The sequence below is a fragment of the Rutidosis leptorrhynchoides genome, chromosome 10, assembly GCF_046630445.1.
Source record: "Rutidosis leptorrhynchoides isolate AG116_Rl617_1_P2 chromosome 10, CSIRO_AGI_Rlap_v1, whole genome shotgun sequence".
NCBI lineage: Eukaryota > Viridiplantae > Streptophyta > Magnoliopsida > Asterales > Asteraceae > Rutidosis > Rutidosis leptorrhynchoides.
Window position 1 is genome coordinate 206594280 of NC_092342.1, and position 144179 is coordinate 206738458.

The window sequence follows — 144179 nt, forward strand, 5'->3', positions numbered from 1 at the left end:
TATTATTAAGATGATTATACAAAGGGTACAAATTATATATACGTTAAAGTTTAGTTACCAGGGTGCTCAACTTTGTAGAACCGATTGATAAACGTTTCGGATGAAACAACTGAAATCTTGTGATCCCCCTTTTATGTAGAATCTATTGATAAACGTTTCTGGATTAAACAACTGAAATCTTGTGATCCACCTTTATATACAGATTATGAGCAACATTAAAACTATGAACTCACCAACCTTTGTGTTGACACTTGTTAGCATGTTTATTCTCAGGTTTCCTAGAAGTCTTTCGCTGTTTGCTTAGATGTTAAACAAGCTATGTGCATGGAGTCTTACATGACATATTTTTCAAGGAGACGTTGCATTTACCAAATCATCACCATGTATCTTATTTTGACTGCATTGTCAACAGAAATGATGTTGTAAACTATTATTTATGGTGATTGTCTATATGTAGAAATCATCAGATGTCGAAAACCTTTGATTTAAATATTCATTTATGGTGTGCCTTTTCAAAAGAATGCAATGTTTACAAAACGTATCATATAGAGGTCAAATACCTCGCAATGAACTCAATGAATGACGTGTTCGTCCATATGGATTTGGAGCGATCGTCACATAGAGTTTCTGCATGAAATTGCACCGCTTTGCACCATACTAGACCCTCTTCCCTCCGCAATTAGTGACCGCATTTGTGCTCTTGAAGACGCACGGAACGCAGCTGCTGTGGCAGAAGCTAAGTTAGCGGATATCCCTATTGACAAAGTCGTTGCTATTAGTTATGCAGAGGATGCTACTGCTCAAGACATCATAGCACTTGACTTGTCAAAATTAGATTAGGGATATGTAATATAGCACGCAGCTATCTCTGCGGTTTTGTTAATAAAATTTCAGCGTTTTATCTTTATTTGCGAGTACTCAATATTTATATAGCGCTTTTTATTTTAGCAATATTCATAACACAAACTTGTCCTTTGCAATTTTCAACACTTTATTATTGTGCACATAATAAGCGCGTACTTTCGCGAAACAATTTGTATGCGTATATACTTATACGTTATGAATCTTCTAAGTCCGTCGTAACGATCCTTAGGTATGTAATCAGCATTGCGAAGCATCTAAATATTGGCAAGATCAAATATTTAGGAGATAATATTCCTTTCGCAATAATTCGCATGCAAAAGTGGGCAATTTCATCACTTTGCTATATAAACAATGCGGAATATAAAAATATGAAATTAACTGCAAAACATATCATATTTATTCGCATTAGAACTTTCGCATACTTTTACAAGTGAGTATTCTTAAAATTTTAACAAGCGTGATCAAGACTTGCAAAAAATTAAAAACAAGGACACTTAATAAGTATTTCAGCCATGTGTATTGAATATAATTTTCGCGATTTTTTACATATTCAATTGTTAATTTCCGCAAAACTATGCATAATATCGCTTTAAAAGGACAGCATGCCATGCATTAGGCAAAGTTCGCCCTTCCACGTCTGCGAGCTTATATGAGCCTGCCGCATTAATTGCCACAACTTGATAAGGGCCTTCCCAATTAGGACCCAATTTGCCTAGCTTTTCTGCTCTGCTTGCCGCATTATTACGCAACACCCATTCACCTATAGCGAATGATAAAGCTCACACTCTTTTATTATAATACTTAGCAATTTACTGTTTATTATTCGCTTCTCTGATAGCAGCTATTAATCTCCGCTCTTCTATAAAATTGAGATTTTCGCACAACGCAGCATCATTTGCTTCTTCATCAAAGTTAGCGATTCGATGCGTTGGTACTAAAATTTCAGCGGGGATTACTACCTCAGAGCCATAAACGAGGCTAAATGGTGTTTCACCTGTACTCTTTTTGAAAGTTGTACGATGTGCCCATAAGACATTGGGTAATTCATCTACCCAACCAGTTCGCCTTTCGCACAACCTCTTTTTTATTCCGCTTACAATATCGCGATTTGTTACCTCGCATAAACCATTAGCTTGCGGGTGCGCTACTGACGTGAACTTTTGTATTATGTTTAAGTCAGTGCACCACGTCTTAAATGGATCTTTCACTATTTGTGCGCCATTATCGCTAACCAATTCTCGCGGAATACCAAATCTGCACACAATGTATTCCCACACAAAATTTCGTACCTGCACACCAGTGATTGTGCGAACCGCTTTCGCTTCAACCCATTTAGTAAAATAATCAATTGCAACGATTAGGAATTTAACATTGCTAGGTCCTGCAGGAAATGGCCCCACAATGTCAATGGCCCATTTATTAAACGGCCATGGCGAATTAACAGTGATCATATCATGCCACGGCATTCGATTCTGCGGAGCATGCCTTTGGCAACTTTTACAGCGTTTAACAATTTTTGCCACATCGCGGTATAGGGACGGCCAAAAGTATCCCATCCGCATAATTTTCGCAGCAATAGTCTTGTATCCTGAATGTAGCGCACAAGTACCATTATGCACTTCTTCAACAAGCATTTCCGCCTCAATTGGTTCAACACACCGCATCATCGGTCCGCAGTACGATTTGCGATATAAGACATCATCTTGTATGAGATACATCGGCGTTCGCTCTCGCACAAAACGAGCTTCGCGACTATCCTCTGACAAAATATCATTGCGAATATATTGCAGGATTGGTTCCATCCAATTTGGCTGCGCCTCTGTAACAGATGCTACCATTAAATCACTATCAATTGACTTACTTGGCAATTCCTCAACCCATACTTGTTTTTGAAAATGCGAAAATGTTAGAGCGGCTAATTTGCTCAAAGCATCTGCCTTTTTGTTTTAACTTCTAGGCACTTGCGCGAGTTCAAAGTATTCGAACCGCGCAGTAGTTTCTTTTAGCAGTTGCAAGTACTTCTGCATAGAAGGATCATGCGCTTCAAAAGATCCGCTAAACTGATTCGCTACTAGTTGCGAATCTGTAAATGCACGCAACTTAACAATATTCATTTTTTGCGCGATATTTAAGCCTGCAAGCAATGCTTCATATTCTGCCTCATTGTTTGTCACATCAAAATTAAACCGCAGTGCGTAAGTGTGCTCTTCGTCGTTTAAACTTACCAAAACTAAACCCGCACCTGCACCTTCCGCACAAGAAGCACCATCAGTATATAACTCCCAAGTTTCATTAACTGCTGGTTTTAGCGCGGTTCGCTCAATAATTACTTCCAACTCTCCAGACAGCTCTGCGAGATAATCTGCCATAACTTGACCTTTTTCCGCACTTCGCGGAAAGTAGGATATTTGATAGGCACCCAACTCCACTGCCCATAATGCGAGTCTACCAGAAATCTCCGGTTTTGTTAAGACTTGCTTGATTGGCAGATTGGTTAGCACATGCACTGGATGCCCCTGAAAATATCTACGTAGCCTTCACGTTGTTAAAATGAGCGCATATACAAACTTTTCGATCGGCGCATAGTTTATTTCGCTTCCCGTAAGAGCTTTGCTAACAAAATACACTGGCTTTTGTATTTTGTTCCTTTCCGCTATCAAGACTGAGCCAAACGCTTCATTTGCTACTGAAATATATAGATAGAGAATTTCGCCATGAATTGGCGCTGTTAGTGTAGGCAAAGTTTTCAACAGGTTTTTCATCTCTTGAAACGCAGAATCTGCTTCAGCGGTCCAAACAAAATTCTTCTGCTTCAAGCAACCTTTTAAAGTTTTGAAAAATGGCAATTGTCGCTCAGCAGCTTTAGACAAAAAACGCGTTAGGGCGGCCAATTTTCCTGTTAAACTTTGCACTTCCTTAACCGTCTTTGGCGCGGTCATATTTTCGATAGCCGCGATCTTTTTTTTGATTAGCTTGAATACCTTGTTCCGTAACAAGATATCCTAAAAACTTTCCTTCAGTTTCGCCGAAACTGCATTTCAGCGGATTGAGCTTCATGTTTATCTCACGCAGTTTATCAAATGTTTCGCGCATATCTTCAACGATTCACTCTTGCGTTGTACTTTTGATGACTAAATCATCGACATAGGCCTCAAGATTACGCCCTATTTGCTTATCAAACGCGGTGTCAATCAAGCGCTGATATGTCGCACCCGCATTGATTAGTCCAAAAGGCATCATTATATAACAATATATGCCTTTGCATGTGTGAAACGCGGTTTTATCTGCGTCCTCTTGTGCCATAGGGATTTGATGATAACCTCTTGCCGCATCCAGAAAACATTTATATGGAAATGCATGCAAAGATTCCACCTTTAAATCAATTTCTGGCAGCGGATAATTATCTTTGGTGCACGCTTTATTCAGATCTTTGTAGTCAATACACATTCGCCAGGAATTATCTGGGTTTTTCACCAATACTGGATTCGCGATCTATGACTGATATTGTACTTCACGCAAAATTCCAGCTCGGACTAATTTTGTGACTTCTTCGCACAACCATTTGACGCGATCTGGGGCCATACCCCTTCGCTTTTGCACTACTGGTTTTAGAGCTGGATTTACATTTAGCTTGTGTTCCGCAATGTGACGCGGAACACCGGTCATATCGTTTTCACACCAGGCAAAAACATCCATATATTCATCAAGTAATTGCACAATTTGCTTTCGAGTATCCGCACTAAGATTGCGACCTACTTTGATTTTCTGTTCTGGATATGCAGGATTAACTATTTCCATGCTATCCTCCTTATCCGCAGTATCCTCAGGTTTCTGACCTGCGGTTTTTACATTGACAGCCGCGCAAATAGGCACTATGCTCGCTGAACATATTGCGGCGATTCCTTTATATGTTGGAAATTTAATCATGCCATGAATTGTGGACGGTACAATTCCAAATTTGCTTATAGCGGTCCTTCCTAGCAACATGTTATAGCGAGAAGAAGCTCGCATAACATAGAAATCTAGCCATGCTTGTCGCGCTAAAGCATTATCGTTTACATCGGCTAGCTCGATGTTCAGCGACAAGACACCGATTGGTAGCGAAAATTCTCCTGCAAAACTGGTTAGCGAAACCACAGTCGTTTGCAGATTTGCTTTAATATCCTCTGGCAACTGAGCGAAACATTGTTCGTAAATAATATCAACGCTACTACCATTATCAACATGAACTTTCATCACTGTGATATTAGCGTCCGCAATTTTACAAGATACTATTATCGGCATTTCAGAAAAATCGTCGCTCTGCATTTTTGGAAAGCTAATTGGCGCTGATTGCCAATTATGATACATTTTGGCAGATTTTCGCTTCTTTCCTCTTTTTTGGACATTCATTCACATAGTGGCCATGTTATCACTATTATCGCCAATGTTATTCATCATTTACTGCCAATTTGAAAACACGCACCTGCAAATCATCGCAACAAAAACACGATTGAAATTAAACCGCCTAATTAATTGTTTAACAGCGTAAAACAAAAATTTTCAGTTTAATTCGTAAAACGTGTCCCACGGATGGCGCCAATTGATCAATCCTTAATTAATGATGTTGCTTAATTACGGATTGAGTGCAATAAGATTATAATGGAGGATGGGATGTTCGATGATTATTTTGGGCCCCGATGATCGTTTTTCACTTTAACTCTCAAGTGATCAACCACCCCGACCCGGTCTTCGTTATCGATTAGCATGATTCACCTTAACTCAATGTAAGAAGTCCTTGGGCAAAGTCACAAGTGAAATCTACAAAGGCTTAGGCAAATGACAGAGAATCAACAACCCATAAATGAGAGGCCAAGCTCCCTATTTATAGTATCCGTGATATCCACGGTCTGCGAGATGCTCGGCTCTCCGCAGAAAGTCAGCGGATAAAACCGCAGTTTGGTATTTCAGCGAATACATAACCGCAGTATTTATTTTCAGCGAATATTGCATAACTGTGCCTTATAATCCGCGTAGTTCTGTCCTTAGCTTTTAGAAAATAAAATATACATATACAATGCTATGTATATGATCATTAATAATATATAGTTTCTAACAAAAATGTTAAGCAATCATTTTTAAAGAAAACACGGTCGAAGTCCAGACTCACTAATGCATCCTAACAAACTCGATAAGACACACTAATGCAAATTTTCTGGTTCTCTAAGACCAACGCTCGGATACCAACTGAAATGTCCCGTTCTTATTGATTAAAAACGTTCCATATTAATTGATTTCGTTGCGAGGTTTTGACCTCTATATGAGACGTTTTTCAAAGACTGCATTCATTTTTAAAACAAACCATAACCTTTATTTCATAAATAAAGGTTTAAAAAGCTTTACGTAGATTATCAAATAATGATAATCTAAAATATCCTGTTTACACACGACCATTACATAATGGTTTAAAATACAAATATGTTACATCGAAATCAGTTTCTTGAATGCAGTTTTTACACAATATCATACAAACATGGACTCCAAATCTTGTCCTTATTTTAGTATGAGTGGAAGCTCTTAGTATTCACCTGAGAATAAACATGCTTTAAACGTCAACAAAAATGTTGGTGAGTTATAGGTTTAACCTATATATATCAAATCGTAACAATAGACCACAAGATTTCATATTTCAATACACATCCCATACATAGAGATAAAAATCATTCATATGGTGAACACCTGGTAACCGACATTAACAAGATGCATATATAAGAATATCCCCATCATTCCGGGACACCCTTCGGATATGATATAAATTTCGAAGTACTAAAGCATCCGGTACTTTGGATGGGGTTTGTTAGGCCCAATAGATCTATCTTTAGGATTCACGTCAATTAGGGTGTCTGTTCCCTAATTCTTAGATTACCAGACTTAATAAAAAAGGGCACATTTGATTTCGATAATTCAACCATAGAATGTAGTTTCACGTACTTGTGTCTATTTTGTAAATCATTTATAAAACCTGCATGTATTCTCATCCTAAAAATATTAGATTTTAAAAGTGGGACTATAACTCACTTTCACAGATTTTTATTTCGTCGGGAAGTAAGACTTGGCCACTGGTTGATTCACGAACCTATAACAATATATACATATATATCAAAGTATGTTCAAAATATATTTGCAACACTTTTAATATATTTTGATGTTTTAAGTTTATTAAGTCAGCTGTCCTCGTTAGTAACCTACAACTAGTTGTCCACAGTTAGATGTACAGAAATAAATCTATAAATATTATCTTGAATCAATCCACGACCCAGTGTATACGTATCTCAGTATTGATCACAACTCAAACTATATATATTTTGGAATCAACCTCAACCCTGTATAGCTAACACCAACATTCACATATAGAGTGTCTATGGTTGTTCCGAAATATATATAGATATGTTGACATGATAGGTCGAAACATTGTATACGTGTCTATGGTATCTCAATATTACATAATATACAATACAAGTTGATTAAGTTATGGTTGGAATAGATTTGTTACCAATTTTCACGTAGCTAAAATGAGAAAAATTATCCAATCTTGTTTTACCCATAACTTCTTCATTTTAAATCCGTTTTGAGTGAATTAAATTGCTATGGTTTCATATTGAACTCTATTTTATGAATCTAAACAGAAAAAGTATAGGTTTATAGTCGTAAAAATAAGTTACAAGTCATTTTTGTAAAGGTAGTCATTTGAGTCGAAAGAACGACGCCTAGATGACCCTTTTAGAAAACATACTTCCACTTTGAGTTTAACCATAATTTTTGGATATAGTTTCATGTTCATAATAAAAATAATTTTCCCAGAATAACAACTTTTAAATCAAAGTTTATCATAGTTTTTAATTAACTAACCCAAAACAGCCCGCGGTGTTACTACGACGGCGTAAATCTGGTTTTACGGTGTTTTTCGTGTTTCCAGGTTTTAAATCATTAAGTTAGCATATCATATAGATATAGGACATGTGTTTAGTTGATTTTAAAAGTCAAGTTAGAAGGATTAACTTTTATTTGCGAACAAGTTTAGAATTAACTAAACTATGTTCTAGTGATTACAAGTTTAAACCTTCGAATAAGATAGCTTTATATGTATGAATCGAATGATGTTATGAACATCATTACTACCTCAAGTTCCTTGGATAAACCTACTAGAAATGAGAAAAATAGATCTAGCTTCAAAGTTTGAATATGATTATTACCTTGTATTAGAAAGATAACCTACTGTAAGTAACAAAGTATTCTTGATCTTGGATGATTACTTGGAATGGATTTAGAAAACTTGGAAGTAAACTTGCAATCTTGGAAGTATTCTTGATTTTATGAAACTAGAACTTTTGGAATTTATGAAGAACACTTAGAACTTGAAGAAAGAACTTGAGAGAGATCAATTAGATGAAGAAAATTGAAGAATGAAAGTGTTTGTAGGTGTTTTTGGTCGTTGGTGTATGGATTAGATATAAAGGATATGTAATTTCGTTTTCATGTAAATAAGTCATGAATGATTACTCATATTTTTGTAATTTTATGAGATATTTCATGCTAGTTGCCAAATGATGGTTCCCACATGTGTTAGGTGACTCACATGGGCTGCTAAGAGCTGATCATTGGAGTGTATATACCAATAGTACATACATCTAAAAGCTGTGTATTGTACGAGTACGAATACGGGTGCATACGAGTAGAATTGTTGATGAAACTGAATGAGGATGTAATTGTAAGAATTTTTGTTAAGTAGAAGTATTTTGATAAGTGTCTTGAAGTCTTTCAAAAGTGTATGAATACATATTAGAACACTACATGTATATACATTTTAACTGAGTCGTTAAGTCATCGTTAGTCGTTACATGTAAACGTTGTTTTGAAACCTTTAGGTTAACGATCTTGTTGAATGTTGTTAACCCATTGTTTATTATAACAAATGAGATGTTAAATTATTATATTATCATGATATTATGATATATAATATATCTTAGTATGATATATATACAGTTAAATGTCGTTACAACGATAATCGTTACATATATGTCTCGTTTCGAAATCATTAAGTTAGTAGTCTTATTTTTACATATGTATTTCATTGTTAATACACTTAATAATATATTTACTTATCATTTAACATAATTAACCAAGTGTATCAATAACTTAATATGATTCATATGTACCTAGTAAGACGTTGTTATAACGATAATCGTTATATATATCGTTTTCGAGTTTCTTAAATTAATAGTCTCATTTTTATGTATATAACTCATTGTTAAAATACCTAATGAGATACATAATTATAATAAAATCCTGTTAACTATATATATAACCATATATATGTCATCGTATAGTTTTTACAAGTTTTAACGTTCGTGAATCACCGATCAACTTGGGTGGTCAATTGTCTATATGAAACCTATTTTAATTAATCAAGTCTTAATAAGTTTGATTGCTTAACATGTTGGAAACACTTAATCATGTAAATAACAATTTCATTTAATATATATATATAAACATGGAAAAGTTCGGGTCACTACATTATGTATAATAGTAATGTTGTGTATGCGATGTACATTTCTCTATGTATTTGTATCAGTTAATTCTGTGATCCACCGTATAGTACATACATACATTGTGCTTGAGTACATTTGTTATTGCATAATCTTTTACTCCTTTATAATACATACATATATCATAATTGAGACACATGTTTGTATATATATATATATATATATATATATATATATATATACAAACATGTGTCTCAATTATGATATATATATGTATACATACATATATCATAATTGAGACACATGTTTATATATATCTATATATATATATATATATATATATATATACATAAATACATATATATGGGTGTGGTTTTTTAAAATGGATGCATCCTTCTTTAGACATATATATCAAAAGTGTATGCACCTTTCTCTTTCTGAATTTAGTTCACCACTCTATAGTGCATTCATACACAATGAATCCCTTTATTTGTAATTGATAACTTTGTTAAGCACTGCATAATATATATAGATATTAGGAATTGGACCCATGTTTTGTAAATTTGCCTCTTTGTATATTTTAGACAAATCTTTGTATACTTGCATCTCTATATATGTATGTATATAAATATTTACACATAAAAATTGAATATAGACATAGGTTTGTATTTGTGCATTCTTGGATCCACCCTATATTTGATGCCCACAAATTGATCCTCTTCATTTGTAATTGTTAATTTCTTCGCCACTGTATAATCATATATATATATATATATATATATATATATATATATATATATATATATATATATATATATATATATATATATATATATATATATATATATATATATATATTAGTAATTAGAAACATGTATTGTATATATGCCTTTTTCTGACAATGATTAAATGTTTGTCATGTAGGGCAGGGTAATGTGATTCAGTTGATCGCCAAAAACACTGTTGCCCATTGCTTTATACCTAGGCTCAAGGAAGGCTCAGTGTATTTGCTCAAGAATTTCGAGGTTGTTCCCAATAGAGAGAGTTACCGTATATTAAGGGACAACAAGTTCTTAATTCAGTTGCAGGGGTTTGCCTTTTTGAGGAGGAAGCCCACAGCTGGTGCAGCAGGCTACATCCGCCACCCTTTCGCTTGAATCTCATTTGAAGCCTTGGAACCTACTGACGGGAAATATTTGATTGGTATGGTTTTTTAAAAACTTACATCACATTTCTGTGCAGGGTATACTGATTAGAAAAGATGACCCTACTAACTCCTAAATTTTAGATGTCGTTGGCTGCGTGCTGAATGTGGGGTCGCCACATAACCCAAAAAAAGGAACGAAAACTCTAGAATTTGAGCTAGCGAACGAACGGTACCGGGCCCATGTGGCTGCCTATTTGACTTCTAAAAATTTCCTTCTTAAATATCATTTTATACTTTTATGCAGAGGCTTCCTTTTTGTTCACAGGGATCAGCGGGTCAGGGTGATGTTGTGGGGAAACTTGGGCTCTTATTTCCTAGGCAGGAAACCTGCGACAAACACACACTACTGCATCATTTTGAGCTCAGTTTCTGTCAAACAAAACTACTATGGTATGCTTTATCAGTCCCACCATTGGGCACCCGACTAATATGGTGTCCATGACCAACTACTACTACCCTGCCTTTGCAGGTACAAAAACTTTGTCAAGCACATCATCCACCATGATTATGGATGACACGCAGATACCTGATCTGAAACGACCCGTCCATATTACTATAAACGCAATACGTTCTCATTGGTCCCATAGCGAGGTATTTGACCTCTATATGATACGTTTTAGAAAATATTGCATTCGTTTCATAAAAATCACATCATTATTATACATAATGCATGTTTTAAACAAGTGGGCAATTATTTAAGAAACAATCCCCAAAATACATCGGTTTCCAAATACTACACACGTGACGTAACAGTCGAATATAATACATGAAAAATGTTTTATTGAATGCAACACTTTATTTAAATAAAAGTATGAGACTCCATGCACAGCTTGCTCAGATAATGCAACAGCGGAAGACTTTCTTAAGGACCTGAGAATAAACATGCGTAAACAGTCAACACAAAGGTTGGTGAGATATACAGGTTTATCATCGATATAAATATAGACCACAATATTTCATAGTTATAAATAGATGTACACTCGCAAGTGTATAAAAGTATTCTATAAGTTGTTGAGCGCTTCGGTAACCATACTTAACCATTAATGTGGCATATTCCCTTTATTATAAAATCTCCCTACACTGTACCAAGTGTAGTAAAAATGAAGTACTATGCAACCGTTTACGATACTAGAGCGACTAGCCCGGTTGGGGTTGTCAAACCCGATAGATCTATCAATAGGATTCGCGCTTACATGTTCTTACAACATGTAAATATTAGTTACCAAGCTATTAGGGAAGATATGCAAGGTGGTACAACTCAACGTAGAATATATTTTAAGTACTTGTGTCTATGGCGTAAATCATAAAATGCATGTATTCTCATCCCAAAATATTTGTAGAGTTTAAAAATGGGACTATATACTCACGGTAGTAAAAGTATATTAATAATAAGTTTTCAACTTATTAAAAATATGGCCGTCGTCCTTGGATTCACGAACCTATAACAATAATAACGATTCAGATAATAATACGACATATGAATAAAGCAAGTTCATAGAATACTTATATAATAATTTTTAACATTTTATGTTAGTAGTCCATTGTTAGTAGTCCTTTGTTAGTAGTCCAAAATAGTCCGAAAAGTCCAACAATTCAATAATCGGTATATATATATATATATATATATATATATATATATATATATATATATATATATATATATATATATATATATATATATATATATATATATATATATATATATATATATATATATATATATAATCTTAGAATTACCCCACGACGTATTGTACACGTATTGTCTTTGCATCAAACTAGAGACGTATTGTATACGTATTGTCTTAGAATTACCTAAGACGTATTGTGTACGTATTGTCTTAGGATTTATCAAAACGTATTGTATAATTATTGTGTTAGGACGTACTAAGAATATTATTATACATATATACAATCACAGAATTAACCAAGATTATAATATTTTGTTATACTACTGATAACATGTCCAAATATATATAGGATATAGGAAAAGTTAACAAGGATATGGTTAATATAGTTTTTATAATATAAATTTCGTCCATACAACGTTAATTTTAGCAGATTTTGTTTTGCTCGCTAAATATTCATTACAACTCCGTTTAAAGTGAATCAAATTGCTATGGATTCATTAAGAAGTAAATTTTACAAAAACAATTCGAAAATTTCATCCCAAGTAGTAATTTTTAGAGCTTTACCCTCTTTTTGTGTCAGTGGACAGATTTGGAAAAATCCCGGCATCCACCCAATATATTATTTTTGATAAAATACTTCCACTTTGTCTAAAATCATGAAAAAAATACTGGAAGTCTTATTTAAATATTTTAACATATTTACAATGTCTTAGACTCGAACTCAAAGTCTAAGATTGGTTTTTAATTTCCAACCCAAAACAGCCCGCTTTTTACCGAATGGAGATTAGAGGATATATGTTAAGTTTCAAGGTGTTCTTCATATGTACAAGTTATAAGTTCTTATATTAACTTAATATAACATCATAATACATAAAAATAAATGTTATTAGAGTTAAGTTAGAAATATTAGATAAGTTTTTCAAACAAGCTTGGTGTTCACCAAAACAAGTTCTAGTTTTTACAAGTTTTATAAGTATAATAAAATAGCAACTATACAAGGAATTGAACAAGGATTTTGAGAAGTATTTTACCTTGATTATGAAGAGAAAAGTTACTGAGATTAAAGTATGATATGAAAGCATTCAAGTGTGTGTTTTTAGTTTAAGAAAATGTGGAGTAAAAATGAGTTAAAATGATCCTTATTTATAAGCTTATAATTTTGGCTTTTAGTGAAAATATCTAAGATAAGTTAAATTGTATTAAGTCATGCATGACATATTAAATTGATTAGGTCATGGATGGCATATTACACAAATAATTGCAGATTTCTATTGGTATATACCAATAGTAAATACTTCTAGAAGCTGTGTATAATACGGGTAAAAATACCGTATGAATGCGAGTAGAATTCTTGAGGAAATTGAACGGAAATACGAGTATAGCTATCCTTTATATGTATTGGTATATTATAAAGTGTATTCAATATTTGTAAGGATGTATTTACACTCGTAATACATTGTATGTACATACATTTTAATTTAAGTTAATTACGTCGTTTAAATAGTAACATATATATTGTTCAAAAACTCTTTAAATTAGTAGTATGAAAATATATATATAATACTTTGTTAATATACTTAATGAGATATTTAATTATCATATTTTCAAGTTAAATATATATAAATCCATATATATACACAATAATTAAACAATTAAACAATTAAATCAAGTTATGACGTTCGTGAATCGTCGAAATAAAAGGGTGACCAAAAGCTTGTGTAAAACTCTTTTTGGAGGTTCAAGATTTATTAAAATTCATTGCTTATCAAGTCAGAATTATATAAAGATTAAGTTTAAATTTGGTCGGAAATTTTCGGGTCGTCACAGTACCTACCCGTTAAAGAAATTTCGTCCCGAAATTTGATCAAGGTCGTCAGTGGCTAACAATAAGAATGTTATTATGACGAATGTAAGTTGATTCATAGGGTTTTATCATGATTGAGAAATATGGATAAAATAATTCGATTACTCGAAACGTATGAGTGAAGCTATCGTAAAAGATTGAAATGAGAAAATAGGGATTTGTCTTATCTTTTGACGTCATCACGGTTGATCTCCGGATTAAAGAAAATCTTTGTAATCTATATAAGATTTGATTCTTCGGCGATTAAGGAAATTATGATCCTCTTCGATTTAATGCAATAATCTGTCTCGATTTTTATGTCGGATATTTTACTATAAATCAACCTCCTACGTTTCCATATTTCCACGTCTCCCATCTTTTATACTTTCTTCCTTTCTTCGTACTTCAAAAACATTCGTCAATATGCTCCATCCAGTTTTAATTCTTGATATATTCTTGACTATCACATCTGTCATTCTTCTTTTTCATCTTCCACCGGAGGAATCCGTTAATTTCTACTATACTCTTGGGTTTATAGTGTTCTTAATTTTCCCGTGTCTTTATATTGCTATACGCATCGATATACACGGTTTGTAATTTCTGCGTTGTCTTCGTGCTTATATTTTTCCTTATATTTTGGAGTTTCATGCTTCCGTCTTCTTTTTCCGACTTCAAGTCAAGCGAATAATGGTCTAGAATTCATAGATATGAAATTCGGAATGAACATAGCTAATGCTCTAAGAGAGAAATGGTAATAGCATAATTTGACTTGTGAAATTACCAGAATCCAAAGGAAAAGATAGAAATATCAATAGAATATGTTCTTGATATGTTTAGAGATTAGATTGAATGTAAGAGTCATGTAACATGGCACATGATGACGTTATGGTCTGTGAATCATTACGTTCCATTTAGAAACTCAGCATGACTTACTGTAATATAATCACGTTGATCAAGTGTCATTATATTATACTAACTTATACTTCAGTTCCCAACCTTACTTCAAAAACATTCATACTCTACACTCAGAGGTTTCATATGTTTAGAAACTAAAACAGTTTTCTTTATGATGTGATACAGATAACGCGAAGGAATAAATGATTTCAGATAAGAATGGTTATGAAAATATCTTCAGAAATATGAAGGATATTTATAATGGAAGATACGATGATATCTTAGAATATTTAAGATAATAGGATGATGAAGAATATTGTCCGTAAGGGTTTAGAGTAAGGAGCAAGGTATTCGCTAAAGACTTCAGTAGACACTGAATCATTTGGATTCTTTGAAGGCAGATTTAGTCCTTGTGATTTTTTCACAGCCTCCTTCAGGGTTTGCTCAATCCGTTTTCCAGTTCCAAACTTTTCTTTTGAGCTTTTTTAACATACTATTCTTTATCATCGAACTTTTGATCGTTATGGTTGGCTACAGTTTATGCTGCTTCATTCAGCTTTTTCAAAGTTCAGTGGATTGATTTGTAGAATGAGTGCTTTTCAGGATTTCAGAATTGAAGATCAAAATTCTAGGAGGTAAATGTTGTATGTATGCATATAACTGTTGATGTAGATACGCTGCGAGATTCAAAATAATGTTTGATGATTCTTGATAGTTGGTAGGGCAATTATTGTTACAAAATGTGAAAAAGTACATGATAGGGTTTCGATAAATATAGTGATTTTTCAGAAAGACTTAAGTCAAAGATTAATGAAGTTGCTGGTAAGTTTGCTGCTACTGTGGCGGAATATAAAAGGTTCCCAGATAACGATGACGAAAGGGCAAACGTATATATCAAAGTTATAATAAGACTTATTCGAATGAGAAGTCAAAGTTTATTTGTTGGAGGTATGACAAAATTGGCTACTTTGGAAAGGGATTGCAAAGTTATTTTAAGTAATAACAATGCCAAAGGATTTAGCACAAATACGTGTTAGCTTCCAAAAGTTTTCTATGTGCATAACTATATACATAAATCTTTCTTTCTGTAGATAACGTGTGGTTGGATCATCCTCTCGATTGTTTCTTAATTGAGGGATTTTCAAGAATCATGAAGGGTTTGAACGCGGATTTTAATCGTCAATATACATAGGATGTTCTAGAATTTTGAACGACATGAATATTTTTCCAGGGTTTTATGAATAGAAGTGATGTTCTAGCACAGTTTTGAAGTCAAAGTATAGCTTTGAAAGATGTAGGGATCTAAGAGTGATATCACTTGTTAAATCTTTGACTTAGATTCTGTTCTGTCATAATCAGAATATGTAATTGAATTTGTATGAAATGATTGTGTATCGCTGTGAAGATAGTGAGTATTGTTAATGATCTTTGAATCAAATTGAAGAGTGTTATATATTAATTGTGAACTTATATATTTCTCGGGTATTATCTACCCATTAAAATTTCACAAGTAATATTTTGTACAAGAGAATTTTATTACAATCTTTATGAAAATATATGTATGTATATTTTCTTCAGATGTAATACAGATTTAATGAGTTAATATAATATTAAACTCATTTGATTTTCTGCTGAATCTAGAAATGAATAATCTCTAAAACTTTAGAGAGTACATAATCGCCGCAGAATATTTCTCCAACGTAAATGAAATAATGAATTAATACTTCATCACTCATTGTTGTTGGTATCTCTCGGTGCCTGCGGTGCATATGATGTTGATGCTCGTAATACGACTTACGATGTTGAGGCTTGTGATGTTGTTGGTACTGCTGGTGCTGGTGCTGGTGCTAGTGGTGGTTTGATGTGAGATGATGATAATTTGTTTTGTTTTGTATTGTGAAAGAAGAGGTTTAAAGTTTCTTGAATAAAAAGAGAGGTCAAGAGCTTTATAAAGGGAATGAAATGATGTAGGATGCACTTGCTAATGAAGTTTTGCTTTCCATGACAGTAAAATTTTTATTTTTATTTTACTAAATAATTCACCATGCAAGATACGGAGTAAAGGTCGGATAGCCTCAATAATATTAGTAATATTATACTCGTTGCGGCATATCCTGGAAAGGAGAGAGAAAATGGTATTAAGAACGGGTTCGCCGGTAAGTGCCTCATGCTCTCCACCGAGAGGTGAATTAGATTCATGAAACAGATCGCCTTCTTATTGTCTAAATTGATTAATTCGTCCACGAACCCACCCCCAATTCATCCAGAAGAGGTGATGACTAATTGGTTGGTTCATTACGGTTAGACTTCTCTCGGAGCTTAAATGAAATTGCATATCGGAATAGCTTTTAGAATCCGATGAACTCGAGCTTTGTGAATGATCCGCCTTACACTTTCAGAGGAATGATTGTTGATATGAAAAAGATTTAGGACTTAGATTGATATTCTTAATACATAATTTACATATGTATACTTAATACCAAAATCCCATAAGTTACGAAGGAATTTACGGAGGATGTCAGGCAGAGTCTACCGGGATAGATATAATAAGATATGAATATGTCTGTACACTATCTATGCAATAATTGCAGCAAAACGTGTCTAGACTTAAGAATGATAAGTAGGTAATTTCCGACAAGAAATGATAAGTAAAACTTTTGACATGCAGCTAAGGTCGAAGTCCAGACTTACTAATGTATCTTATCAACTATCAGTTAGACACACTAATGCAAGACCTGGTTCGCTAAGACCACCGCTCTGATACCAACTGAAACGACCCGTCCATATTACTATAAACGCAGTACGTTCTCATTGGTCCCATAGCGAGGTATTTGACCTCTATAAGATACGTTTTAGAAAATATTGCATTCGTTTCATAAAAAGCACATCATTATTATACATAATGCATGTTTTAAACAAGTGGGTGATTATTTAAGAAACAATCCCCAAAATACATCGGTTTCCAAATACTACACATGTGACGTAACTGTCGAATATAATACATGACAAATGTTTTATTGAATGCAACACTTTATTTAAATAAAAGTATGAGACTCCATGCACAGCTTGCTCAGATAATGCAACAGCGAAAGAATTTCTTAAGGACCTGAGAATAAACATGCGTAAACAGTCAACACAAAGGTTGGTGAGATATATAGGTTTATCATCGATATAAATATAGACCACAAGATTTCATAGTTATAAATAGATGTACACTCGCAAGTGTATAAAAGTATTCTATAAGTTGTTGAGCGCTTCGGTAACCATACTTAACCATTAATGTGGCATATTCCCTTTATTATGAAATCTCCCTACACTGTACCAAGTGTAGTAAAAACGAAGTACTATGCAACCGTTTACGATACTAGAGTGACTAGCCCGGTTGGGGTTGTCAAACCCGATAGATCTATCAATAGGATTCGCGCTTACATGTTCTTACAACATGTAAATATTAGTTACCAAGCTATTAGGGAAGATATGCAAGGTGGTACAACTCAACGTAGAATATATTTTAAGTACTTGTGTCTATGGCGTAAAACATAAAATGCATGTATTCTCATCCCAAAATATTTGTAGAGTTTAAAAATGGGACTATATACTCACGGTAGTAAAAGTATATTAATAATAAGTTTTCAACTTATTAAAAATATGGCCGTCGTCCTTGGATTCACGAACCTATAACAATAATAATGATTCAGATAATAATACGACATATGAATAAAGCAAGTTCATAGAATACTTATATAATAATTTTAACATTTTATGTTGGTAGTCCATTGTTAGTAGTCCTTTGTTAGTAGTCCAAAATAGTCCGAAAAGTCCAACAGTTCAATAATCGGTATATATATATATATATATATATATATATATATATATATATATATATATATATATATATATATATAATCTTAGAATTACCCCACGACGTATTGTACACGTATTGTCTTTGCATCAACCCCGAGATGTATTGTTTACGTATTGTCTTAGGATTTATCAAAATGTATTGTATAATTATTCTGTTAGGACGTACCTAGAATATTATTATACATATATACAATCACAGAATTAACCAAGATTATAATATTTTGTTATACTACTGATAACATGTCCAAATATATATAGGATATAGGAAAAGTTAACAAGGATATGGTTAATATTGTTTTTATAATATAAATTTCGTCCATACAACGTTAATTTTAGCAGATTTTGTTTTGCTCGCTAAATATTCATTACAACTCCGTTTAAAGTGAATCAAATTGCTATGGATTCATTAAGAAGTAAATTTTACAAAACCAATTTGAAAAGTTCATCCTAAGTAGTAATTTTTAGAGCTTTACCCTCTTTTTGTGTCGGTAGACAGATTTAGAAAAATCCCGGCATCCACCCAATATATGATTTTTGATAAAATACTTCCACTTTGTCTAAAATCATGAAAAAAATACTGGAAGTCTTATTTACATATTTTAACATATTTACAATGTCTTAGCCTCAAACTCAAAGTCTAAGATTGGTTTTTAATTCCCAACCCAAAACAGCCCGCTTTTTACCGAATGAAGATTAAAGGATATATGTTAAGTTTCAAGGTGTTCTTCATATGTACAAGCTATAAGTTCTTATATTAACTTAATATAACATCATAATACATATAAATAAGTGTTATTAGAGTTAAGTTAGAAAGATTAGATTAGTTTTTCAAACAAGCTTGGTGTTCACCAAAACAAGTTCTAGCTTTTACAAGTTTTATAAGTATAATAAAATAGCAACTATACAAGGAATTGAACAAGGATTTTGAGAAGTATTTTACCTTGATTATGAAGAGGAAAGTTGCTGAGATTAAAGTATGATATGATAGCATTCAAGTGTGTGTTTTTAGTTTAAGAAAATGTGGAGTAAAAATGAGTTAAAATGGTCCTTATTTATAAGCTTATAATTTTGGCTTTTAATGAAAATATCTAAGATAAGTTAAATTGTATTAAGTCATGCATGACATATTAAATTAATTAGGTCATGGATGAAATATTATACAAATAATTGTAGATTTATATTGGTATATACCAATAGTAAATACTTCTAGAAGCTGTGTATAATACGGGTAAAAATACCGTATGAATGAGAGTAGAATTCTTGAGTAAATTGAACGGAAATACGAGTATAGCTATCCTTTATATGTATTGGTATATTATAAAGTGTATTCAATGCTTGTAAGGATGTATTTACACTCGTAATACATTGTATGTACATACATTTTAATTTAAGTTAATTACGTCGTTTAAATAGTAACATATATATTGTTCAAAAACTCTTTAAATTAGTAGTATGAAAAAATATATATAATACTTTGTTAATATACTTAATGAGATATTTAATTATCATATTTTCAAGTTAAATATCTATAAATCCATATATATACACAATAATTAAATAATTAAACAATTAAATCAAGTTATGACGTTCGTGAATCGTCGAAATAAAAGGGTGACCAAAAGCTTGTGTAAAACTCTTTTCGGAGGTTCAAGATTTATTAAAATTCATTGCTTATCAAGTCGGAATTATATAAAGATTAAATTTGGTCGGAAATTTTAGGGTCGTCACATGATCTCAATGATTTCATCAACAAAATCTGGTATATGTGGTTTCTTTTCTCAACACACTATTAACATAATTCACCTAAAACTGTTACTAAAGACCAAGGGAAATTTTGACTGTGGCATTGAGTTTTCAGATACTCAGGAAGAATTATATCCCGGACGCCATTTCCCACCACCCAAATAAGGCACACTCGCTGATCTCCTAGCGCTGGTCCGTAAAGGGAAAAACAGTGCGATAAGCACACCACAATACACCATGTGATCTCATGTTATCACAATAGGGGTTTTCCCTCACATAATACCACTAACTGCCACGGTTAAACTTCAGGGTGAGGTTTTCAAGTGTAAAGTTGAGCTGCTTAACATCCGCATGAACAAGGGCTGGCATTACACAACATGCAGTATCTGCAAAGCGAAAAAGGGAATCACAAGGCAGTTTGGTGGCTACTATTGTGAATCTTGCGCCAAAATTGTACCCGAGCCCATTACCATGTATTTATTTTATACACCTATATGTTGGTCCCCAACTCCAACCATTTGTCACATTTGTTTGAACTTTCATTAGCCATTGTCTCATGCATCTCCGTTATACGCTCCCAGGTTCCGAGTACAATGTGACATCCGAGACGCGACTGCTGAGACCATGGTTGTTTTCTTTGATGAAACCGCTGAACAGTTGACTCAGACAACCACGCCAGTTCTGTTGGCTGAACAGGATGAGGTAAGGGTAAGAAGTTTGTGTGGCGTTCGTTTGTTTGTTCATAATAACAGTTTATGTTTATATCCATATAGGAAACCTGCACAACCGTTTTGCCGAATGCGCTTGCAAATCTCTTGGGAACCACACAGGTTTTGTTGATAAAGACTAGCTCTTACTATGAGCATGGAACGTTTGAAAGATTTAATTGTATAAAGGTGTACTTGGATGAACCAGTCCCCGAAACCCCACCATCTGGAAGTGTTGAGCAGGTCACCATACCTACAGTTGCTGAACCAGTTAGTCACACGAGTATTTCCCCATCGTCAGCCTCAAAAGGGCTGAAACGTAAGATTGATGTCCCAACACCACCAAAGGACTTGGAACGTCCGAGCTGCCGGAGGTAACCTATTAGCCATCGTACTTATATAGAATCGTATGTACAAGGACAAACACACACTGTATAATGTACATATTATTTTCAATTGTCAAGCCCATGCTTAAACACATCGTTGTCTTGAAATACAGGTTCATAGTTACTACGTCTGATTCGGACGATGAACAGCCCCATGCAACAACAAAAGTTGAAGAGAAGGAAGTGAAGAAGAATGAATAAAAAGGAGCTGCATAGCTAAAATAAAGAACTCCACATAATGAGTTATAATTTCATTCTTTTATCTTTGTAAGCACATTTTCGTTTTTCTACTGTTGTTGGCGTGTTTAGCCACTATCGATAAACTTTGTCCCCCATGTTTTTTGGGCATTTATAATAAAGTCTATGTTTCCATTATTTACCATGGTTTAAAGGTATTTTTAGCATGTCGGTATTCATGTGTTTACATTATGGTTGTTTTGCTATTATTAGCCGATTAGCATTTAGTGGAGAACGCACTTACCATAAAACCCTACAAATTTAGGATGCGAGTGCCTTTGTATGCATTCTGGCTCGATTGAATTCACCATATATGCTATTCTTTAATTGCGTGTCGTCATGATCCGGGGCTTGGTATAAGGGCCTGATGCAATATTTTTGAGTTATGGTAACTGATAACTGACATAAACCAGATTAGGCTTGAATTGGAGCCAGTTCATTTATCTCCTTGCATGAATGTTTACTATGCATGATTTGTTTATACTGTATACAATCCTGTTTAGTTTGGCCATGTTTACTTCATTTTTGTAAATGGCCGACTCGAGCTCCTACCATACATCACCTGGCCAGAATTTACTTTGAGTTATGTGTCCCAGATGGTCGGGCCCCATAAATGGCAAGAGTACAAACATGGAAAGGGTAACTCATACATGGCAGGATGATTATCATTAAAATACTAAATTTGAATCCTTAGCCTAAATTAGGCATCCATGGAGGTAGAGTTGTCAAGCATGCCTTGCAGACCATATATATATGAAGTCTACTCAGGGCTGTTTTCCTATCTAACTATCCATGGTCATTAGACTCATTAAATTACCTACTATTATAGGGCCTAGAGCATCAGTAGTCATGATAAATTTAAGAACATGCCCCGACTAATTGTTGGTTTCATAGTTACATTTAGTGTGGATCTATGGATTTGTGATATAAATATAATCCCCTCATGTTCCCCTTCTCCAACCCTTGGCTTTCTGTTCACCCTTTGCATTACTTAACCACACCATATTAAATGTTTAGGGATAAGTGAACAGCCATATGGAAAGAAAAAGCCTCTAAACTGTCTACTCATATTTATTTGTTGCTCTACATAAATGGCATTTTCTATCATCATAACCCAATATCTCAAATGGCATGAACTTAGCTTGGATTCCCCTTTGTACAAATGTCTCCAGGTATGTTTTACATTCGTAGCACGTTATATAAAATTTAAGTACATTACATACATGCCAATTCTTCTTTTTCCTACCTGTTTGTGATCACCAGATTCCAGCCTCCATCTCACACATTCAGGATTTCCCAATTGTGGGCTGTCAATATACTCATAAAAAAAACACAGGAGTTTTTAGAAAACCACAGCCCTATTGCGTTCTAAAGTTGACTCAACAATGTCACCGTGATTCAGGTTATTACTAAATTTTGTAAAAAACCTTCATTTTCAACTAATTTGGTTACACACAACCCCTATTGCTTTCAACTTAATCAATTATCCTTCAGGAAAAGCCCTCGCCAACGAAGACCCGCTGACCATCTCCAATATTCTACACCATTCATTGATTTTAGAATCCATCAAGACCCAGATAGATGGTGAGACTCAGAGTTTTGTTGGCCTTAGGTACATTGAACCAACTAACCCTGTCGAATCTGGTAAGTATTTGCCCATTTCATCGATACACATGTTGTTTATACATGATATTAAAGTATCTCATCATACAATCATCACTTGGACACACTGCCCCACTACTTTTGATACATTTATTTTTCCTGTAGTGAAACGAACAGACGACAACGCAGCCCTATCGTTCTCCAGCATCCTTCACCATTCACTCATTATAGAATCGATGAACACAAAGATGCGTGGTCAGGTGCAGACGTTTGTGGGTTTGAAAATTATGGCGCCACCCGCGTTGCCCAAACCTGGTAAACCTACAATTTACTGTCACATTAGGGTGTTTGGTAAACGAAAGTGTTAGAAAGTCACCTTTATATTGTGTTCTCATCCAAGAATACATAAGAAAAGTATTCTCATTTTTATATTTTTATTGAAAAGATGCTGCCTAGCAGGCCCATACTGTCATGGTCTTTCTTTTGTCTAGGGGTGTTGATGGTCCAGATTAGTTAGGTTTGAACTAAATATCAAACTAACCGTACATCCATAGTTCTGATATATGGTGAACCAGAACAGCTAAGTGTTGTTTTTGGATATTTGATCCTATTAGGAACTTCCCAGTTGACCGTTTAAATAGTTTCGAGTTCTTAAACATTGTTTTGCTACTTTGACTAAATTTCTCATCGTCTGACTCTACTTTCATTTACTCAGGCAAAAACCACGAAGAACATACAACTTATAAAAAACGCAAACCTCCTATTGCATACACGTCTTCGGGTAATTTCTTTTACCAACAGCCACTCCAACAATAACCAATTATTTTTAAAGTCAACTAAAGTGGTTCAATTATTTATAGTAACCAATCATACAACTCAAAGTGCATTACTTATTAAACCATCCACCGATCCACTTACTCTATTTGCAGGTACACAGGTGTGTTACCATAGACAAGGCGCACCAACCTTTAAGTGTATGTATTGCAATGCAAGTATGTGGTATGAAGAACTGAGTAACAAACCCAATACCACCAAGACACCAAGTTTCTTTGCTATCAAAACGGAAAATTGCTCCTACCAAAGCTACAGGAAGCTCCAACATTGCTGAAATCATTATTAGACTATACAGCTTCTTCTACGGCAAAATTTCGCGAGCAAATCCGGGTTTATAACAGCATGTTTTGCTTCACAACATTTGGATCAAAAATTGATCACTCAGTCAACCATGGCCGAGGCCCTTATACATTTAGGATAAGCGGCCAAACATACCATAAAATTGGTTCACTTTTGCCAGAGGAGGGAAGCCAGCCCAGATACGCACAACTGTATTTTTTGACACAGAAAATGAGGCAAGGAACCGCATGTCTGCCTTTGTTAGTCCCGAAACGCGACAGCCGTTAGACGAACACTTAACCACGAGTCTGATCAACATGTTGAATGAACACAGTGCCGTTGTACAAGCATTTCGGATGGCACGAGATTGGTCAACTAATAATATATCGTCAAATTTTGAACTCATGTTACTTGCTAGGGTAACAAATACCCGACAATATAACACACCCACTGTAGCGGAGGTAGCAGCGTTGATAACAAGCGACTTTGGGCAATGTACAACCTCACGGGATATCATTGTCCAAAAAAAAATTCTCCCCCAAAAAGGATATCAGAACTACACCAGCTATATATGGCGTTGCAATACCCTTTATTATTTCCCTATGTAAAAACAGGGTATCACGAAGAAATCCCGTACCGTAATAATAATGGAAGACGGAAAACTATTAGAGGGTTCGTCACCATGCGCGAGTTCTATTGTTATATGATTCAACAACGTGAAAATGAAGGCACCACCCTGCTTAGAGGTGGACGATTATTTCAGCAATATTTAGTCGACGCTTACGCAACCATCGAAGAACAACGACTTAAATGGCTAAGGAATCACCAAAACGAGCTACGCCTAGACCTATACAATAATGTTTGTGACGCTGTGACACGAGGGGACACAAAAGCCACCTCAATAGGAAAACGTATCGTCCTCCCATTTTCACACACAGGAAGCCCGCGCTATATGGTCCAGAACTATCAAGACGCGATGGCTCTATGTCGAGAATTTGATAACCCCGACTTATTCATTACCTTCACCTCTAACCCTAAATGGCCAGAAATTGAAGCCATGCTATCCTATATAGAAGGTCAACGAGCACCAGATCGACCCGACATTGTTGCAAGAGTGTTCAAACAAAAGCTTGATTGCATCATGAATGACATCATGAAAAAACACATTTTTGGCACAACTGAAGCAGGTACCTTTTCTGCACTTTTAAACTTCCTATTATAGGCCCATTTTCTTCGTATCGTGCGCAGTATTCTGGAAATGACCTCAGACTACCTGTTTCTGTTACCCTTACTCTATGTTAACATTTAAATATCTGTTAAAAAAATAAAAAATTAAATAAATAGCTGTAAATGCAAATAATCCTATTAAAATACATAGCAGCAGGCTAATAATGATTGGAGGTATTACACTGTAGATCGTTTTAAATTTTTAATTGTTACTTAATAATGCTGTAAAAAATTAAACAACTTACGCAACCTATGCCAGGTTTCCCTCTAACACTGTATGAGCTCATTTTACAATTAAGAAAATTGGTTTTCTAATAATAAACCTATTTTTTTGTTATAGGCATACACATAATTGAGTTTCAAAAACGCGGGTTGCCTCATGTACATATGTTGATTTGGTTAACTCGCGACTGCAAATGCAAGAGCCCATCAGACATTGATGATCTCATATCCGCTGAGATCCCATCTAGGACTGACGACCCAGAAGGGTACAAAACCGTTAGTGAATACATGTTACATGGACCATGTGGTGGAAACAACATGGGTGCACCCTGTATCATTGAAAGAAAATGCTCAAAACATTTCCCTAAACCGTATTACGCAGAGACAACAATAGATGAGGATGGATATGCAAACTACCGCCGAAGGAAAAATGGAGAAATGGTTACTAGAGGCAGAAGTACACTTGACAACAGCTTTGTTGTCCCTTACAACAGATACCTCCTACTCAAATACAACGCGCATATAAATGTCGAATGGTGCAATAGAGCTCGGGCTATAAAGTATTTATTTAAATACTTAAACAAAGGCCCGGACCGAGCAACAATTGTGATACAGGAAAATTTAACTCACATAGGAAACTCCTCAGTAGAAAAGATTGTTGAAGTTGACGAAATCAAAAATTATTTGGATTGTCGGTACCTGTCTCCATGTGAGGCTGTTTGGAGAATGTTTTCGTTCGACATCCACTTTTCTCAGCCATCTGTAATAAAGCTGTCATATCATTTACCAAATCAACAAGCTATTACCGTGCATGATTCAGCTAACCTCCCCGCGCTTCTCCATAGAGAAAGCATAAAGGAGACAATGTTCACTCAATGGTTTGAACTAAACAAGTGAGACGAGAATGCCAGGCAGTTTACATACGCTAAAATTCCTATTCACTATGTATGAACCAGGACGCAAAAGAGTGGGCCCCTCTAAAACAACGGAGGTGCATTGGACTTATTGTGTACTCAAACCCTGCATCGGGCGGGCGTTATTATCTGCGTACGTTGCTAAATATAGTGAAAAGTCCCCGATCATTTGAAGATATCCGTACAGTCGATGGCACATTACATCCCACGTTCAAAGATGCTTGCTTTGCATAATGTCTCATAAATGATGATAAAGAGTGGACGGAGGCGATAGACGAGGCAACATTATGGGCATCTGGATCACAACTTCGCGATTTGTTTGTCACAATTTTGCTTTTTTGCAACGTCAGTAAACCTCTAAAACTTTAGGAACAACATTGGGAAGCCTTATCTGATGACATTCTTCGAAAAAGTGAAAACTGTACAACTACCCGGAATTAATCCTTACTGACACTCAGGTTAAAAATTATTGCTTGGTCGAAATACAAGCTATCTTGAATAAAAATGGTAAAAGTCTAGCGGATTACCCGGATTTGCCCCAACCTGACAATAACACCCCGCCACATTACCATCTGATGGCGCATTAATCAAGGTCCCACAGTTAACAGTTACGCCCTCTATATGAGACATTTAAAGCAATTTCATTTAATTTTATTAAAAGTTGACTTCAAAACATAAGTCAATAAATTCCAAAATAGAAACACTGTTGTGATCGTAACCACAAGACAACAATATTTAAACAGTTACAAAAGTTTTAAATGCGAAAGTAAATAATGTTCTTTAAATAATATGCTGACTCCACGGCCAGACCATGCAGCAAACACAGCGGAAGTCTACCTCTTAAGGACCTGAGAATAAAACACGCAAAAACAGGTCAACAAATAATGTTGGTGAATCTACAGGTTTAAAGTAATGTAACAATATATGAAAGACAGTTATCAGAAAAATAGTTTAAGTTCCTTGACCACGAGATTTTACAAGTACAATTCCAAGTTGCGAAACGTTTGCATAGTCTATGAGCACCTGAATACTAGCAATGACCTGAGCATAGAATCCACTATACCCGCCTTTACCTCATAAAATGTTATACACTAGTTCAAATGTATTTAATGTTCAAAGTAAATGCACCACTGTTTTTATAGTGGGTGAGGTTGTCAACCTAACGGATCCTTCCATCTAAATTGTGCTTACACCGATGGTATTAAAAATATTCAAGCTAGAGGCTTTGTGAACAAACTCAATATGCATATATAGTACTCGTGTCAATACAAAAGCATTTGATAAAGTAAGTATAACAGCGTGTATTCTCATCCCTGAAAACATGTAAAAAAAATGGGACTGTAGACTCACCTTTGAAATAAAGCTCGGATTGAAAGACAAACGACTTGTACTGATTATAGCCGAGTAATGCAACCTAAGTATACGTATTTAAGTTGGTCATTAATTATGTCTTAAAAAAATGTGGTTTCATAGTATAAGTTTTTTTATTGCTCAACTCGACGCATTTCAAAGTAAAAGTCAACATATAGTCAACTAGATCATGCAAGTCAAACAAAGTCAACCAAAGTCAAACCAAAAGTCAAACTTGGTCAAAGTAGTCAAATAAGGTCAAAATCAGTAGGTTCATGTCAAATGTTGGTAAACATGTCAAACCTAAGTTAAACAACACGTTTTATGTCATACATGGTCATTTTCACGATTTCAGTTTATCGTTGTGCACAAAGTTCATGTACATGTAGCAAACTTAGCATATTATCTCATAGTACAAAATTCTTGCAAACATGGAAAACTTCAGATCATAAGTATACTCAAAATCGATTCCAAAAAGTCCGGCCAGGGTCTCATACGATAATTAAAAGTTAGGAATCAGAAGGGATATATTTATGGTTTTCCAAGTCAGTTTCTGACCGCGCACTGATTTCGTTTTGGCTATAACCAGAGCTAGGGACATGAAATTGATACAAGACCAGTGGCCATGGTTCAAGAACAAGTTAAACTAACACATATCAAAAATCGAGAAATTTTTGTTTAGCCAATTTGTACAGACTAACCGATCTTTACTGATCTATCAGTTTTAGACATCAACTAACTAGACATGTCAACTTATCAAGTTTATAACTCATGGCAATTAACGTTTTCAGATGTTAAAATGCAAATGAAATATGTCAAGGAACATATGAAATAACGTAATACATAAGATCAAAGTCTCAATCAATTTCTAGTTCACTCTAGGTAATTATTTCTAGCATTAAAACAGTTTCGGTACACTTTAACGTATGAATCTTCGTTTAAACATATCGGGAGCATTTCAAAAGCTTTTGATGCAATTCTTAAGTCTAACATGCATGATTTTTCACAAGAATTACACTAGTACACTTTTCATTAGCTAATTCAATAAACATACATCTCAAAGAATTCGGATTTCAATCATAAACTAGTCAAAACTTCGATTTAACATATCTTAAGCATAAGGTAACGTAATCAAGTGAAATCAAAGCCTAAAGTTAATAGTTTTTCGAAAGCTATCCATCTAAACACTTGTCAATTACAGAAAACAAAGTCACAAAATCAGTAGCATAGAAATACAATTCGTGATTAAACCCTAACTCGCAATTCGGATAATATAACGATTAAATATATGTACAATCGCGGCCAATTGAGCAATAGAACATCTAAATCATATGATTAGAAAATAAATATGGAAAAATAGAGTTTTTAGATCTTACCTTAGCGAGGAATTAGTGGTATAGTAATATGGATCAAGATAATTTGCCAAAACTTAGAAACAAATATTTATTGGTTTTTATTCAAAGAAGAGATAGCCTCTTGCTACTTACGTATATGTGAGTATATGTAGAATTTGAGAAATATAATTAATAATACTCCTTTGCCTACAGCTTTTGACTCTAACTAACTCGTATTTGGAAATAATTGATAATTTAGAGAGGCAACAAAATAATCAATAACCAACTACAACTTGCACATGTTAAAAGCTACCTTCTTTTGACTTTCAAACACTACACATTTCATCAACCACTAAATCACTAATTTAAAATATAAACCCACATGCAAATGCAAATTTTTAACTTGATAAATGTTAGTCAAATTTGGACATCCATCCATTCTCTATTACGTAGTGTATGTATTATGGCAATGTTTGTCAAAGAGTTTTTTTTTTTTTTTTTTTATTTAGATTAATTGGTATGTAAATTTAACTTCGTTAGGACTGCTTGTTCTCGTGATCCGTTTCAAGTGCCGTTTAGTCGTACCGAAGGCCCGGAACGCTAAACCGATCGTTAAAACGCAACCAAACGCTTAATTTATTAAAAATCCAATAAATTAAATATTTTTAAAAAGTTAATAATTAATTAATTAATTATTAAAATAAACCCGAGTGTTTCGTTGCTCGAAAAGCAGTTATCAAAATCGTGTCGTTTTTATCATATTTCTTTATCTGAAATGTTTATTCGCATTAATATCAACCCATATTAATTATTGTAACCCTCCAAGGATCAAGTATGTATTTATTACACATAAACGCATAAAAGTCAAGTAATCGCCGTTAAATTAATTAACAGAAAGTTAACGAAATTGACGGAAAAAGCAGGGTTGTTACATTACCCACCTGTTATTGAAAATTTCGTCCCGAAATTTTAGTGATCGTCCGCTGAAGTAGTTTTCTCGGGAAACAGTTGCGGGTATTTCAGTCTCATCTGATCTTCACGCTCCCACGTGAACTCTGGTCCTCTTCTCGCGTTCCACCGAACTTTAACGATATGAATTCTGCTTTGCTTCAACTGTTTGACCTCACGACCCAAGATTTCGACAGGCTCTTCAATGAAATGAAGTTTGTCGTCGATACGCAGTTCCTCTAATGGAATAATCAAATTCTCGTCGACTAAGCACTTCTTCAAGTTGGATACGAGAAAAACGTCGTGTATACCACTGAGTGCTTGTGGAAGTTCTAACTTGTAAGCTACCGGTCCGACTCTTTCGGTTATCTCGAATGGTCCAACATATCTAGGACTCAATTTACCTCGTTTTCCAAACCGTACGACACCCTTCCAAGGTGATACTTTAAGCATAACTTTGTCACCAACTTGGAATTCTATGTCATTCCGTCTAACATCGACGTAACTCTTTTGACCACTCCGAGCCGTTCTCAATCGTTCCTGAATCTGTAGAACTTTCTCAGTTGTCTCCTGAATAATCTCAGGACCTGTCAACTGACTATCCCCCAAGTCACTCCAACAAACGGGAGATCTACATTTCCTTCCGTACAACGCTTCGAAAGGTGCATCTTTTATGCTCGCATGGTAGCTGTTATTGTATGAGAACTCAGCTATTGGTAAGTACTTATCCCATCCGTTTCCAAAATCAATGACACATGCTCGCAACATGTCCTCAAAAGTCTGAATAGTTCGTTCGCTTTGGCCATCTGTCTGGGGGTGATATGCTGTACTCATATCTAAACGGGTCCCCATTGCTTTCTGTAATGACTGCCAAAACCTTGAAGTGAATCTGCTGTCGCGATTGGATATAATAGATATAGGAACTCCATGCCTCGAGACGACTTCCTTAATGTAAACCTGAGCCAACTTCTCCATTTTATCAGTTTCTCTTATCGGTAAGAAGTGTGCAGATTTAGTGAGACAATCTACGATAACCCAAATAGTATCGTATCCTCCCGCCGTTCTCGGCAGTTTCGTGATGAAATCCATGGTAATACCTTCCCACTTCCACTTGGGAATCTCTGGTTGAGTTAATAACCCTGATGGCTTCTGATGTTCAGCCTTGACTTTAGCGCAAGTCAAGCACTTTTCGACATAGGTAGCAATATCAGCTTTCAAATTTGGCCACCAATAAAACGCCTTCAAATCTTGGTACATTTTTGACTTGTGTGCTTCTTCCAACACTAGTTCTCTCAATCCACCAAACTTTGGTACCCATATTCGATTAGCAAAGTACTTTGTTCCGTCCTCCTTGATGTCAAATTTCTTATCCATTCCTATGAGAAATTCAACATCGACATTTTCTTGCTTCATGGCTTCTCGTTGTGCTTCCCGGATCTATGATGTGAGATTTGTACGGACAACTATATTAAGAGCTTTAACCCTGAGGGGTTTCTCTCGCTCCTTTCTGCTTAAAGCATCCGCCACAACATTCCCTTTGCCCGGATGGTATTGAAGTTCGCAGTTATAATCGTTAAGTAGTTCCATCCAACGTCGTTGTCTCATGTTGAGCTGTTTCTGATCGAATATGTGCTGTAAACTCTTATGGTCAGTGAAGATAGTAAATTTGGTTCCATACAGGTAGTGTCTCCACATTTTAAGTGCAAAGACAACAGCTCCTAATTCAAGGTCATGCGTAGTGTAATTCTGCTCATGAATCTTTAACTGTCGCGATCTATAAGCAATAACCTTATTTCATTGCATGAGCACGCAACCCATTCCTTGACGTGAAGCATCACAATAAACAACAAAATCTTCACTTCCCTCGGGTAGAGACAATATCGGTGCAGTTGTTAACTTCTCCTTCAACAACTGAAATGCAGTTTCTTGCGGTTCTGACCACTCATACTTCTTGCCCTTATGAGTCAACGCGGTTAATGGTCGGGCAATTTTAGAGAATCCTTTGATGAATCTCCCGTAGTAACCAGCTAAACCCAAAAATTGCCGGATCTGAGTTGGCGTCTTTGGAGTTTCCCAATTCTTAACCGACTCAATCTTTGTTGGATCGACCTGTATTCCATTGACCCCTACAACATGGCCAAGAAATTGTACCTCTGGTAACCAAAAGTCACACTTAGAGAACTTTGCATACAACTGCTCTTTTCTAAGCATGGTTAATATCGATCGTAGATGCTGTTCGTGCTCTTCCTTGTTCTTGGAGTACACAAATATATCATCAATAAACACAATGACGAATTTATCTAGGTATGGCTTACACACACGGTTCATGAGGTCCATAAACACTGCTGGTGCGTTCGTCAAACCAAACGGCATCACTGTAAACTCATAATGTCCATAGCGTGTTCTAAACGCCGTCTTCGGGACATCAGCTTCTTTGACTCTCATTTGGTGATACCCAATTCTTAAATCAATCTTCGAATAATAACTCGATCCTTGTAGTTGATCAAATAAGTCATCAATCCTCGATAGCGGATACCGATTCTTGATTGTCAACTTGTTCAATTCTCTGTAGTCGATACACAACCTCATCGACCCATCTTTCTTTTTAACAAACAAAATCGGAGCTCCCCAAGGTGAAGAACTCGGTCGGATGAATCCCTTGTCTAACAACTCTTGCAATTGGCTAGATAACTCTTGAAGCTCTGGGGTGCAAGTCTGTACCATGCACGAGCCACCTGTGCCGCTCCTGGCACTAAATGTATCTGAAACTCAACTTCTCGATGTGGTGGGAGACCAGGTAACTCCTCTGGAAAAACTTCAAGAAATTCCTTAACTATAGGAACGTCTTCGGGTCTCCTTTCATTAGGTACAATTTGGCTTACATGAGCCATAAACGCGATACATCCCTTTCTCACGTATCTCTGAACTTTCAAGCAGTTAATGAGATGTAATTATGAACCGTTCTTCTCTCCATAAATCATCATAGATTCATCGTCAGCAATAGGAATACGAATAGCCTTTAGGTCACAGACCACCTCGGCTTTGTTATTAGCTAACCAGTCCATTCCAACCACAAGGTCAAAACTTCCCAGTTTAATTGGTATCACATCAATGCTAAAAGGTTTACCCTCTAATGTCAAAGTACAACCGCAATAAATCTTATCGGCTCTCATTAAGCTACCATTCCCTAGTTCTATGGAATACACGTTATCTAGGGGAGAAACGGGATTTTTAACATTGTAACAGAGATCCTTAGATATAAAACTTCTATCAGCTCCAGAGTCAAACAAAACATAAACAGGTTGTTCATTGAGTGAAAACGTACCTGTGACTAGTTTCGATTCATCACGAGCTTTCGCAGAATTGATGTTGAATGCCCTGCCTCGAGCATTCCCATTGTTGTTGTTCTTAGGACAGTCTTTCTTGAAATGACCCAGCTGTCCGCAACCAAAACAGTTCTTACCATTACCAGCATTGTTCGCATTATTTGCAGTGTTGTTGTTGTTGGTGTTGCCGTTGAGGTTAACCTTACAATCTTTAGCCAAATGACCAAACTTCTTGCACCGATCACAAATTAGAATTGCACAGTTTCCGGTGTGATGCTTGCCACACTTTTGACATTGTGGCTTTTTGCCCTTATACCCGGAGTTAGTTCCGGCGACCCCAGTGTCGTTGCAGTAAGTATCTTGCTTCTTGAATGGCTGTTGGTAAAAATTTTTATCTTGACCACCATTCCACTTCCTCTTACCATCATTGGACTTATTTTCATTAACTGTAGTACCCTTCCCTCTCTGGGCAATCCGGTCCAATAACAAACTAGCCATGTCAATAGCTTCTTGCACGTTTACGGGTTTAGAAGTAGTGACCCCGCCTTGAATATTCTCACTTAGACCTTCGATGTATAGTTCAAACTTTCGCTTCTCAGGAGTAACCATTTCAGGCCACATTAGCGCCAGCTCAAAGAACCTCTTGTTATAGGCAGTGAGATCATTGCCTACTAACTTCAATTCTCGGAACTTGCGTTCCGTTTTCTTAACCTCGTTCCGTGAACAATACCCCTCTATCATTCTTTGCTTCAAATTTTCCCAAGGTAGGGCATAAGCTTGATCATGACCCAGGGATTGAGCATAGTTGTTCCACCAGGTGAGCGTACTGTCCGACAGCGTGCCCATAGCAAAACCTACCCGGTCATTATCGTTAAACCCGCTGATGCGGAAATCGACTCAAGCTTTTTAAACCATCGAGTGAGACCAATGGGTCCTTCAGTTCCGTTGAAAGGATGCGAGTTGCAACTAGTGAATGTCTTGTAAGAACATCCATTACGGCCTTGAGTGCCGTTCCCATTGGTGTTACTCGAACCACCACGATCGTTGCTGATGCGGTCGTTGTTGAATTCTCTTAATAGTTCAGCCCTCTCGGCCGCAATACCCTCAGATACCAATCTCCTGATCTGAGCAGCGGTTGATTCCTTCGGAGGCATCTTCAACACAGAAAAACACACTATGTCAGTGTCAAAACAACACTATATACAAAAATATACTAGCAACGAGTGTTGAAGACTAGTAAATAATAATAGTACGAAAAAAATTCGTAAGTAGTGAGAAGTAGTGTAAGCAGTACTAGTAGTGGTAGTAGTGATAGTAGTGATAGTATTGATAGTAGTGTCACTAGTGATAGTAGTGGTAGTAGTGACACTAGTGGTAATAGTAGTGGCACTAGTGTTATGTAGTGATAGCAATGGTAGTAGTACTAAGTAGTAACAATGATATCATGGCAGTATCACATAACACAAGTATTATAATCATACAATGTTATTGAATACAGGATAGTACCGCATACAATAAAAGATAATAATCATTAATAGCATAATCCACCATTATTAATAAATAAAATTCAAGAGTGATAAATCAACATCCAAAAGTAGTAACCCAACAAAAAACATAATGTGCTAGTAGCCCGGTTTATAACACCCGGTAAGTCTTATATAATCAATTAAGGAAAGTATGGCGGATGAAAAAGGAAAAGAAGCTCATGGTCAACGACCCTTCACTTCCTCTTCTGTTGGGTACGGGAGGCAGGTCCATCATTCCTCGGCCTATCACGTTCTGCCTCCAACGCAGCAACCCTGGCAGTCAAGGCTGTTATCAATCGCTCCATGTCGAAGAACCTTGCTTCGGTCTTGTACATATAAGTGTGTAGGGACGTAACCCTTGAGTCCAACCTGTCGAGATCATCAGGATGGGGGTATGTCCTCGCAACATCACTCAAAGCATTAACACGATCAACTACATTCCTGTTTCGATTAGTATGAATCAGATCCAACTCATAAAGATTAACGGGATAGTTAGGCATCTGGTGTGGAGCAGGTGCTGGTGCTGGAGCAGGAGCCGGTGCATTCACCTCAGCCACACTTGAGTTGTTGCTACTGTTTCCGGAATCCTGTGACATCTAACTCACAAGACAAGAACACATATAAAGCAGGTTAGTCAAACAAATAACGTTAGTCATAAAGTACTCATGTAATGACTAAGTCTCGGTCGTAGTCTAGACTCACTAAAGTGTCCTAATGACCAAATCAGACACACTAATGCAAGTCCTAGTTTCCCTACGAACTGTTAGCTCTGATACCATCTATAACACCCCGCCACATTACCATCTGACGGAACGTTAATCAAGGTCCCACAGTTAACAATTACGCCCTCTATATGAGACGTTTAAAGCAATCACACTTAATTTTATTAAAAGTTGACTTCAAAACATAAGTCAATAAATTCCAAAATAGAAACACGATTGTGATCGTAACCACAAGCCAACAATATTTAAACAGTTACAAAAGTTTTAAATGCGAAAGTAAATAATGTTCTTTAAATAATATGCTGACTCCACGGCCAGACCATGCAGCAAACACAGTGGAAGTCTACCTCTTAAGGACCTGAGAATAAAACACGCAAAAACAGGTCAACAAATAATGTTGGTGAATCTACAGGTTTAAAGTAATGTAACAATTTATGAAAGACAGTTATCAGAAAAATAGTTTAAGTTCCTTGACCACGAGATTTTACAAGTACAATTCCAAGTTGCGAAACGTTTGCATAGTCTATGAGCACCTGAATACTAGCAATGACCCGAGCATAGAATCCACTATACCCGCCTTTACCTCATAAAATGTTATACACTGGTTCAAATATATTTAATGTTCAAAGTAAGTGCACCGCTGTTTTTATAGTGGGTGAGGTTGTCAACCTAACGAATCCGTCCATCTAAATTGTGCTTACACCGATGGTATTAAAAGTATTCAAGCCCGAGGCTTTGTGAACAAACTCAATATGCATATATAGTACTCGTGTAAATACAAAAGCATTTGATAAAGTAAGTATAACAGCGTATATTCTCATCCCTGAAAACATGTAAAAAAGGGACTGTAGACTCACCTTTGAAATAAAGCTCGGATTGAAAGACAAACGACTTGTACGGATTATAGCCGAGTAATGCAACCTAAGTATACGTATTTAAGTTGGTCATTAATTATGTCTTAAATAAATGTGGTTTCATAGTCTAAGTTGTTTTATTGCTCGACTCGACGCGTTTCAAAGTAAAAGTCAACATATAGTCAACTAGACAAGTCAAACAAAGTCAAACAAAGTCAAACCAAAAGTCAAACTTGGTCAAAGTAGTCAAATAAGGTCAAAATTAGTAGGTTCATGTCAAATGTTGGTAAACATGTCAATCCTAAGTCAAACAACACGTTTTATGTCATACATGGTCATTTTCACAATTTCAGTTTATCGTTGTGCACAAAGTTCATGTACATGTAGCAAACTTAGCATATTATCTCATAGTACAAAATTCATGCAAACATGGCAAACTCCAGATCATAAGTATACTCAAAATCGATTCCAAAAAGTCCAGCCAGGGTCTCATACGATAATTAAAAGTCAGGAATCAGAAGGGATATATTTATGGTTTGCCAAGTCAGTTTCTGACCGCGCACTGATTTCGTTTTGGCTATAACCGGAGCTAGGAACATGAAATTGATACAAGACCAGTGGACATAGTTCAAGGACAAGTTAAACTAACACATATCAAAAATTGAGAAATTTTTGTTTAGCCAATTTGTACAGACTAACCGATCTTTACTGATCTATCAGTTTCAGACATCAACTAGACATGTCAAATTATCAAGTTTATAACTCATGGAAATTAACGTTTTCAGATGTTAACATACAAATGAGATATGTCAAGGAACATATGAAATAACGTAATCCAGAAGATCAAAGTCTCAATCAATTTCTAGTTCACTCTAGGTAATTATTTCTAGCATTAAAACAGTTTCGGTACACTTTAACGTATGAATCTTCGTTTAAACATATCGGGAGCATTTCAAAAGCTTTTGATGCAATTCTTAAGTCTAACATGCATGATTTTTCACAATAATTACAGTAGTACACTTTTCATTAGCTAATTCAATAAACATATATCGCAAAGAATTCGGATTTCAATCATAAACTAGTCAAAACTTCGATTTAACATATCTTAAGCATACGGTAACGTAATCAAGTGAAATCAAAGCCTAAAGTTAATAGTTTTTCGAAAGCTATCCATCTAAACACTTGTCAATTGCAGAAAACAAAGTCACAAAATTAGTAGCATAGAAATACAATTCGTGATTAAACCCTAACTCGCAATTCGGATAATATAACGACTAAATATATGTACAATCGCGGCCAATTGAGCAATAGAACATCTAAATCATATGATTAGAAAATAAATATGGAAAAATAGAGTTTTTAGATCTTACCTTAGCGAGGAATTAGTGGTATAGTAATATGGATCAAGATAATTTGCCAAAACTTAGAAACAAATATTTATTGGTTTTTATTCAAAGAAGAGATAGCCTCTAGCTACTTACGTATATGTGAGTATATGTAGAATTTGAGAAATATAATTAATAATACTCCTTTGCCTATCGCTTTTGACTCTAACTAACTCATATTTGGAAATAATTGATAATTTAGTGAGGCAACAAAATAATCAATAACCAACTACAACTTGCACATGTTAAAGCTACATTCTTTTCACTTTGAAACACTACACATTTCATGAACCACTAAATCACTAATTTAAAATAGAAACCCACATGCAAATGCAAATTTTTAACTTGATAAATGTTAGTCAAATTTGGACATCCATCCATTCTCTATTACGTAGTGTATGTATTATGGCAGTGTTTGTCAAAGAGTTTTTTTTTTTATTTTTTATATTTTTATATTTAGATTAATTGGTATGTAAATTTAACTTCGTTAGGATTGCTTGTACTCGTGGTCCGTTTCAAGTGCCGTTTAGTCGTACCGAAGGCCCGGAACGCTAAACCGATCGTTAAAACGCAACTAAACGTTTAATTTATTAAAAATCCAATAAATTAAATATTTTTAAAAAGTTAATAATTAATAAATTAATTATTAAAATAAACCCGAGCGTTTCGTTGCTCGAAAAGCAGTTATCAAAACCGTGTCGTTTTTATCATATTTCTTTATCTAAAATGTTTATTCGCATTAATATCAACCCATATTAATTATTGTAACCCTCCAAGAATCAAGTATGTATTTATTACACATAAACGCATAAAAGTCAAGTAATCGCCGTTAAATTAATTAACAGAAAGTTAACGGAAGTGACGGAAAAAGCAGGGTTGTTACACTGACCAATCTCTCCTAACCCATATGGACAATCGGATTATACGAGAGGAATTGAACTACAATCTTCAGGAAATGAAAACCCTCCACAACACGCTTCACAACTCTCTCAACCCAGAACAACTAGCCATTTATGAGCAGGTTATTGCAGCAGTAATACAAAAGAAGGGCGGGCTTTTTTTCCTATATGGACCTGGGGGTACAGGGAAAACGTTCGTCTACAATACCATATTGACCAAGCTCATATCCGAAAAGATGATCATTCTTGCGGTGGCATCATCAGGTATGGCCGTTTAAAAACAAAACCATGTCTGATTGATATCTAACTCCATATTTACTACAATTAATAATGAAAATATGCTCACTCATTATAAATTAAAATTTCCCTACTATTATTTTGATGCTTTACCCATACTTTATAATTATAAGGTTTTTCCCATAACTAATCTTTTTCCCTTTTTGTATATACACTTAAAGTTTTATTTACTATCACGTGAGACATTTGTGACCCCCTTATGTATTATGTTAGCCACGTATAATTTTACAGATAATGTAAAACCATGAACTTACTATTATATTGTCGAATTGCACCTTTTCAAATTAATATTCAACTACAAACCGAAACTACCAACATCCAACATATCCTTACACACGTTCAGCCTTTTACATGAAATCACAAGCTTTAACAATTTACATACACAGGAATCGCATCGTTGCTTTTACCAGGAGGCCGGACTGCCCACAGTAGATTTGTCATCCCGTTAGAACTCATGGAGAATAGCACTTGCGGTATAAAACAGAAAACACACCTGGCTGATCTCATTCAGCAAGCACATTTAATAATCTGGGACGAAGCTCCCATGACTCAAAGATATGCATTTGAAGCATTGGATAAAACCTTGCGGGATATTTTAGGCGCTAAAGATGAAGCAAACAGAGGCAGGCTCTTTGGCGGAATGCTGATTCTACTAGGAGGTGATTTTAGACAGATCTTACCGGTGATACCGAAAGGCAAAAGACAAGAAGTTATCCAAGCGTGCATTAACCACTCTAACCTGTGGAATCATTGTCAGCTACATACACTATCACAAATTATGCGGGTCAATGAATACACTCCCGATGGTACCATTGACACAAGAAAAAGGTTATTCAATAAGTGGGTCCTCGATATTGGAGATGGCAATGTCTCAGCGTTTACCCGAGACGGGGAAGATGAGGCAACATGGATAAAAATTCCCGAGGAGTATATTGTTGAATCAGACACATCCCCAATTGACACTATTGTTGATACCATATTTCCAGATTTCATAGCAAACCATCAAGATGAAGACTATTTACGCGAAAGGGCAATTTTAACACCAAGAAACGATGATGCAGACCAGATTAATAAGCGCATGTTCAAGAAACTACAATATCAAAGTATGACATATCAAAGCTCGGATGAAATATGCAAGGGATCAACGGACGCACTGGAGCAACAACAAGCATATCCAGTCGAGTTTTTAAATAAGCTGAATTTCCCCGGCGCCCCTGTAGAGACCCGTCCTAATCCATCTGGACGAAGTCCATATCGATTACAAACGATTCACAATAGTTGATTACATCGCGAGATACTTGACCTCTATATGATACATTTTACAAACATTGCATTCGTTTTTAAAAGACAAACTTGCTTTACATCGAAAATTGACAGCATGCATATCATTTCATAATATATCCAACTATAATTGACTTAGTAATAATATTGATGAACTCGACGACTCGAATGCAACATCTTTTGAAATATGTCATGAATGACTCCAAGTAATATCTTTAAAATGAGCAAATGCACAGCGGAAGATTTGTTTCATACCTGAGAATAAACATGCTTTAAAGTGTCAACCAAAAGGTTGGTGAGTTCATAGGTTTATCATAAAAACAATAAAATTCATCATTTTGATAGACCACAATATTTAAATCCTGCATAGTACAAATGGGCCCGAATCCTATACCCACCTGTAATGTACATGCGATATCTTTTAAATACAGTACACCTTTCTCGTGCACAAAACCATTTTTCATAAATCATAGTAACCGTACACATATTCCGTGCACAAAAATAACATACACATAACATGTGTATAAAATCATTCTCTCAATACATAACATTCACTTCAATTGGTGGCAATTATCATGTCCACATAATTCAATGGTGGCAATTATCATGTCCACATAATTCAATGGTGGCAATTATCATGTCCACATAATTAAATGGTGGCAATTATCATGTCCACATAATTCAATAATAATCCGCAGAACTTCTGTCTGCATAATAATTCATTCGAGGAATGTTTTACCTGTGTCTATCTCGTCAAACATTTATAAAAGCAGTTCATGTATTCGCAGTTCAAAATATATTTCAAAAGAATTTAATAAAACAGTTGTAAGAAGTTAAGTCCTCATTTCGTGGGACCTTTTGAGATCATTGAAAGAGTTGGACCGGTGGCTTATCGTTTGAAATTGCCACAAGAACTCAGTGCTGTTCACGATGTTTTCCATATTTCGAATTTAAAGAAGTGCTTGGCTGAATTTGATCAGACTATTCCTTTGGAGGAACTTCAAGTTGATAAGCAATTGCATTTTATTGAGGAGCCTGTTGAAATCATGGACCGAGAGGTTAAGACTCTTAAACAGAGCAGAATTCCTATTGTTCGGGTCAGATGGAACGCTAGACGCGGTCCCGAGTTCACTTGGGAGCGTGAAGACCAGATGAAGCAGAAATACCCGCATTTGTTCTCAAATGCCGAGTCAACCCCTGCGCCTGCTTAAATTTCGGGACGAATTTTCCGTAACGGGAAGGTACTGTCACGACCCTGCTTTTTTCGTTATCTTTTTCAGTTAATTATTTAACGGCCGTTAACTGTTAGTGTGCCACGTCATTTCTATGACCTATATTATTATTTTTGTAATAATATATATATATTAATTATTATGTGTTATGTGAATATTTGTATTCATATTTTAAATTTATACGTTTCTACGTCTCGCGGATTTTCATCCGGCGAATCTTTTTAGTTTTCAAACCAACGGTCGAGTTTTTGGGACATTTAAATCCTAAATATTTTAAATATGATATTTTAAGATCATATTATTATATAGTGTATTTATATTTATTTGTCATCGCGCGTTTGTTATCTTTCCGGATTTTTAATCGCGTAAGTGCGTTTTCGCGTTTCGGGACTCGTTCGGGCTTTTGGGCCATCAGGAATTATCAATTAACAAGTTTGGCCCACCATGGAGCCCACCCCATCTGAAAATCGGCTGAACCCCTTAGAGGGGTCGAGCCATGCCTTGTCTTTTTTCCATTTTGTGATTTACAATTCACTTTCTAAAAACCTAGCTCCTAAATAATTCCCTAATATTTTTCTTTCTCCCTTTTGGCTCCTTGGCCGTTGCCATCCTCACCCAACATCACCATCATCATCTAAAATTATAGCTTGGATCAAGGAGTAATTAGTATAAACGCGTTCCTCGTTCCGTTCTCTACGCAATAACATCAATCGTTTCTCGATTAGGGTATAAACCCTAACCCTAGAATTTTCAATTTTTCATTTATTTTCTGTATTTTGATGATTATTTAGTAATATGATGTTTGTGGATTATTGTAATGATGTTTGTATGCATAGATGTACTCATAATTGCATGTTTTCGGTTTATAAAATTCTGTATAGCAGCTATTTCGTGTATTCTAGGTTTGTGACTGATATAAAAGTTAAAATAAACTATCTAGATGAGTTCCTCTCATCAAGACATTAATTTTAGACTCCGGATTCATGTCGTTTCGATTCCCGGAGCCCTAGTTATGATCAAATTAGTATTTTGTAAAGATTGAATTGTGATATTGACATGAACCAGGTTTGGTCTGACTTTGTGACCTTCCTTGGAGTCTTTAGGGTGTGTTAGTGTGTTAGGACTGATGGTGCGATGAACTTTCATGTTTGGGTCACCTAAATCCGAGCCACGGTTCACCCGTTGTGACTAAAACACGGTTTTGAGAAAATTGAAGGTCCAAGTGGTGTCATGGCTGATTACCACGACTTGTGGACTGTTCTTGGTGTGTTCTTGAGTGCACCATTGTGTCGGGTGGCTTGAATAGGTGGAGATGCATATAAGGCTCGCCAGAAATCGACACCTGGGGCTCAAGATACGATCCGATGAACTTTTGAATTAAAACTTATGATTAATTCTAAAACTTATGATAAAAATAATGAATTTCATTATTAATTAATTACTTATGATAAAAGAAGTAATTATTATTATTTAAGACTTATGATATAAATATTTATAATATCATTTAATTATTATTTATGATTTAATTAACATTTTAATTTAACTTACGATTAATAATACTTTTATTATTATTGGAAAATACTTATGATAAGTATTAAATTTATTTTATGAGAATATTAATATAAGACTTTTAATAAAGATTAAATAATTATTTAATTATTATAAGATTTAATTATTATTTAATTATGATTTAATTATTAAATACTTATGATTTAATAATTATAATTAGAAACTTATGATATGGTTAATAATTTATTATTAATTAATAATACTTAAGATATGATTTAAAAATTTATTATTAATTAATAATACTTATATATGATTAATATTTAATTAATTAATTAAATACTTATGATATAATAATTATATCACTTCAACTTATATTAACTTTAATAATTCATTTTATTTAATTAAACTTATGTTATGACTTAATTATACACTTTTAACTTTAATAAACATTATAACTTATGTTATTATTATAATGTACACTTTTCAAATTAATGTTGACTATGTTTGACCAAGGCTGACTTTTGAGTTGACTTTCGGTTAACTTTGACTTTCAGTTGACTTTTGTTGACTTTCTAAATAAGGAAACTTTCCTAACTTAAAAACTTTCTAAAAATAGAACTTTCTAAATTTGGAAACTTTCCAAAAATAGAAATTTTCCAAAAATAGAAACTTTCCAAAAATAGAAAGTATGTGTCCGTACGCTGTTCCAGTCAAACCGATGCTTGCCGAGTATTGTTCTATGTCTACTTGCAACATGTACAATAGCTATCATACTAAGACTTGACCTAAGTTAGTTATTTATATCGACCTGCTTTATTTATAGGTCGGCGTTGTGATCATTCCTGATCACTTTACTCTATTTGCTGTTCGCTTGTTTGTGTGGTTTCTTCAGTTGCTTTTAAGGTGAGTTATAGTCCCGTTTTTACATACTTTTCAAAGTATATTTTTGGGATGTGATTACATGCATTTTTATTTACGTTTAGACACAAGTAACAGTTAAATTTAATTATTCATTGTGAGATGGACAAAAATATTCCCTAGTCTGGTAACTATAATCATTGGTTTCTACTGGTGAACGCGAATCCTACGGATAGATCTATCTGGTTTGACAACCCCATTTCGAGCTAGTCGCGCTAGCAATTTATAATCGGAATGTTTAGTACTTCGTAATTTGTTGTAGATACACTGTCCAAGTGTATATTTTTATTGTGTTTGGCAAGGGTAAATAAAGGGTTAAGTGGTTACCAGGTGGCTCATTGATAATGGAATAATGTTTAATGTTTTCTATCATTTTTAAATCTTGTGGTCTAAAGTTTACTTATTATTTAAACCTATAATTCACTCAACCTTTGTGTTGACAGTTTACTTGCATGTTTTCACAGGTACTTGAGTTTTGTGATGCTTCCGCTGTGTTTAGAAGAGTCTGCATGCATTTGGGCAGATTTTATGAAACAACTTATGAAACTTAAGCTTGCATTCTATTTTTGGATAATTTAAACTTGTGGGTTTGTTGGCAAGGTTTTGTGTCAACTTTGGTTTATTACTATGGTTGGTTGTTTTGAGACTACATATTTTGGTTTGTTTCCTTTTTGGGAAACTTTTGAAATAAAAGAATGCAACTTTATTTATTTAATTCATTTAAGTCCGATCAAGCTGTGGGACCAACTGACGGATCCGTTAAGTGTTTTGACGGGGGCGTCACATGTGGTATCAGAGCGTTGGTTGTAGGTAACTAGGTGGTCTTAATGTGGTCAACCCGTGGTTATTAGGGTGCATTAGAGTCTAGTCTACAGCTCGACCTTTTTGCTATAACATTATTATGCATTTTATTTCGTATAAGTTATATTATTAGCTTTCATATCTTTTTGGTATGTGGTTTGCGGTTTTGCTGTTTGCAGATATCGACTTCGAGCGATAACTCTGTTGCTGCTCCTGCTCCACCGTCTCCTGCTAGACGTCGTGCTAATCAACCAGAGATCGATGATCCTGTTCATTACTATTTTTCTACCATTACTCACATGAACCGGGCTTATAATGAGGTGACACGTATTAATGCCCTTAGTGATTGTTTGCGCACTTTGCCACATAATGAAGTTATGGACGAGATCCTTGCCGACATGGGTAACTTTATCACTTTCAAGCATAGGGTTGAGGATGCGAACCGTAAGCGTGATTGAGAAGTTAATGCTAAGTTCGAGGCTCTCGAGAGCACTGTTCGTGTGTTGAAGGAAGAGTTGGAGGTAGTGAAAGGGAAGTTGCGTAAGTATGAGGATCCTGCTGAGACTCATGCTGGACCAGCTTATCACACCCGCTCTAAGCGAATGTGATGTGATTATTCATATTGATTATCTATTTCATCAGACTTAATGTCCTTTTTATACATACATTTTGGGTTATGTACGGCGTTTTTCCGAGGATTTTATTAAGATTTTGTTATGGGATATTTTTCATTATGTATGGATGGTTATTTTTATGACATCTATTATCATTATCATGTTTTATTTCTGATGTTGTGGCTCTTGGCATGTTATATTATGCGTAATATATGTTCATGTATGTTAGGTGCTATGTATGTTGTATGATGTTATCATAAAATATGTATGCATGTGATGGTTATTTCTATAACAATCATAACTGTCATGTTATTACTCATAGTGTTTGTTAACTATTATTTATGATGGTTAATCTTTTCGTGTTTTGATCTATTCCTTTATGACACTAGTATTATTCTTGGTACTAACGGATGTGTTGTTCTATTTTGAAGATCATGCCTCCAAGAGAGTCCACTGAAGCGCGTATGCAACGCCTGATCAATGAAGGAATTGCTTCTGCTATGGTAGCAAATGCTAATGTTAACGCCAATGTGAACAACAACCAGGTGGGATGCTCCCACAAGACTTTTATGGCTGGTCGACCCCAAGAATTCAGTGGTACGGAAGGACCAATAGGGCTTACTCGTTGGTTCGAGAAGATCGAATCTATTTTCAGGGTCAGTCGGGTCCGTGAAGAGGACAAAGTTAGTTTTTCTTGTTGCACTCTCAAGGATAGTGCCTTGACATGGTGGAACAATCTGGTTAGTAGTTTGGGAAGCGATGTAGCTTATGGTTTGGCCTGGAATGATTTTAAGGAAAGATTGATCACCCGCTATAGACCTCGGGTTGAGCTTAAGAACCTAGAGGTTGAGCTCAAGAATTTGAAAATGCATGGCACCGAGTTAGATGCCTATGAACGAAGGTTTTTCGAGTTAACTTTGCTGTGTCCTAGGGTTTATGCGGATGAGGACCGCAAAATTGAGGCTTACATTGATGGTTTGTCCGAGAAGATTGAACACGGGGTTGAGTCTAGTGAACCCTAGACTATTGAGGCGGCTATGTCTATGGCCCACAAACTTAATGACAAGGTGTTGAGAAGAAGCAAGACTACAGTTGCTGAAACTAGTGAGGAGGTTGTCAAGAAGGTTGATAATGGGAAACGAAAGTGGGATAACAACCGCAATCAAAACCAAAATCAGCAGAAGAAACAGGATACCTCAGGTGCTAACAACAGAAATTAGCGTGTGTGTCCTCGTTGCTATAAAGCTCATGATGGTTACTGCACAGTTACTTGTAAGAGGTGCTCCAAGCAAGGGCACATTGCTAAAGATTGTACAGTGCTTTTGCCGGGTTCTGCTACTTCCGCGGCTGGTGGTAATAATAATAATGTTGGTAATAGAGGTGGTAATGGTAATGGTAATGGGAAATCGAATAATGGAGGTAATCAAAGGGTTTGTTATGAGTGTGGGAAGCCGGGGCATTTCCGAGATGCTTGTCCCAACAAGAAGACTGCTGAAACTGCACGCGGCCGAGCGTTCAACATTAATGCTAAGGATGCGGAGGAAGATCCTAAGCTTGTTACTGGTATATTCCCAGTCAACGATTTATCAGTTTATGTACTATTTGATTCAGGGGCTGATTTAAGTTTCATGTCAAGTAAATTAAGTCCGAGAATCAAAACGCTGTTAACTCCCTTAGACAATACTTATGTTGTTGAAGTAGCAAATGGTAAAGAACTTACTGCTAAGACTGTACATCGTAAATTTAACATTAATCTGGGTGGTAGGGATTTTGAGATAGACTTGATACCGATTGAACTTGGTAGTTTTGATATTGTTATTGGTATGGATTGGTTATCTGCGAACCGTGCTGAGATCGTGTGTTATGATAAGGCTATTCGTATTACTGATGTGATTAGAGAGCCACTGATGGTCTTTGGAGATAAGAAATGCACACAGTTAAATCTTATTAGCTGTATGAAAGTTCGTAAACATCTCCGCAAAGGCTGTCATGCTATTCTTGCTCATGTTGTTGATCCTAGTAAGGAAGTGAAGAACGTTGATGACGTTCACATTGTTAGGGATTTTCCCGAGGTGTTTCCTGATGACTTACCTGGCCTTCCGCCGCAACGCGCGGTAAAATTTCAAATTGATCTTGTTCCCGGCGCTGCTCCTGTAGCACGTGCTCCTTATCGTCTTGCGCCTTCCGAACTTCAAGAATTGTCGAGTCAACTCCATGAGTTGTTAGACAAAGGTTTTATTCGTCCTAGTTCGTCCCCTTTGGGGAGCTCCCGTTCTGTTTGTTAAGAAGAAGGATGGTTCTTTTCGTTTATGCATTGATTATCATGAACTGAATAAGCTCACTGTTAAAAATCGTTATCCTCTACCTAGAATTGATGATCTGTTCGATCAGCTTCAGGGTTCTTTTGTTTATTAAAAAATTGATCTTCGTTCTGGCTATCATCAGTTGCGTGTTAAAGAATCTGATGTTTCAAAAACTGCTTTTCGCACCCATTACGGTCACTTTGAATTTCTTGTTATGCCGTTCGGATTGTCAAATGCACCTGCTGTGTTCATGGACCTCATGAACCGTGTGTGTAGACCCTATCTGGACAAGTTCGTTATTGTTTTCATCGACGACATCCTTATCTATTCTAAGAGTGATGAAGAGCACGAAGAACACTTGAGGTTAGTGCTTGATTTGTTAAAGAAAGAAGAGTTGTACGCTAAGTTCTCTAAGTGTGCTTTTTGGTTAAGAGAAGTTCAGTTCCTTGGTCATATTGTTAATAAATAGGGAATACAAGTTGATCCTGCTAAAATTAAGGCGATTGAAAAGTGGGAAACCCCGAAAACTCCTACTCAGATTCGTCAGTTCTTAGGGTTGGCAGGTTATTATCGAAGGTTCATTTAGGATTTCTCTCGTATTGCGAAACCTCCGACTGCTTTAACGCATAAGGGGAAGAAGTATGAGTGGAAGGATGAACAAGAGAATGCTTTTCAGATTTTGAAGAAGAAGTTGACTACCGCTCCGATTTTGTCACTACCGGAGGGTAATGATGATTTTGTTGTTTATTGTGATGCATCGCGACAAGGCTATGGTTGCGTTTTGATGCAACGGAAGAAGGTTATTGCGTATGCGTCACGACAGTTGAAGATTCATGAACAGAACTATACAACTCATGATTTAGAATTGGGGGCTGTTGTTTTTGCGCTTAAAATTTGGAGACACTATCTTTATGGTGTTAAGAGTACTGTGTACACCGATCACAAGAGTCTTCAACATATCCTCGATCAGAAACAGTTGAACATGAGACAACGAAGATGGATTGTGACGTTGAATGATTATAATTGTGACCTTTTGTATCACCCGGGTAAGGCCAATGTTGTGGCTGATGCATTGAGTCGTAAAGAAAGGACTTAACCTCGAGGGGTTAGGGCCTTGAATATTACAATTAGATCAAACATCGTTAGGCAGATTCTTGAGCACAACAAGAAGCCTTAAAGGAGGAGAATTTCGTGAAGGAGAATGTAGAAAAGGTAGCTAGGAAGTTTGAAGTACGAGCTGATGGTACTAGGTATTTTGCGGGACGTCTATGGGTTCCAAAATTTGGAGGTCTTCGACAACTTGTTTTGGATGAGGCTCATAAGTCCAGATACTCTATTCATCCAGGTTCAGGAAAGATGTATCAGGATCTTAAGGAGCTGTATTGGTGGCATAATTTGAAAGGTGATGTAGCTAAGTATGTGACTAAGTGTTTGACCCGTGCTAAGGTCAAAGCTGAACATCAAAAACCGTCTGGACTTTTGGTGCAACCAGAAATTCCCGAGTGGAAGTGGGAAGGTATCACTATGGGTTTTATTACTAAGTTACCAAGAGTTTCGGGTGGCTATGATGCGATTTGGGTGATTGTAGATCGACTCACTAAGTCGGCTCACTTTTTGCCGATTAGGGAAACTGATTCGATGGAGAAACTCACCCATTTGTATTTGAAAGAGATTGTTTCTAGGCATGGTGTCCCCGTGTCGATTATTTCTGACCGAGACAGTCGATTTGTGTCGAGGTTTTGGCGATCTTTACAGGAAGCCTTGGGTACTAGGTTGGATATGAGCACCGCTTATCATCCTCAAACGGATGGTCAAAGTGAAAGGACCATTCAGACATTAGAAGATATGTTGCGAGCGTGCGTCATCGATTTTGGAAATGGGTGGGATAAATATTTGCCGCTAGCTGAGTTTTCTTATAACAACAGTTACCACGCAAGTATTAAAGCCGCACAGTTTAAAGCTTTGTACGGTAGGAAATGTAGGTCTCCTATTTGTTGGAATGAGGTTGGGGATGCTCAACTTACAGGTCCAGAGATTATTCACTAGACTACTGAGAAGATTGTACAAATTAAAGAAAGGTTGAGAACTGCTAGAAGTCGACAAAAGAGTTATGCCGATAAGGGAAGGAAAGATGTTGAATTTCAAGTTGGTGATCGTGTTATGTTAAAGGTTTCGCCTTGGAAGGGCGTAATCCGTTTTGGTAAAAGGGGAAAGTTAAGTCCTCGTTTCATGGGACCTTTTGAGATCATTGAAAGAGTTGGACCGGTGGCTTATCGTTTGAAATTGCCACAAGAACTCAGTGTTGTTCACGATGTTTTCCATATTTCGAATTTAAAGAAGTGCTTGGCTGAATTTGATCAGACTATTCCTTTGGAGGAACTTCAAGTTGATAAGTAATTGCATTTTATTGAGGAGCCTGTTGAAATCATGGACCGAGAGGTTAAGACTCTTAAACAGAGCAGAATTTCTATTGTTCGGGTCAGATGGAACGCTAGACGCGGTCCCGAGTTCACTTGGGAGCGTGAAGACCAGATGAAGCAGAAATACCCACATTTGTTCTCAAATGCCGAGTCAACCCCTGCGCCTGCTTAAATTTCGGGACGAAATTTCCGTAACGGGAAGGTACTGTCACGACCCTGCTTTTTCCGTTATCTTTTTCAGTTAATTATTTAACGGCCGTTAACTGTTAGTGTGCCACGTCATTTCTATGACCTATATTATTATTTTTGTAATAATATATATATATATATATATATTAATTATTATGTGTTATGTGAATATTTGTATTCATATTTTAAATTTATACGTTTCTACGTCTCGCGGATTTCCATCCGGCGAATCTTTTTGGTTTTCAAACCAACGGTCGAGTTTTTGGGACATTTAAATCCTAAATATTTTAAATATGATATTTTAAGATCTTATTATTATATAGTGTATTTATATTTATTTGTCGTCGCGCGTTTGTTATCTTTCCGGATTTTTAATCGCGTAAGTGCGTTTTCGCGTTTCGGGACTCGTTCGGGCTTTCGGGCCATCAGAAATTATCAATTAACAAGTTTGACCCACCATGGGGCCCACCCCATCTCAAAATCGGCCGAACCCCTTAGAGGGGTGGAGCCTTGCCTTGTCTTTTTTCCATTTTGTGATTTACAACTCACTTTCTAAAAACCTAGCTCCTAAATAATTCCCTAATATTTTTCTTTCTCCCTTTTGGCTCCTTGGCCATCGCCATCCTCACCCAACATCACCATCATCATCTAAAATTATAGCTTGGATCAAGGAGTAATTAGTATAAACGCGTTCCTCGTTCCGTTCTCTACGCGATAACATCAATCGTTTCTCGATTAGGGTATAAACCCTAACCCTAGAATTTTCAATTTTTCATTTATTTTCTGTATTTTGATGATTATTTAGTAGTATGATGTTTTTGGATTATTGTAATGATGTTTGTATGCATAGATGTACTCATAATTGCATGTTTTCAATTTATAAAATTCTGGACAGCATCTATTTCGTGTATTCTGGGTTTGTGACTGATATAAAAGTTAAAATAAACTATCTAGATGAGTTCCTCTCATCAAGACATTAATTTTAGACTCCGAATTCATGTCGTTTCGATTCCCGGAGCCCTAGTTATGATCAAATTAGTATTTTGTAAAGATTGAATTGTGATATTGACATGAACCAGGTTTGGTCCGACTTTGTGACCTTCATTGGAGTCTTTAGGGTGTGTTAGTGTGTTAGTACTGATGGTGGGACGAACTTTCATGTTCGGGTAACCTAAATCCGAGCCACGGTTCACCCGTTATGACTAAAACACGGTTTTGAGAAAATTGAAGGTCCAAGTGGTGTCATGGCTGATTACCACGACTTGTGGACTGTTCTTGTTGTTTTCTTGAGTGCACCATTGTGTCGGGTGGTTTGAATAGGCGGAGATGCATATAAGGCTCGCCAGAAATCAACACCCGGAGCTCAAGATACGATCCGATGAACTTTTGAATTAAAACTTATGATTAATTCTAAAACTTATGATAAAAATAATGAATTTCATTATTAATTAATTACTTATGATAAAAGAAGTAATTATTATTATTTAAGACTTATGATATAAATATTTATAATATCATTTAATTATTATTTATGATTTAATTAACATTTTAATTTAACTTACGATTAATAATACTTTTATTATTATTGGAAAATACTTATGATAAGTATTAAATTTATTTTATGAGAATATTATTATAAGACTTATAATAAAGATTAAATAATTATTTAATTATTATAAGACTTAATTATTATTTAATTATAATTTAATTATTAAATACTTATGATTTAATAATTATAATTAGAAACTTATGATATGGTTAATAATTCATTATTAATTAATAATACTTATGATATGATTTAAAAATGTATTATTAATTAATAATACTTATATATGATTAATATTTAATTAATTAATTAAATACTTATGATATATTAATTATATCACTTCAACTTATATTAACTTTAATAATTCATTTTATTTAATTAAACTTATGTTATGACTTAATTATACACTTTTAACTTTAATAAACATTATAGCTTATGTTATTATTATAATGTACACTTTTCAAATTAATGTTGACTATGTTTGACCAAGGTTGACTTTTGAGTTGACTTTCAGTTGACTTTGACTTTCATTTGACTTTTGTTGACTTTCTAAATAAGGAAACTTTCCTAACTTAAAAACTTTCTAAAAATAGAACTTTCTAAATTTGGAAACTTTCCAAAAATAGAAACTTTCCAAAAATTGAAAGTATGTGTTCGTACGCTGTTCCAGTCAAACCGATGCTTGCCGAGTATTGTTCTATGTCTACTTGCAACATGTACAATAGCTATCATACTAAGACTTGACCTAAGTTAGTTATTTATATCGACCTGCTTTATTTATAGGTCGGCGTTGTGATCATTCCTGCTCACTTTACTCTATTTGCTGTTCGCTTGTTTGTGTGGTTTCTTCAGTTGCTTTTAAGGTGAGTTATAGTCCCGTTTTTACATACTTTTCAAAGTATATTTTTGGGATGTGATTACATGCATTTTTATTTACGTTTAGACACAAGTAACAGTTAAATTTAATTATTCATTGTGAGTTGGACAAAAATATTCCCTAGTCTGGTAACTGTAATCATTGGTTTCTACTGGTGAACGCGAATCCTACGGATAGATCTATCGGGTTTGACAACCCCATTTTGAGCTAGTCGCGCTAGCAATTTATAATCGGAATGTTTAGTACTTCGTAATTTGTTGTAGATACACTGTCCAAGTGTATATTTTTATTGTGTTTGGCAAGGGTAAATAAAGGGTTAAGTGGTTACCAGGTGGCTCATTGATAATGGAATAATGTTTAATGTTTTCTAGCATTTTTAAATCTTGTGGTCTAAAGTTTACTTATTATTTAAACCTATAATTCACTCAACCTTTGTGTTGACAGTTTACTTGCATGTTTTCACAGGTACTTGAGTTTTGTGATGCTTCCGCTGTGTTTAGAAGAGTCTGCATGCATTTGGGCAGATTTTATGAAACAACTTATGAAACTTAAGCTTGCATTCTATTTTTGGATAATTTAAACTTGTGGGTTTGTTGGCAAGGTTTTGTGTCAACTTTTGGTTTATTACTATGGTTGGTTGTTTTGAGACTACATATTTTGGTTTGTTTCCTTTTTGGGAAACTTTTGAAATAAAAGAATGCAACTTTGTTTATTTAATTCATTTAAGTCCGATCAAGCTGTGGGACCAACTGACGGATCCGTTAAGTGTTTTGACGGGGCGTCACAATATTGAACAATGCAGGGTTGGCCTCGGATTCACGAACCTATATCATTTGTATATATATATATATTAAAATATATAATTAACATGTAATTATAATCAAACCAGTTTATATATATATTATTGATTTAGTTTAGTCATATATTTGTTATTTTAAAAGTTATATATATTTATTTTGTATTTTAATATTTATACCTATAGTTATATTAACAATAAAAATAATATTACTAAAATAAATAAAAAGTCATATGTTAACAATAATAATAATAATAATAATATGTGGTAATAATAATGTTAATGACATTATTAATAACAATAATAATACTTTTTCTAATAATAATAATAAAGGTGAACAACCTTTGAAGAAGCAAGATTTAAAAAAAAAAATGCCATTCCCCGGACTTGAACCCGCGACGTCCCGCTAACCCAATAACATCCTTAACGGTCCCCCCATTTCATCTTTTCTATTTTGAATCATTATCATCCTAATCGTATCATCACCATTTAACATCATCGACCATTCGTTATCATATTCATCGTCACCATTATTATTATCGTTTATCATTTTAATTATCATCATCTATAATCGTGTTCATCCTAATACCCGCTATCATTTTTCTAACATCATCATCTTATTGTAATCACGTTATCAACATCATCATCAATATATCATCATACTATCATCACATGATCTAGTTTCCATCATCATCGTCATCAACTTATGTACTAGATGTAGCAGCCATGTTAAACAATTTTTAAAGCCCACTTAACTTTAATGAGTCCATATATTAATAGTCCATTAACTTGATTTGTTGGATCCAACCAACTAACCATTAATTGAAACCCTTTTGTCCAGGTCCATTACTAATCTAATATGTATATTTTGCTGTTAAAACAAATCGGCATATCAAACTTAGCAACCCTACCACTTTAACATGTGGTGTAGTTGATTCAACTTTGATGGCCCATCATCTTGGTATTTTAAAACCCAAACGTCTTTGTATCCTCATAGTCAGAAAAAAATAATGAACACGTCCTAAAAGATAAATAGAAGATGGTGACCCAAATAAGAATCCTAGCTTGCAACAGCTCAATTTCTATTTTCTTTAATACGCAAGTGGGGTTGTGCTTATACATATCGGCCTAAAAAAATAAGTAGTAGGCCAGCAGCCATTATTCTCTTTTCTCAATCATACGCATATATCACAATATGGGAATTTTCTTTTGAGTAAATATATAATACCCAACCCTACCGTCCACTTACTCCCCTTTCTTTATCCACTTGCATAATATCATAATTGTCAATTTAGTTTCTAATAAAGTGTCAATAATTTTCGCTGAATATAAGCCATAACCGTAGACTCTCATTTGCATATAATGCGGATTGTAACAGCAGCTGTAGCAGCAGCCTGTTGTTCGAACAGAAAGAAAAGCAGTACGATTGCAGCAGAAATGAATTAGAAGTAGCAGCAGTCCATCATGTCTCTTCGTTAACGATAGGGATAGATAGAGGGTGGGTTTGATGAATAACAGAAAACGGATAGAGAAAGGATGGTGGTGTTAGAAGTAAGGTGAAAGTGATGTGTGATATTTGTTAGAATTATAAACAGGAAATGGGTGTTTGGGTTAATATCTCTATATGTATAAGTACCGTATGTATGTATATATATATAGCTATATATATATATGTATATGTAACTCGGGAGAGAGAGAAGAGAGAGGGATAGTGAGGGAGGATGGTGGCGGTTGAGAGGTGGTGAGGTGATTTGTAGGTTGTCGTGAATTTATTAACAAGCAAGTAGGGTGATGGGTTATCAAGGGTGATGGAGGTTATGGTAATTGTGGTGATAGTAGAAGTTAACGAGTTTGGTCAGAAAACCGTAAAACAAAATCAACAAAAATAGTGATCAAAGGGTTGATGTAGAAGTTGATCGAGCAAGAAAATAAGATGAGGAGTGGTGGTTTAAGGTTTGATCTTGAATTTATATATATGTATGATTGCGTATATGTATATGCTTATGAATATGTAATATGTAAGAATACATATATATGAAATTAGATATTGAATAAAGTAGAAACAATGAACTTACATATATCAAATATAGGACACGGATATGTTCGATCAAATTATTTGTTTCAACTGCAAATGGGATGTCAGTTGTTTGATTGAGAAAAGGAAGTAAAAGAAATATGGGATGGTGATCAAGGTTTTAAGTGGAGAGTTCATGAAGAAGAAAGATGTTTACTGAAGAAGGAAGTGTGATTATGGTCATCTATCCATATATATCAATATATATACTTGTACATAACATGTGAAGTGATAACAATAGAAATCACATGTCGATGAATTAGAATATGATAAAGTAAAATAGTGCAATCACATTACTAACAACTTACAGATGAAAACAAGGGTTTGTTAGTGATGATTTATCAATATGTCTCCCGTACATATATAATATAATAAGGTAAAGTAGATGCAATGATTTCAAAAGATAGTACCATAATTTAAGACTACAGGAAAATTCAATTGTTAATATGTTACCGACAGTTTTCACCTCGAATAAAATATTGTGTCCGTTGTTAATCAGTTGCGGATAAGAGTACGCAGAAGAATCCCAAATTTTTATATTAAATCTATATAGTTATTTTGGTCATTAAATGTTTGAAACCTGATCAAAGAGATTCGTCTAATATTTATTTTTAGTTCCTAGTAAACTGTTCGGAGTGTTAAAACTCAACTTAAGATAATTAAATATTTTTTTATTTTTTTAAGAACTCTAAAATTTACATTACTCAATTACATACCACTTTTATTTGTAACATCTCACAAGTTCAAATTAAACTTATTTTAATATTTATCGAATGGCAAATGAGTGTTACTGTCGCTTACTAAATAAATTCGAAACTATATATACTTATTCAATATACTTTATTTATATATATATATATATATAGATATGTTTTAAATAATAATTATTTTATTTTATTTTATTTTACATAATTAGTTTCTAACAATTACATCATAAATTACATTTCAATATATATATATTTGTATTTAAATATATACATATTTATTTACAAATTAGTGGTTCGTGAATCGTCAGAAATAGTCGAAGTTACATGAATGTATGAAACAGTTCAAAATTTTTAAGACGCAACATAACAGACTTTGCTTATCGTGTCGAAATCATATAAGATTAAGTTTAAATTTGGTCGGAAATTCCCGAGTCGTCACTGTACCTACCCGTTAAAGAAATTTCGTCCCGAAATTTGAGTGAGGTGGTCATGGCTAACAATAAAAATGTTTTCATTATGAATATGAGTTGATAAATAGAGTTTTATCATCATTGAGTAATATGGATAAAACAATTCGATTATTCGAAGAGTACGAGTGAAGCTATCACAAAAGAGTGAAATGAGAAATAAAGATTTGTTTTAACCTTTGACGTAGTCAGGTTTGAATTTAGAAAATAAGGTGCGTCTTAACTTTTGACGTCTTCTCGGTTGAATTCTGGAATTCAAGGGATATAAAAGAAAATCTGCGAAATCTATAAGATTTGATTCTTCGGGATCTATGGAAATTAAGATCTCTTTAATTAAATGCGATCATTTGTCTCGATTGTTTTGTCTGGTATTTTTACTATAAATGAACTTCTTCCGTTCCATTATTCTCACCATTCCTATAATTTCTTTCTTAGTTCATACATCTAAATTTTTTTTTCTTCTGAAAATGCTTAATCCAGTTCTAATTCTTGATATTTTTCTAATTATCATTTCTGTCATCCTTCTTTTCAATCTTCCACCAGAAAAATCTGTTTACTTCTACTATTGCCTTGGGGTGATACTATTCCTAATTATACCGTGTCTTTATATTGTTATTTGAATTAATATCCACGGTTTGTAACTTCCGGGTTGTTATTGGGCTTTATATTTTCTCTTATATTTTGGAGCTCTTTGCCTTTTTATTCTCTTCTCGACCTCTAGTAAAGCGAGTAACGGTCCAGAATTCGTAAGTATGGAATTTCGGATAAACATCATGTTCTAAATAAGAAAGAATGTACCAGCACGATTTGATTTGTCGAATTGCCAGAATTACCGAGAATAGAACTATCAAGAATATTCTTTCTTGATATGTTTAAAAGTTAAGCAGAATGAAAGAGTTATGTAACATGGCATGTGATGAAGTTGTAGTGACCCGAACGTTTCCATGTTTATATATATTAATTGAGATTGATACTTACATGATTAAATGTTTCCAACATGTTAAGCAATCAAACTTGTTAAGACTTGATTAATTGAAATATGTTTCATATAGACAATTGACCACCCAAGTTGACCGGCGATTCACGAACGTTAAAACTTGTAAAAACGACATGACGATATATATATGGATATACATATGGTTAACATGAGATTATGATAAGTAAGTATCTCCATAAGTATATTAACAATGAGTTATATACATATAAACAAGACTACTAACTTAAGGATTTCGAAACGAGACATATATGTAACGATTATCGTTGTAACGACATTTAAATGTATATATATCATATTAAGATATATTAATATATCATAATATCATGATAATATAATAATTTAACATCTCATTAGATATAATAAACAATGGGTTAACAACATTAATTGAGATCGTTAACTTAAAGGTTTCAAAACAACACTTACATGTAACGACTAACGATGACTTAATGACTCAGTTAAAATGTATATACATGTAGTGTATTTAGATGTATTAAAATACTTTTGGAAGACTTCAAGACATATATCAAAACATTCATACTTAACGAAAATGGTTACAGTTACTTTCCCATTCTTTTCTTTCATCAAGAATTCTAGTCGTATTTTTACCCGTATTATACACAGCTTCAAAACGTACTTACTATGGGTATATACCAATAGGAACTAGCATGGGATTCCACTCTTGATTATGTCATGTATGACTAATCAATTTTAACTTCTACCATGAGCTAGTCAACTAACTAGAACTCCTTTTAACCCCACTCACCACTCACCAATTACCACTCATCATTCACTCCATTTCACTTCCAATTCTCTTTCTAATTCTCTCTCAACACACCCACACTATTATGAACGTATTTTTCCAGTAGTTAATCATCATATTCATCAAAAATCACTTCAAGAATCAAGCTATAATCATCATAGGAAGAACACTTCAAGAACACTTCAAAAATCCCTTCAAGTTTACTAATTTACTTCCAAGCTTTCTAATCCATTCCAAGTAATCATCTAAGATCAAGAAACCTTTGTTATATACAGTAGGTTATCTTTCTTATTCAAGGTAATATTCATATTCAAACTTTGATTCAATTTCTATAACTATAAACTATCTTATTTCGAGTAAAAATCTTACTTGAACTTGTTTTTGTGTCATGATCCTACTTCAAGAACTTTCAAGCCATCCAAGATCCTTTTAAGCTAGATCATTTCTTATCACTTCCGGTAGGTTTACCTACTAAACTTGAGGTAGTAATGATGTTCATAACATCATTTGATTCATATATATAAAACTATCTTATTCGAAGGTTTAAACTCGTAATCACTAGAACATAGTTTAGTAAATTCTAAACTTGTTCGCAAACAAAAGTTAATCCTTCTAACTTGACTTTTAAAATTAACTAAACACATGTTCTATATCTATATGATATGCTAACTTAATGATTTAAAACCTGGAAACACGAAAAACACCGTAAAACCGGATTTACGCCGTCGTAGCAACACCGCGGGCTGTTTTGGGTTAGTTAATTAAAAACTATGATAAACTTTGATTTAAAAGTTGTTATTCTGAGAAAATGATTTTTATTATGAACATGAAACTATATCCAAAAATTATGGTTAAACTCAAAGTGGAAGTATGTTTTCTAAAATGGTCATCTAGACGTCGTTCTTTCGACTGAAATGACTACCTTTACAAAAACGACTTGTAACTTATTTTTCCGACTATAAACCTATACTTTTTCTGTTTAGATTCATAAAATAGAGTTCAATATGAAACCATAGCAATTTGATTCACTCAAAACGGATTTAAAATGAAGAAGTTATGGGTAAAACAAGATTGGATAATTTTTCTCATTTTAGCTACGTGAAAATTGGTAACAAATCTATTCCAACCATAACTTAATCAACTTGTATTGTATATTATGTAATCTTGAGATACCATAGACACGTATACAATGTTTCGACCTATCATGTCGACACATCTATATATATTCCGGAACAACCATAGACACTCTATATGTGAATGTTGGAGTTAGCTATACAGGGTTGAGGTTGATTCCAAAATATATATAGTTTGAGTTGTGATCAATACTGAGATACGTATACACTGGGTCGTGGATTGATTCAAGATAATATTTATCGATTTATTTCTGTACATCTAACTGTGGACAACTAGTTGTAGGTTACTAACGAGGACAGCTGACTTAATAAACTTAAAACATCAAAATATATTAAAAGTGTTATAAATGTATTTTGAACATACTTTGATATATATGTATATATCGTTATAGGTTCGTGAATCAACCAGTGGCCAAGTCTTACTTCCCGACGAAGTAAAAATCTGTGAAAGTGAGTTATAGTCCCACTTTTAAAATCTAATATTTTTGGGATGAGAATACATGCAGGTTTTATAAATGATTTACAAAATAGACACAAGTACGTGAAACTACATTCTATGGTTGAATTATCGAAATCGAATATGCCCCTTTTTATTAAGTCTGGTAATCTAAGAATTAGGGAACAGACACCCTAATTGACGCGAATCCTAAAGATAGATCTATTGGGCCTAACAAACCCCATCCAAAGTACCGGATGCTTTAGTACTTCAAAATTTATATCATATCCGAAGGGTGTCCCGGAATGATGGGGATATTCTTATATATGCATCTTGTTAATGTCGGTTACCAGGTGTTCACCATATGAATGATTTTTATCTCTATGTATGGGATGTGTATTGAAATATGAAATCTTGTGGTCTATTGTTACGATTTGATATATATAGGTTAAACCTATAACCCACCAACATTTTTGTTGACGTTTAAAGCATGTTTATTCTCAGGTGAATATTAAGAGCTTCCGCTGTTGCATACTAAAATAAGGACAAGATTTGGAGTCCATGTTTGTATCATATTGTGTAAAAACTGCATTCAAGAAACTGATTTCGATGTAACATATTTGTATTGTAAACCATTATGTAATGGTCGTGTGTAAACAGGATATTTTAGATTATCATTATTTGATAATCTACGTAAAGCTTTTTAAACCTTTATTTATGAAATAAAGGTTATGGTTTGTTTTAAAAATGAATGCAGTCATTGAAAAACGTCTCATATAGAGGTCAAAACCTCGCAACGAAATCAATTAATATGGAACGTTTTTAATCAATAAGAACGGGACATTTCAGTTGGTATCCGAGCCGAAGGTGTAGATCCTTGATCAATACACTCATTATCAGTTTCAATCATCTACCATATTTATTATTTAACAAACCCCATATATGCATCCAAATTGGTATATACCCATAGTAACAAACCGTCAATTAGGGTGTCTGATACCAACTTAAATGTCCCGTTCTTATTGATTAAAAACGTTCCATATTAATTGATTTCGTTGCGAGGTTTTGACCTCTATATGAGACGTTTTTCAAAGACTGCATTCATTTTAAAACAAACCATAACCTTTATTTCATCAATAAAGGTTTAAAAAGCTTTATGTAGATTATCAAATAATGATAATCTAAAATATCCTGTTTACACACGACCATTACATAATGGTTTACAATACAAATATGTTACAACAAAATAAGTTTCTTGAATGCAGTTTTTACACAATATCATACAAGCATGGACTCCAAATCTCGTCCTTATTTAAGTATGCGACAGCGGAAGCTCTTAATAATCACCTGAGAATAGACATGCTTAAAACGTCAACAAAAATGTTGGTGAGTTATAGGTTTAACCTATATATATCAAATCGTAACAATAGACCACAAGATTTCATATTTCAATACACATCCCATACATAGAGATAAAAATCATTCATATGGTGAACACCTGGTAACCGACATTAACAAGATGCATATATAAGAATATCCCCATCATTCCGGGACACCCTTCGGATATGATATAAATTTCGAAGTACTAAAGCATCCGGTACTTTGGATGGGGTTTGTTAGGCCCAACAGATCTATCTTTAGGATTCGCGTCAATTAGGGTGTCTGTTCCCTAATTCTTAGATTACCAGACTTAATAACAAGGGGCATATTCGATTTCGATAATTCAACCATAGAATGTAGTTTCACGTACTTGTGTCTATTTTGTAAATCATTTATAAAACCTGCATGTATTCTCATCCCAAAAATATTAGATTTTAAAAGTGGGACTATAACTCACTTTCACAGATTTTTACTTCGTCGGGAAGTAAGACTTGGCCACTGGTTGATTCACGAACCTATAACAATATATACATATATATCAAAGTATGTTCAAAATATATTTACAACACTTTTAATATATTTTGATGTTTTAAGTTTATTAAGTCAGCTGTCCTCGTTAGTAACCTACAACTAGTTGTCCACAGTTAGATATACAGAAATAAATCGATAAATATTATCTTGAATCAATCCACGACCCAGTGTATACGTATCTCAGTATTGATCACAACTCAAACTATACATATTTTGGAATCAACCTCAACCCTGTATAGCTAACTCCAACATTCACATATAGAGTGTCTATGGTTGTTCCGAAATATATATAGATGTGTCGACATGATAGGTCGAAACATTGTATACGTGTCTATGGTATCTCAAGATTACATAATATACAATACAAGTTGATTAAGTTATGGTTGGAATATATTTGTTACCAATTTTCACGTAGCTAAAATGAGAAAAATTATCCAATCTTGTTTTACCCATAACTTCTTCATTTTAAATCCGTTTTGAGTGAATCAAATTGCTATGGTTTCATATTGAACTCTATTTTATGAATCTAAACAGAAAAAGTATAGGTTTATAGTCGTAAAAATAAGTTACAAGTCGTTTTTGTAAGGGTAGTCATTTCAGTCGAAAGAACGACGTCTAGATGACCATTTTAGAAAACATACTTCCACTTTGAGTTTAACTATAATTTTTGGATATAGTTTCATGTTCATAATAAAAATCATTTTCTCAGAATAACAACTTTTAAATCAAAGTTTATCATAGTTTTTAATTAACTAACCCAAAACAGCCCGCGGTGTTACTACGACGGCGTAAATCCGGTTTTACGGTGTTTTTCGTGTTTCCAGGTTTTAAATCATTAAGTTAGCATATCATATAGATATAGAACATGTGTTTAGTTAATTTTAAAAGTCAAGTTAGAAGGATTAACTTTTGTTTGCGAACAAGTTTAGAATCGAATAAGATAGTTTTATATATATGAATCGAATGATGTTATGAACATCATTACTACCTCAAGTTTAGTAGGTAAACCTACTGGAAGTGACAAGAAATGATCTAGCTTCAAAGGATCTTGGATGGCTTGAAAGTTCTTGAAGTAGGATCATGACACAAAAACAAGTTCAAGTAAGATTTTTACTCGAATTAAGATAGTTTATAGTTATAGAAATTGAATCAAAGTTTGAATATGAATATTACCTTGAATAAGAAAAATAACCTACTGTATGTAACAAAGGTTTCTTGATCTTAGATGATTACTTGGAATGGATTAGAAAGCTTGGAAGTAAATTAGTAAACTTGAAGGGATTTTTGAAGTGTTTTTGAAGTGTTCTTCCTATGATGATTATAGCTTGATTCTTGAAGTGATTTTTGATGAAGATGATGATTAATTACTGGAAAAATACGTTCATAATAGTGTGGGTGTGTTGAGAGAGAATTAGAAAGAGAATTGGAAGTGAAATGGAGTGAATGATGAGTGGTAATTGGTGAGTGGTGAGTGGGGTTAAAAGGAGTTCTAGTTAGTTGACTAGCTCATGGTAGAAGTTAAAATTGATTAGTCATACATGACATAATCAAGAGTGGAATCCCATGCTAGTTCCTATTGGTATATACCCATAGTAAGTACGTTTTGAAGCTGTGTATAATACGGGTAAAAATACGACTAGAATTCTTGATGAAAGAAAAGAATGTGAAAGTAACTTTAACCATTTTCGTTAAGTATGAGTGTTTTGATATATGTCTTGAAGTCTTCCAAAAGTATTTTAATACATCTAAATACACTACATGTATATACATTTTAACTGAGTCGTTAAGTCATCGTTAGTCGTTACATGTAAGTGTTGTTTTGAAACCTTTAAGTTAACGATCTCAATTAATGCTGTTAACCCATTATTTATTATATCTAATGAGATGTTAAATTATTATATTATCATGATATTATGATATATTAATATATCTTAATATGATATATATATACATTTAAATGTTGTTACAACGATAATCGTTACATATATGTCTCGTTTCGAAATCCTTAAGTTAGTAGTCTTGTTTATATGTATATAACTCATTGTTAATATACTTATGGAGATACTTACTTATCATAATCTCATGTTAACCATATGTATATCCATATATATATTGTCATGTCGTTTTTACAAGTTTTAACGTTCGTGAATCGCCGGTCAACTTGGGTGGTCAATTGTCTATATGAAACATATTTCAATTAATCAAGTCTTAACAAGTTTGATTGCTTAACATGTTGGAAACATTTAATCATGTAAATATCAATCTCAATTAATATATATAAACATGGAAAAGTTCGGGTCACTACAGTACCTACCCGTTAAATAAATTTCGTCCCGAAATTTTAAGCTGTTGAAGGTGTTGACGAATCTTCTGGAAATAGATGCGGGTATTTCTTCTTCATCTGATCTTCACGCTCCCAGGTGAACTCGGGTCCTCGATGAGCATTCCATCGAACCTTAACAATTGGTATCTTGTTTTGCTTAAGTCTTTTAACCTCACGATCCATTATTTCGACGGGTTCTTCGATGAATTGAAGTTTTTCGTTGATTTGGATTTCATCTAATGGAATAGTGAGATCTTCTTTAGCAAAACATTTCTTCAAATTCGAGACGTGGAAAGTGTTATGTACAGCCGCGAGTTGTTGAGGTAACTCAAGTCGGTAAGCTACTGGTCCGACACGATTAATAATCTTGAATGGTCCAATATACCTTGGATTTAATTTCCCTCGTTTACCAAATCGAACAACGCCTTTCCAAGGTGCAACTTTAAGCATGACCATCTCTCCAATTTCAAATTCTATATCTTTTCTTTTAATGTCAGCGTAGCTCTTTTGTCGACTTTGGGCGGTTTTCAACCGTTGTTGAATTTGGATGATCTTCTCGGTAGTTTCTTGTATAATCTCCGGACCCGTAATCTGTCTATCCCCAACTTCACTCCAACAAATCGGAGACCTGCACTTTCTACCATAAAGTGCTTCAAACGGCGCCATCTCAATGCTTGAATGGTAGCTGTTGTTGTAGGAAAATTCTGCTAACGGTAGATGTCGATCCCAACTGTTTCCGAAATCAATAACACATGCTCGTAGCATGTCTTCAAGCGTTTGTATCGTCCTTTCGCTCTACCCATCAGTTTGTGGATGATTGGCAGTACTCATGTCTAGACGAGTTCCTAATGCTTGCTGTAATGTCTGCCAGAATCTTGAAATAAATCTGCCATCCCTATCAGAGATAATAGAGATTGGTATTCCATGTCTGGAGACGACTTCCTTCAAATACAGTCGTGCTAACTTCTCCATCTTGTCATCTTCTCTTATTGGTAGGAAGTGTGCTGATTTGGTGAGACGATCAACTATTACCCAAATAGTATCAAAACCACTTGCAGTCCTTGGCAATTTAGTGATGAAATCCATGGTAATGTTTTCCCATTTCCATTCCGGGATTTCGGGTTGTTGAAGTAGACCTGATGGTTTCTGATGCTCAGCTTTGACCTTAGAACACGTCAAACATTCTCCTACGTATTTAGCAACATCGGCTTTCATACCCGGCCACCAAAAATGTTTCTTGAGATCCTTGTACATCTTCCCCGTTCCAGGATGTATTGAGTATCTGGTTTTATGAGCTTCTCTAAGTACCATTTCTCTCATATCTCCAAATTTTGGTACCCAAATCCTTTCAGCCCTATACCGAGTTCCGTCTTCCCGAATATTAAGATGCTGCTCCGATCCTTTGGGTATTTCATCCTTTATATTTCCTTCTTTTAAAACTCCTTGTTGCGCCTCCTTTATTTGAGTAGTAAGGTTATTATGAATCATTATATTCATAGATTTTACTCGAATGCGTTCTCTGTCCTTCCTGCTCAAGGCATCGGCTACCACATTTGCCTTCCCCGGGTGGTAACGAATCTCAAAGTCGTAATCATTCAATAATTCAATCCACCTACGCTGCCTCATATTCAGTTGTTTCTGATTAAATATGTGTTGAAGACTTTTGTGGTCGGTATATATAATACTTTTGACCCCATATAAGTAGTGCCTCCAAGTCTTTAATGCAAAAACAACCGCGCCTAATTCCAAATCATGCGTCGTATAATTTTGTTCGTGAATCTTCAATTGTCTAGACGCATAAGCAATCACCTTCGTTCGTTGCATTAATACACAACCGAGACCTTGCTTTGATGCGTCACAATAAATCACAAAATCATCATTCCCTTCAGGCAATGACAATATAGGTGCCGTAGTTAGCTTTTTCTTCAATAACTGAAACGCTTTCTCTTGTTCATCATTCCATTCAAATTTCTTCCCTTTATGCGTTAATGCAGTCAAGGGTTTTGCTATTCTGGAAAAGTCTTGGATGAACCTTCTGTAGTAACCAGCTAGTCCTAAAAACTGGCGTATGTGTTTCGGAGTTTTCGGGGTTTCCCACTTTTCAACAGTTTCTATCTTTGCCGGATCCACCTTAATACCTTCTTTGTTCACTATGTGACCGAGGAATTGAACTTCTTCCAACCAAAATGCACACTTTGAAAACTTAGCGTACAATTCTTCCTTCCTCAATACTTCTAACACCTTTCTCAAATGTTCACCGTGTTCTTGGTCATTCTTTGAGTAAATAAGTATGTCATCAATGAAAACAATGACAAACTTGTCAAGGTATGGTCCACACACTCGGTTCATAAGGTCCATGAACATAGCTGGTGCATTAGTTAAACCAAACGACATGACCATAAACTCGTAATGACCGTAACGTGTTCTAAAAGCAGTCTTTGGAATATCATCTTCTTTCACCCGCATTTGATGATACCCGGAACGTAAGTCAATCTTTGAATAAGCAGACGAGCCTTGTAGTTGATCAAATAAGTCATCGATTCTCGATAGTGGGTAGCGGTTCTTGATGGTAAGTTTGTTCAACTCTCGGTAGTCGATACACAACCTGAATGTACCATCTTTCTTCTTGACAAACAAAACAGGAGCTCCCCACGGTGATGTGCTTGGTCGAATGAAACCACGCTCTAAAAGTTCTTGTAATTGGCTTTGCAGTTCTTTCATCTCGCTGGGTGCGAGTCTGTAAGGAGCACGAGCTATTGGTGCAGCTCCTGGTACAAGATCTATTTGAAATTCAACGGATCGATGTGGGGGTAATCCCGGTAATTCTTTCGGAAATACATCGGGAAATTCTTTTGCAATGGGAACATCATTGATGCTCTTTTCTTCAGTTTGTACTTTCTCGACGTGTGCTAGAACAGCATAGCAACCTTTTCTTATTAGTTTTTGTGCCTTCAAATTACTAATAAGATGTAGCTTCGTGTTGCCCTTTTCTCCGTACACCATTAAGGGTTTTCCTTTTTCTCGTATAATGCGAATTGCATTTTTGTAACAAACGATCTCTGCTTTCACTTCTTTCAACCAGTTCATACCGATTATCACATCAAAACTCCCTAACTCTACTGGTATCAAATCAATCTTAAATGTTTCGCTAACCAGTTTAATTTCTCGATTCCGACATATATTATCTGCTGAAATTAATTTACCATTTGCTAATTCGAGTAAAAATTTACTATCCAAAGGCGTCAATGGACAACTTAATTTAGCACAAAAATCTCTACTCATATAGCTTCTATCCGCACCCGAATCAAATAAAACGTAAGCAGATTTATTGTCAATAAGAAACGTACCCGTAACAAGCTCCGGGTCTTCCTGTGCCTCTGCCGCATTAATATTGAAAACTCTTCCGCGGCCTTGTCCATTCGTGTTCTCCTGGTTCGGGCAATTTCTAATAATGTGGCCCGGTTTTCCACATTTATAACAAACTACATTGGCATAACTTGCTCCGACACTACTTGTTCCGCCATTACTCGTTCCGACACCATTTGTTCCTTTCGTTCTATTAACCCCTGGTCCGTAGACCTCACACTTCGCCGCGCTATGACCATTTCTTTTACACTTGTTGCAAAATTTGGTGCAGAACCCCGAGTGATACTTTTCACACCTTTGGCATAGCTGCTTCTGATTGTTGTTGTTGTTGCGGTTATTATTGTTATTGGGATGATTGTTGTAGTTGCTATTGTTGTTGTTGTTGTTGTTGTGGTTGTTGTTGTTGGGCCGTTTGTTGTAGTTGCGATTGATGTTGCGATTGTTGGGATAATTGTTGCGATTATTGTTGTAATTGCTGTTGTTGTTGTATTGGTGATTCTTATCACCGTTTTCCTCCCACTTTCTTTTAACTTGCTTCACATTGGCCTCTTCAGCAGTCTGTTCTTTAATTCTTTCTTCAATTTGGTTCACTAGTTTGTGAGCCATTCTACATGCCTGTTGTATGGAGGCGGGCTCGTGTGAACTTATATCTTCTTGGATTCTTTCCGGTAATCCTTTCACAAACGCGTCGATCTTCTCTTCCTCATCTTCGAATGCTCCCGGACACAATAGGCACAATTCTGTGAATCGTCTTTCGTACGTGGTAATATCAAATCCTTGGGTTCGTAACCCTCTAAGTTCTGTCTTGAGCTTATTGACCTCGGTTCTGGGACGGTACTTCTCGTTCATCAAGTGCTTGAATGCTGACCACGGTAGTGCGTACGCATCGTCTTGTCCCACTTGCTCTAGATAGGTATTCCACCATGTTAACGCAGAACCTGTGAAGGTATGCGTAGCGTACTTTACTTTGTCCTCTTCAGTACACTTACTTATGGCAAACACCGATTCGACCTTCTCGGTCCACCGTTTCAATCCGATCGGTCCTTCGGTTCCATCAAATTCTAAAGGTTTGCAGGCAGTGAATTCTTTGTAGGTGCATCCTACACGATTTCCTGTACTGCTAGATCCAAGGTTATTGTTGGTATGTAGCGCAGCCTGTACTGCGGCTATGTTTGAAGCTAGAAAAGTACGGAATTCCTCTTCATTCATATTTATAGTGTGTCGAGTAGTCGGTGCCATTTCCTTCAAAATAGTCAAATGGAACAAGTTAATCATACAGAATATTAAGAGTAGTTAATAGTATTTCGTAGCATAATATGAACTCATTTATAAAAGCTTTTTCTTCATATTAGCGTTTTATAAATTTAAATTCGGGTAGCACCTACCCGTTAAGTTCATACTTAGTAGCTATTATACAATTCAACTACTACAATTCTATATGAAAAACTGATTATAATAATATTTCGCGTTCAAACTTTTATACAATATTTTACAAACTTACAATACCGCTTATTTTACATAAAGCATGAAATATAGCACACAATAACTTTGATACAAGATAGTTGTGAAGATAATTCTAGCTAATACACAAGTCGTTCAGCAAAGGCAATAAAGATACGTAATTCGTACGTCCAGAAACAAGTCATGCATTCTGGTTTTACTAGGACTACTTCCCATCCTTGGTCTTGTGGAACATAACCGTTATGGCCGTTGATAAGACAGCGTGTTGTAACGTCGTCAAAGGGACGAGGGTTACGTAATGTCCAACAATCCCGTAACAATCTAAAAACCTCATTTCTTACCCCAATTACCGACTCCGTCACTTGTGGGAACGTTTTGTTTAATAGTTGTAGGCCGATGTTCTTGTTCTCACTTTGGTGAGAAGCGAACATTACTAATCCGTAAGCATAACATGCTTCTTTATGTTGCATGTTAGCCGCTTTTTCTAAATCACGAAGTCCAATATTCGGATATATTGAGTCAAAATAATTTCTTAACCCATTGCGTAAAATAGCATTTGGGTTCCCCGCAATATATGCGTCAAAGTAAACACATCGTAACTTATGGATTTCCCAATGTGATATCCCCCATCTTTCGAACGAAAGCCTTTTATAAACCAAGGCATTCTTGGAACGTTCTTCGAATGTCTTACAAACTGATCTCGCCTTAAATAGTTGTGCCGAAGAATTCTGACCGACTCTAGACAAGATTTCATCAATCATGTCTCCGGGTAGGTCTCTTAAAATATTGGGTTGTCTATCCATTTTGTGTTTTTATACTGTAAAATAGACAAGAGTTAGATTCATAAAAAAATACTTATTAATACAAGCAATTTTTACATATATCATAAAGCATAAGCACACTATATTACATATATTACACCACACGAATACAACTATCTTATTCCGACTCGCTTGTTTCTTCTTCTTCGGTTTTGGTTCGCAAACAAAAGTTAATCCTTCTAACTTGACTTTTAAAATTAACTAAACACATGTTCTATATCTATATGATATGCTAACTTAATGATTTAAAACCTGGAAACATGAAAAACACCGTAAAACCGGATTTACGCCGTCGTAGTAACACCGCGGGCTGTTTTGGGTTAGTTAATTAAAAACTATGATAAACTTTGATTTAAAAGTTGTTATTCTGAGAAAATGATTTTTATTATGAACATGAAACTATATCCAAAAATTATGGTTAAACTCAAAGTGGAAGTATGTTTTCTAAAATGGTCATCTAGACGTCGTTCTTTCGACTGAAATGACTACCTTTACAAAAACGACTTGTAACTTATTTTTTCGACTATAAACCTATACTTTTTCTGTTTAGATTCATAAAATAGAGTTCAATATGAAACCATAGCAATTTGATTCACTCAAAACGGATTTAAAATGAAGAAGTTATGGGTAAAACAAGATTGGATAATTTTTCTCATTTTAGCTACGTGAAAATTGGTAACAAATCTATTCCAACCATAACTTAATCAACTTGTATTGTATATTATGTAATCTTGAGATACCATAGACACGTATACAATGTTTCGACCTATCATGTCGACACATCTATATATATTTCGGAACAACCATAGACACTCTATATGTGAATGTTGGAGTTAGCTATACAGGGTTGAGGTTGATTCCAAAATATATATAGTTTGAGTTGTGATCAATACTGAGATACGTATACACTGGGTCATGGATTGATTCAAGATAATATTTATCGATTTATTTCTGTACATCTAACTGTGGACAACTAGTTGTAGGTTACTAACGAGGACAGCTGACTTAATAAACTTAAAACATCAAAATATATTAAAAGTGTTGTAAATATATTTTGAACATACTTTGATATATATGTATATATTGTTATAGGTTCGTGAATCAACCAGTGGCCAAGTCTTACTTCTTCAAGAAGTAAAAATCTGTGAAAGTGAGTTATAGTCCCACTTTTAAAATCTAATATTTTTGGGATGAGAATACATGCACGTTTTATAAATGATTTACAAAATAGACACAAGTACGTGAAACTACATTCTATGGTTGAATTATCAAAATCGAATATGCCCCTTGTTATTAAGTCTGGTAATCTAAGAATTAGGGAACAGACACCCTAATTGACGCGAATCCTAAAGATAGATCTATTGGGCCTAACAAATCCCATCCAAAGTACCGGATGCTTTAGTACTTCGAAATTTATATCATATCCGAAGGGTGTCCCGGAATGATGGGGATATTCTTATATATGCATCTTGTTAATGTCGGTTACCAGGTGTTCACCATATGAATGATTTTTATCTCTATGTATGGGATGTGTATTGAAATATGAAATCTTGTGGTCTATTGTTACGATTTGATATATATAGGTTAAACCTATAACTCACCAACATTTTTGTTGACGTTTTAAGCATGTCTATTCTCAGGTGATTATTAAGAGCTTCCGCTGTCGCATACTTAAATAAGGACGAGATTTGGAGTCCATGCTTGTATGATATTGTGTAAAAACTGCATTCAAGAAACTTATTTTGTTGTAACATATTTGTATTGTAAACCATTATGTAATGGTCGTGTGTAAACAGGATATTTTAGATTATCATTATTTGATAATCTACATAAAACTTTTTAAACCTTTATTGATGAAATAAAGGTTATGGTTTGTTTTAAAAATGAATGCAGTCTTTGAAAAACGTCTCATATAGAGGTCAAAACCTCGCAACGAAATCAATTAATATGGAACGTTTTTATATATCATATTAAGATATATTAATATATCATAATATCATGATAATATAATAATTTAACATCTCATTAGATATAATAAATAATGGGTTAATATTTCTAATTAGGCAATTCGACAAAACGTACTTACTATGGGTATATACCAATAGGAACTAGCATGGGATTCCACTCTTGATTATGTCATGTATGACTAATCAATTTTGGGTTAACAGCATTAATTGAGATCGTTAACTTAAAGGTTTCAAAACAACACTTACCACTCACCAATTACCACTTGTAACTGAATTTTGGGTTATAGGTGCATCATATTTCACAATAAGGACTATTAAAATACTTCGAAATTTATATCATATCCGAAGGGTGTCCCGGAATGATGGGGATATTCTTATATATGCATCTTGTTAATGTCGGTTACCAGGTGTTCACCATATGAATGATTTTTATCTCTATGTATGGGATGTGTATTGAAATATGAAATCTTGTGGTCTATTGTTACGATTTGATATATATAGGTTAAACCTATAACCCACCAACATTTTTGTTGACGTTTAAAGCATGTTTATTCTCAGGTGAATATTAAGAGCTTCCGCTGTTGCATACTAAAATAAGGACAAGATTTGGAGTCCATGTTTGTATCATATTGTGTAAAAACTGCATTCAAGAAACTGATTTCGATGTAACATATTTGTATTGTAAACCATTATGTAATGGTCGTGTGTAAACAGGATATTTTAGATTATCATTATTTGATAATCTACGTAAAGCTTTTTAAACCTTTATTTATGAAATAAAGGTTATGGTTTGTTTTAAAAATGAATGCAGTCTTTGAAAAACCATGTTTATATATATTAATTGAGATTGATATTTACATGATTAAATGTTTCCAACATGTTAAGCAATCAAACTTGTTAAGACTTGATTAATTGAAATATGTTTCATATAGACATTTGACCACCCAAGTTGACCGGCGATTCACGAATGTTAAAACTTGTAAAAACGAAATGACAATATATATATGGATATACATATGGTTAACATGAGATTATGATAAGTAAGTATCTCCATAAGTATATTAACAATGAGTTATATACATATAAACAAGACTACTAACTTAAGGATTTCGAAACGAGACATATATGTAACGATTATCGTTGTAACAACATTTAAATGTATATATATCATATTAAGATATATTAATATATCATAATATCATGATAATATAATAATTTAACATCTCATTAGATATAATAAATAATGGGTTAACAGCATTAATTGATGTCATCAATAATTTAACGTTGGTCTTAGAGAACCAGAATTTTGCATTAGTGTGTCTTATCGAGTTTGTTAGGATGCATTAGTGAGTCTGGACTTCGACCGTGTTTACTTGAAAAATGATTGCTTAACAAATTATGTTGGAAACTATATATTTTTAACATGTGAATATTATGTGATATATTAATCTCTTAACGCGTTTGATATTATGTGATAGATGTCTACCTCTAGAACAAGTCTCATTGACTCACCTAATAATAATGAAGAGTCAAATGTAAATTGGAATGATTCGTGGACTGATTCACAAGTTCCCGAAGAGGAACCGGAAGAAGAGTCGGAACCGGAAGAAGAATCGGAACCGGAAGAAGAATCGGAACCGGATGAAGAAATAGAACCGGTGGGGGAAATAATAAAACGGTTAAGTAAAAGAAAATCCTCAACCAACCGACCAAGGTTAATTATGGTCAATGGTGTTTCCGCCAAGGAAGCAAAATATTGGGAGGATTACCAATTCTCCGATGAATCGGATTCTGACGAGAATTCCGATGATGTTATAGAAATTACCCCAACTGAATTTAAAAAGGCAAAAGAAAATAATAAGGGAAAGGGCATAAAAATAGAGAAATCTAATTCCAACCCCGATGAACTTTATATGTATCGTCAACCCCCGAAGTCCTTAAGTTGTAACAATGACCCGGGAACCTCTAAACCACCAGGTTTTTCTAAACCAATGTGGAAAATAACAGCTAGTATTAGGGGAACATCATATATCCCTAGAAACTTGGCAAAACGAACCAAAACCGAAGAAGAAGAAACAAGCGAGTCGGAATAAGATAGTTGTATTCGTGTGGTGTAATATATGTAATATAGTGTGCTTATGCTTTATGATATATGTAAAAATTGCTTGTATTAATAAGTATTTTTTTATGAATCTAACTCTTGTCTATTTTACAGTATAAAAACACAAAATGGATAGACAACCCAATATTTTAAGAGACCTACCCGGAGACATGATTGATGAAATCTTGTCTAGAGTCGGTCAGAATTCTTCGGCACAACTATTTAAGGCGAGATCAGTTTGTAAGACATTCGAAGAACGTTCCAAGAATGCCTTGGTTTATAAAAGGCTTTCGTTCGAAAGATGGGGGATATCACATTGGGAAATCCATAAGTTACGATGTGTTTACTTTGACGCATATATTGCGGGGAACCCAAATGCTATTTTACGCAATGGGTTAAGAAATTATTTTGACTCAATATATCCGAATATTGGACTTCGTGATTTAGAAAAAGCGGCTAACATGCAACATAAAGAAGCATGTTATGCTTACGGATTAGTAATGTTCGCTTCTCACCAAAGTGAGAACAAGAACATCGGCCTACAACTATTAAACAAAACGTTCCCACAAGTGACGGAGTCGGTAATTGGGGTAAGAAATGAGGTTTTTAGATTGTTACGGGACTGTTGGACATTACGTAACCCTCGTCCCTTTGACGACGTTACAACACGCTGTCTTATCAACGGCCATAACGGTTATGTTCCACAAGACCAAGGATGGGAAGTAGTCCTAGTAAAACCAGAATGCATGACTTGTTTCTGGACGTACGAATTACGTATCTTTATTGCCTTTGCTGAACGACTTGTGTATTAGCTAGAATTATCTTCACAACTATCTTGTATCAAAGTTATTGTGTGCTATATTTCATGCTTTATGTAAAATAAGCGGTATTGTAAGTTTGTAAAATATTGTATAAAAGTTTGAACGCGAAATATTATTATAATCAGTTTTTCATATAGAATTGTAGTAGTTGAATTGTATAATAGCTACTAAGTATGAACTTAACGGGTAGGTGCTACCCGAATTTAAATTTATAAAACGCTAATATGAAGAAAAAGCTTTTATAAATGAGTTCATATTATGCTACGAAATACTATTAACTACTCTTAATATTCTGTATGATTAACTTGTTCCATTTGACTATTTTGAAGGAAATGGCACCGACTACTCGACACACTATAAATATGAATGAAGAGGAATTCCGTACTTTTCTAGCTTCAAACATAGCCGCAGTACAGGCTGCGCTACATACCAACAATAACCTTGGATCTAGCAGTACAGGAAATCGTGTAGGATGCACCTACAAAGAATTCACTGCCTGCAAACCTTTAGAATTTGATGGAACCGAAGGACCGATCGGATTGAAACGGTGGACCGAGAAGGTCGAATCGGTGTTTGCCATAAGTAAGTGTACTGAAGAGGACAAAGTAAAGTACGCTACGCATACCTTCACAGGTTCTGCGTTAACATGGTGGAATACCTATCTAGAGCAAGTGGGACAAGACGATGCGTACGCACTACCGTGGTCAGCATTCAAGCACTTGATGAACGAGAAGTACCGTCCCAGAACCGAGGTCAATAAGCTCAAGACAGAACTTAGAGGGTTACGAACCCAAGGATTTGATATTACCACGTACGAAAGACGATTCACAGAATTGTGCCTATTGTGTCCGGGAGCATTCGAAGATGAGGAAGAGAAGATCGACGCATTTGTGAAAGGATTACCGGAAAGAATCCAAGAAGATATAAGTTCACACGAGCCCGCCTCCATACAATAGGCATGTAGAATGGCTCACAAACTAGTGAACCAAATTGAAGAAAGAATTAAAGAACAGACTGCTGAAGAGGCCAATGTGAAGCAAGTCAAAAGAAAGTGGGAGGAAAACGGTGATAAGAATCACCAATACAACAACAACAGCAATTACAACAATAATCGCAACAATTATCCCAACAATCGCAACATCAATCGCAACTACAACAAACGGCCCAACAACAACAACAACAACAACAACAACAACAATAGCAACTACAACAATCATCCCAATAACAATAATAACCGCAACAACAACAACAATCAGAAGCAGCTATGCCAAAGGTGTGAAAAGTATCACTCGGGGTTCTGCACCAAATTTTGCAACAAGTGTAAAAGAAATGGTCATAGCACGGCGAAGTGTGATGTCTACGGACCAGGGGTTAATAGAACGAAAGGAACAAATGGTGTCGGAACAAGTAATGGCGGAGCAAGTAGTGTCGGAGCAAGTTATGCCAATGTAGTTTGTTATAAATGTGGAAAACCGGGCCACATTATTAGAAATTGCCCGAACCAGGAGAACACGAATGGACAAGGCCGCGGAAGAGTTTTCAATATTAATGCGGCAGAGGCACAGGAAGACCCGGAGCTTGTTACGGGTACGTTTCTTATTGACAATAAATCTGCTTACGTTTTATTTGATTCGGGTGCGGATAGAAGCTATATGAGTAGAGATTTTTGTGCTAAATTAAGTTGTCCATTGACGCCTTTGGATAGTAAATTTTTACTCGAATTAGCAAATGGTAAATTAATTTCAGCAGATAATATATGTCGGAATCGAGAAATTAAACTGGTTAGCGAAACATTTAAGATTGATTTGATACCAGTAGAGTTAGGGAGTTTTGATGTGATAATCGGTATGGACTGGTTGAAAGAAGTGAAAGCAGAGATTGTTTGTTACAAAAATGCAATTCGCATTATACGAGAAAAAGGAAAACCCTTAATGGTGTACGGAGAAAAGGGCAACACGAAGCTACATCTTATTAGTAATTTGAAGGCACAAAAACTAATAAGAAAAGGTTGCTATGCTGTTCTAGCACACATCGAGAAAGTACAAACTGAAGAAAAGAGCATCAATGATGTTCCCGTCGCAAAAGAATTTCCCGATGTATTTCCGAAAGAATTACCGGGATTACCCCCACATCGATCCGTTGAATTTCAAATAGATCTTGTACCAGGAGCTGCACCAATAGCTCGTGCTCCTTACAGACTCGCACCCAGCGAGATGAAAGAACTGCAAAGCCAATTACAAGAACTTTTAGAGCGTGGTTTCATTCGACCAAGCACATCACCGTGGGGAGCTCCTGTTTTGTTTGTCAAGAAGAAAGATGGTACATTCAGGTTGTGTATCGACTACCGAGAGTTGAACAAACTTACCATCAAGAACCGCTACCCACTACCGAGAATCGACGACTTATTTGATCAATTACAAGGCTCGTCTGTTTATTCAAAGATTGACTTACGTTCCGGGTATCATCAAATGCGGGTGAAAGAAGATGATATTCCAAAGACTGCTTTCAGAACACGTTACGGTCATTACGAGTTTATGGTCATGCCGTTTGGTTTAACTAATGCACCAGCTGTGTTCATGGACCTTATGAACCGAGTGTGTGGACCATACCTTGACAAGTTTGTCATTGTTTTCATTGATGACATACTTATTTACTCAAAGAATGACCAAGAACACGGTGAACATTTGAGAAAAGTGTTAGAAGTATTGAGGAAGGAAGAATTGTACGCTAAGTTTTCAAAGTGTGCATTTTGGTTGGAAGAAGTTCAATTCCTCGGTCACATAGTGAACAAAGAAGGTATTAAGGTGGATCCGGCAAAGATAGAAACTGTTGAAAAGTGGGAAACCCCGAAAACTCCGAAACACATACGCCAATTTTTAGGACTGGCTGGTTACTACAGAAGGTTCATCCAAGACTTTTCCAGAATAGCAAAACCCTTGACTGCATTAACGCATAAAGGGAAGAAATTTGAATGGAATGATGAACAAGAGAAAGCATTTCAGTTATTGAAGAAAAAGCTAACTACGGCACCTATATTGTCATTGCCTGAAGGGAATGATGATTTTGTGATTTATTGTGACGCATCAAAGCAAGGTCTTGGTTGTGTATTAATGCAACGAACGAAGGTGATTGCTTATGCGTCTAGACAATTGAAGATTCACGAACAAAATTATACGACGCATGATTTGGAATTAGGCGCGGTTGTTTTTGCATTAAAGACTTGGAGGCACTACTTATATGGGGTCAAAAGTATTATATATACCGACCACAAAAGTCTTCAACACATATTTAATCAGAAACAACTGAATATGAGGCAGCGTAGGTGGATTGAATTATTGAATGATTACGACTTTGAGATTCGTTACCACCCGGGGAAGGCAAATGTGGTAGCCGATGCCTTGAGCAGGAAGGACAGAGAACCCATTCGAGTGAAATCTATGAATATAATGATTCATAATAACATTACTACTCAAATAAAGGAGGCACAACAAGGAGTTTTAAAAGAGGGAAATTTAAAGGATGAAATACCCAAAGGATCGGAGAAGCATCTTAATATTCGGGAAGACGGAACCCGGTATAGGGCTGAAAGGATTTGGGTACCAAAATTTGGAGATATGAGAGAAATGGTACTTAGAGAAGCTCATAAAACCAGATACTCAATACATCCTGGAACGGGGAAGATGTACAAGGATCTCAAGAAACATTTTTGGTGGCCGGGTATGAAAGCCGATGTTGCTAAATACGTAGGAGAATGTTTAACGTGTTCTAAGGTCAAAGCTGAGCATCAGAAGCCATCAGGTCTACTTCAACAACCCGAAATCCCGGAATGGAAATGGGAAAACATTACCATGGATTTCATCACTAAATTGCCAAGGACTGCAAGTGGTTTTGATACTATTTGGGTAATAGTTGATCGTCTCACCAAATCCGCACACTTCCTACCAATAAGAGAAGATGACAAGATGGAGAAGTTAGCACGACTGTATTTGAAGGAAGTCATCTCCAGACATGGAATACCAATCTCTATTATCTCTGATAGGGATGGCAGATTTATTTCAAGATTCTGGCAGACATTACAGCAAGCATTAGGAACTCGTCTAGACATGAGTACTGCCTATCATCCACAAACTGATGGGCAGAGCGAAAGGATGATACAAACGCTTGAAGACATGCTACGAGCATGTGTTATTGATTTCGGAAACAGTTGGGATCGACATCTACCGTTAGCAGAATTTTCCTACAACAACAGCTACCATTCAAGCATTGAGATGGCGCCGTTTGAAGCACTTTATGGTAGAAAGTGCAGGTCTCCGATTTGTTGGAGTGAAGTGGGGGATAGACAGATTACGCGTCCGGAGATTATACAAGAAACTACCGAGAAGATCATCCAAATTCAACAACGGTTGAAAACCGCCCAAAGTCGACAAAAGAGCTACGCTGACATTAAAAGAAAAGATATAGAATTTGAAATTGGAGAGATGGTCATGCTTAAAGTTGCACCTTGGAAAGGCGTTGTTCGATTTGGTAAACGAGGGAAATTAAATCCAAGGTATATTGGACCATTCAAGATTATTGATCGTGTCGGACCAGTAGCTTACCGACTTGAGTTACCTCAACAACTCGCGGCTGTACATAACACTTTCCACGTCTCGAATTTGAAGAAATGTTTTGCTAAAGAAGATCTCACTATTCCGTTAGATGAAATCCAAATCAACGAAAAACTTCAATTCATCGAAGAACCTGTCGAAATAATGGATCGTGAGGTTAAAAGACTTAAGCAAAACAAGATACCAATTGTTAAGGTTTGATGGAATGCTCATAGAGGACCCGAGTTCACCTGGGAGCGTGAAGATCAGATGAAGAAGAAATACCCGCATCTATTTCCAGAAGATTCGTCAACACCTTCAACAGCTTAAAATTTCGGGACGAAATTTATTTAACGGGTAGGTACTGTAGTGACCCGAACTTTTCCATGTTTATATATATTAATTGAGATTGATATTTACATGATTAAATATTTCCAACATGTTAAGCAATCAAACTTGTTAAGACTTGATTAATTGAAATATGTTTCATATAGATAATTGACCACCCAAGTTGACCGGCGATTCACGAACGTTAAAACTTGTAAAAACGACATGACGATATATATATGGATATACATATGGTTAACATGAGATTATGATAAGTAAGTATCTCCATAAGTATATTAACAATGAGTTATATACATATAAACAAGACTACTAACTTACGGATTTCGAAACGAGACATATATGTAACGATTATCGTTGTAACGACATTTAAATGTATATATATCATATTAAGATATATTAATATATCATAATATCATGATAATATAATAATTTAACATCTCATTAGATATAATAAACAATGGGTTAACAACATTAATTGAGATCGTTAACTTAAAGGTTTCAAAACAACACTTACATGTAACGACTAACGATGACTTAACGACTCAGTTAAAATGTATATACATGTAGTGTATTTAGATGTATTAAAATACTTTTGGAAGACTTCAAGACATATATCAAAACATTCTTACTTAACGAAAATGGTTACAGTTACTTTCCCATTCTTTTCTTTCATCAAGAATTCTAGTCGTATTTTTACCCGTATTATACACAGCTTCAAAACGTACTTACTATGGGTATATACCAATAGGAACTAGCATGGGATTCCACTCTTGATTATGTCATGTATGACTAATCAATTTTAACTTCTACCATGAGCTAGTCAACTAACTAGAACTCCTTTTAACCCCACTCACCACTCACCAATTACCACTCATCATTCACTCCATTTCACTTCCAATTCTCTTTCTAATTCTCTCTCAACACACCCACACTATTATGAACGTATTTTTCCAGTAGTTAATCATCATCTTCATCAAAAATCACTTCAAGAATCAAGCTATAATCATCATAGGAAGAACACTTCAAGAACACTTCAAAAATCCCTTCAAGTTTACTAATTTACTTCCAAGCTTTCTAATCCATTCCAAGTAATCATCTAAGATCAAGAAACCTTTGTTATATACAGTAGGTTATCTTTCTTATTCAAGGTAATATTCATATTCAAACTTTGATTCAATTTCTATAACTATAAACTATCTTAATTCGAGTAAAAATCTTACTTGAACTTGTTTTTGTGTCATGATCCTACTTCAAGAACTTTCAAGCCATCCAAGATCCTTTGAAGCTAGATCATTTCTTATCACTTCCAGTAGGTTTACCTACTAAACTTGAGGTAGTAATGATGTTCATAACATTTTTAATTCATATATATAAAACTATCTTATTCGAAGGTTTAAACTCGTAATCACTAGAACATAGTTTAGTAAATTCTAAACTTGTTCGCAAACAAAAGTTAATCCTTCTAACTTGACTTTTAAAATTAACTAAACACATGTTCTATATCTATATGATATGCTAACTTAATGATTTAAAACCTGGAAACACGAAAAACACCGTAAAACCGGATTTACGCCGTCGTAGCAACACCGCGGGCTGTTTTGGGTTAGTTAATTAAAAACTATGATAAACTTTGATTTAAAAGTTGTTATTCTGAGAAAATGATTTTTATTATGAACATGAAACTATATCCAAAAATTATGGTTAAACTCAAAGTGGAAGTATGTTTTCTAAAATGGTCATCTAGACGTCGTTCTTTCGACTGAAATGACTACCTTTACAAAAACGACTTGTAACTTATTTTTCCGACTATAAACCTATACTTTTTCTGTTTAGATTCATAAAATAGAGTTCAATATGAAACCATAGCAATTTGATTCACTCAAAACGGATTTAAAATGAAGAAGTTATGGGTAAAACAAGATTGGATAATTTTTCTCATTTTAGCTACGTGAAAATTGGTAACAAATCTATTCCAACCATAACTTAATCAACTTGTATTGTATATTATGTAATCTTGAGATACCATAGACACGTATACAATGTTTCGACCTATCATGTCGACACATCTATATATATTCCGGAACAACCATAGACACTCTATATGTGAATGTTGGAGTTAGCTATACAGGGTTGAGGTTGATTCCAAAATATATATAGTTTGAGTTGTGATCAATACTGAGATACGTATACACTGGGTCGTGGATTGATTCAAGATAATATTTATCGATTTATTTCTGTACATCTAACTGTGGACAACTAGTTGTAGGTTACTAACGAGGACAGCTGACTTAATAAACTTAAAACATCAAAATATATTAAAAGTGTTATAAATGTATTTTGAACATACTTTGATATATATGTATATATTGTTATAGGTTCGTGAATCAACCAGTGGCCAAGTCTTACTTCCCGACGAAGTAAAAATCTGTGAAAGTGAGTTATAGTCCCACTTTTAAAATCTAATATTTTTGGGATGAGAATACATGCAGGTTTTATAAATGATTTACAAAATAGACACAAGTACGTGAAACTACATTCTATGGTTGAATTATCGAAATCGAATATGCCCCTTTTTATTAAGTCTGGTAATCTAAGAATTAGGGAACAGACACCCTAATTGACGCGAATCCTAAAGATAGATCTATTGGGCCTAACAAACCCCATCCAAAGTACCGGATGCTTTAGTACTTCGAAATTTATATCATATCCGAAGGGTGTCCCGGAATGATGGGGATATTCTTATATATGCATCTTGTTAATGTCGGTTACCAGGTGTTCACCATATGAATGATTTTTATCTCTATGTATGGGATGTGTATTGAAATATGAAATCTTGTGGTCTATTGTTACGATTTGATATATATAGGTTAAACCTATAACCCACCAACATTTTTGTTGACGTTTAAAGCATGTTTATTCTCAGGTGAATATTAAGAGCTTCCGCTGTTGCATACTAAAATAAGGACAAGATTTGGAGTCCATGTTTGTATCATATTGTGTAAAAACTGCATTCAAGAAACTGATTTCTATGTAACATATTTGTATTGTAAACCATTATGTAATGGTCGTGTGTAAACAGGATATTTTAGATTATCATTATTTGATAATCTACGTAAAGCTTTTTAAACCTTTATTTATGAAATAAAGGTTATGGTTTGTTTTAAAAATGAATGCAGTCATTGAAAAACGTCTCATATAGAGGTCAAAACCTCGCAACGAAATCAATTAATATGGAACGTTTTTAATCAATAAGAACGGGACATTTCAGAAGTTATGATCTGTGAATCATCAGGTTTCATTAGAAACTCAGCATGACTTACTGTAATATAATCACGTTGATCAAGTGTCATTATATTATACTAACTCATGCATCAATTTCCATTACTACTTCAAAATCATTCATAATTCAAACTCGAATTTTAAAAACATTTAGAAACTAAAGTAGTTTCCTTTATGATGTAATATAGATAGCACGAAGAGATAAATAATTTCGGACGAGGATATTTATGAAAATATCTTCAGAAATATCGAAGATGTTTATGATGATATTTTGGAATTTCTAGGTTCGATGGTTGATGAAGAAAGATTTTTTCGCAAGATTTTAACATGAGTACGGAGCAAGATATTCGTTCAAGGTTTCATCGGATCCAGAATTACCTGGATTCTTTGAATATATGGTATGGTCCTTGTATTTGGCCTTGGTCTCCTTCATGGTTTGCTCAATCTGTTTTTCAGTACCAAATTTTCTATCGAGCGTTCCTAACACTCCCTTCTTTATCATCAAACTTTTGACCGTTTAGACCATCTACAATTTTTCTGTTTCCTCTGCATTTAATGCTACAATATCTGAATCATCGGTTATCAATCCGAGGTGGTTTCAGGAGAATTGTGTTTTTAGATGATTAAACGCTGATGGTAATATGGTGGAATATAAAAGGTTCCCCGATAACAATAAAAGAGCATACATATCTATCAAGGTGATTATAAGGTTGTTTCGAACTAAAAGTCGAAGTTGACTTGTTGGAGCTGTGACAAAATTTGCTACTTTGAAAGGAATTACCAAGTTATTTTGGGTAATAATGACACTAAAGGAATTAGCACATATACGTGTTAAACGTTTACTCATGTTCCAAGAATTTTAAGGTGCATAACTCTATGCATCAATCCTTTCTTCCGTAGATGAAGTGCGGTTGGTTCATCCTCTCGATCGAGGTATTTTTAAGAATCATGAAAGGTTTGAATGTAGATTGTAATCGTCAGGATACAAATGAGGTTTAAGATGAAATCAAGTGGCAAACTTGAAGAATTGTTTAGTTTCATATGTTATAATCAATATTTTAATTCATTTTTAACTGTCCAATCTTGATAGTTCACAATCGATAGTCCACAGTTAACAGTCCATTAATTCATATATAATTTAATTTATAATATTTGAATTAATTAATACGTATCGTGACCCGTGTACATGTCTCAGACTCAATCACAACTCAAATTATATATATTATTATAGAATCAACCTCAACCCTGTATAGCGAACTCGATCATTACTGCATATAGAGGGTCTATGGTTATTCCAAATAATATATATAAATGCATCGATATGATATGTCAAAACCTTGTATACATGTCCCGATATTTAAAGTGCGTAAAATAAATAACAGAAATTAAATAACGATAAATAAAGTGCGTAAAGTAAATAACAGAAATTAAATGACGATAAATAAAATTGCGAGAATGTAAATTGCGATAATTAAATTGCAATAAATAAAATGTAATCAGTTAGCTAGGAACAATTAGCTAGGAACAGTTAGCGTGGATTCTTAACAAAATTTCTCATAGTTAATTTGTTTGTTTCTAACAAATTTTATTTTGTCAAATGTTTCCTTCATTATGCCACTTGTTGGATTCTGATAGGTCAAAATTCAAATATGAAATTGAATTTGAATGAAAATAGTTATTCTTTGGTGAACGGATATGTATATCGGTGGTTGTAAATAGAATAGTAAATGATCGTTGAATCAAATTCGAAATATGTACAGTGTAACTTATTAATGTGAAATCTAAATATTCCTCGGGTATTACCTACCCGTTAAAATATTTTTACCATTACCAGTTTGTACAAAAGAATTTTTAATTACAATCTTTATGAAAACATATATACATATATATCTTCTTCAGATGTAATCATGGATTTAATGAGTTAACATAATATTAACTCATTTAGTTTTCGGTTAGAACTGGAATAAATAATCTCTAAAACTTTAGAGATTACATATTCGCCATGTCGAATGAAGATAAATGAGGTAGAACGATACATAGAACGAAGATCATACTCGAAGTACAGATGGTGATATTGTAACAACCCAAACCAAACCACGTTCGAACCCGCTTAAAGTATCACAAAAAAAAAATTGATTGTTCAGCTACTGGCGCGGCGCTCCAAACTGGTCTGTCCAAAAAGTCTTTAAATGCGAAAAAGATTGACCACTTCCCGACGTATTTAGACAAAACGCTTTTCACAACATATTCATATATGAAAAACTAACACGTTCCATTCATAAAATAAGTTTTACGAGACCGGGCCCACATCGGCCGTTTTACGACTTTCGTACAAAATACAAGTTTTCAACCACATGATTTTTAATACAAAGTAAAGCCGAGCATGGCGATTGGGGATACGCTACCCAATCCTAATCGAATCCAAAAGCATTGCCTTTAAAGCAACTACGCAAGTCCACTAGTCCCCGCGCTTACCCGAGCCACCGCATCCATGCAAATCTATAAAAAAAAATCAACAACGAGAGGATAAGCTAAAGCTTAGTGAGTGCAATAGTTACACACGTACATATATAATTTACCTACTTGCACTCCCTTACCCAAACCAGACATTAATCCCGCATGTCAAAGCATAAGAAACTAGCATAATCAATCTTACCACAATGAACTCGTTTAACAAGCGTAAAAACTAGTAACATCAAATGCACCATAAATACCTCGTGTATCAATTCGCACAAGCTAGTAACATCAAACATATAATCCCATAAACCTTAGCATAATCTCGCATATCATCTCGTAACAAAGCTAGTAGCATCATAATCATACAACTAGCAACAACATTAGCATAATAGTCATAATAATAATTAAATGCTACACAACAACTATAATCCATGGTTAACCAACTCTTCGCAAGGGAATGACTTCGCGAAACAAGCCATCGATGTTCATAACAACCGTTAGCTCCCAAAAACGGCTATGGTATGCTAACCCCCGAGGTGTTCCAAAAACGGCTATGGCATCACCCCCAAGTGTTCCCAAAAAAGGCTATGGCATCACTTGATCAACGTGTGAGTAAAACACGGCTATTACTCACAATCATGTACACAAACACGGCTATGTGAACAATAACTCGGATAATAACGTGGGAGTAAAACACGGCTATTACTCGCCACTATATGCACAAACACGGCTATGTGCATAATTATCAATTGGAAAAAACGGCTATGTCCCACAACTATGGTCACAAAAAGGGCTATGTGACACCGTTAATTAATGTGTGCAAAAACGGCTATGCAACACCTCAATGGTCACAAAAACGGCTATGTGACTCATCGTCAAAATAATAACATTACAATAAATATATCGGGTCCACAATCTTAAGTCGCATGTAGTGCACAAAATCCGGCTATTGTGACACTATTCCCAAAGGTGTCTAAACGGCTATCGTCGCATCGATGTGCCCCAAAACCCGGCTATTGTGCACATCGCGCACAAGCAAATAAATTATATACATACATGTATAATTATTCCACTCACCTTGAAGTCTTGATGAGAACAAGCCAAATCCGATGATCCGTCAATGAACGTACCTAAATCCATTATCATAATAATAAACAACACAATTAGGATGGATTACAAACCAACCCATATTGACACCTAGTGCAATATCGACCCGATTGTACTTCCAAGTACAAATCGCGCCCAAATTAATCAATAATCACTAACACAAGTGAGAATGGTCCCAATACGCCAATTACACCCAATCATAGGTGTTAAACACCTATCTTGCCCATAATGACACTTAAACCCTAATTTTGACCCAAAGGAGTCAAGATCGCGCCATTAGCGAGTTTTGACACCAAAACATATTTAACTCGGTTCTATGCTTCAACTTAATCCATTTTAAGTTTATAAACCTTATTAAATCGATAATTGGGTCATAATCATCACCAAACCCTAATTTTGACTCAAGTCAAAATTAGTCAACCCAAATTCACCTAAAGTGATTCCAACACTTCCATAATCACTAAACCTAGTGATTAAACTCAAGATTAAAGCCTAATCAAGGCCAAATCGTTAACCAACCCAAAACCCGCCAAGTGACAAGAATAACTAGTCACCATAAACCCATTTCATCATCTAAGAGGGTTTCACTACAAATCAAACTCAAACCCTAACTTGAATATCAAATCTAACAAATGTAATTCGGAGTTTGAACTTACCAATACCACCAAAACGTAGCTAGGAGCGAGATGAACAACTTTAAAACCCGAGCTCTGGTGAGAATCCAACTCCTTCTTCTCCAAATCAAGCTCTCTCTCACTAAAAGTGGGTTTCTCTCACTAGGGTTTGAAGAGAGTGTTTGTGTGGGTGAGAAATGAGCTCCAATGGAGTTCTAGATCAGTTTTGGTGACCCTAAACTGACCCTAAATGAAAAGACCAAAGTACCCCTCACTTAAGCCTTTTAAAAAGGCTGAAAATTGCATCAGACGGGTTCGGAGCGCCGCGCCGAAAGGTGGAGCGCCGCTCCAACCTACAGGTCAGTTTTCATAAACTTGTTTTGGCCATAACTTTTTGACCGTAGCTCCGTTTTCGATGAATCAAATATCGTTGGAAACGTAATAAGATTTCCTTTCCAATGGTAAGGCTTTGAAACATCAACACAAACTTTATTTGGGGTTGAAAAGATACGTACACACCTTGCCACTTCAGACAACGTCCAGTTTCCTTCGGCGTTCGAGCAAGCAACACGTACACTTCATACACGCATCGTACACCATAAATACATTATGTAAAATAAATATTTGGGTCTTACAACTCTCCCTCACTTAAACTCGATCACGTCCTCGTGATCTTCTCCACATAACCAATCCGGAACTACTCAACGGCCCTCAATCCTAAGTTCCAATCCGAACTTTCCTAGACAATTCTTCCCAATGAATCACCTTTAACAACTAAAATCGTCACCCGCGATTTATCAAAACCACCATCCGAGCACTAAAACCTGCTCTTTTCCCCATATCGGGAAAAACTCAACCATTCTCGTACCGAGATATCAATTCCTTAGCGTACCTTTACCAAGGACAACGCTAAAAGTGACCAAGTCTCAACCTAAAGTCAACGATCCGAACGTTGAAGATCGAACCACATGAATCCTTACGGATTACACTTACCACTAAACATCCTTTGTAGTGCGCAATACAACCAATACGCCACTATCCTAACATCATAAGCAACGGCTAAAACCAAAAGCGCCCAAAATGACTATGGCTACGCTAAACCTAAGGTGTACAAAATCGACTATTGTCACGCCCGTAAAAACATGTGAGCGAAACACGGCTATCGCCTCACTAATCCCATGACGTGGTCCTCACGACCCCACTCTCGGCGTATAAAACCACCAATAGATCACACATCCAACAATCATGAAGACTGGCCAAAAACTACACACATCAAAGATAGTCAACATCCGTGACTCTTCTTGCACACATACTTGATCAACGTAAACGCCTCTCGAACGGCATACCATTTCTACGCTAACCATTATGGAGAACAATACAAGTAACCCTCTAATCACCTCATGGTTACACCCGACTTGGTTAAGCCTCCACACCAAAACAATTAACCCGAACTCGTTAGTCATACACACTTGGTCAACCCGCCTCGATCAACACCTATCACCTAATTGATTAACCCGACTTGGTTAAGTCAAACTCACTTGGCCAACCCGACTCGGTCAACACCTAACATCTAATTGATTAACCCAACCCGGTTAGTCAAACTCACTTGGTTAACCCGCCTCGGTCAACACCTAACATCTAATTGATTAACCCGACTCAGTTAGTCAAACTCGCTTGGTTAACCCGCCTCGGTCAAACCTCTAACGACAAATGATTAACCCAACTTGGTTAGTCAAACGCATTCGGTCAATACCTAACATCAAATTGATTAACCCGACTCAGTTAGTCAAATACCCTAGGTCAACCCGACTCGGTCAATGCCTATCATCTAATTGATTAACCCGGCCAGGTTAGTCAAACTCACTTGGTTCACCCGCCTCGATCAACACCTAACATCTAATTAATTAACCCGACTCGGTTAGTCAAACTGCAATGGACTAACTCGACCTAGCTAGTCACTACATCACACTAGAATACCTTCGTGCGCGAGTATAAACTCCCCCACCTAGAACTCCGTTCCGTAAACACATCGTCAAAATAATAGTATCCCATGGAATGGCCACTCATCAACATACACAACCAATATCCTCATTGGTCATAGTCCTCGAATTCTCACGAATTCGTCTCCAACAATAGCTCCCGACGATAAACACATACTCACTCTCGCGGAAAGAGTGACCACTAATCCGACAACTAATGCGCCAATCGCATTATCATAACTCCCAAAAGAAAGACGAGGTTCACCCGTCTTGCATCTCTTAATACGCACGTCAACAAACCTTTCTCCAACCTTGAGCATACGAAGGATTTCGGATTATCCTTTGCTACTTCAACCGAAGCACTTACCGAACCGTACGGGTATTACTCTAGCAATCATCGAGTTGCTATCGCTTGTAACTTCCACACCGCCACTCAAACACCTAAGGGTTTTCTTTCTGGTACCCTATGCTCAATGTAACCGTAACACCATCGGAGTCGAATACCACGCTAGTAGGTATGAAAGAAGCACCTAACGTTGCGTCCCGTAGACTCCATTACCAACATTCATCTAGATCAAACACTTGATCTCAGGGGTTCATCCACCCGACGAACCTCATGGATCATCAACTTCATCACGAAAGCGAACACGCTCTAACATCCGAATACTACTAAAATCGCCTAACATACGTGTAACCCTAGCATTAAACTCAGCGTCGTTCGTCTCGATCCCATTTCCCGTCTCCATTCTAAGGAATGCAAAGCGATTAGATCACGAACGTATAAAGCACACACACAATACCACCCCATCTTGCTAAACACTCGTCGTACATCACTTGCTAGACACGATTTGCACCCGTAATAAGGTTTGCAAGTCCTTATTACGCATACACGTCGTATCGACTCGTTAATACAACGACCGCCTCTCTTGATGATATATGCAACCGCAAACACAAACAAAACATAACACAAGAATCATTATCACAGCACAATAGCATATTAATAATATCCGCATTACTAATATAAATGTTAGTCAACCTATAAACAAGGCACTAACTAAACCCATTCCGACCCGTAATCCTACAAGTCCCGCAACAAATTTAGCACACACAAAAGTCTAAGTCTAGGCACCTATCTCAAGTAACCTAAATCCCTTAGACCATGCTCTGATACCACTTGTAACAACCCAAACCAAACCACGTTCGAACCCACTTAAAGTATCACAAAAAAAAAAATAGATTGTTCAGCTACTGGCGCGGCACGCCAGAACCTCGCGCGGCACGCCAAACTGGTCTGTCCAAAAAGTCTTTAAATGCGAAAAAGATTGACCACTTCCCGACGTATTTAGACAAAATGCTTTTCACAACATATTCATATATGAAAAACTAACACGTTCCATTCATAAAATAAGTTTTACGAGACCGGGCCCACATCGGCCGTTTTACGACTTTCGTACAAAATACAAGTTTTCAACCACATGATTTTTAATACAAAGTAAAGCCGAGCATGGCGATTGGGGATACGCTACCCAATCCTAATCGAATCCAAAAGCATTGCCTTTAAAGCAACTACGCAAGTCCACTAGTCCCCGCGCTTACCCGAGCCACCGCATCCATGCAAATCTATAAAAAAAGTCAACAACGAGAGGGTAAGCTAAAGCTTAGTGAGTGCAATAGTTACACACGTACATATATAATTTACCTACTTGCACTCCCTTACCCAAACCACACATTAATCCCGCATGTCAAAGCATAAGAAACCAGCATAATCAATCTTACCACAATGAACTCGTTTAACAAGCGTAAAAGCTAGTAACATCAAATGCACCATAAATACCTCGTGTATCAATTCGCAAAAGCTAGTAACATCAAACGTATAACTAGCATAAACCTTAGCATAATCTCACAAATCATCTCGTAACAAAGCTAGTAGCATCATAATCGTACAACTAGCAACACCATTAGCATAATAGTCATAACTAGAAAAAATCCGACCGCGCGTTGCTGCGGTTGTATTCGACGCGCGGTCCAATTTGGATATACGATGTCCGTTTCGCGTATAGTTAGTCGTGTTGTATATGTATATATATGTATGTAATATAGCCCGAAATATTTATTTTTTTTAACGATGTCCGTTTCGCGTATAGTTAGTCGCGTTGTGTTCGTAAAATTGTTTCGAGTTGAACGGTGGTCTCGGAAAAATTTAACTCGCACCGAGCGTGAATATAGGGCCCGTTATTTAGTGTTTTTTTAACGATGTCCGTTTTGCATATAGTTAGTCCCGTTGGGTTCGTGAGATTTTTTCGAGTTGAACGGTGGCCTCGGAAAAATTTAACTCGCACCGAGCGAGAAGATAGGGCCCGTTATAAATTCGGGTGGAGTAAGGTTTTTTTATTTTAATTAAATTATAAATTTACGTTTTTTACCCCTGAAAAAGTGTAAAGTTGAGGGGTTGTTGTGTAATTTGTGCGAAAGTTGGAGGACCATTTGTAGTGTGAACGCAAGCTCAAAACGACAATTCGTTAAAACTGAAACGACCAAAAATGGGAGGAGGTTTAGTATATAAGTATAATAATAATTAAATGCTACACAACAACTATAATCCATGGTTAACCAACTCTTCGCAAGGGAATGACTTCGCGAAATAAGTCATCGATGTTCATAACAACCGTTAGCTCCCAAAAACGGCTATGGTATGCTAACCCCCGAGGTGTTCCAAAAACGGCTATGGCATCACCCCCAAGTGTTCCCAAAAACAGCTATGGCATCACTTGATCAACGTGTGAGTAAAACACGGCTATTACTCACAATCTTGTACACAAACACGGCTATGTGCACAATAACTCGGATAATAACGTGGGAGTAAAACACGGCTATTACTCGCCACTATATGCACAAACACGGCTATGTGCATAATTATCAATTGGACAAAACGGCTATGTCCCACAACTATGGTCACAAAAACGGCTATGTGACACCGTTAATTAATGTGTGCAAAAACGGCTATGCAACACCTCAATGGTCACAAAAACGACTATGTGACTCATCGTCAAAATAATAACATTACAATAAATATATCGGGTCCACAATCTTAAGTCGCATGTAGTGCACAAAATCCGGCTATTGTGACACTATTCCCAAAGGTGTCTAAACGGCTATCGTCGCATCGATGTGCCCCAAAACCCGGCTATTGTGCACATCGCGCACAAGCAAATAAATTATATACACACATGTATAATTATTCCACTCACCTTGAAGTCTTGATGAGAACAAGCCAAATCCGATGATCCATCAATGAACGTACCTAAATCCATTATCATAATAATAAACAACACAATTAGGGTGGATTACAAACCAACCCATATTGACACCTAGTGCAATATCGACCCGATTGTACTTCCAAGTACAAATCACGCCCAAATTAATCAATAATCACTAACACAAGTGAGAATGGTCCTAGTACACCAATTAAACCCAATCATAGGTGTTAAACACCTATCTTGCCCATAATGACACTTAAACCCTAATTTTGACCCAAAGGAGTCAACATCGCGCCATTAGCGAGTTTTGACACCAAAACATATTTAACTCGGTTCTATGCTTCAACTAAATCCATTTTAAGTTTATAAACCTTATTAAATCGATAATTGGGTCATAATCATCACCAAACCCTAATTTTGACTCAAGTCAAAATTAGTCAACCCAAATTCACCTAAAGTGATTCCAACACTTCCATAATCACTAAACCTAGTGATTAAACTCAAGATTAAAGCCTAATCAAGGCCAAATCGTCAACCAACCCAAAACCCGCCAAGTGACAAGAATAACTAGTCACCATAAACCCATTTCATCATCTAAGAGGATTTCACTACAAATCAAACTCAAACCCTAACTTGAATATCAAATCTAACAAATGTAATTCGGAGTTTGAACTTACCAATACCACCAAAACGTAGCTAGGAGCGAGATGAACAACTTTAAAACCCGAGCTCTGGTGAGAATCCAACTCCTTCTTCTCCAAATCAAGCTCTCTCTCACTAAAAGTAGGTTTCTCTCACTAGGGTTTGAAGAGAGTGTTTGTGTGGGTGAGAAATGAGCTCCAATGGAGTTCTAGATCAGTTTTGGTGACTCTAAACCGACCCTAAATGAAAAGACCAAAGTACCCCTCACTTAAGACTTTTAAAAAGGCCGAAAATTGCATCAGACGGGTTCGGCGCGCCGCGCCGAAAGGTTGAGCGCCGCTCCAACCTACAGGTCAGTTTTCAGAAACTTGTTTTGGCCATAACTTTTTGACCGTAGCTCAGTTTTCGATGAATCAAATATCGTTGGAAACGTAATAAGATTTCATTTCCAATGGTAAGGCTTTGAAACATCAACACAAACTTTATTTGGGGTTGAAAAGATACGTACACACCTTGCCACTTCAGACAATGTCCAGTTTCCTTCGGCGTTCGAGCAAGCAACACGTACACTTCATACACGCATCGTACACCATAAATACATTATGTACAATAAATATTTGGGTCTTACAGATATTGAGGCATGGATTGTTGATGGTACTTGTGCTATTATTGATGGTACTGTTGGTGCCGGTGATGTTGCTGAAGCTGGTAGATTTTGCACCATATTCTCCAAATTTATTAATCGATTGCGAAGCTCGTTGACTTCTTCCATTACTCCAAGATGATTGGCAGTCGAAACGAACGGATGAATAAGGTTTAGAAGATAGAATATAATCGTGGCGAGATATTCGGGAAATGAGTGAGAAAATAGTATCTCGAACAGGTTCGCCGGTAAGTGCTTCAGGTTCACCGCCAAGAGGGCAATTCGGTTGGTGGAAAGGATCGCCTTCTTCGCGTCTCCATTGATTAAGTCGACTACGAACCCATCAGATGAATTGGGGATGGCTGATTGGTTGGTTCATTCTGGTGACACTGCTTTCGAAGCTTAGGTGAAACTCCATATCAGAATAGCTGTCGGAATCCGAGGAATTCGAACTGGTTGAGGGATTCATCTCGTATGATCATATGAAGGATTTTTGATATAAAAAAAATAGATTATAGGATGTAGATTAGTATCCTGCAATACAAAATTTACATATGCATATATAATACTAAAATCCCATAAGTTACGGAGGAATCTACGGAAGCTGTCAGGCAAAGTCTACAGTAATAGATACGCTAAGATATGAATTTTGTCTATACACTTTTCATGCAATCAATGCAGTAAGATGTGTCTAGACTAAGAATGATAAGCAAGTGATTCCCTAAGAATGATAAGCAGGTAATTTTCGACACGAAATGATAAGCAAAACTTTTGACATGCAGACGCGGTCGAAGTCCAGACTCACTAATGCATCTAATCAACTATCAGTTAAACACATTAATGCAAGACCTGGTTCGCTAAGACCGCCGCTCTGATACCAACTATAGAGACCCGTCCTAATCCATCTGGACGAAGTCCATATCGATTACAAACGATTCACAATAGTTGATTACATCGCGAGGTACTTGACCTCTATATGATACATTTTACAAACATTGCATTCGTTTTTAAAAGACAAACTTGCTTTACATCGAAAATTGACGGCATGCATATCATTTCATAATATATCCAACTATAATTGACTTAGTAATAATATTGATGAACTCGACGACTCGAATGCAACGTCTTTCAAAATATGTCATGAATGACTCCAAGTAATATCTTTAAAATGAGCAAATGCACAACGGAAGATTTGGTTCATACCTGAGAATAAACATGCTTTAAAGTGTCAACCAAAAGGTTGGTGAGTTCATAGGTTTATCATAAAAACAATAAAATTCATCATTTTGATAGACCACAATATTTAAATCCTGCATAGTACAAATGGGCTCGAATCCTATACCCACCTGTAATGTACATGCGATATCTTTTAAATACAGTACACCTTTCTCGTGCACAAAACCATTTTTCATAAATCATAGTAACCGTACACATATTCCGTGCACAAAAATAACATACACATAACCTGTGTATAAAATCATTCTCTCAATACATAACATTCACTTCAATTGGTGGCAATTATCATGTCCACATAATTCAATGGCGGCAATTATCATGTCCACATAATTCAATGGTGGCAATTATCATGTCCTCATAATTCAATAATAATCCGCAGAACTTCTGTCTGCATAATAATTCATTCGAGAAATGTTTTGCTTGTGTCTATCTCGTCAAACATTTATAAAAGCAGTTCATGTATTCGCAGTTCAAAATATATTTCAAAAGAATTTAATAAAGCAGTTGTAAGAAATAGCGCATGTATTCTCAGTCCCAAAAATGTAAAGAGTAAAAGGGATCATATGAAACTCACCTAATGTATTTTATAGTAAAAATACATATGACTATATTAAACAATGCAGGGTTGGCCTCGGATTCACGAACCTATATCATTTGTATATATATATTAAAATATATAATTAACATGTAATAATAATCAAACCAGTTTATATATATATTATTGATTTAGTTTAGTCATATATTTGTTATTTTAAAAGTTATATATATTTATTTTGTATTTTAATATTTATACCTATAGTTATATTAACAATAAAAATAATATTACTAAAATAAATAAAAAGTCATATGTTAACAATCATAATAATAATATATGTGATAATAATAATGTTAATGACATTATTAATAACAATAATAATACTTTTTCTAATAATAATAATAAAGTGAACAACCTTTGAAGAAGCAAGATTTAAAAAAAATATGCCATTCCCCGGACTTGAACCCGCGACGTCCCGCTAACCCAATAACATCCTTAACCGTCCCCCCATTTCATCTTTTCTGTTTTGAATCATTATCATCCTAATCGTATCATCACCATTTAACATCATCGACCATTCGTTATCATATTCATCGTCACCATTATTATTATCGTTTATCATTTTAATTATCATCATCTATAATCGTGTTCATCCTAATACCCGCTATCATTTTTCTAACATCATCATCTTATTGTAATCACATTATCAACATCATCATCAATATATCATCATACTATCATCACATGATCTAGTTTCCATCATCATCGTCATCAACTTATGTACTAGATGTAGCAGCCATGTTAAACAATTTTTAAAGCCCACTTAACTTTAATGAGTCCATATATTAATAGTCCATTAACTTGATTTGTTGGATCCACCCAACTAACCATTAATTGAAACCCTTTTGTCCAGGTCCATTACTAATCTAATATGTATATTTCGCTGTTAAAACAAATCGGCATATCAAACTTAGCAACCCTACCACTTTAACATGTGGTGTAGTTGATTCAACTTTGATGGCCCATCATCTTGGTATTTTAAAACCCAAACGTCTTTGTATACTTATAGTCAGAAAAAAATAATGAACACGTCCTAAAAGATAAATAGAAGATGGTGACCCAAATAAGAATCCTAGCTTGCAACAGCTCAATTTCTATTTTCTTTAATACCCAAGTGGGGTTGTGCTTATACATGTCGGCCTAAAAAAATAAGTAGTAGGCCAACAGCCATTATTCTCTTTTCTCAATCATACGCATATATCACAATATGGGAATTTTCTTTTGAGTAAATATATAATACCCAACCCTACCGTCCACTTACTCCCCTTTCTCTATCCACTTGCATAATATCATAATTGTCAATTTAGTTTCTAATAAAGTGTCAATAATTTTCGCTGAATATAAGCCATAACCGTAGACTCTCATTTGCATATAATGCGGATTGTAACAGCAGCTGTAGCAGCAGCCTGTTGTTCGAACAGAAAGAAAAGCAGTACGATTGCAGCAGAAATGAATTAGAAGTAGCAGCAGTCAATCATGTCTCTTCGTTAATGATAGGGATAGATAGAGGGTGGGTTTGATGAATAACAGAAAATGGATAGAGAAAGGATGGTGGTGTTAGAAGTAAGGTGAAAGTGATGTGTGATGTTTGTTAGAATTATAAACAGGAAATGGGTGTTTGGGTTAATATCTCTATATGTATAAGTACCGTATGTATATATATATGTATATATATATATATATATATGTATATATATATATATATATATATATATATATATATATATATATATATATATATATATATATAACTTAGGAGAGAGAGAAGGGAGAGGGATAGTGAGGGAGGATGGTGGCGGTTGAGAGGTGGTGAGGTGATTTGTAGGTTGTCGTGAAGTTATTAACAAGCAAGTAGGGTGATGGGTTATCAAGGGTGATGGAGGTTATGGTAATTGTGGTGATGGTAGAAGTTAACGAGTTTGGTCAGAAAACCGTAAAACAAAATCAACAAAAATAGTGATCAAATGGTTGATGTAGAAGTTGATCGAGCAAGAAAATAAGATGAGGAGTGGTGATTTAAGGTTTGATCTTGAATTTATATATATGTATGATTGCGTATATGTATATGCTTATGAATATGTAATATGTAAGAATACATATATATGAAATTAGATATTGAATAAAGTAGAAACAATGAACTTACATATATCAAATATAGGACATGGATATGTTCGATTAAATTATTTGTTTCAACTGCAAATGGGATGTCGGTTGTTTGATTGAGAAAAGGAAGTAAAAGAAATATGGGATGGTGATCAAGGTTTTAAGTGGAGAGTTCATGAAGAAGAAAATGTTTACTGAAGAAGGAAGTGTGATTATGGTCATCTATCCATATATATCAATATATATACTTGTACATAACATGTGAAGTGATAACAATAGAAATCACATGTCGATGAATTAGAATATGATAAAGTAAAATAGTGCAATCACATTACTAACAACTTACAGATGAAAACAAGGGTTTGTTAGTGATGATTTATCAATATGTCTCCCGTACATATATAATATAATAAGGTAAAGTAGATGCAATGATTTCAAAAGATAGTACCATAATTTAAGACTACAGGAAAATTCAATTGTTAATATGTTACCGACAGTTTTCACGGCGAGTAAAATATTGTGTCCGTTGTTAATCAGTTGCGGATAAGAGTACGCAGAAGAATCCCAAATTTTTATATTAAATCTATATAGTTATTTTGGTTTGAAACCTGATCAAAGAGATTCGTCTAATATTTATTTTTAGTTCCTAGTAAACTGTTCGGAGTGTTAAAACTCAACTTAAGATAATTAAATATTTTTTTGTTTTTTTAAGAACTCTAAAATTTACATTACTCAATTACATACCACTTTTATTTGTAACATCTCACAAGTTCAAATTAAACTTATTTTAATATTTATCGAATGGCAAATGAGTGTTACTGTCGCTTACTAAATAAATTCGAAACTATATATACTTATTCAATATACTTTATTTATATATATATATATATATATATATATATATATATATATATATATATATATATATATATATATATAGATATGTTTTAAATAATAATTATTTTATTTTATTTTATTTTACATAATTAGTTTCTAACAATTACATCATAAATTACATTTCTATATATATATATATATATATATATATATATATATATATATATATATATATATATATATATATATATATATATATATATATATATTTGTATTTAAATATATACATATTTATTTACAAATTAGTGGTTCGTGAATCATCGGAAATAGTCGAAGTTACATGAATGTATGAAACAGTTCAAAATTTTTAAGACGCAACATAACAGACTTTGCTTATCGTGTCGAAATCATATAAGATTAAGTTTAAATTTGGTCAGAAATTCCCGAGTCGTCACAGCCCCACCCCACAAGCTAAAACTGAAGATCGGTCAACCAATAATGTTGTTACGGAATTTGTACCCCAGCGCAGGCATGTGTAATGGAACCCGGCTTATCATTACCGACTTTCAAAAATTTGTAATTCAGGCCCGCATAATTACTGGCTCGCATATAGGGAATATGGTCATATTACCTAGAATAGTCTTAACCGCTACACAGTCCAAGTGGCCATTTGTGTTACAACGCATCCAGTTTCCCGTTAAACCATGCTACGCAATGACGATTAACAAGAGCCAGGGGCAATCACTAGAATTAGTCGGCCTCTACTTACCAAAACCAGTATTCAGCCATGGCCAGCTCTACGTTGCAATGTCGCGAGTCACACACCCCGATGGCCTGAAAATAGTCCTGGTCAACGAACTAAACGACGAGTTGAAGAACCATACAAGAAATGTCGTCTACAAGGAAACCTTCACAAACCTACATCATGTTATTTAAAGGTTCATCATCTCTTGCTTTAACCCATTAATTATATACTGTCCTTTATTTACCTATAAGTTATAACATATTAGTGCTATTAACAATAAATATACAGTTTATTGTCACCCGGGCTGTATTTGCATTATTAGCACCGGTTAGTTGCTACTTTGGCAGTTTGTGCCCCCAAAATTAGCTGCTTCAGGTAAATTGTTACTTCAAACGTCCCCTGCAAATTTGACCATTAGTGTAGCACCCTTTATTAGACTAAAAACTAATTAGTTAGTAACACGCCATATCCAGAAACCACCCTTCATATACCTAAATTTTGTTCTGAAAGTATGCATTATATAAAAAAACCCTGCATTATATAAAAAAAACCCTGCATTATATAAAATAGCATACGTGATATAATCTGCTACATTCCTACTGCTCACTTTTAATTTTACAAAATATAACGTTCCTATTTTGGCAATCATGTGCTTTGTTGTCTTATTTGAAACTTAATTCAAGCATACGTGATATAATCTGCTACATTCCTACTGCTCACTTTTAATTTTACAGAATATACCGTTCCTATTTTGGCAATCATGTGCTTAGTTGTCTTATTTGACACTTAATTCAACTTATACTAACAATAAGTACATTTAAAGCCTCTATTGCTAATAAACCGTTGGTTTTAAGTAGGAACAATACACAGGCATCTTCCTCTGCAACTACTCTCAAACAAAATTTCATTCCCTCCCGGAGAACAGCGGCTACACTTGCTATAGACTCAGGTATACAATTTAGACAGACATTACTTATGAAACAGATATATAAATGCTAACTTTAAGATTATAGCATACAATCAGGACTCTTCTAGGTGATAACATCTAAGCATCGTAATAGTTGATAGTTATTATACCAATACATGAGTTCCTTTTAATTCCCTTTAAATGGCAGCAGCTGGAGAATGTAGGTGTTATACTGGAATAAAATAGGCATTATGCCCAAGCTTCCGCACCAGCAACCAACATATTTGGCGAATCCAGTTCGTAGTCGAGTCGGCAGAGATATCGGATTGTTTTACCCTGTGCGGAAAATGCCTACATCAGCCTACAATTTTACTGTCATATAATAACAAATGTTATAGCTTTCAACCATATTTTTAATGCGTATTCCTGGATTTATATGCACTGTAAATTTATCTTGGAGTAAACTAAATTCTGCAAATAGCAGAGGTAAAAAACCATCACTTTCGTATACTTGTTGTAGGCCTCTGTTTACAGACTCTTTAAATAGAGCCTCATACCCTTGCATATTGAATTAGCAACCACATTTGACATAGAAAACAAGCCAACGTTCACGTGTAACGCACGGGCATTGACTACTAGTTAAGCACCTAAATATTATGTAACATGCTCTTAAATTATATCAAAATCACTTATTAAACAACTTTATTATAGTTTTTTGTTCATGTCAAATGTTAGTAAGGTAATTTTACATCATTCACATTATTTTTTTAAAATGTATATCAAACAGGTTATTTTCATTTAGAAGTAACTTCATTCGAACCTTTTGAATCGTTCAGATTATGAACCATTCAACGTCAATCCATTAAGTTTTATCTAATGCACCCTGAATAAATTGATTTTTGGACAAATCAAACCACTTTTGAATATACTGTAAAACTTTCATTTGTATTACACACAAAAGTTAGATTACACTAATTTTATTTGTTTCATAATGTGGTTAGAGTAATCAGGTTGGTATATTCCACCACAAGATAAGAGTTAAGCATTTCAACAAATAACTTAGTTCAAACTATACAATATATACAAAACAGTACATCATTCACACATGATACGCTAGTACAAAAGCCCAGTACTACACTGAGGTAAAAGAGTTGTAGATAACATAAACAGCATATATATCGACTCCACTAAATAGAACCATGCTTTACAACACCTGTACTCTGATCAAAATTTCGTTGATGCAAGAACCGAGAACATTAATTTTTATGTGATGATGATTCCATCTTCGATTCTGAAACGGAAGCAACATATCGGGTCACCCCTGAGGAGTACATAGATATCTCAAAGTATGTCGGCTTTGGTGTCGAGGGGCAGCCAAGAGACTGGATTAGGTCATTGACAGACAAAACTTGAAACCTTGGAGGTGCGTTTAAGGCAATGTTATGAACACGGTGTTCATAAATCTTACCATTTTTGTCGAGCTTGTACTCTGACGTACCATCAAATCGTCCACGGCTCTCCCATGGGACCCGCGGAATCCCATGAACAGTCCAACGTATCATTATCGTGCTTTCAACAGGTTGCCATACACTTATGATGTCAACCCACAAGGCCTTGAAGAAGATTCTTCCGTTGAATCTTAATGCCCCAAAGATCGTTTTATAATTCGCGATTCCAAAAAAAGTGTTGAGCGGATCTTTAAAGACAATATCATCCCTATAGTTTAAAAAAATATAAAAGCGCAAACATCATCACATTAAAAATCCCCAAGCATTTCATGCTACTACAATTATGCTTGGACACACACAAAGGAAGCCGATTAATTAATCGTCAACATACTAAAGCATATCATGCATTCATTTACATTATCAACGTATAATAACAAGACAGAATCACAAAACACATGTTTTGATCATCAACTTATGCATTTTCTATTTTGATTTGTAAAAAGATACAGAGCATATTTTCTTAGTTTAAGTATCGATTTTATTAGAAATTAAGTCACAATTCAAGGAGGTGGTTGTATATGAAGGCAAATATAGTTACTAGAAAGCATATATACATATATTGGCATATTTATTCATATTAGAGCAGACAAGTTTTCGTTCTCAGTTTTTAACCATAAATAAATCATGTATCTATTGTATGTATAGGTTCAACCTAAAGAAAAATTAACACTCAGAATAGCAACAGTTGAACCACAAACACAACAGAATATCAAAATCACATTTAATATTATAATCCATTATTAAAAATTAAAATTAAAATTAAAATCATATACATGTACATACATACCTGTATATATCAAAACTGAGCTCTCGGTAAAAGAGCTCAGGGAACTCTTCACGAAGCGTCCGAATTGCATTTCCAGTATTCACATAATAATTCTGTTTTTCTTCATCTTCTTTGCTAGGTTTAACTGACGTTGATGCAGAATTACGTGTTCCGGTAACATCATTCAAAATCCAGGGCTCCAAATCCTTAATTCTGGAGCAAACCCTAACTCTGATTCTTCGTTTTCTTCTGTTATTTCTATCGATCGCCATATCAGTACCGATTGAATTATGGTTTCTGATAAATGGAGACTTAACATGAGTGAGCCCGGAGATGGACTGTAAAAGAACGGCCATCGGAAATTGTTCGGCGAGGTATCGGATTTGGATTTTTAATTTTAATTTAATTTAAAAAGGAAAGAAAAAATGTGGTCATTTTTATTCGACGGAAATAGAATATCTTCTAGTTCATTCGGACAACTTTCTTAATTTTCAAAGACATAATTTAATTCCTCGTCCCTGAACTTTACATCATTTTTGCCTCTCTGTCTTTTTTCTTTTTTTTGTGCACTCCTCGTCCCTTAAGAATCATACCACTACATCCCTCGTCCTCCCGTCTACTTTCTGTCTATTTCAGTCGTTAAGTCAAGCATGTGTAAAGCATGTGAGGATATTTTTGTCATTGTTCCCTTTACCCCTTCCTTTATCTCTCTGACTTCTCCCTATCTGCTACAGTACACAACATATACACGAATTCATCTTCATGAATTTAACATATCAATTTCTTCATTGATATGTCTAATTTCAAATTGATATCAGATAATTGATTCTTAACAAAATCCTCAACCTCGACTTCGTTCACAGTGCTTTAACATCATGAAAATTGGTTCAGATCTGGAGATTCATACTCGTCGAGTACAACTTTTCATTGTTTCGGTCTTCAGCATTCATCAGCAAGTTATAGATCGAATTGAGCGGAATTTTTGCATCCTCATACATCGATGAAGCTTCGCGACTCAACAATTTACCATGACAATCATCATACGATTCTAGAACTAATGGTCAAAGTTTAAGTGTTTTCGGTCAAGGATTTAATTGAAACGAATATGTGGTTTTCAGATGTTAAAAACAGATTTCGAGAGTTAGAATGAAGATTTTGAACAAGTTTCATGAAGATTTCGTGACCTGAAAACAACTAATTCATAGATTTTGATTTTCATGCTCAAACGACTTTGCTGCTACTGTTCATCTTCGATTTCATTAGTTGCAGTTGTTTTTTTTTTCTAAGTTCATTACAAAGGATGCTAATCGCTGCTCAAGGAGTGTTTTTCAATCATTTTTGTGATTGAATTTCGTCGAATTGAAGGTTGTTGATTTTTGTTCTTCGTGTTCATGGAGGTTTGAAGCAAATTTTATTACGAGTATTTGTAGTAAGCTATTCAACAAATTCAAGATAAGATCCTGTGAGAAAGGGAAAAAAAACATGTGCCGATAACAATGTTGCTAAACTAATTAATACGAGTAATTATAGTAAATTCGATTTACCTGTTGAATCCATGTTTGTTGAAAGAGGTTTTGAAGGTGGGGCATAAGCATTGATGCAGGTAAATTGTTATTTACAGAACTGGTATTAATCTCCCTTGGTATTAATTATTCTCCATTGATGTTGGTAAATTGTTATTTACAGAACTGGTATTATGCACATATCAATTTCTTCATTGATAATTGATAAATACGTATATGTCGTGCATTGTAGCAGAAATTAGGGTTTATATTTTTTTTTAGGGATGAATTAGGGAGAAGTCAAGTAGATAAGGAAGGGGTAAAAGGAACAAAGACGAAGAAAGACTAAAATACCCTCACATGCTTTGCACATGCTTGACTTAACGGTTGAAATAGACAGAAAGTAGACGGGAGGATGAGGGATGTAGTGATATGATTCTTAAGGGACGAGGAGTGCACAAAAAAAAAAAGAAAAAGGACAAGGAGTCAAAAATAATGTAAAGTTCATGGACGAGGAATGAAATTATGTCATTTTCAAAATACCCCCATTTATTTGAAGAGTTGATTATCTTCACCCCTTTGGCTTCGTATATATTGGGGAGTGATGTGTACACAACCATTTTTTACACATACACAACCAACATGCTTTACAGTATTGTACTGTACGATACTATAAAGCATGTTTAGTTGTGTATGTGTAAATATTGGTTGTGTACATATCATTAACCATATTTTATATCCAAAAGTCAAACTGAGGTGATTAATAACTAGTATTATGATTGCTATTATATGTTAAGACAAAATTACACCATTCCTCTTTAATGTTTGCTCAAATTCATGAATGAATTTAAAGTATTTCTCTTAATATGAATGATCTTATGTTTAAAAATGTTTTGTCGTTGAATCCTAAATGTAATAGACGTTATTTCCTCATCGCTAGTATGCATCACGTGAGATTCACGGGAGGGCGTTTTAGTCATTAACAATTGGAAAATAGCGATTCCAACTCACGTGATGTACAATAACAATTAGGTATGGCAATGGATGCAAAAACATTCGAGAACTGCGGGTATCCGTACCCGTGATGGGCATGTAAATTTAGAGAAGTTCACCTGTGGATCCGTATCGGGTGAAATCTTGTACCCGTTGACGGGTCACAGGTGGGTGATGGATATATTAGACCCATTGCGTGTAAAATCCTACCCGAGGGTCCGTAATACCCGTTTGAAGAATCAGTGAGTTTACCCATTAAACAACCTGTGAACCAACATACGTATGCAGTTAATGAAGATTTATTATGCATTTAAGCTTACATTTTCAATACAAATAATTATAATTATTACCAACATTGAAAGATTAAATCTTCCTTTATTTGTTTACCATGTATTAATAGAGACTTACCTTCTCAATACATTTGAAATATAACCAAATTTCATTATATGAGTTTCTACAAATTTTCAAAGGTTCTAAAAGTTCCTGGCTTCTTGCTTACTTACATTCCACTATAAAAAAATAATGTTTTTGATGCAGGTGAGCTAGACAATGTAACCAGTAATGCAACCAGCAACGCAATCAGTACAAGCTCAAAATTTGTTATACACAAATCAGGCCAAGCAATGGTCGTGTTGCCTTCTCTTTCTTATGACCTAAGCGTTTTTTGGGACGTTTTAAGAATCTCGGGTTACCTTACTTCAGTCCTAAAACTGAAGTAGTAAAGTTCATGAATAAAGTTTTTGATAGTTGAACGCAAGTTAGCAATGAAGAAGAACCAGCAGACGCACTTTAGTTCAGCCAACAGAGCTTTAACTCACTCAACCGAAGCGTCAGCAGACGAACCAGCAGAGTATTTACTTAGCTGAATGAACTTAGTCTCCATCCATTTTAACTAGATATTCGTTTAAAGCTGCGTTGAGATTGAGTTATAACAACCCGTGCTGGTTTATCTTCCGAGCTGGTTAGCCACCGAAAACATCAAAAATTTATTCATGCAAATTAACTCTAAAATATCCATTTAATTTGAGTAGATCATATTTTAATCAAACTCAAACTGAAAGGATCTCAAATTACATTGTCCATCGTTCTAGTGGATGTCAAAGCTGCTCACATGGAATATAAAGCTTGACATGCTGACCCGATTGTTGTAAGCTAGCCTTAGGACATTTGCTGAGTAAGAAGCTGACTTTAAAGTTAGTTCTTCTACACATCTTTGACGACCCGCCAAAATCGTCATTAGCTGCGCTGTCAACTTAGGTCCCGTTACGTGGTCATAAGTCTTTAAAACAAAGTTTGACCAAAATATATCGCATTCATTTCAAATGTAAGGATGTTTTAAGGTTTACAAAAGTAGATTAACAACTAGTTACGTTACAACGTTTAAAGTACAAATGAAACATATGCAACACAATTTAAAGTAAAGTCAAAAGACGCTCCATGTATGCATGTATACTCGACATCCAAGCAATTATCAAAATAGTGTGCGGAAGCATGTATCACTTAGCGTTCAAGGACCTGAGAAAAACATAGAAAAATCTGTCAACGAAAACGTTGGTGAAATCATAGGTTTAGTAAGTATATTGTATTGAACCACAAGATTTATAACGTTGCAATAATAGTAAACCATTCTAAAAGTTGTTGTTTGTATCACGAGCACCCAATTATCAAGGCTTAACTGTATACGAACCTCTGCATCATAGTGTTAGAACCTACACTATACCCGAAAATATATTTCATTCGCCAACAGTAGCGAACCGTCCGAATGAGGGTTTGTCAAACCCGTATGGATCCACACAACATAAGTTCTCGCTTACACTCTACAAGTGTAACTAATGATAATTGAATTGAGGATTTTTGTTCGAACTCGTACGTAGAATGTTTGTTTTCGTACTTGTGTTCACTTTATAAAACGAAACGTTTATGTTTTCTCATCCCAAGTATAAGTATAAAAGAGTAAAAGTGGGACTATGATCTCACCTTGAGTGCACGAGTAAAAAGGTACTTCACAAAGTAAACGTGTGCAAGAACGAATGCTAGTCTTGACATAAACAAGTAGGTTGTATCAATACCGGTAAAATATGAGGTCGATCAAAGTTGTTCAATTAGTCCTATGGCTCGTTACGACTCGATTATATAGCATGTGAGTCAAGTTGTCAAGTTTCATGCAAGATATAAGTACAAGAGAGAGGTTATAACGATTAAACAAAGTATTGGTTGAGTTTGAATAAAAGTCAACTTTAGTCAAGTCAAAGTCAACATGTTTGGGTCGGGTCTCGGACAATTTTTCTAAGCTTTATAATCATATATAAGTATGTTGGAACAAGTTTCATGTTAATCGGACATGTATAGCATAGCGGGAATTAAACGGAAAATGAAAAGTTTGGATAACCATTTTTCAGGCATGAACTGCGCCGCGACTTGAAGGAGGCGTGCCGTGGGGTCACTGGGCAAAAATTTCTGGGCTGTTTCCAAGTGTTTAAGTCTCGAACCAATTTTCTCCAAGTCACAATTTATGAACCGAAAACAATAAAAACGCATATCATACATCGTTGGAAAGGTATTTTAACAAGAAATACAACTAAACACATATCATCAATCAAATCCATCTTTTACAACAACTAAATCCTCGTCGAATGATTATTGAATGTTCATCACTTAATGTTTCATGCTCATAAATGCAAATGATGATTCGGGAACTTAACACACACATATAATACGCCATTTCGAAGGTAATTACGCATACAATACAACTAAACACTTACCAACAACATTACAAAGCATTTAATGCATCAAAATTTCATATTTAAGTCTATCAAACCCTAACCAAAATCACAAAATCAATAATCATGTTAGTGAAGTTTTCCAAGTCAACCTACACATCAAATTGAAGCTAATGATGATAGTAACACAATTAATACATGAACTTTAACATATAACAACATTTAATTAATCAAAACTCAAGATTAAACTAATAATTTTTCAAGTTCAAGCTAGTTACACCAAAATGACAAGAACAAGCATACAAATCATATATTTATGTTAGACTTGAGCCATAGACACTAATTAACACTTTTATAAGTCAAGAACACCAAGAACAAGAAATCTAGAGTTTTTGAAAAGCTCACCCCAAGTAATGAAATTGGCATCAAGTTTTAGAGGATGAAGAGAGGATTCCAAATATGTAATTTGTTTTGATGTTAGCTTGCTAGATTTAAAATGGATGATGAATCTTTGATTTGAAGAAGATGGAGCAAAAAGTGAAAGTAGTAAAATGGAAGAATATGTGGGAGGTGAAAGTGAATGGTGGGGAGTGGGGTTTGACTAGTTGACCTAGTAACTAGTTTGGCCCCTTGGCAACTTTAGTCCCTCGAGTTTAAAAGCGGGTGCGTGAATTAACTAAACGAATTATTTTAAATACGCTAGAGTAAACGGGAGATGTTATAATTAAATAACGGACTTTAAAATAATTAAATGAAAAGTAAACGGAAAAATACGGGTTATTACATTACTTACTCCTTAAAAGAAATTTCATCCCGAAATTTAGATAGATGTAGGAGGTGTTGCTTCCTTCTCGGGATCTTGCGTTGCCAATTCTACGAACAAGTGAGGATACTTTCTTTGCATTTGATCTTGTATTTCCCATGTAAACTCGGGTCCTCTTTTGGCATTCCAACGAACTTTGACAATCGGGATTTTACTTTTTTTTAGCGTTTTGACCGAGTGGTCTACAATTTCAACCTGTTCTTCCACGAAGTGAAGTTTGTCATTAATAATAAGCTCTTCGAGAGGGATGACGAGTTCTGGTTCGGCAAGGCACTTCTTCAAGTTTGATACATGGAAAGTAGGATGAACGGAGCTCAATTGGGTCGGAAGATATAAACGGTAAGCAACGGGTCCAATACGCTCCAAGATTTCAAAAGGACCAATATATCGTGGATTTAGCTTTCCACGTTTCCCGAAATGGATTACACCTTTCCAAGGTGCGACTTTTAACATTACGCGGTCACCCACTTGGAATTCGAGATCTTTACAACTAAGTCGGCATAGCTCTTTTGATGACTACGGGCCGTCTTGAGTCTTTCTCGGATTTGAACGATCTTCTCGGTTGTTTCATGGATGAGTTCAGGTCCGGTGATTTGCTTGTCACCTACTTCAGCCCAACAAATAGGAGAACGACATTTGCGGCCATATAAAGCTTCGAAAGGTGCGGCGTTAATACTCGAGTAATAACTCTTGTTGTAAGAGAATTCGGCTAGAGGCAAATGCTTTTCCCAAGCTTTTTCGAAGTCTATAACACATTCTCGTAACATGTCTTCCAAGATTTGAATCGTGCGTTCGCTTTGTCCGTCAGTTTGTGGATGATATGCGGTACTCATGTCTAAACATGTTCCCAAGGTTTCTTGTAAGGCACCCCAAAATCTAGAAGCGAAACGGGCATCTCGGTCAGAAATAATCGATAAGGGTACACCGTGACGGGATACAATTTCCTTAATGTATAGTTGTGCAAGTTTGTTCATTTTGTCGGTTTCTTTCATGGCTAGGAAGTGAGCGGATTTGGTGAGACGGTCAATAATAACCCAAATGGTATCATAACCGCCCACCGTTTTTGGTAGTTTTGTGATAAAGTCCGTCGTTATTCTTTCCCACTTCTATTGCGGGATTTTGGGTTGTTGAAGTAACCCGGATGGCCTTTGATGTTCGACTTTGACCTTGGAACAAGTTAAAAACTTTGCAACATAAATAGCAACGTCCTTTTTAATGTTCGGCCACCAATATTGTTCTTTGAGATCGTGGTACATCTTACCGGTCCCGGGATGAATCGAATACCTTGACTTATAGGCTTCGTCTAGAATAAGGCTTCGTAAATCTCCATAACTAGGCACCCAAATTCTTCCGGCGAAATATCGGAGTCCGGTCTCCTTAACTTCGAATCGAGAGATGAGAACGTTCAAGTGTTCGTGAGAAATATTTTCATCTTTGAGAGCTTCATCTTGGGCTACACGGATTTGGCTATTGAGATTGGTGTGAATGGTGATGTTTAAGGCTCGGACACGAAGAGGTTCCATTCTTTCCTTTCGGCTCAAGGCATCGGCTACTACATTTGTCTTCCCGGGATGGTAACGAAGTTCACAATCATAATCGTTCAATGTTTCAATCCACTGTCGTTGTCTCATGTTTAGTTATTTTTGATCGAAAATGTGTTGGAGGCTTTTGTGGTCGGTGAAGATGGTACTTTTGGTTCCGTAAAGATAGTGTCTCCACATTTTGAGTGCAAAGACAACGGCTCCCAGTTCGAGATCGTGTGTCGTGTAGATTCGTCCGTGACTTTTCAATTGTCGAAAGGCATAAGCAATAACTTTCTTTCGTTGCATCAATACACACCCAAAACCATGTTTCGAGGCATCACAATATACAATAAAATCATCATTGCCTTCGGGAAGAGATAAGATAGGAGCGGTGGTTAACTTTTTTTTTAAGGTTTGAAATGCCGACTCTTGTTCGGCTGCCCAAACAAATTTCTTTAGAGGATGTGCAACCAAAGAGAAATCTTCGATGAATCTACAATAATAACAGGCGAGGCCTAAATATTGACGAATATGAGTAGGAGTAGTGGGGGTTTCCCATTTACTAATGGCTTCGATTTTCGTGGGATCGACTTTAATACCTTGATTACTTACAACATGACCAAGAAATTGGACTTCCTTTAACTAAAATTCACACTTGGAGAATTTGGCATATAGTTGTTCTTGTCTCAAGAGTTCAAGCACGAGTCGGAGGTGTTGTTGGTGTTCTTCTTCGCTTTTTGAATAGATTAAGATATCATCTATGAATACGATAATGAATTTGTCTAGATACGGCTTGCACACGCGGTTCATAAGATCCATGAACACCGCGGGTGCATTAGTTAAACCGAATGGCATTACAAGAAATTCATAACTACCATAACGAGTCCGGAAAGCGGTTTTGGAGACATCTTCCCCCTTAACCCTTAGTTGATGATAACCCGAGCGGAGATCGATTTTTGAATATACACAAGACCCTTGTAGTTGATCAAAGAGGTCATCGATGCGAGGAAGAGGATATCGGTTCTTAACCGTCAATTTATTTAGTTCACGATAATCGATGCACATTCGTAGGGATCCATCTTTCTTCTTAACGAATAAAAGCGGAGTGCCCCATGGTGAATGGCTAGGTTGGATAAAACCACAGTCAAGTAGTTCTTGAATTTGACTTTGTAATTCTTGCATTTCAGATGGAGCAAGTCTATACGGTGCACGTGCTACTGGTGCGGCTCCCAGAATAAGATCGATTTGGAATTCAACCGGTCGATGAGGTGGATGACCCGGCAGTTCTTCAGGAAAAACATCGAAAAAGTCACTAATAATTGGCACATCATCGATATGCTTCTCATCGGTCTAGACTTTCTTAACGTGGGCTAGGATCTCAAAACAACCCTTTCGAAGATATTTTTCAACTTTAAGGCACGAGACGAGGTTGAGTCCGGTGCAACTCTTATCGCCATAAACAATCAAGGGTTCACCATTCTCGATAGGAATTTGGATTGCTTTAAGATCATAAAGGATGTGAGATTTTGTTTTGGCTAACCAATCCATACCAATTATTACATCGAAGCTCCCTAGTTCTATAGGTATCAAGTCAATTTCAAACTCTTTACCCAATAAGTTTAACGTACACCCCCGATAAAATTTGTCGGCATGCAATAGTTTCACGTTGGCCACTTCAATGGTATAAGTAGTATCTAGAGGGAGTGGTAGAGTGCAAAAAGCATGAGTCAAGGTCTTGGATACAAAACTTTTATCGGCACCCGAATCGAATAAGTAAGAAACATAAGAGTTGTTGAGAAGAAACGTACCTGTGACTAGTTCATTGTCATCTCAGGCCTCTTGGACGTTAATTTTGAAAGCTCTACCGCGTGCATTAGGGTTAGCTTTCTTCTTTGGGCATGCATTTTTAAAATGAACCGGTTGGCCACATTCATAACAAACACCCGTTTTTGGTGCAATGGGTCCCTTTTGAGTGACGGGAGTGGTATTTCTACAATCGTTGGCCACATGGCCACTTCTTTGACATTTGTTGCAAAATTTCTTACCACATTCACCAAATGATGTTTGTGGCACTTGTTGCAAAAAGGTAGATTTTCGGCATAACCTTTCTTGCCGTCGGAGGTGAAAGACTTCTTGGCGAAGTTGTTGTTGTTGTAGTTGCTTGATTGGGGGCTTCCCACTTTCTTTTGTTGCCACCCGATTTATCCTCGGCCTTGGGTGCTGGCACTTCAATTTCATCCACCGTTTCCATCAATTGGTGGGCCATCTTTAACGCCTCTTGTAGGTTAGCGGGTTTGGATGACATTACCCCGTGTTTAATACTCTTAGGGAGGCCATCCATGTAAAGTTTAACCCTTAGGGACTCGGGAGTCACGAGGTTTGGAAACATTAAGGCTAGCTCAGAAAACAGTTGTTCATAAGCTTTAAGGTCATTTCGGACCGCTTTTAAATTTCTTAGCTTGTGTTCGAGCCTTCGAGTCTCTTCACGTGGGAAGTATTCGGTGGTCATCTTTTCTCTTAAATCGGCCCAAGAGAGTGTGTGGGCTTTATCAGTACCCACCGATTGCACGTACGTGTTCCACCATGTGAGAGCGATACCGGCGAAAGTGTGGGTGGAATACTTGACTTTGTCTTGGTCCCGGCAACCGCTTATGCTAAATACGGCTTCTGTTTTCTCAAACCATCGGGTTAGAGCAACCGGTCCCTCGGTTCCATCGAAACTATGAGGTTTTCACCCCATGAAATTCTTCTAGGAGCATCCCTCATTTGAATTATTGGCGCCATGGTTGTTGTTATTGTTGTTGTTGTGGTTGTTGTTATTGTTGTTGGAGGAATGACCGACCATGGCCGCATCTACGGCGGTGGCTATCATTCGTTGAAGAGCTTGTTCGGGAGTTTCAGGAGGAGTATTGCGTTGACCTCGGCGAGCCATTGTTCCTTGAAAACACAAGAATATCGTTGATTAGTATTCTCAATAATACTAATCGTGATATAGAATAAAGATAGAGAGAAAAGTTTCCTTGACCCGCCCTCAATTCCTTATGTTATAATATCGGATTGTCCATATGAGTTACCGTAATATAATCCCGGCAATTATATTACCCTAATTCACATGTGCATTTAACTTTACCTCATAAGTTCAAGATGGCGTGTCAATCAAATTAAACAACGTGAGATTAAGAAGAAATAAAAGTTAGATGAGACGACCCGAAAATTTACGACCAAATTTAATATGGTTTCGACACGATAAGCAAATTCTGTAAAGTTGAATATCAAAAATTTTTGAACTACTTTTATATAAACAATTACCCTTCGACTGCTCTCGATGATTCACGAACAATTAATTGTAAATAGATATGTGTGTATGTATACATAAATCATAATTTGAAATATAATTTGAAGTATTATATGTTGTTGTTAATAAAAATTAATAAAATAAAAATAGGATATTATAATAATTATTATTTTAAATATATCTCTATATATAAATAAAGTATATTAAAAATAAATATTAAATGTTTGTAACACTCGTTTGATGTTCCGATTGATATTAAGCAAGTTAAATTCAAACTTATGTAATTTTAAAATAAACGGTGATACGAAAATGAGTTCTATACATTTTAGGCTTATTAAAAATGTATTTAGGAACTATTTGTTGAATTTTAAAACTTTTTATATTTCACTTGGGATTAGGGGTGAATAATTAATGTAATTTTTATTTAATATTTAATGATCGCATTCTATACCATAATGACCAAAATAAATAAATGGACTTAATTTAAAAATTTGGGATTTTTAGGAACATTTTTATGTATTAACTGTTTAGTAATGGACATGATATAATATCCAGTTGAAAGTGTCGGTAGAATACATACAGCTAATACTCACGTAAATTCATTTAAGATGTACTGTGTGGTGTCATTAATTCTTCACTTTATCTATATAATGATATAATATACATATGCTTATGAATTACACACACATATACACTGCATATAGACAATTCACTTAATCATCATCAACTGGTTCACAAAACACCAAATTCCTTTTACTGTTTTCTGTTGATAATTCAAATCAAATCAACTCTTACTTATCTTTTAGATTATTATTTCTATTCTATTCGAATTTAATGATAACCCACAAGACCAACACCATCTACAAACCGGAGCTCATGGTTCATTGCTATTCCTCATTGTTCCTTGTTCAACCCATAACCCGCTTGTTTTCTTTTAATGCTCGAACGTGAACAACCAAACGCACCTGTATTTCTTTTTCTGATTTAAGTATAACCGTACATCACCATCTTCCACTACCTTTGATCACCACTACCACCCTTTTCTTTTTGTAACCGGAAACCATCATCTATGAACCCCATTTATATTATTGTTATCATCGAAATCCAACAAGAATCACCACCACAGCCTTGTTACTATTTTACAAATGATAAACATCATCATTTAAAACACCAACGAACCAGGTGGTTAACTACTGTTACTGCACGTCTTCTCTTCTTTATGAATCTTCAAAACCTACTACTGCTACAGTAAACGATGAACCAGGCCTGCTACTTCCTTTCGTGATCCAACACCATAGCCGTAAACATTTTTTTCTCCTTTACGCTACACGAGTCAGATACCTGTTGCAGTCACTGCTACTGTTTTCCAAAAAGAGATGTACAATGTAAGTTATGATGAACAGTAGTTGGGTAATGTGAGGATGATGATGGAACAGTAATTGGTCACAAGAATACATGATTCGCGTAGAAATATACATGTTCTGTGTAGTCGTTCATAAGATTACACGATACGTGTAGTTGTCAACGAAACGTGTAAATTGGTGATGATTATCAAACTGTTATGCTTCTGTTGCCGCTACTCTTTCTATTTGGTAAGATTATCAACGATAAAGGATGATGAAATGATGAGGACGGATGTTGATAATGATGATCATGTTATGATAGTGATTATGTTTACGAGAATGATAACCTAAATATGATGATTGTTAAAGCGATAATAATGGAATCTGTGGTTTTTCTTTTCCTTCTTTCCGTTGATCGAGACCCAGCTGCTGCTGTAGCTTCTGCCTTCGTTTAATATAATGGGCCGGATCATTTATATGGGCCTTACATGGTTTATATGGGTTTACAAATTGGAACTTAAGTTGTTGGGCCGAAATGATAAAAATGGGTTAAGTAAATTCGAGTTCCAGCTTAAATCAGAAAGAAAAGGGACAACGTAGTAGTTTAAGGTGTTAGCGAGTTAGCGGGAGGTCACGGGTTCGAGCCCAGGCGGAGGCACTTTATGTTCTTTATTTTTTTTGGAAGCTTTTCTTGAGGTAGCTATGATTATTATTATTATAAATATTATCCTTTTAGTATTATTATCATTATTACGATTACGATTATTATTATTATTACTAATAACTAACATTATGTTTATGATAAAATAAAAATAGATATAAATTATGTTAGGATATATTAAGATAAAAATGATTACAATTATGATCATGAATATAATTAAGTTAATTATAATCGAGAAGTATAATTATAAGTACGTTTATGAGTAAGAGAAATATAAATATGATTAGGTCACGATTAGATAGAATTATTATTATTATTATTAATATTAATATTATTATAATTTCTAACATAAGTATAATTATCACTATTAGTATTGTTATTATAAAAAAAAAATTAATTATTATTTTCGTTATTATCAAGTTTACAAAAATTATCATTTTTTTGCTGCCGTTAAAACTATATTATTATTATTATTATTAACATTTTTATTACTAGTAACATTATCATTATTAATACTATTATTATTATTATTATAATTATCATTATTATCAGTATTGTTATTATTGATATTATCATTATAATCAAATACAACTTTTTACTTACAATTATTAATATTATTTTACTAAATAAATATTATGTATATAATTATATTTATAAGTAATATTACATAAGTATGTATTAATCATATTAACAATTTTTATAAGAATATTCATATATAACAAATTAGGTATTTTTAATATAGTACTAACCAAATATATATTAATATAACTATATAAATAGTAATCACTTTAAATATATATATAATATGTAAAATAAGTTCTAATATATGAATTTGTTCAATTACAATTATGTGTGTTAATATAAATATAAATGATATAGGTTCGTGAATCCGAAGCCAACCCTGCATTGTTCAGTTCCGTCGTATGAATATTTTTACTACAAAATATCGTATAGTGAGTTCATTTGATTCCCTTTTACTCTTTACATTTTTGGGACTGAGAATACATGCGCTGTTTTTATAACTATTTCCTAAATGCTTTTGAGATATATTTTTGAACTGAGAATACATGAATTGCTTTTATAAATGATTGACGAAATAGACACAAATATTCAAAACTACATTCTATGATAAAATTATTTGGATTCAGAGGTTCGATTTCTATAAAGATTGTAATATCGACCATCGGTGAGATGATTTCTTCATTGCACTACGCGTTAGCTACCGATATGGTTCGATTTAGTAGTTAGTAACGGTGAGATGATTTCGTCATTGCACTACGCGTTAGCTACCGTTTTAACTGTAACATCCCGCGTTTTTCCGTTAAACTTATTTTAACACCGTCTTTTTTTTTTTAAAATAATATCTTTCGTATTTAAATTCGTCGACTCCGTTGACGAACGTTCATAATATTCTCGTTATTTAATTATAACATCTCTCGTTAACTTGCGTTTTAAAAATATTCGATCGGTTAAATCCCGCACCCGCTTCTAAACTCGAGGGACTAAAATTGACACGGGGCAAACTAGTTGACTAGGTCAACTAGTCCACCCCAATCACCACCATTCAACCATCTCCCTCTCTCTCTCTTTCTCTCTAGCAAGAACACACACACAAACCCCAATTCAATCATTCATCATCTAAATTCGATCTAGGAGGCTTACAACAAAACAAATTACATTTTCGTGATCCTCTCTTCATTCTCTACGATTTGATACTAACTTCATCGATTTTGGGTAACATTTCTAAAACTCTAGATTTCTCTAAATTCGTGTTTTTGATTTGAAATGGTGTTAGTTAGTGTCTATGGCTCGTGTCTAGCATGAATATATGATTTACTTGCTCGATTTGTTGTTTTGAGTAACTAGTTTGAACATTTGAAATGGGTTTGCTTAATCTTGCATTTTGGAAGATTAAATGTTGTTTGATTGTTAAAGTTCATGTTTTAATTGTGTTACTAGTATCACTAGCTTCGTTTTGATGCGTAGGTTGATTTGTAAAACTTCATAAACTTGATTAGTGATTTTGGTGATTTTGGATTAGGGTTGATAAGCTTTATATGAACTTTTGGTGCATCAAATGCTATGAATTGTTGTTGATGAGTGTTTAGTTGCAATGTGTGTTTGATTACCTTCGAAACGGCATATCATACATGTAAATTGGTTGCCCGAATCATGAAATGCGTTTTTAGAACTTGAAACTTTGATTATGAACGTTTAATGCGGTTTTGGGTTGTTGTAAGTGTTGAATTGCTTGATGAAATGTGTCTAGGTGTTTTCCTCGTCAAATTACCTTTCCGATGATATAAGATACATGTTCTAATTGTTTACGGATCATAAAATGTGGTTATTTGGTTTTTAGCTCGTGCATACTTGTGAAAAACAGAAACAGACCTGCACAGATGGTGGCGCGGAGCGCCCCATCCCCGCGCGGCGCGCAGATGTGCCTGGTCAGATTCTGACCTCCTCGTCCCATTTCACGTGAAATGTTTGATGACCTACGGACCTCCGATTCACATGAAACTTGTTCTAATATACTTGTATATGAATATTTAGCATAGAAAAATAGTTCGGGACCCGACCCGAACGCGTTGACTTTTTCGTTGACTTTGACCAAGTTTGACTTTTAGTCAAACTTAACCAAACTTTTATACAATCATTCTAACATGCTTTTATACTTGTTTCTTGTATGAAACTTGACAACGTGATTCACATGCTATATTTAATCGAGTCGTATTGAGCCATAGGACTAATTGAACACATTTCACCCGACCTTGTGTCGTAACCGGTTAATTGATATAACTTACTTGTTTAGGTCAAGGCTAAGCAACTTTCATGCACACGTTTACTTGTTGAAGTACCTTTATACTCGTGCACTCGAGGTGAGATCATAGTCCCACCTTTTCAACAACTTTTATACTTTAAATCGTGGGCTGAGAAAACATATACTTTGTTACATCTTGTACTACTTACTTTTATGTTTTGAACACAAGTGTGAAAACAAACATTCCACGTGCGAGTTAGAACAAAAATGCCTCAATTCGATTATCATTAGTTACACTTGCAGGGTGTAAGCGAGAACTTATATTGTGTGGCCATACGGGTTTAACAAACCCTCATTCGGACGGTTCGCTACCGTTATGCGGATGAAATATATTTTTGTGTCTTAGTGCGGGTTCTAGCACTGTGTGATGGGGTAACGTTGGTTAAGTTTTGATAATTGAGTGCTCGCGTATAACAACACTTTTGGAATGCAAATGATTTGGATAATCTACGTTATGGAAATACAAAATCTTGTGGTTCAAAAACAACGTTTAATACTTACTAAACCTATGATTTCACCAACGTTTTCGTTGACAGATTTCTCTATGTTTTTCTCAGGTCTTGCACGATATGTGATACATGCTTCCGCTCACTTTTTGATACTTGCATTGGATGTCGAGTATACATGCATTACTTGGAGCGTCTTTTGACTTTACTTTAAACCGTGTCGCCTAGATTTCAAATGTACTTATAACCTTGTAACTTAACTTTTGGTTGAACAATTCTTGTAAACTTTGAAAACAATCTTTATTTTGAAATGAGGGCGATATATTTTGGTCAAACATTGTCATAAAGACTTATGACCAGGTAATGGGACCCACGTAGTCGACGCCGTCACTTGACGATTTGTCGGGGTCGCTACAAGTGGTATCAGAGCTTTGGTTGTAGGGATTTAGAGTTCATTTGTGTCCACCCCGAGTCATAGGGTACATAGGTGAATCTAGACTACAACCGGCATATAGACTGAAGTAGGAATTACTTGACTATTTGTGCATCTATACTCGAACTCTTCTATCATATCTAACTCGTATTCGATCTTGATCTTACGTTGATAAATTTTGTTGACGCGCCACCTTGACTTTATGAGGTAATGTTAAATGCACATGAGAATCAGGGTAATATAATTTCCGGGATTATATTACGGTGATTCATATGGACATCCCGACATTATGACATAAAGAATTTAAGGCGAGTCAAGGAAAATTTTCTCTACATCATCATTCCCTATCATGATTAGTATTATTGAGAATACTAATCAACGATATTCTTGTGTCTTGAAGGAACAATGCCTCCCCGTCGCGGGCCACGTAATGAAACTTCCGAACAAGCTTTTCAACGCATGATAGCCACCGCCATAGGTGCGGCTATGGCTAGTATCTCCTCCGACATCAATAACAACCACAACCACAACAACCATGGAGCCGGTAATTCAAACGAGAGTTGCTCCTACAAAACTTTCATGGGGTGCAAACCTCACACCTTCGATGGGACCGGAGGACCGGTTGTGCTCACCCGATGGTTTGAGCAAACAGAAGCCGTTTTTAGCATAAGCGGTTGTCGGGACCAAGACAAAGTCAAATATTCCACCCACACTTTTGCCGGTATCACCCTCACATGGTGGAATACGTATGTGCTGTCGGTGGGTATCGATGAAGCCCACACACTCTCATGGGCCGACTTAAAGAAAAAGATGATCACCGAATACTTCCCGCGCGAAGAGACCCGTAAGCTCGAACACGAACTAAGAACTTTAAAAGCGGTCGGGAATGACCTAAAGGCATATAATCAACGATTTTCTGAGCTATCCTTGATGTGCCCAAACCTCGTGACCCCCGAACCTCTAAGGGTTGAACTTTACATGGATGGTCTTCCCAAGAGCATCAAACAAGGAGTAATGTCATCCAAACCCAGTAATCATCAAGAGGCCCTGAATATGGCCCGTCAATTGATCGAAACGGTAGACGAGATTGAAGTGCCGGCACCTAAAGCCGAGGATGAGTCGGGTGACAACAAAAGAAAATGGGAAGCCCCCCAATCGAGTAACTACAACAACAACTTTTCCAAGGAACCTCTCACCCCCGTCGGCAAGAAAAGTTATGCCGGGACACGACCTTTTTGCAACAAATGGCACAAGCATCATTTTGGTGAATGTGGCAAGCTAATTTGCCATCGGTGCCAAGGTAGTGGTCATATTGCCAAGTATTGTGGAAGTACCGCCCCCGTCACTCAAAAGGGGCCCGACGCACCAAAGCCGAGTATTTGCTACAAATGCGGCCAATCGGGTCATTTTAGGAATGAATGCCCAAAGAATAAAGCAAAAACCAACGCGCGCCGTTGAACTTACAACATCGACACCTAGGATGCCCGAGACGATGATGGACTAGTCACGGGTACGTTTCTTCACAACAAACCGTATATTTCATACTTATTCGATTCGAGTACCGTTAGACGTTTTATAACCAAGGATTTGACTCGTGCTCTTTATATTCCACCTCTTTCCCCCAGATACTACTTAGACGATTTAAGTGACCGACGGAAAATATTGTGTGCCTATGAATTTTATTGGATGATATACGTTAAGACTTTTGACTTGACACCTATAGAACTAGGGAGCTCGGAACCATTTCGTTAAAAAAAAAAAAAAAAAAAAAAAAAAATGTTTCCCCATCATCTTGTATAGATTATTGTGAACTGAGTAATTTTCGGTTGGAAACCGATACCCTCTCCCTCGCATCCATGACCTCATGATTATTTGCACGAATCCCGTATGTTCCAAATCGACCTCCGTTCCGGTTATCATCAATTGGGGGTTAAGTGAGACGATGTCTCCTAAGCCACTTTCCGAACTCGCAACGTTAGTTGTAAAACTCTCTTAGTACCGTTTGATTTATTTAGGGCTCGCCCGTATCCATAAACCTCTTGAACCGCGTATGCAAATTCATATAGACTAATCTGTTATCGTATTTATAGATGACATCTTAACTTATTTAAGTAAAGAAGGAAAACGAACAACATCACCATCTTACGCTCGAACTTTTGAGAAAAGAGCAACTTTATACCAAATTCTCCGAGTGAGAATTTCTGTTGAACGAAGTCCAATTTTCTAGACCATGATGTTAATGGTCAAGGCATTACAATCAATCTCGAAATCAAGCCACATGTAATCAGGAAACTCTCCCAACTCAGACTTGTATTCGTAAAATCTTAGATCTCGCCTGTTATCACCGAAGATTCATTTCTGACTTTTCTCGTGTTACCCGACTTTTACACTCGTTAACTCACTAAGGGAAAACTTTAAACCTCTCCGTGTTCGAACCTTGAGTGTGATTCTTCACACCAAGATTTCTAGTTAAAATCGTATAGCAACAGATGGAACTCAAACATGGAAATATTTCTACATGAACGCCGAAAGGCATACTCTCTCGACTCAAAATTAACGTAACTAAAATTCGTTATTTTGTACGAAGAATTCGAATATTAAACTGTAGATCCGATCAACTTTCTCGTCATCACGTACCACACACATACCTCTGTTATTTCACCGTTACTGTCTGATATTACTGGAATTTAAGATAACACACAATCCAACGATACTTCACTCTTCTTTGACTTAACGTCCTTGTGTTTCTGACAATCGGCCAACTATTATTCAACCCCGAACTATACAACTACGTGTACTACCTCGTTTCTCTTTCAGACTTCAACTTTTGACAACTAGAGGCACGTTATGGCAACCTCGAGATGCAAGCTCATCCTATTCTAAGTCCTCATTTCACTCCTATCTTTATCGCCCGCATTTCCGTTTAAAGAAACTCCTTGTAACATTTCTCCATGGATAGAGAAATTCCTCATATTATATTAGTATTCGCCACGATGGTGAATAGTCCTAACGAACATTTTTCGAACCCTAACTGACTTGTTCAAACATATCTTAAGAGATTCTATTCCAACACGGAGTATCTTTGTCAAATATCCCGTATCGAAATACTCGTTTCGCCTCTAGTTTTACAAGAAACCTTGGAGACCCACTTAGACATGAGTACCGCGTACCACCCACAAACAGACGAACCGAACAAACGAACGATTTACGTCTTCAAAAGACATGTTTCAAACTTGCATGGTCGCTTTTAGTAGATCCCTCTTACAACAGTAGTTACCACTCGTGTATTCACACGCACTTTCCGAAACCCTATATGACCGCTAATGTCATACCCCTATTCGTTGGACCAAAGCATGTGGCAAACAAAACACCGAATCTTAACTCATCCAAGAAACAACAATTGAGATAATCCAAGTCCGAGAAGGGCTCGAGACGACCCGTAGTCGCCCAAAAGAGTCATACCAAACTTAGATGAAAACCTCACAAATCCCAGTGTGTAACCGCGTAATATTGAGAAACCGCACCTTGGAAAGGTGTAATCCAATTTGGGAAATCGAGAAAGGCTATATCCGCAATATCGAACCTTTTGAAACCTTGGGGCGTATTGGAACCGCTTCCTATCGTTTAGAACTTCAGACTCAATTAAGTTTCCGTTTACCCTACATTTCGTGTAACAAACTTAGAAACGTGTTCTGTGGAACAAGAACGTGCAATCCTGCTAGGTACATCAACTATCGATGACAAACTTCTCTTCATAGGAAAAACCAGTTGAAATCGGGGATCGTAAAACCAAACCTTAATACAACGTAAAACCCTGACTATCCAAATTCATGAGAACACTCAAGGACGTACCTACACTTATTCATATTATGAACAACGTAAAGTCTCGAGTAAGAGATATCGACTACTACTTTCAACTAAATTTCGGGACGAAATTTCTTTTGAGGTGTGGATAATGTAACATCCCGCGTTTTTCCGTTAAACTTATTTTAACACCGTCTTTTTTTTTAAAAATAATATCTTTCGTATTTAAATTCGTCGACTCCGTTGACGAACGTTCATAATATTCTCGTTATTTAATTATAACATCTCTCGTTAACTTGCGTTTTAAAAATATTCGATCGGTTAAATCCCGCACCCGCTTCTAAACTCGAGGGACTAAAATTGACACGGGGCAAACTAGTTGACTAGGTCAACTAGTCCACCCCAATCACCACCATTCAACCATCTCCCTCTCTCTCTCTTTCTCTCTAGCAAGAACACACACACAAACCCCAATTCAATCATTCATCATCTAAATTCGATCTAGGAGGCTTACAACAAAACAAATTACATTTTCGTGATCCTCTCTTCATTCTCTACGATTTGATACTAACTTCATCGATTTTGGGTAACATTTCTAAAACTCTAGATTTCTCTAAATTCGTGTTTTTGATTTGAAATGGTGTTAGTTAGTGTCTATGGCTCGTGTCTAGCATGAATATATGATTTACTTGCTCGATTTGTTGTTTTGAGTAACTAGTTTGAACATTTGAAATGGGTTTGCTTAATCTTGCATTTTGGAAGATTAAATGTTGTTTGATTGTTAAAGTTCATGTTTTAATTGTGTTACTAGTATCACTAGCTTCGTTTTGATGCGTAGGTTGATTTGTAAAACTTCATAAACTTGATTAGTGATTTTGGTGATTTTGGATTAGGGTTGATAAGCTTTATATGAACTTTTGGTGCATCAAATGCTATGAATTGTTGTTGATGAGTGTTTAGTTGCAATGTGTGTTTGATTACCTTCGAAACGGCATATCATACATGTAAATTGGTTGCCCGAATCATGAAATGCGTTTTTAGAACTTGAAACTTTGATTATGAACGTTTAATGCGGTTTTGGGTTGTTGTAAGTGTTGAATTGCTTGATGAAATGTGTCTAGGTGTTTTCCTCGTCAAATTACCTTTCCGATGATATAAGATACATGTTCTAATTGTTTACGGATCATAAAATGTGGTTATTTGGTTTTTAGCTCGTGCATACTTGTGAAAAACAGAAACAGACCTGCACAGATGGTGGCGCGGCGCGCCCCATCCCCGCGCGGCGCGCAGATGTGCCTGGTCAGATTCTGACCTCCTCGTCCCATTTCACGTGAAATGTTTGATGACCTACGGACCTCCGATTCACATGAAACTTGTTCTAATATACTTGTATATGAATATTTAGCATAGAAAAATAGTTCGGGACCCGACCCGAACGCGTTGACTTTGACCAAGTTTGACTTTTAGTCAAACTTAACCAAACTTTTATACAATCATTCTAACATGCTTTTATACTTGTTTCTTGTATGAAACTTGACAACGTGATTCACATGCTATATTTAATCGAGTCGTATTGAGCCATAGGACTAATTGAACACATTTCACCCGACCTTGTGTCGTAACCGGTTAATTGATATAACTTACTTGTTTAGGTCAAGGCTAAGCAACTTTCATGCACACGTTTACTTGTTGAAGTACCTTTATACTCGTGCACTCGAGGTGAGATCATAGTCCCACCTTTTCAACAACTTTTATACTTTAAATCGTGGGCTGAGAAAACATATACTTTGTTACATCTTGTACTACTTACTTTTATGTTTTGAACACAAGTGTGAAAACAAACATTCCACGTGCGAGTTAGAACAAAAATGCCTCAATTCGATTATCATTAGTTATACTTGCAGGGTGTAAGCGAGAACTTATATTGTGTGGCCATACGGGTTTAACAAATCCTCATTCGGACGGTTCGCTACCGTTATGCGGATGAAATATATTTTTGTGTCTTAGTGCGGGTTCTAGCACTGTGTGATGGGGTAACGTTGGTTAAGTTTTGATAATTGAGTGCTCGCGTATAACAACACTTTTGGAATGCAAATGATTTGGATAATCTACGTTATGGAAATACAAAATCTTGTGGTTCAAAAACAACGTTTAATACTTACTAAACCTATGATTTCACCAACGTTTTCGTTGACAGATTTCTCTATGTTTTTCTCAGGTCTTGCACGATATGTGATACATGCTTCCGCTCACTTTTTGATACTTGCATTGGATGTCGAGTATACATGCATTACTTGGAGCGTCTTTTGACTTTACTTTAAACCGTGTCGCCTAGATTTCAAATGTACTTATAACCTTGTAACTTAACTTTTGGTTGAACAATTCTTGTAAACTTTGAAAACAATCTTTATTTTGAAATGAGGGCGATATATTTTGGTCAAACATTGTCATAAAGACTTATGACCAGGTAATGTGACCCACGTAGTCGACGCCGTCACTTGACGATTTGTCGGGGTCGCTACATTAACTACCATCGGTGAGATGATTTCGTCATTGCACTACGCGTTAGCTACCGATGTATTGTATTGTATTGTATTATAGTCGACTTTGTAGTTGGTAACGAAGGGATGATTTTGCATTGCGTACGCATTAGTCCCATTTCAGCTACCCTCGGAGGGAAGATTTTGCATTGCGTACGCATTAGCCCCCGTTGTAAGAATTATATTGTATTAACTACCACGGTGAGATGATTTTGTCATTGCACTACGCATTAGCTACCGTTGGTGAGTTATTTGAAAGGTTCCGGTGTTCTTCATATGAATGATTTTACAGCAGGAATAGACCTGCACAGATTTTTTTCTAATTATGAGTATCTTGTGGTCTATTAAAATGATGGAAATGATTATTTATGTTAAACTAATGAACTCACCAACCTTTTGGTTGACACTTGAAAGCATGTTTATTCTCAGGTATGAAAGAAATCTTCCGCTGTGCATTTGTTCGTTTTAGATATATTACTTGGAGTCATTCATGACATATTTCAAAAGACTTTGCATTCGAGTCGTTGAGTTCATCAAGATTATTATTAAGTCAATTATGTGGGATATATTATGAAATAGTATGCATGTCGTCAACTTTAGATGAAATGAAACTTTGTCTTTTAAAAACGAATGCAATGTTTGTAAAATGTATCATATAGAGGTCAAGTACCTCGCAATGAAATCAACTATTGTGAATCGTTTATAATGTATATGAACGGGTCCTTTCAGTTGATGTCAGATAGGTGGTCTTAGCGAACCAGGTCTTACATTAGTGTGTCTAACTGATAGTTGTTTAGATACATTAGTGGGTCTGGACTTCGACCGTGTCTGCATGTCAAAAGTTTTGCTTATAATTTAGTGTCGAAAATTATTTGCTTATCATCCTTAAAGTCTAGACACGTCTTACTGCCTCTATTGCATACACAGTGTATAGATAAATTCATATCTTAGCGTATATGTTATTGTTACCTTTGCCTGACAGCTTCCGTAGACTCCTCCGTAACTTATGGGAATTTTAGTATTATATATGCATATGTAAATTATGTATTGAAGGGTACTAATCTACATCCTATAATATATTTCTTATCAAAAATCCTTCATCTGATCGTACGAGATAAATACCTCAACCAGTTCGAATTCCTCGGATTCCGACAGATATTCAGATATGGAGTTTCACCTAAGCTCCGAAAGTAGTGTCACCAGAATGAATCAACCAATCATCCATCCCTAATTCATCTGATAGGTTCGTAGCCTCCTTAATCATTGGAGACAAGAAGAAGGCGATCCTTTCCATCCACCACATTGCCCTCTTTGCGAAGAACCTGAAGCACTTACCGGCGAATCAGTCCGAAACACCATTTTCACCGTCATTTCCAGAATAGCTCGCAACGATTACGTAATATCTACAATTCTAGATCTCATTCATCCGCTCGTCCGAACCGACAATCATCCCAGAATAATAGAAGAAGTCAACGAACTTCGCGCTCGAGTAATCATTTTAGAAAACATGGTGCAAAACTTACCAGTACCACCAACAACCCAAGTTTCAACATCACATGCCTCAACATCTCATCCTGTACCTCGAGTATAATCATCGTTCTACATGACATTCTACATCATTTATCTTCGATCGACATGATGGTAATGTAACATCTAACGTTTTAGAGATTATGTACTCTAGTTCTAACCGTAAACCAAATGAGTTTAATATCATATTAACTCATTAAATCCATGATTACATCTGAGGAAAATATATATGTAAGTATATTTTCATAAAGATTGTAATTAAAAATTCTTTCGTACAAACTGTTAATGGTGAAAATATTTTAACGGGTAGGTAATACCCGAGGAATATTTAGGTTTCACATTAATAAGTACACTGTACATTCTTTAAAATCTAATTCAACAGTCATTTACTATCCTATTTATAACCACCGATATACGTATTCGTTTACCGCAGAATAACCCTTTTCATTCAAATTCATATTTGGATTTTGATCTATCAGAATCCAATAAGTGGCATAATGAAGAAAACATTGGACAAAAATAATTTTTGTTAGAAACAAACAAATTAACCACGAGAAAATTTTGTTTAGAATCCACGCTAACAAAATCCTAGCTAACTGTTCCTAGCTAACTGTTAATTCTTTATTATATTTTATTATCACAATTTATTTATCGCAGTTTATTTATCGCAATTTATATTCTCGTAATTTTATTTATCGTCTTTTAATTTCTGTTATTTATTTTACGCACTTTAAATATCGGGACACGTATACAAGGTTTTGACATATCATATCGACGCATCTATATATATTATTTGGAATCACCATAGATACTCTATATGATGTAATGCTAGAGTTCGCTATAGAGGGTTGCGGTTGATTCTATAATAATATATATACTTTGAGTTGTGATCGAGTCTGAGACATGTACACGGGTCACGATACGTATTAATTAATTCGAATATTATATATTAAACTATATATGAATGATTGGATTGTTAACAGTGGACTATCGACTGTGGACGGATAATATTGGACAATTAAAATGAATTAAAATATTGATTATAACATATGAAACTAAATAATTCTTCAAGTTTGCCACTTGATTTCATCTTAAACCTCATTTGTATCTTGACGATTACAATCTGCGTTCAAACCTTTCATGATTCTTGAAAACACCTCAATCGAAAGGATAAACCAACCGCACTTCAGCTATGGAAGGAAAGATTGATGCATATAGTTATGCACCTGAAAAACTCTCAGAACCTGAGTAAACGTTTAACACGTATCTGTGCTAGCTCCTTGGACATTATTATCGAAAGTAACCTTGCAATTCTTTTTCAAAATAGACAATTTTGTCACAGCTCCAGCAAATTAACTTCAATTTTTCATTCGGATTAGCCTTAATATAACCTTAATATATAAGTTTGCCTTTCGTCAAAAATTACCGGGGAACCGTTTATATCCTATCACATTAGCAGTAAACTTATCAGCAACTTCATTGATCTTTGACTTTCCGAAAAATCATTATATTATCGAAACCCTATCGTATACTCATCCACATCTTATAAACGAGAATTACCACATCAATTACCGGGAGGTATCTGTTTATAATCTCGAATTTCTCAGCTATTCTATGACAACAATTATATATATGTATATATAACTTCTATCTCCTGGATTTACGAACTTCAATTCTGAATTTCTGAAAAGCGCCTTAGCTTATGAATCAGTTTTCTGAGTTTTGAAAAAGCTGAGGAAGCAATGAAAACCGAAGACTGCTTTAACATTCAAAAGTTTGATAATAAAGAGTTGAGCAAACCATGAAGGAGACTCTGAACAAATCACAAGGACTAAACTTGTATATAAAGAATCCAGATGAATCTGTTTCTGATGAGATCTTTAACGAATGCCTCGTTCCGTAATTGTTCTAAATCGTTGTGAATGAATTTCTTCATCACATTTTGATTGTGGAATTATCAGTTATTATTGTATCTTTCATTATAAATATCCTCAATATTTCTGAAGATATCTTCATAAATATTCTTGTCCAATATTAATTATCTCTCCGCGCTATCTTTATTACATCATAAAAGAAACTGTTTTAGTTTCTAAATTCTGAAAAAAAAACTGAATTTAAAATATAAATGTTTTTGAAGTAGTGTTGGAAACTGAAGCATGAGTTAGTATAATATAATGACACTTGATCAACGTGATTATATTACAGTAAGTCATGCTGAGTTATTAATGGAACGTGATGATTCACAGATCATAACGTCATCATGTGCCATGTTACACGACTCTTACATTCTATTTAATCTATAAACACATCAAAAACATATTTCCTTGAAAGTCCTGTCTTTTCCTTTGAATTCAAGTAATTTGAAAAATCAAATCGTGCGATTACGTTCTTTCTTGTTTAGAATATTAAGTTCATTCGAAACTCCATATTTACGAATTCTGGACCATTACTCGCTTTACTAGAGGTCGAGAAGTGAATAAAAAGGCAAAGAGCTCCTAAATATAAGAGAAATTATAAAGCCCAATAACAACACCGAGGTTACAAATTGTGGATATTAATACGAATAGCAATATAAAGACACGGTATAATTAAGAATAGTATCACCCAAGGTAATAGTAGAAGTAAACAGATTTTTCTGGTGGAAGATTGAAAAAAGGATAACAGAAATGATAATTAGAAAAAATATCAAGGATTAGAACGGAATTAAGCATTTTCACAATCTTTTGGATGTATGAACTAAGAAAGAAAGTATAGGAATGGTGAGAATAATAGAACGGAAGAGTTTAATTTATAATGGAAATATCATACGGATTAATCGAGGCAGATCACCGTATTTAATTATAGAGATCATAATTTCCTTACTCGCCGAAAAATCAAATCTTTTAGATTTCGAAGATTTTCTTTAAATCCCTTGAATTCCGGAAATCAACCGTGACTACGTCACCGGTTAAGACGAAACTTTATTTATTCATTTCACTCTTTTGTGATAGCTTCATTCGTACTCTTCGAATAATCGAATTTTTTATCCATATTACTCAATGATGATAAAACTCTATTTATCAACTCATATTCGTCATGAAAACATCTTTTATTGTTAGCCATGACCATCTCACTCAAATTTCAGGACGAAATTTCTTTAACGGGTAGGTACTGTGACGACCCGAAAATTTACGACCAAATTTAAACTTAATCTTTATATGGTTTCGTCACGATAAGCAAAGTCTGTAAAGTTGAATATCAAAATATTTTGAACTACTTTTATATAAACAATTACCCTTCGACTGCTCTCGACGATTCATGAACAATTAATTGTAAATAGTTATGTGTGTATGTATATATAAATCATAATTCGAAATATAATTTGAAGTATTATATGTTGTTGTTAATAAAAATTAATAAAATAAAAATAGGATATTATAATAATTATTATTTAAAATATATCTCTATATATAAATAAAGTATATTAAAAATAAATATTAAATGTTTGTAACACTCGTTTGATGTTCCGATTGATATTAAGCAAGTTAAATTCAAACTTATGTAATTTTAAAATAAACGGTGATACGAAAATGAGTTCTATAAATTTTAGGCTTATTAAAAATGTATTTAGGAACTATTTGTTGAATTTTGAAACTTTTTATATTTTACTTGGGATTAGGGGTGAATAATTAATGTAATTTTTATTTAATATTTAATGATCGCATTCTATACCATAATGACCAAAATAAATAAATGGACTTAATTTAAAAATTTAGGATTTTTAGGAACATTTTTATGTATTAACTGTTTAGCAATGGACACGATATAATATCCAGTTGAAAGTGTCGGTAGAATACATACAGCTAATATTCACGTGAATTCATTTAAGATGTACTGTGTGGTGTCATTAAGTATTCACTTTATCTATATAATGATATAATATACATATGCTTATGAATTACACACACATATACACTGCATATAGACAATTCACTTAATCATCATCAACTGGTTCACAAAACACCAAATTCCTTTTACTGTTTTCTGTTGATAATTCAAATCAACTCTTACTTATCTTTTAGATTATTATTTCTATTCTATTCGGATTCATTGATAACCCACAAGACCAACACCATCTACAAACTGGAGCTCATGGTTCATTGTTATTCCTCATTGTTCCTTGTTCAACCCATAACCCGCTTGTTTTCTGTTAATGCTCGAACGTGAACAACCAAACGCACCTGTATTTCTTTTTTTGATTTGAGTATAACCGTACATCACCATCTTCCACTACCTTTGATCACCACTACCACCCTTTTATTTTTGTAACCGAAAACCATCATCCATGAACCCCATTTATATTATTGTTATCATCGAAAACCAACAAGAATCACCACCACAGCCTTGTTACTATTTTACAAATGATAAACATCATCATTTAAAACACCAATGAACCAGGTGGTTAACTACTGTTACCGCACGTCTTCTCTTCTTTATGAATCTTCAAAACATGCTACTGCTATAGTAAACGATGAACCAGGCCTGCTACTTCCTTTCGTGATCCAACACCACATCCACAAACATTTTTTTTCTCCTTTACGCTACAAGAGTCAGATACCTGTTGCAGTCACTGCTACTGTTTTTCCAAAAAGAGATGTACGATGTAAGTTATGATGAATAGTAGCTGGGTAATGTGAAGATGATGATGGAACAGTAATTGGTCACAAGAATACATGATTCGCGTAGAAATATACACGTTCTGCGTAGTTGTTCATAAGATTACATGATACGTGTAGTTGTCACACGAAACGTGTAAATTGGTGATGATTATCAAACTGTTATCCTTCTGTTGCCGCTACTCTTTCTATTTGGTAAGATTATCGACAATAAAGGATGATGAAATGATGAGGACGGATGTTGATAATGATGATCATGTTATGATAGTGATTATGTTTACGAGATTGATAACCTAAATATGATGATTGTTAAAGCGATAATAATGGAATCTGTGGTTTTTCTTTTCCTTCTTTTCGTTGATCGAGACCCAGCTACTTCTGTAGCTTCTGCCATCGTTTAATATAATGGGCCGGATCATTTATATGGGCCTTACATGGTTTATATGGGTTTACAAATTGGAACTTAAGTTGTTGGGCCGAAATGATAAAAATGGGTTAAGTAAATTCGAGTTGCAGCTTAAATCAGAAAGAGAAGGGACAACGTAGTGGTTTAAGGTGTTAGCGAGTTAGCGGGAGGTCACGGGTTCGAGCCCGAGCGGAGGCACTTTATGTTCTTTATTTTTTTTGGAAGCTTTTCTTGAGGTAGCTATGATTATTATTATTATAAATATTATCCTTTTAGTATTATTATCATTATTACGATTACGATTATTATTATTATTATTATTATTATTATTACTAATAACTAACATTATGTTTATGATAAAATAAAAATAGATATAAATTATGTTAGGATATATTAAGATAAAAATGATTACGATTATGATCATGAATATAATTAAGTTAATTATAACCGAGAAGTATAATTATGTAACAACCCGACATCATAAATCCCTTAGACGCGTACCAAAATTTTTTTTTCTATGTCAGTGCATCTGGACGGCGTCCAGAATCCTGGACGGCGTCCAGCTCAGAAATGTGGGACGGTGTCCAAAGTTTGGGATGGCGTCCAGCTCAAAACAACTGGGACGGCGTTCAATCAATTGGGACGGCGTCCCAATGGCCTTCCAGCTACTGATCACGGGTCCAACTCACACGAGCGAAAAACCCGCTTCCCGACATTTTGAAACGAAAACCTTTTTACCACAAGTCAATATAAGTGAAACTAAGAGATTTTCATCATCAAATCAAGTTTTACATCAACGAGCCCACATCGCCCATTTTACGAGTTTCGTTCAAAAATAAAAGTTTCGACCAAATATAAGTTTAAGTTCCAAACGACACTAGAGCATGGTGTTTGGGGTTAAACTACCCAATCTCGGTCGAACTCCAAAAGCTAACACCCAAAAGCATCCCCTAACAAAACAAGCGGGAGATCACTAATCCAATTGAACGCTCTTACCCTTGTCAACGCCCGAGCCTATAAAAAAGATAAACAACGATAGGGTAAGCAAAGCTTAGTGAATGCAATAATTATACGAATACATATATAATTATACCTACTTGCACACACTTACACAACCGCAAACATGCTAGCAAACAACACTAGCTTATCGTCGCAATAACAAGCTATAATTCACCAATACCCCCAAGCTAGCATAACAACCGCATATAAATATAACTCGAATAATATAATATGCTTACAACACAAATAACCATGGTTAACCAATAGTACAAGGGAACGGCGCTCGCGAAAATGCCATCGGTGTTCACAACATCCGTTAGGGCACTTAACACCTCGCACCACTAACCCCTAGGGTGGCACCTTAACACCTCGGCACTTCACCCCGAGTGGCATCTTAACACCTCGATGCTTCACTCATTATTTTACGGAGTGGTGTCTTAACACCTCGACACTACACTCCTAGGTGGCATCTTAACACCTCGATGCTACACCCGAGTGGCATCTTAACACCTCAATGCTACACTCTTCACGTGAAACGTGGTGTCTTAACACCTCGACACTACACATTTCACGCTACAACAAATAGATACATTATATACCTACGCATATAATTATTCCACTCACCTCAAAGTCTTGTGAAAAGAAACCCGAGCTTGCGAAACCTCAAAGTAACGTACCTATCACGTTATACATATTATTAAATGTAAACTCAAGTCGGCCAACCAATTCTTTCACCATTTCTAAGTCATTTTGACTCAAAGTGCAATCCCGACCCATTTTGCACCATTAACCCTAATAATGGGTCAACTTCACCAAAAACTCTAACTCTAGCCAATTAAGGTCTTAACACACTTTTAACCACAAAGTCAACTTGTTTTCATACATGCAAGACAACCTAGGTCATCAAAGACCCATTTGACCCATTTCTAGGTCAACACACCCATTTGGGTCACCCACAACTCAAATCACACCCACTAACATTAACTATAAGTGTATTAGTATTTACTTAGGTCTTTAAGACCCATTTACACCATTTACCCTTTCAAAACCCTAGGTTAGTCACCATTTAGGTCTTCATGACCCAAACTTACCCAAAACCCCCAAATTACTCACAAATGGGTTTTATGTGCAACAGTAACCCAAACCCTAACCCTTAAACACATTAAACTAAGGTAATCAAGTTTAGGGCTTACCACCACAATCAAAACAAAGCTAACGAGGAGATGAACAACTTTAATGCTCGAGCTAAAACCCGAAACACGCTTCTTCTTCTCCGATTTGAGCTTTCTCACACTTGAATCACACTCTCTCACTAGGATTTAAGTGGATGAAGTTTGGTGGTTAGGAATGGAGTAATGAGGCTCAACCAAACTGATCTAGGGCCTTTAATTCGTCCACCAAGTGAAATTACCAATTTACCCATCTAAAATATTTAAAAACCCCATTCTGGCTCGACAGATCATCTGGACGGCGTACAGATTTCTGGACGGCGTCCAGACCTTCATAATGGGACGGCGTCCCAGATGTTTGGATGTCGTCCAAACCAAAAGAAAACAGGATCTTACAACTCTCCCCTACTTGAACCGGATTGCGACCTCGCAATCCACGCCGCATGACAAGCAGGAAGATAAACCAAGACAAACTCTTCGGGCTCCCAAGTAAACTCGGAGCCTATACTTCGACGCCATTGGACTTTAAAAGTCCTCACCTCCTTATTTCTCTATTTCATAACCTTTTCATCAAGTATAGCAACCGGCTCCTCAACATACTCTAACTTATTATTTAGCTCAATCTCGTCTAATGACACCCACGAAGAATCATCCGCAAGACACTTACGGAGATGGTAAACATGAAATGTATTATGGATCCCCGCAAGTTCTTCTGGTAATTCCAAATGATAAGCAACTTCGCCAACACGAGCTAAAACTTTGAATGGCCCAATAAACCGAGGAGCTAACTTTCCCCGTTTTCGAAATCAAATAATACCCTTCCAAGGCGAAACCTTAAGCATCACCATATCACCTTCTTGATATTCGATCGTCGTCTACGTTTATCGGCATATGACTTTTGTCTATCTTGAGCCTTCTTCAAGTGATCCCGAATAATATCAATCTTGTTATTCATCTCCAAAACCAAATCGGTACTCCCGATTTCCTTTTGTCCCACTTCACCCCAACAAATCGGGGTTCGACACCTACGCCCATAAAGCATCTCATATGGCAGCATCCCGATACTAGTATGATAACTATTATTGTACGAGAATTCCACCAAAGGCAAATGCTCATCCCAACTACCACCGAAATCAATAATGCACGCCCGTAACATATCTTCCAAAGTTTGATTCGTACGTTCGGTTTGACCGTCCGTTTGAGGATGATACGCCGTGCTCAATTTCAATTGTGTACCCATATCTTCGTTAAACTTTTCCCAAAACCGAGATGTAAAACGAGTATCTCTATCCGAAACAATAGATATAGGAACCCCGTGTCGAGAGACCACTTCCTTGATAAACAACTTAGCCAAGGCCTTCGATGATATTGCTTCTTTAATGGGAAGAAACAAAGCACTTTTCGTCAACCGGTCAACTATCACCCAAATCGTATCAAATTGGGTTCTCGCCGTCTTAGGTAACTTTGTTATGAAATCCATGGTAATGTGCTCCCATTTCCATTTCGGAATTTCTAACGGTTGCAATTTACCATACGGCTTTTAGTGTTCAGCTTTTACTTGCAAACACGTGACACATTGCTCAACATACTTCACAACATCACGCTTCATGCCCGGCCACCAATAATCTTTCTTCAAGTCAAGATACATTTTCGTCGCGCCCGGGTGAATGGAATATTTTGACTTATGTGCTTCATCAAGTAGCACCCGTCGGTAATCACCCATCTTAGGCACCCACACCCTTCCTTGAAAAGACAACAACCCACGCGAACCCATAGTAATAAACTCAGATTGGTCCACGATTCGCTTCGTATGCTTGTTGTGAACGGATAATGCTAAAAACGAACATATATTTCATACCATTATTCCTCAAGAAAGACAAGCTTTTCTTTGCAATTGTTCTATTTAAAAGTGATATTCGTTTAAATAATAAAAGGTGAAGACGAAAGACAGATTCGACGAATTGAAGACGCAAACGACCAAAAAGCTCAAAAGTACAAAATACAATCAAAGAGGTTCCAATTATTGATAAGAAACGTCTCGAAATTACAAGAGTACAAGATTCAAAACGCAAAGTACAAGATATTAAATTGTACGCAAGGACGTTCGAAAATCCGGAACTGGGACCAGAGTCAACTCTCAACGCTCGACGCAACGGACTAAAAATTACAAGTCAACTATGCACATAAATATAATATAATATTTAAATAATTCTTATAATTATTTATATATTATATAAATAATAAAAATCCGTCGACAAGAAAGACTCCAAAGTTGGTGAGCTGGAATTTCAAACTCCGCGACTCGCGGAGTTTGAAGGCAAAAATTGCCGCGAGTCGCGGAGTATCCCTGAACTCAATTCCCTATAAAGCCAACCGAATTCTGATAAAAAATATATCCATAATCTATCTCTCTCTCAATATATACGTAAATATATATATATATAATTTATATTTTAATTTTAATTTTAATTATAATTCTAATAATAAGGGTATGTTAGCGAATGTTGTAAGGGTGTAAGTCGAAATTCTGTCCGTGTAACGCTACGCTATTTTTAATCATTGTAAGTTATGTTCAACCTTTTTAATTTAATGTCTCGTAGCTAAGTTATTATTATGCTTATTTAATCCGAAGTAATCATGATGTTGGGCTAATTACTAAAATTGGGTAATTGGGCTTTGTACCATAATTGGGGTTTGGACAAAAGAACGACACTTGTGGAAATTAGACTATGGGCTATTAATGGGCTTTATATTTGTTTAACTAAATGATAGTTTGTTAATGTTAATATAAAGATTTACAATTGGGCGTCCCTATAAATTACCATATACACTCGATCGGACACGATGGGCGGGTATTTATATGTACAAATAATCGTTCATTTAACCGAACACGGGAATGGATTAATAGCCACTAGAATAATTAAAACAGGGGTGAAATTATGTACAAGGACACTTGGTATAATTGATAACAAAATATTAAAACCTTGGGTTACACTCAGTCGACATCCTGGTGTAATTATTAAACAAAGTATTAAAATCTTGTTACAGTTTAAGTCCCCAATTAGTTGGAATATTTAACTTCGGGTATAAGGATAATTTGACGAGGACACTCGCACTTTATATTTATGACTGATGGACTGTTATGGACAAAAACCAGACGGACATATTAAATAATCCAGGACAAAGGACAATTAACCCATGGGCATAAAACTAAAATCAACACGTCAAACATCATGATTACGGAAGTTTAAATAAGCATAATTATTTTATTTCATATTTAATTTCCTTTATTTTATATTTAATTGCACTTCTAATTATCGCATTTTTATTGTTATTGTATTTAATTGCACTTTTAATTATCGTACTTTTTAATTATCGCAAGTTTATTTTATCGCACTTTTATTATTCAAAATTTCATTATCGTTATTTACTTTACGCTTTAAATTAAGTCTTGTATTTATTTATTATTTTACATTTGGTTTTAACTGCGACTGAGGAATTAAAATTGACAAACCGATCATTAAACGGTAAAAACCCCCCTTTATAATAATAATATTACTTATATATATATATATTTGTATTTTTATAAAAGTAAACTAATATAGCGTTAAGCTTTGTTTAAAGATTTTCCCCGTGGAACGAACCGGACTTACTAAAAACTACACTACTGTACGATTAGGTACACTGCCTATAAGTGTTGTAGCAAGGTTTAAGTATATCCATTCTCTAAATAAATAAATATCTTGTGTAAAATTGTATCGTATTTAATAGTATTTTCTTGTAAAATTTAATAGTATTTTATACCCCTCTGCTCAAACTATCAAGTATTTTTGGCGCCGCTGCCGGGGAACAATCTAGCTTAAAAGCCGGAAGCGCAACGCTAAATAAAAAAAAAGATTTTTAGTTTACTTTTATTAAAATTCGTTTTTATAAAAATACGTATTAAATATTCGAAAATATAAAAAGAAAAACAAAAATATAAGTATTTTTAAGATTTTGTTAAATATTTAAGTTTTATAAAGTTTCTTTATTTTTATATAAGTTTTATTTAAGTATTTTGTTTTTATTTAAAACATATATAAAAAAACCGAAAAATATATATATATATATATATAAATCTAGTTTTAAGATTTTTATTTATAAAATTATAAAGTAGTTCTATTTTTATTCTAGTTTTTAAAATATAAGTTTTTATTATATAAATATTTTAGATTTTAAAACAGAAAATATAAAACAGAAAATATAAAAAAAAAACGCGTCGAATTTTAAACTGTACCTGAGTTAAAATTTGGAACCCCGCGACTCGCGGAGTTTGCTGCTTTGAATACCACAACTCGCGGAGTTCTCTCTGACGCGCCTGACAGAACCCTAATTAGCATTTATTACGGAGTAATTATTATTATTAATTTTTAATTAAAACCCTAATTAGGTTTATAGTTTTTAATTAGTTTTTAGTTTTTATTATTATTTTGTATATTTAGTTTATTTAGTTAATTAAATTGTAAAATTAGTAGTTTTAATAAATAAATAATATAAAAATAATATTTTTATAAAAATTGTACTTTTTACAACTTTTTGTATATTTTTTTTCCTTTTTAATCATTTTAGCGTAATATTTATATTTTTAGCTCATATTTAGTTTTAAACTTAGTTTTTGCCATAGTTATTTTTACTTCTAGATTTTTAGGCTTTGCCGTAGAATTCCTTAAGTGCTTTTTCTTTAGACTAAGATTTAGGTACTTTAGAATTTTGCGACGCCTTTTTAAGTTTTAGTTTCTTTTTAAGTTATTTCCATTTGGGATTTAGTTTTTCTTGTAAGCTTTAATATTTTTAGACGACTTTTACCTATGTATCAATTATCATTCCAATTAGTAATCTCAATTTGCGATTATAATTTTAAGTTAGTTGTAGTAATAAGGTTAGGTTAGTCAAGTGTTTTTAAGTTTTATAAGTTTCTTTTATTTTTCCGTCACCTTTTATTTTTCAACCATTTTTCTTTTTCGATTTTTTTTCGACGAACTCTTTTTCTTTCTTATTTCTCGTTATTCTAGTTTTAGGACATAGATTTTTATTCCACTTCTTATCTAAATTTCTTAAAATTACAAAAATTTATTTTAAGTGGTTAAATTGATAGACATCAAAATTTTCTGGTTCGTAGTAACAGTTGGATTTGTACGTGGACCGGGTTATTGGAGCCAAACAGTCCTCAATTATATTGAGCCCAAACGAATCCTGCCCCTCTGCTGCATCTTTTGGCTATTCGAAACGTGGGCAAAATCAGAAAAGTCTATTGATTGGATAACTTATTATAATTTTTCTTTCCTTTTAAAAACTATTAGGATATTCAGTGAATGCGCCGAGCAAGACGTTCACCACCTTTTGTACGATCACCACCTGTAACTAGATCAAGACATTTAGCAAATATTACCGCCGTTGATTTTTCTTTAGAATCGTCATCCAGTCGACCAAGTACTCCAGTTCAAATTTCCGATAATCCATTTTTTGAACCCGACCTCACAATTGAGAATTCGGAGAATATTCAGGGACGATTCGTAGACCCTGAACCACTAAACTTTCCTCCGGAACCACCAATCATTCAAACAGAGATTGTTGAGGAACGAACCATTAAATCAGAATCCTCTAGTGATTCCGATTCAACAAATTCAATTATGGAGAATCTGGAACCTTTAAGTATGGAAGACCAAATGAGAGCTAAACGCACTGGCCAAGGTCACGCAATTACTCATCCAGACATTAATGCGTCAGATTATGAAATCAAAGGACAAATTCTACACATGGTGACTAATCAATGCCAATTTAGTGGTGCGCCGAAGGAAGATCCAAATGAACATCTACGTACCTTTAATAGGATCTGCACACTATTTAAAATCCGAGAAGTGGAGGATGAACAAATATATCTCATGTTATTTCTCTGGACTTTAAAGGGAGAAGCCAAAGATTGGTTGGAATCGTTACCTGAAGGGGCGATTGATACATGAGATGTTTTAGTTGAAAAATTTCTTAAACAATTCTTTCCTGCATCTAAAGCCGTAAGACTTCAAGGAGAAATTGTTACGTTTACACAGAAGCCGAATGAAACTCTATATGAGGCGTGGACTAGATTTGGAAAATTATTAAGAGGATGTCCGCAACATGGTTTAGACACCTGTCAAATAGTACAAATATTCTACCAAGGATGCGACATCACTACAAGGAAAGACATAGATATAGCAGCTGGTGGTTCTATTATGAAGAAAACCGAAACTGATGCTTACAAAATTATTGATAACACTGCTTCCCACTCACATGAGTGGCACCATGAAAAAGATATCGTTAGATCATCTAAAGCAGCTAGAGCCGATTCTAGCCATGACTTAGATTCCATTTCCGCAAAGATAGATGCTGTTGAAAGACGAATGGAAAATATGACTAAAGATATTCACTCAATATGAATTAGTTGTGAGCAGTGTGGAGGACCACATTTGACAAAAGATTGTCTCAGTATTGAATTAACAATGGAACAAAGAGAGAATATTTCATACATAAACCAAAGGCCTGGAAATAATTATCAGAATAATTATCAACCGCCAAGACCGATTTACAATCAAAACCAGAATTATAACCGAAATATTCCATACAACAACCAACAAGGTCCTAGCAATCAACAAGTATCCAATAATACTTACAACCAGCAAAGACCTAATTTTCAAAACAAACCACCACAACAAACCGATTATAAAAAGCCAAATTTAGAAGATATGATGACGAAGCTAGTTGAAACTCAAACGCAGTTTTTCACATCTCAGAAACAAACTAATGAACAAAATGCTCAAGCATTTAGAAATCAACAAGCTTCTATTCAAAATCTGGAACAAGAAGTAAGTAACCTAGCAAGGTTAATAGGTGAAAGAAAACCGGGAAGTCTACCTAGTGATACAAATACTAACCCCCGGAATGAAACAGCTAAAGCCATTACCACAAGAAGTGGTACAACACTTAAACCACCTGAAATACCTGTAACTTCTGATGAAGCTATTCCTACTCCACAAGAACCACAACCTGATCAAGATAAGGAAAAAGAACCGGTAGTTGAGAAGGTTAATGAAGATAACACAGTTAAGGCTAAACCTTATGTTAAACCATACCAACCACCACCTCCTTACCCGAGTAAAATGAAGAAAGAGAAACTTGAAGCCGAGCAATCCAAATTCTTGGATATGTTTAAACAGATAAATGTAAATCTTCCTTTCATTGATGTGATTTCAGGAATGCCTAGATATGCTAAATTCTTGAAAGATCTAATCTCAAATAGAAAGAAAATGGAAGAACTCTCGGCTGTTACCATGAATGCTAATTGTTCAGCAGTGCTGTTGAATAAGATACCAGAAAAATTATCTGATCCAGGAAGTTTCACAATTTCATGTTTTCTGGGTAGTCTTAGTTCAATAGAAGCATTGGCAGACTTAGGTGCTAGTATAAATCTAATGCCATATTCACTATACGCTAAACTAGACCTTGGAGAATTGAAACCAACCAGAATAAACATACAACTAGCCGATAGATCAATAAAATATCCTAGAGGGATAATGGAGAACATGCTAGTTAAAGTTGGTACTTTAGTATTTCCAGTAGATTTTGTTGTTCTAGACATGGAAGAAGATTCTCAAGTTCCTCTCATATTAGGAAGACCATTCTAAAACACGGCTAAAGCAATGATAGACGTGTTCGGTAAGAAATTGACCCTAAGTATAGAGGACGAGAGTGTTACCTTTTCAATTGATAGAGCAATGCAACAACCACAATCTGCAGATGATACATGTTATTATATTCAAACTATAGATGCACATGCAGAATTATTAGAAGAATTTCTAGAATTACAAGGAACAGGAGAATGTTCTTTAGGAGAAGGTAATGAACCAATTGATGAAGTTGAAATGTTAGCTACACTTATAGTTAATGGATATGAACCAACAACAGAAGAAATTCAAATGCTAAAAGAAGAAGACAGATATCGATATAAATCATCGATAGAAGAACCACCGAAATTAGAGTTAAAGCCACTTCCAAACCATTTGGAATACGTTTATTTACATGGTGAATCTGAATTACCTGTAATAATATCGTCTTCTCTTACTGAAAATGAGAAATCACAACTCATTTCTGTGTTGAAAGCTCATAAACCAGCCATTGCATGGAAGATTCATGATATTAAAGGAATAAGTCCTTCGTATTGCACACATAAAATCCTTATGGAAGAAGGTCATAAAACGTATGTGCAACGCCAACAAAGACTAAATCCTAATATGCAAGATGTAGTTAAAAAAGAAATTATTAAACTGCTAGACGCAGGTCTAATTTATCCAATTTCTGATAGTCCATGGGTAAGCCCAGTTCAATGCGTGCCTAAGAAGGGTGGCATGACTGTCATTACAAATGAGAAAAATGAGCTTATTCCTACTAGGACTGTAACAGGATGGCGTGTGTGTATTGATTATAGAAAATTAAATGACGCCACCAGAAAAGATCACTTTCCCTTACCTTTCATAGATCAAATGTTGGAAAGATTAGCCGGAAATAGTTACTATTGTTTTCTAGATGGATTTTTCGGATATTTTCAAATTCCAATAGCACCCGAAGATCAAGAGAAAACCACATTCACGTGCCCTTATGTTACTTTTGCTTACAAACGCATGCCATTTGGACTTTGTAACGCCCCTGCAACCTTTCAAAGGTGTATGATGGCGATTTTTCACGACATGATAGAAGAATGCATGGAAGTTTTCATGGATGACTTTTCAGTCTTCGGTGATACATTTGAATCATGTCTAGCTAATCTTGAACGAATGCTTATTAGATGCGAACAATCAAATCTAGTACTTAATTGGGAGAAATGCCATTTTATGGTTAAAGAAGGCATCGTTCTTGGACATAAAATTTCAAAAGAAGGAATTGAAGTGGATAGAGCTAAAGTAGATGTAATTGCTAAACTTCCACATCCCACCAATGTTAGAGGAGTTAGGAGTTTTCTAGGGCATGCCAGTTTTTACCGACGTTTCATAAAAGATTTTTCTAAAATTGCCACTCCTATGAATAAACTCCTAGAAAAGGATGCTCCATTCATCTTTTCAGATGAGTGTATGAAATCTTTTAATATTCTTAAAGAGAAACTCACTAAGGCGCCGATCATGATAACACCAAATTGGAATCTACCATTTGAACTAATGTGCGATGCAAGTGATTTTGCAATGGGAGCCGTTTTAGGACAAAGGATTGAAAAACGATTTCAACCTATATATTATGCTAGTAAGACGTTACAAGGAGCACAAACGAACTATACAACTACTGAAAAAGAACTCCTTGCTATTGTCTTTGCTTTTGACAAATTTCGATCATATCTCGTTCTAGCAAAAACGGTGGTCTATACCGACCATTCTGCTCTTAGATACCTATTTTCAAAACAAG

The 144179-nt window shown here is 35.3% G+C and overlaps 2 protein-coding genes across 2 annotated transcripts; one reads left to right on the forward strand and one right to left on the reverse strand.

Moving 5' to 3' along the window:
- The first annotated feature begins 39328 nt into the window (after positions 1-39328).
- On the forward strand, positions 39329-101426 carry LOC139870771 (uncharacterized). Its single transcript, XM_071858547.1, has 4 exons — positions 39329-39584; positions 40004-40833; positions 101182-101269; positions 101359-101426. The coding sequence occupies exons 1-4, from the start codon at positions 39329-39331 to the stop codon at positions 101424-101426; spliced, it is 1242 nt and encodes a 413-aa protein (XP_071714648.1).
- A 350-nt stretch (positions 101427-101776) lies between these two features.
- On the reverse strand, positions 101777-103493 carry LOC139872661 (uncharacterized). The gene is made up of 2 exons (XM_071860589.1): positions 103079-103493; positions 101777-102499 (listed from the first exon to the last, which is right to left on the reverse strand). The coding sequence occupies exons 1-2, from the start codon at positions 103411-103413 to the stop codon at positions 102040-102042; spliced, it is 795 nt and encodes a 264-aa protein (XP_071716690.1). The 5' UTR covers positions 103414-103493; the 3' UTR covers positions 101777-102039.
- Positions 103494-144179: the final 40686 nt, after the last annotated feature.

What these genes read in the sequence shown, in the direction of transcription:
- LOC139872661 (XM_071860589.1), bottom strand. Translation starts at nt 103,413, where the DNA reads ATGGCCGTTCTTTTACAGTCCATCTCCGGGCTCACTCATGTTAAGTCT. An exon ending in CTCAGTTTTGATATATACAG is followed by an intron (nt 102,500 to 103,078) that starts GTATGTATGTAC and finishes TTTAAACTATAG; the next exon opens with GGATGATATTGTCTTTAAAG.
- LOC139870771 (XM_071858547.1), top strand. Translation starts at nt 39,329, where the DNA reads ATGGACAATCGGATTATACGAGAGGAATTGAACTACAATCTTCAGGAA. An exon ending in TCTTGCGGTGGCATCATCAG is followed by an intron (nt 39,585 to 40,003) that starts GTATGGCCGTTT and finishes TTACATACACAG; the next exon opens with GAATCGCATCGTTGCTTTTA. An exon ending in TGAATTTCCCCGGCGCCCCT is followed by an intron (nt 40,834 to 101,181) that starts GTAGAGACCCGT and finishes CAAATGTTATAG; the next exon opens with CTTTCAACCATATTTTTAAT.